Source organism: Pezoporus wallicus, unplaced genomic scaffold (assembly GCF_028554395.1).
Source record: "Pezoporus wallicus isolate ANWC-B61680 ecotype Strahan unplaced genomic scaffold, APGP_CSIRO_Pwel_v1 scaffold_13428, whole genome shotgun sequence".
Classification (NCBI taxonomy): domain Eukaryota; kingdom Metazoa; phylum Chordata; class Aves; order Psittaciformes; family Psittacidae; genus Pezoporus; species Pezoporus wallicus.
Window position 1 is genome coordinate 781,302 of NW_026637482.1, and position 144,179 is coordinate 925,480.

The 144,179-nt window shown below is 44.8% G+C and overlaps 1 long non-coding RNA gene across 1 annotated transcript; it reads right to left on the minus strand.

The window, feature by feature from the left end:
* Positions 1 to 12,310: 12,310 nt before the first annotated feature.
* On the minus strand, positions 12,311 to 109,883 carry LOC130597280 (uncharacterized). Its single transcript, XR_008971708.1, has 4 exons — positions 109,667 to 109,883; positions 105,356 to 105,434; positions 82,090 to 82,182; positions 12,311 to 12,432 (listed from the first exon to the last, which is right to left on the minus strand). It is a non-coding gene; the product is annotated as an uncharacterized LOC130597280 (long non-coding RNA).
* Positions 109,884 to 144,179: the final 34,296 nt, after the last annotated feature.

The window sequence follows — 144,179 nt, forward strand, 5'->3', positions numbered from 1 at the left end:
CAATGAGTTGTGGGGAGTCCCTCTGTTCTTCATGTCAGGCATTACACGTTCCTGGTGGACCAGTTTCCCTGGTCTTGCAGCCAGCTCTTCAGCTGCAGGTGTCTGCAGCAATTCTTGGGACAACAGGCAGCAATTCCTCACACCAGTCCTCAAGGTAATGGACTGAAGAGTCTTATCTCAGCTCTTTCCTACTCATACCTCAGGCAATGGACGGTGGAGTCCAGTTCAGCTCCTCACAGTTTTCTGCCAGACAGGTGGATTTCCATCTCAGCATCTCATACCAATCTTTGAGACAATGGATTGGTGGAATTCCATCTCAGCTTCTCATAGTAATCTTTGAGACAATGGACAGTGGAGTTTGATTTCAGATCAGTGTCTCACAACTTAATGATCTTAAAGATCTCCAAACTAGTTGATTCTGTGTTTCTATGCATGTTGAGTTGCATCTGGTCCATTATCATGAAGGTTAAAAGACAGTGGACCATATTGAAAGGGAAAGGACTATATCTGTCACAGGCATCTGTAGCTGGGGATGGGTTTATTCCCTTCCACTTTCCTGGCACGCTCCAACATGTGATTCCATAATTCTACAGCGCTAACAATATGGTTCACAGCATGAGCTAACAACGTGGTTCTCAGTGTGAGCTCCAAGCAGCTCTTCACAACCAGCTTCTAAAAACTGTCCTTCCAAAATCAGCCTTTCCTTAAGTGTCTGCAGAAACACATTGCACCCTGCAAAGCCTAATTTTACAAATACAAAAAAGCCTAAACTCCAAATACAGACGTGGCTCCACGGAAATAGCAAGCTGAGCAAAGGCAGGCTTCTGTTTTAAACAGAACCAAGACTTCTGCCAGTATGCAACCAAGACCCTTTCTATTTGAACACACAAAGCAACATATGGTGCTGATCTTACAACTTGTAGCTGCACCGAGATGGGAGTTTCTCTCTGAGATTCTGCCAGTCCTCTGGGGAGCAGACCTTTCCTTATGAAATAGCATCACTGACTTCAAAGCAGAGTGAACATCCTCAGGAGGAAGTCTGCGTGATGAAGAACACCACAAGCTGAACTGGAATCACCCAGAACATGGCTTTATGTACTGTATGAAGCTTGCAAAGCAAAATGTGATCAAGGAACAAAGAAATTTTCTGATTTATGAAAGAAGACATATAAAATTTGGTCAGCCTAAGGCTGAGGAGCTAACAGGACTGTTGGTACAACCATGCCACAGCAGCTCAGCTGCTTCAGGGTGTCACTGAGAGTATTTGCATTGCAGTTTGCAAGTTCCATATCTCAGTTTTCTATTTAACTTCTGCATGTATTCTAGTAGTGAAAACATAATAAGTCTTGGTGAACTGCATCTGAAAGTAAACAACAAGCAAAGACAGAGTATTAGAAGCAGCCATTCTCTCTCAACTGTTTGGAAGGGTTATATGGCCATTGTGTGCTTTTCCCCAACTTAGTGGAGGACAAACAGAACTGATGTGAACCAAGCAGTAAACAGGCAAGCGCTGTGCTTTCTTCTGACATGTGATCTCTCTTATTTTTGCCTTGAGCTTCTTCAGGAACAGACTGCCAGTTGTGCTGTGCTGTGCATGGGGATTTATGAGCTTCACAAATGGGTGAGGCAGGTTTTCACCACTCAACTCATTTTTTTGCTTTCATTCTGCATCTCCTCAGGGATCAAGGGCTGATGTGCACCTTTAAACAACTGGACTCCACATCAGTGGAAGCAGGCATTGCTGGTATTTTGGGAAGTAAGGGAATACAGAGACCTTTAAAGCTAGACCTGGGTCCTGAGACAAACAACTGCCTCCTGTTGTAGCAAGATGGGCAACAGCTGCCTGAGTTGCTCAGGTGCACTCTTCCATTATGGGAGGGTCTTGCTGTTTTATCAAACCCTGGGAAGGGTCTTCAAGTGAGATCCAGATCCTAAAAACTGGAGGAGATCAAGCAATAGAGATTAAAAACCAGTCCTGGGTTTACCTTCAGGCTTATTGTCAACAGGTTTTTTCTGCATGTATATTTTCTCCAGTAAAACCTGCTGCCTTCCTCAGCCAAAACCCATCCCTTCTATTATGCCAGAAAACCACTGGAGATTCATGGACTGAGAACTTCCAAGAGCGAGTGTGACCCTGAAGGTGGAGGTTTAAAAGCTCTCACTAGGCTGAGGAGATTTCCATTCCAGTCCAGGAAACTAAAATCGCCAATCCACCAGTCACCGGGTGCAGCCCAGACTCTCATCAGCCCTGTAGAGCCTGAGCCAGGGCCTCAGGATCTCCCCTCTGTGGTGATGCTCTCCATGGTGTGCGATTTCCCCTGTACATCTCACCCAGTAGGAGCAAGTAGGCTTTTCCTTCTCTCACTCCCCAGGATGTGCAGTGCTCAATGGAGTATTCAAGGCAGAATTCTGAAGAGTTTACTCTGTAACACATTACGACTTTTTTCTAAGATCTGGTTTCTTCTACCTCAAGAGACCTGTTCAAAAACTTTAACATTTCTTTTACTGACTTTTACATCCCAATAACCATGTTTAAGGTACTATTATCCACCGTAAGATTATCTGCAATTACCTCCTTCTCATGTAATTTTGTTCTCCAGAATTACCACTCCCCTTTCATTTGTTACACGGAATATTTTATACACCTTTATGAATTCACCCAACTATGCAGCCGATCAGAACACATAATTTCATCACACTTACTTAAGTGCCTTTTAAACATAATTAGAAAATTGGTGCAAGTCAGACTGCAAGCTGCAGTGAAGTTTTCTCCTTTCTTACTTGTTTTTCTTCCCACCAGCCCTCATCAGCATGCTGCTTTCCCTGATGCAGGCTGTTGTCAATCCCATGGCTTCATTACAGTGTTAGCATGGTGACCCTCATCGTGCCAGTGCCCATGTACTCTGACATGTCCACCTTCTGCCAAGCAGACCTTCTCCTACCACCTACAACAGGGATCAGAAAACATCCTTTGTATGTTTTTCCATGTCTGTGGCATCTTTCCAATATGAAGTGCCCTCTAATGCATCATACAGAGTTTATATTTTTGTTATAATTAACTTGTTTAGGCTCTTTTGTTTAGCTTGGGGTTTTCTTAACGTAAGCATAAAGAAGCCACAATAACAGCCATGCTGATGTTGCTCCAGAAATACAGCAACATAGAGCAGAATTCAGTCCCTCTTAGAAAGAACCTTAAAATAACCAGGTGGCTTACAATTAATGAGATTAGGCAGGTCAGATAGAGTTAAGAGCCTTTAGTTTTCATACAGACACAAAAAAAACACTTTTTGCTTTGGCAAGGCAAGCAACTACTTCAATTGCCTTGGCACATATTTGGAAGGAAGCAGTGCATCTGTGGCTTCACCCTTCTCTGGAGTATTGGATTTGCTGCCTTGAGAAATCTAGCTGTAATGCCGTATGATAAGTTCTCATTTTCCTGTGATTAGGGTTTAATCACCCTTCCTGTTTTGCCACTTGTGAGTCAAGCTGGTAAATCTAAATGTTGTCTCTCTTCTGCACGACCCTTGCATTCTCCTGTGCTGCACTGAGGAGCTTCTAAGTAAGCGTCCTTACAATACTTAGGCTGAAATAATTCATTCTTTAACGATAAGGCATCACACCATGCAATGCTAGAGCCTGAGGGAAGAGTGGCTGGAAAGCTGCCTGGCAGAAAAGGACCTGGGGGTGCTGGTTGATGGAGCTGAACATGAGCAGCTTGTGCCAAGGCAGCCAAGAAGCCAACAGCATCCTGGACTGTATCAGCACCAGTGTGGAGGCAGGGACAGGGCAGAGATTGTGCTCCTGCTGAGGCAGCACCTCAAATCCTGTGTTCAGCTCTGGGCCCCTCACTACCAGAGAGACATTGAGGTGCTGCAACGGGGCCAGAGAAGGGCAACGGAGCTGATGCAGGGCCTGGAGCACAGGGGTGATGAGGAACAGCTGAGGGACCTGGGGGGTTCAGATGGAGAAGAGAAGGCTCAGGGGGGACCTGATCACTGCCTCCAACTGCCTGACAGGAGGATGGAGCCAGGAGGGGCTGGGCTCTGCTCCCAAGGAACAAGGGATGGGACAAGAGGAAACGGCCTCAAGCTGCCCCAGGGCAGGTTTAGATGGAGCTGAGGAACAATTCCTTCCCCAGAGGGTGCTCAGGCATTGGAACAGGCTGCCCAGGACAGGGCTGCAGTCACCGTCCCTGAAAGTGTTCACACACCGTGGAGACGAGGCCTCAGTGCCATGGGTTAGGGGTGGCCTTGGCAGTGCTGGGGTAAAGGTTGGACTTGCTGCTTTTGAAGGTCATTCCAACCTGATTGGTTCGGTGATTCTATGATCATCACAGGTAAAGGTGCCCACCTCCTTTTAAATTCCCTGCAGCACAGCACGGTACCATCTCCAGTTCTCACCACTGGAGAAGGCAACAGCCTGCCTGTGTTATACTTCCATGCTGGTCCAGAGATCCCATCACAGATCACATGCACCCTCAGCCCAATGACTCTACAGGCAATCTCACTTAGTAAGGGGTGATGGCTGATCTGTCACACAGGCTTTGCAACCACTGCACTACCAGGAACAGCAGAGAGGATACCAGAATATGTGGATACCAGCCACACTTATGGAGTTCACTTGCCAGGTTATAGGGATGCATCTGTATTTTGGACCTTTCTGTTATAGCCCTTATTTCATCAAAATGAATGAGTTCTTCCCCTGTCCTCCCACAACAACTTTATAACTTGAACAAAGGACCGTAAATCTGCTGTAACAAATAGGATTAAAAGGTTTGTCTGCCGCAATATCCAAACTTTAAAAGATGTCGGTCCTTTCTACTCTGATGATCCCGGACTTCAGCAGCCAAGATACTCTCAAAGTTATCATGCATAAGCTGTGAGAAATGCCTCAACAAAGTTCACCCACGTTCTGCTCTTTTCAAGGTCAGAACTCTTTCGTTTTCCCTGATCCTTATTGTAATTCCAGATGGGGATTTTCTTAGGAAAAGTTTTCTTTCTGGAAGTTATATGAAGGTTTAACAGGCATTTTGCTTGATGATCATAAACAAAAATTGTCAACTTTTCTGTTCTTACACAAGCGGGTATTAGTCCTGTCCAAGCTGGATCAGCTGTGGACTTTTCTGGACATCAAGCCATGTGGGAGTCAGCTCAGCCTTATAAATTTATGAACGTGACCTTCTTTCAGAGTAAAATGTGGCTGTGAAATTCTCAGTGACTTACCATCAGATGCTCAGGTGCCTCTGGTGCATTATGTTCTCTGATGGATTGCCAAGATGTTTCTTCTCCTAAAGCAGTTTTGAAGTCTCCTGGAAAGATTTGTTTTCCCTAAAGAGAGTGAGGGCAAAGTCCAGAGTACCTCATGCCAGCACATCCTACAAAAATTCAGCAATTCATGCCTCTGCAAAAAAATATTTCTCTCTGCATTTTCCTGAAGGTTCTCTTGAAGTCTGCTTGTGCCTAACACTGTGTCATAGCCCCATGTTTTACTGAAATCAGAGCACACCCTTTGAGAAATCCTTATGCTTACATGGGGAAGCTGCCTGTAAGAGTTAGGCTGAAAAGTGAATTTGCTTCATTTTTAATGATTTTGGAAACCACGCTCATTTTACAGCAGCTTTCAGTAACCACTTCAGTGCATTTTCTGGGTTCGAGGTGCCCTTTCTGTACTCAGCTCTCCAGGGAGCAAAGCCTTCTGAGACAGAACAACTCTCTCCAACAGAGAGGCTCCTGTGGCCCTAGCTAGTCCTACCTATCACAGGCACCTCTTTCTGCAAGCACTGATTTCCTTTCAAGAACCCATGCATCCCCTCCACAGGAGTTTTTTAGAGTTCAAAGCAAATCCTGATCACTGTATCTTTAGCCTCAGCAAATGCTGCTGCTCCCCAGAGAAGGTGCTGGGGGAACTCCAGCATCACTAACCCATCGTCCTAAACAGCCCTGGGAGATAAGTGGCAGTGCTGACAGCAAAAGCTGGATTTCTCACGTACTGGCACAATCCCAGCTATGCTCTTTTGCATCACATTTTTGTCATGTAAAATGCAGATGTACTCCACCTGACCTACTCATCTGAGATTCTTCATTACAGTAAGTAGAGTGGAACAACACAGTTTCAAGGTATCACTCTTAGACACCTCCTTCTGAATCAGGTGATGCAAACTCTGGAAGACCCTAACCCTTTTGGTCGACCCTCACACTCCATCAAATAACCCCTCTGTTTGCAAAAGACAATGAAAGCCATTTTTATACAATTAGCAGGGCACAGAAGTTACTCACAGATTGCCAAAAGGCTTTCAGGGACATGTCTGATTTTAAGTGCATGAACAATCAGGCAAACACCACTGATGTCAACAGATTAGTCACAAAAGTGAAAGGAAGCAAGAGCTGAAAAGCTTTGCTAGACTCTCAATCAACAGCAGGTCTCGGAGGATTACAGCTAATGCTACACTAATACATTAAAATACGGATATTTTATAGCTAATATTAAATGGCAAGAAGATAATTTATGACCTTGAAATCTAAATGCCAGAAATGTTGTATGGAAGTGCCTGCAATTCATATAAATCAGGGATGGAAGAGATTTCCAGTAGATGCAGCATTAGCAACACCTTACTGCTAAATTGTGACAGACCAAATACTCTTGTATACGTGGCCCTCCAGTCCCTTTGCTTGGAGAAGACGCAGATTTTGACACCTCAGGGCACACTTGTCTGACTGAAAGCTGAGGGAGGCTGCTGTCCTCTTGCACCTGATCTGTAGAAGAGACTGAAATTTTGCCATAGCTGTAACTTGGAAACCTGTGTTAGTGTTATCAGTGATCCTACGATGTGGAAGTGACGCAACATACTAAACAAGAGCCACATACCCAGTTTCACCCATGGCTGGGTTTCTTTGCCCTGAGGAGAAGGACTTGGGGTATTGGGTGAGGAGAAGCTCCCCATGACCCAGCTTCAGTGAGTGCTTGAGCCCAGAACCCCCCCGTGTGCTGAGCTGCACCCCCAGAGCGTGAGCAGCAGCTCAGGGAGGGGATCCTGCCCCTCTGCTGCGCTATGGGGAGACCCCCCTGCAGTCCTGATCCAGCTCTGGGGCAGCAGCACAAGAGGGACGTGGAGCTGTTGGAGCTGGGTCAGCCTGGAGATGAGAAGGCTCCTGAAGGGGAGACCTGAGAGCAGCTCCAGTCCCTGAAGGGGCTGCAGGAAAGCTGGAGAGGTGCTTGGGACAAGGGCCTGTAGGGACAGGCCAAGGGGAATGGCTTTAACCTGCCCGAGGGGAGACTGAGATGAGCTCTTAGGCAGAAGCTCTTCCCTGTGAGGGTGCTGAGGCGCTGGCACAGGGTGCCCAGAGAAGCTGTGACTGTTCCATCCGTGGCAGTGTTCAAGGCCAGGTTGGACACAGGGGCTTGGAGCAAGCTGCTCTAGTGGAAGAGGTCCCTGCCCGTGACAGGGGTTGGAAGTGGGTGAGCTTTAAGGTCCCTTCCAAGCCAAATCAGTCTGGGATTCTTTGGCCTTGAACCCTTCCCTGTGGAAATCTGCAGGAAAATGACAGCAGTCATAATATTTAATTATCAAAAAAAGGATACTATATAATTATGAAAAAGGATATTAGCTATGCACAGGCAGAGGTGGCACCTGTAACAAGTTCCCGGAGCTATACCTCTACCTTGGGCAGGGGACTGCAGGGTCACAGACTGTCAAAGCTACTGAGATCATCTCTCATATCTCATGCATATTGCCTGAACAAACTGGGGCAGGGGCGATGTTCAGTACAGGTTAAAGTGACCAGGCTGTGTGACCACGGGGCAGATAGCCTTCCAGCAGCATCACGAGCTAAGCCTCTTTTCTGCCTTCCTGTGGATTTTCTTGTGTCATGGTTCAGAAGGCACCTGTCCCAACACCCTGTGGACACAGAGCAGTCATGTTGACAAATTACAGCACTGAACAAATTCTGTTTTCATCTCCTGTCACCTCCCTTTGGAAACTGTTTTGCCTGTGCCTAATTCTTTACACCATCCAGTCCCCAGCCAAAATATCAAGTCTGCATTACGTACCTCTGAATGACTGCCAGGGCTTGAACTGCTGATTAGAGATGTCAAACCTGACGGTTAGACCACTGCACTCGTCCCTCTGGGAAAGAGACAAGCATCTGGTCATTTTTTCTTTGCTGTGTTGGACTACTCAGGCTGAGAAGCAATTTGTTCAAATGTGTAGTCCTTTACCAGGAGGACTGTGCCCAAGATGAGACAAAAATTACAATGAATGGAAAAAGAGCCCGCAGCGGCTCAGCTCACCAACCGAGCCACGGCTTCCAATGAAAAACAGAACACACTGCATAGTGCTAGTCCAAAGTTAGCCAGTAGTTATTTGCCACTTCCAAATCTCTTTTTTTTTCTATAGACCCCTTGTTGTTCTGAAATCCGTGTTTCAACTTGAAAGCTAACATATTTATAAATGGAAAGTAAACTGATATTTGCAGACAAATTATCATTACGTCTGTTTAATCTCATTGTACTATTATCGCTTGGGCTGCCAAAGTGGCAGTCATTAACAATCCACTTTCTCAAAGTTACACGTTCCCATTGTTGGAATAAATTCGGCACCTGCAGCTATCTCAGTTAGGAGGGGCTGCCATGCGTTCAATGTTTCTCCATGTAACTACCCAGCATTGGTTGCTCCCTGCTGGCAAAAGTTTTTTGAGAAATGAAACAGATCTTGGAACCCCAAAATACCCTAATGGAGACCTGAGTTTCACAGAAAACAGACCTTTTCTATGGGATATATCTTCTAGGAGCATTTTGACATTCTGGATCAGGCACATCCCCAAAGGTACCTAATTTTTCTCCACTGGCTCCGTAAGGAAATTAGGCTTCTGACTTTGTTCAAATACAACCCAATTAGTTGCCTAATGTTGCCTAAAATAGAGGTGTGAATCTTCACTCTCACTCTCCATCCCCTGGGAAATACTGAGCGCTCTAACCATAATTTAATGGCAGGCATTGCTCAATATCTCTCAAAAGCAGCATTCCTGGCATTACGTTGCTGCTGAATGAAGTATGTGGTATGTCTTTCCCTAGGATGGACACTTTCTTGCTCAGGATTTCCAGAACCAAAACGAATTCTCAGTGTTACTACTGTTTTACCATAGGAGCATTGTAACAGAACTTGCAGTCTCAGTGCTATGAAATGGATGTCGAAATACTCCAAAATCAGATATGCATATAAAACTCATCAACTAATGAGCAGGCACATCTTCCATCAAACCCCACTATTTTCTACTTTGCCTAATTAATTTCAGTTTTTTGTATAAATCAATCCTATTGCTTTGTCCAAAACCAGAAGCAAGAAGGACTCCACTATCAAAGGCAGCAAGGGAAAATCAGAAGTGCAAAAAAACCTTTCAAATTTCAGAAGTGATATGGAAAGTACAAGGCAAAGCTAATATTATAACCTATTTGAAGTTATACATGTTGTTAACTCCTTTCTTTTTATATTTATATTATATTTCTCAATGAATATAAATCAACATAGCTCTTACCTGTCAATTCATATCAAGTTCTATTCCAGGATTTCTCATCCCTCTCCACTTCTTTTAATGTTAATTCAAACTATCTCATGAATAGAATGGAAGTACCATAATAGCCTGAGAAATGTAACCAGCAAGAGGACAAGAGGAGTACAGCACAGGGGAGTTTTCTGCTTTAGAAGAGAAAATCATCCTCCCTCACTTATAGTTACAGGTCTGGCTGTGAAACCTGGCTAGGGAAATGTCTCACTGTACTGTCATTGATTCTAAATAGCCCCAGTTTCTGTAATCCCTGCTTGAAAACAGTAGTTTTTAATTACCTTTCACTTATTTCCAGTGTGAAAGCTGATTTCAGGCAGTCGCTCTAGAAGTCTTAACATTTGATGATGTCAGGATTAACTTCTTTCTCTCAATGCTCCACAGATGTTGGGAAGCTCTTACTAGGTTTATCAAATGCCAATAATCAAGTCAATACAATAAGCAGTCCTGCATGCCAGGGGCAACAAGAAATGTCCCAGTGTGATATATGTCAAATACCAGCCGTTTGTAAGTCTTCCGAATCACAAAACAGTAGCACTTTTAAGGAATTCATAGCGAACAGTAAAAAGCTCACCAGTGAATATCTGAATGTAACAACTGAGTAAGCAACTGAAATCTAAGGAACATAAAATCCATCTCTTATTTTGATATTAAAGATATTTGGGGCTTTATGTATCTCAGAAAGGGAGCATGCAACAAAAGCTGACATTCAGGAGCAGAGTGAAATAGTAGATTAAGAGAGACTTGAGCTTTCAGAGATCTGGGCAAGTATCAGTAGCTCTGTGTGCACAGGATTTTCATTTATGCTACACCTGCATACTGAAACAGAATACACAACCCCCAAGAGTGGAAGTGGAGACTATAGCATAACATACATTGCTTCCTTCAGGCATGCTCTGTGTTAAAAAAACCAAATGACCAACCAAACCATGCATGATTTTTATGACAGTTTGCACTGAAAGTGAATTCAGCGACAAGCTTCCACATGTTGGCTGCTGACTGGGTTTTTTTTTTTTGCCAACACTACTTTTTGGTCATACCTAGTTTCAGGGTTTGGGCAAAAAAAACAAGTAACAGGAAAATTCGAAGTGTAGGCAGGAAGAGAGAAGCTTTCAATTAAGATACTTAAGGTTATACAGATGTACAGCAGAAGTATTCCAGATAATACACAAGAAAGCCCTTTTCAGTCTGAGATCATGACTAGATACAGAGAATAAAGAAACCTCACCCAGATGCCTACAGGCATAGCACAAACTTTTTGCTTAAGCCAGGATGTTAGAGGATTGAAGCAGGGCTCTGGAAAGACCAAATTACCACAAAACTCTCATAACAGCTGTGCTAAATAGTTCTTTGAAGCACTTGGCACTGGCTGCTGCTAGAGGTGGATGATAAATCCTATCCCCGAGGGTCTCCTGCTCCTCAGCAGTGGATGAAGAGGTAATCCCAATCCCACTTGAGCAGCGAGGTGGAAGAGAGTAGGAGGACCATAAACCACTGTGACTCTGTCCTGTTGAGAAGAGGTTCACCTTGCAATCCACCTGTCTCTGAAGACTCAGATATAACCACAACAGCCTCATGCAATGCTAGAGCCTGAGGGAAGAGTGGCTGGAAAGCTGCCCGGCAGAAAAGGACCTGTATCAGCACCAGTGTGGAGGCAGGGACAGGGCAGAGATTATGCCCCTGCACTGGGCACTGGTGAGGCAGCACCTCAAATCCTGTGTTCAGCTCTGGGCCCCTCACTACAAGAGAGACGTTGAGGTGCTGCAACAGAGCCAGAGCAGGGCAATGGAGCTGGTGCAGGGCCTGGAGCACAAGTGTGATGGGGAAGGGCTGAGGGACCTGGGGGGTTCAGATGGAGAAGAGAGGGCTCAGGGGGGACCTGATGGCTCCCTACAAGTGCCTGACAGGAGGATGGAGCCAGGAGGGGCTGGGCTCTGCTCCCAAGGAACAGGGGATGGGACAAGAGGAAACGGCCTGGAGCTGCACCAGGGCAGGTTTAGATGGAGCTGAGGAACAATTCCTTCCCCAAAGGGTGCTCAGGCATTGGAACAGGCTGCCCAGGACAGGGCTACAGTCACCGTCCCTGCAAGTGTTCACACAGCGTGGAGACGAGGCCTCAGTGCCATGGGTTAGGGGTGGCCTTGGCGGTGCTGGGGAACAGTTGGACTGGATGATCTTGAAGGTCTTTTCCAACTTGGTTGGTTCTATGATTCTATGACTTTCAAAGTCTCCTCATACCTTTGAAAACACAACCAGGTTCCCTGGGCAGGCAAATGACTGTACTAGCTCTGAAAGCACCCGTCCTGAGATGCTGGTGGGCAGCAGTGAGGAGATGCTCTTGGAAAGACGCGGCAGAGTTGCTGTCTTGATACACAAGGGAAAATTAGGGAAATGGGAAGAAGCAGGTGTGAGAAGGAGAGTTAATATGAGGGTGGACAATGCAGGCTGAGATGAAGTCTGAAACCCAGCAGAGAAGGTTGGTGGTGGGGATCTGAGGCACACCACAGGTTGTTCCTGTCCCTACTAGCAGAACCCATGGGGGACACTGCTTGCTTACAGGAGCAAGGAGCAAAGCCTGTCCGGCCAGAAATAGGTCCTTGGTCCTACCAGGAGCAAGAGCAGTGCAGTGTGGTCATTTCTTATAAAGAGGCATCTTTCTTCAGCTGTATACATGAGTTTACACCAACCTCCCACTCATATGAACTCTGTCACTGTATTTCATCATACTTTTGAAGACCTTGTCAGAGAATGTGTGAGTAAGTACATATTTATTAATACAGTGTTGAGCTGTATTTCTGCTATATACTGTGGAAGTTTGTCGTCAAATATCCCATACACTGGCTATGGCTGACGATAGCTCTCCTGTTTCCTCTATCTGAAAAAGAAAATAAAATAGAAATAAATATCCACCTCTGGGGAAAATAATCTAGACACAGTTAAAATGAGATATTTTCCTTATTAAAATGTCAGGCTTAGAGCTCACTTGACACACTTTTTTCTCTGAAATGGTTTGGACCCATACACAACAGTGTACAATACTTTTCATAACAGAGCAGTCCTTGTGGTCTGCATTTATCATGCAGCTTTTTTAAGCAGTGTGTTATCAAGGGTGGGTTTTTATTTCCCTTTCTCCTGTGGAAATCTTTTTACGTCATTGTCAATGCTTGGAATATCATGAAATGTTCCCCCTTAGTTAGACCAGAGGTTGTTTTTCGAATGCAGACATGAAGAGAGTTTACAAACCACAGCAATGGTGTATGTGTATCTGTATATATATACATATATATATATATAGTGCAAGATGTAGGACAGCTGTGAAATAAGGGCTTCTGAAACACACACAGGCAGAGGCATTTTGCTTTGTTAATGTTTCTCATACTTAAAATTTCATGCATCTGCGTTAAGTGCCAGATGTCAGCAAAAGTTGTGACAATAATAAAGTCTCATAAGCGTTTAACCCCATCATTGAGATACAGCAAGTACAGGGTTCGTGCTTCCACAGGCAAATCCCATCCCTGTGTAGGAAGCTCCTGGAGCTGCACCCAGGGATCCTCCAGCTTCAACCTTCTCTGCCAACCAAATCAATGGCCTCTTGAAGTCAAGTTTGTCAACGATGACCTAGAAACCACAGCTTGTAGATCAATAGAATACCACTAGTGTATGTGCAGCAGTAAAAGCTCTCAGGGTTCAGCTGTAACTCAGGCTGGACAATACACTCCTGCTAATAATACCAGGAGTTGCTCAGGGTCACAGAGCTACCACAGTGCTCATGTACAGGAATGTATGTGGTGTTCAGAGTGTACAAACAGGTAGAGCAAAAAGCCATCTACCCCTTTCCAGCTCTAAACCTTTGCCACCTACATCCTGGGGGATAGCTCCGTTTGCTGTGGCAGGTAGCGAAGTGATGCCCCAGTCAGGGCACAGCATGACTAGAAACTGGAGGAGCATGGAGGAATTAGATGGGTGATGTGGGAATTACAAAAGTCTTTTTCAGAAGCTTTCTGCATTGGTCTCTACTGGAATCCTAGCACTGGAGAAAAGTCAGACCAAAAGTGAGTCTGACTCATTTGGCACTACAGCAACTGCAGGGGTCAGCACGTGCTTCCTTGGATTCCCGAGGCTTCACAGCTCCTGCCTCACTCTGCTACACACCGGCATTGGAAAGGTACAATCCCACGTCGTGCAACATGCAAATTGCTGTAATTGCATGCTGTCCAAGAACAGCACTTTAAAAAACTAAAAGCAGGAAAGAGACACTTCATCTTATGGCACAGTGATGAAAAGGCAAAGGCTTTGCTCAGCACAAGCCACAGATTTCAATTCCCAGGAGCCTGCAATTCTCATGACAACAAACAGGTTTTATTTTATTTATTTGTCAGGACTGTTATTACTGTGCTGCTCGCTATTTATCTCTCCTACTGCGCTGCTAATCACAGCGCATGGTGTGGTATGTGCCTGGCTTGGGGGTTTATGGATATGCTAAAACAGAAGGCAAGGGGCTGAGCCAGGCACCTGCTCACTTACGAGAGGTCACCATACAGTCCATAATTCCTGGGGCACCAATATCCCTGCATTCCACCACCCTCAAGGGTGACCACCCTGTCCATAGGCCTGAATTCATGTCTCCAAATAACTCACACCCTCTTCCCTGCATCCCAAACTGCTCCTTGGAGCACGCTCCACATTGTGCTTCCAAAGGTGTAAAAATGGCTTATGGTAATTTTTCAATAACTTCTCTTCCCACAAGATTTCCCTTTGCCAGACACATGCAGTAATACACAATTTCATTGCACCAGCTGCTTGGGAAAGATGGAGTTTTATTTGTGTCTTCTAGCGCTTTTGGAAATTAGCATGTTACTTATGTTGCTGCTTCTTTGTAGACATTTTTCTATGGTAGTAATTTGTTAAAATATGATTCTTTAGTCTACACCTATTTTATTGTGCATTTTCTCCCATTTTCTGCTTCCCTTGCCCTCTTTTTGGTGTATAGAACAGGTTTTTCTTTGGTACCTCCACTCCACAACACAATTACACAACCTGGTCTTGTGGAAGGTGTCCCTGCCTGTAGCAGGGGGTTAGAACTGGATGAGCTTTAGGGTCCTCTCCAACACAAACCAGTCTGTGATTCTATGAATTAGAACTTTTGTCTATTTGCTTACTGTTGAGGGAAACCTGCTGTCTCCAAACTAAGACCCCCTGCCACCATACAAGCATGTTCTCAATAAAATGGGCTTTCTGAAGATGAAAGCTTAAGAGTAAATATTGTCCATATAAATTTATTTAAAAGAGATATTTAAGAGTTTGATATAGGTATATCAGCGTTTTCTGTAAACATACATTTTATACAGTAATGTTGCAGTTAGAATACGTAACTTCAGGCACATCAGAGGCTACTGTTTTCCACCTCTCAATCTCACAGTACTTACCAAATAACACCTCTCCAATTTTCTGAGATTCAGGAAAGGGGAAAGTGAGGGGCAGGGAAACTGTGACCTGCCCGAGTCACACAACAAATAAGCATCCTGAATCCCACTTTCATATTCAGGCCGCTGGGACCTGGATCCTTTATAATGATTTGAGCATCAGTTGTGGTTAGATTTTGTTTTCAGAAGAGAGAAGTTAGTTTCCAGGATCCTATATAACCACAGCAGCTCAAATAACTCTGCTTCTCCCCATTGCAGACATGTAAATCACACTTTTTCATGACTGCATTGCTGCCCAGGGCTCCAGTTATGGCTCAAGTAGACCCAGCAAAAAAATCCACATTACTTCAGAGATCTGCACAGAAACTTGGGGATTTACATAGTGCTGTGTCGTGGTTTAAACCCAGCCAGCCAGCTTGTTCACCCACTCCCCCCCCCCCCCCCCCCCTTCTTGTCCTCCCCCTACTCCCAGAGGGACGGAGAGGAGAATCGAAAAGAATGCAACTCCCACAGGTTGAGATAAGAACAGTTTAGTAACTAAGGTATAACACAAATCACTATTGCTACCACCAATAATAATAATGATAAAGGAAATAACAAGGGAAGAGAATACAACACCTCACCACCAGCCGACCGATAACTCGCCCCCCCAGCCCAACCAAGCTCTGCCGGATACCTCCTCCAACCCTGCAGACTCCCAGCCCTTCCGCCTAACTCCCGGTTACATCCTGGGCATGACATGCTGTTTTATGGAATACCTCTTTGGTCAGTTTGGGTCAGGTGTCCTGTCTCTGCTTCCTCGTGGCTTCCCCTCCACCCTGGCAGAGCATGAGGCTCACAAAGTACTTGCCCAAACCAAAACATCGGTGTTATCAGCTCTGTTCCCAAGCTAAAAGTCAAAACACTGCACTGCACCAGCTACCAAGAAGGAGAAAACTGACTGCTACTGCTGAACCCAGGACATGCTGACAGCCAGAAATCAAAGTCTTGTGGACTGTAACAGATTACTGAATTATAAAGACAGGGGAGTGCAAACTCATAGCTTGGAAATGATGAATTTGCAGCTGCCTCTGAAGAAAGAGCAGGCTTTCATTGTCTGGCATGAGCACTGACAATTAAAGGCTAGGTCTACTGATGTACTGTACCCTCAAAAGTTTTAAGTAGGAGAAACTCAGCCCTCAGTTCTTCAATTATCTGAATGCACTTACGTATCAGTAATATGTGACAGATGCAATTATAATGGGTATACATAAATATTATGTCAAGCAACAGGTCTGCTTCCAAAAAGCTTGAAATTAAAGATTCTGGTTTAGTATGAAGGAGGCAAGAGCCTGGTAGCCTCTTGTTATACAAGTCTTCTCATGAGAACGGAACACTCATTTTGGGCAACTTTAAAGGCAAACTACAGGTCATTTTGCACTACAGCCATTGGGCTAGGGCTCAGCAACAGGGATGTAGCATCACCTCTGCCTTGCAGCACTACCTCATGTCACCTCTGCCTTGCTTTTCCCAAATGTAAATTGTAAAATTGCAATTGCAAATAGTTAAATGAAGTTATGATGGTCATGATGAGGTCAATTTTTTTTAAGGTGAGGCCCTGGGAATTTTAAACCAAAAGAACTACAAATAGGTGCAGTTTGTGATTAATTTCAATGGTTGTAATTTTTGAATTGGTAGTGCCTGGAGCATTAAACTTTGACTTTACCTACTGCATGTTTCCACTCAGGACAGCAGCAATTGAAGCTTTCCTGTACTCTCTCCCTGATGTTGTTCACTCCCTGAGTGGCCTGGGCTTGAGCTTGTAGGATAAAGCTGGAAGCTCATTTTCTGTTTTCATGTCTTTTCAGGCTCTTGGACTGCAGGCTGTTTGCAACAAAGGTGAAAATTGGGAACGAGAGCAATAATGTGCATTGTGAGGGGCATCAGTCCACTAGGATACAGGTGAGACTGATCCTCCTAATTCATTTCATGTCAGGGATTTGAATCCGACACGGAGATGAAAAGCTCTGCCTGCTATCACAGCCACAGGAGCCATCCCTCCCCAACACATTATCACATGCTGCACCAGCAATCATGTCATGCTCAATGTACTCTACTCAGTATCAATTACGTCAGCATAATGAAATCCGAATGAAGGAAAACATTCAAAGACATACAAATAAATACATACTAAAGATAGAAAAAGAAATTAGAGGCTGTATTTTGACCACAAGGTCTGCACTAGTTGCAGCTTAAGGAAGATAAGCGAGCCTGGACCCATTCCCCCGCAGCCCACAGCAGCTCTGTGGCGAGATAGGACAGCTAATCTGGTTTTCCATTTCAGCAGTGTCGTTTACTGAACCTCTTAGGGCTCATATTAGGTGACAAAAAGTGACCATGAGCCCTGCTGATGCTGTCTCAGCAGAATGGTATTTGAAAAAGTTATTCAAGCCATTAATCCTTCAGTGCCAGCAATGTGTATCTGCAAGGGAGCAGCATTCACTGGCTGGCAGTTATTTATTCACCAATTCCCAACGTATGAAACTGCAGCGTGGCAATAAGGAGCAGTTGCTGTGCTTCAGAAACAGAGAAAACCCTGACACCTCGTCATCACAACACCACATCTAACACACACAAGATAAACTCCTTCATTTCATGTCTCCATGTGCATGAAAGAGAAGGCTGGATTTCCCACATGGCTGAACGAGATGGAAATACACTTTCTGGTTTTACTGGACGTGGCTCCAGCTCCAGCCTTAGCTGAAAATAGTCTCAGAAGATGAGAAGTTTTGAGTTTTGATTTCCATTCCATTCTCGTGCTACACTGAATCAGCATGATAGAGCAAGGCCTGCTGCAGGAATTTAAATGAGATTAATCTGTCCTAAATTGGCACATGAAAATTAGTTATTTTAGCCCAAGCTGAGCACCTTCATCCCTTGTAATGCTAACTCTCAGATACAGGTCCTTCTAAAGGTAATTCACCTGACCTAGCATAAAACTTGCCAAAGTGCAAGATGAATCGCCCTTCGCAGAGCTACATAAAGTCTTACTGGGACCTTCACAGCATTCCTATAAATAATCTGGTTCTAAGACATTGTTTTAGCTAGAATTCTTCACTGAAACTCGCTGTTTTTTAATCCTTGCAGTAAAAATGAAATTTTTTAACACAGAAATAAAGACAAACCCTCATGACACAGACCTAAAAAACTTGTACTGGAAAAGATAGCCACCTATATTCCGAAGTTATACAAGTGTAAATGATGTGTTTAAGAACTGCTTTACATCTTCTGATGTCACAGTATAACATTAAAATTAAATACTTAAAATATTATGTCCTGAATAATTTAGAGCAGCTGCAATTTAGTGCTCACTGAAGTGTGCTGCTTTATTTTCTGGATTAAAATAGCTCTGATAAAATGAAATAACACTTTTGGGCTGTTGTCAGAGCAAGAAGTAGAGGTATAGTAGAGATATGTGTGAAGCAATTCCAAGGCAGAAATACCAGTTATTAGTTTGTCACTCAGTGCACATTGCAAAATAAGAGAGATATGAGCATAAGCCTTATAATACCTTTTCAAATAAAACTGCATTAAAAAATCAACATGAGAGTTTTTGTAATACCAATGGACTCAAATTGCCTCAGCCAAAGTTTTAATGCTGTGGGCTCTCCGAGATGCTTTCTAATTACTCAGCTACAAGAAGTAGCTACGCAAGAGCAGGAAAAGAAAAAAAAAAACAAATATTGGGGTCTTTACAAAACTGCAAGCAGTAAAAACTGAATGATACCATTTGCAGAAATGAACATCTGAAATCCATCCACCCACCCCAGCTTAGCTTCACTGCTCTCTTGTTGCACAGCAGCTCTGCTCCTTGCAAAGTTTGCTTGCTTTTCCTTGCCCACAGCAAGACTCCACAAGGGAAGCTGGAGCAATCCTGACAGCCTGGCTCAGCAATTTGCCAGCTCCAGACAAAAACATGTATTGACCTTTTATTTCAGTCAACACCAGTCTCTCCAGAACATTCAGGTTCTCCCGATGCTGTCTTTAAAAATGACCTTCCCTTATCTTGTTTCTCCTTTCATCGTATGAATCCATTCTTGCTGCAAAATGCCATATCAGCATGAATCCCTTGTATGGATTTCATATAATTACTATTAAGCTTTCATTACACTTCTCATGTACTTTAGGAAGAGGTATTTTATAAATCATGTAGATTTTCCAATCACTTTCCTTTGAATGTTATCACCCAACCCTTTTTTTCTCCATGGGAACGTATTGTAATACCTGCTGTAATGAGCAGAACGATACAGTCAAAGATTTTCCTTGAGGTCTAAAATGTCTTCAGATAACAAATTGCTCTTATTTATACATAAGAACGGCTTCCATTTTCACCAGTAAAACTAGCAAGAGACCTATGGGCTTTCAAGTGCTAATTATATTCTGTGCAAGGGACTAAATCCTGCCAGAATGCAGTGGGACTGCAAGTGACTGCACACCATGGTACATTAAATAATAAAGCTGGGCTAATCCACACCTCAGCTAGTAATCCTGCCTGACAAGTAGTTCTGTGTTTAATGGGTAATTTAATCGCTCACCAGCGACACTGTCAGAAAGGATCCTAGAGCAGGAGGAAACCTGCCACCTCAGGCACATGCTGGCATCCCGCAACCGCCCTTTCTAGAGCTATGCAGCACCCAAAAGTGTTGGGAAACAGGAAGTAGAGAGGCTCAAATACGTAACCAGATCTAGGAAAACAGGAGAAGGTACCATTTGGAGAAAGTGGAAAACAAGAAAGGATTGAAAGAAACCCTCAGGAGAAGGGTGTTGGGTGAGGAGAAGCTCCCCATGACACAGCTTCAGTGAGCACTTGAGCCCAGAACCCCCCACCGTGTGCTGGGCTGCACCCCCAGAGCGTGAGCAGCAGCTCAGGGAGGGGATCCTGCCCCTCTGCTGTGCTCTGGGGAGAACCCCCTGCAGTCCTGATCCAGCTCTGGGGCAGCAGCACAAGAGGGACGTGGAGCTGTTGGAGTGAGGCCAGAGGAGGCCATGGAGATGCTGCGAGGGCTGGAGCAGCTCTGCTCTGGAGCCAGGCTGAGAGAGCTGGGCTGGGGCAGCCTGGAGAAGAGAAGGCTCCTGAAGGGGAGACCTGAGAGCAGCTCCAGTGCCTGAAGGGGCTGCAGGAACAGACCCTGGAGAGGGGCTTGGGACAAGGGCCTGTAGGGCCAGGCCAAGGGGAATGGCTTTAACCTGCCCGAGGGGAGACTGAGATGAGCTCTTAGGCAGAAGCTCTTTGCTGGGAGGGTGCTGAGGCGCTGGCACAGGGTGCCCAGAGAAGCTGTGGCTGCCCCATCCCTGGCAGTGTTCAAGGCCAGGTTGGACACAGGGGCTTGGAGCAAGCTGCTCTAGTGGAAGGTGTCCCTGCCCGTGGCAGGGGTTGGAGCTGGATGAGCTTAAAGGTCCCTTCCAACTCAAGCCATTCTTGGGTTCTAAGGAATCTCCCAGATGCAGCAGGTTAATGTTTGAAACAGCAGTGCCATGGTCCACATAGTGCATCCATAAGGATGCATATATAAAAGCAGGGGGAGTCCATTCCCTCTGCTCCAGGGACCACCATCCCAGCTCTCTAGAGTTACCTGAATGCCTTTACTCCCAGCTGCACACAAATGAGCAATACTGAAGCAACATTTCTCCAATAACCCAGATGAATATTTCAGGTGCTGCCTGGCCTCGCTGGCAGCAAGGGCTGCTGCTCTTGCCCTCCAGATTGTTGCAGAGATCCTAACCCTCTACAGAATCCCCCCTGCCAGCTTGTTGAAGAAGTGGATAGGGTCTGCGTGGGCAACAGCGGTATTTGAAACCCTTAAATTAAACCTAACCAGTTTCTTGTTACAGGCTCACACATCTCTCACTGTTCCCTAGGAACATGATAGGAGCTTCCCATTAGCCTTCAAGGATCACTTCACCTTTATGTACAATATTCCAATTAACACCTAAAGAGATGCAATTACATCTCTTTTCAGAAAAACATAATAGCAACAAAGAGTTTAAAGGATGTGCATGAGATGAGGTTTCATGGAAGACACCATGGCCAGTCCAAGGTCTGAGGAGAAAACTGAAACTTCAACTGTCAGAGATTTGGTTTTGTCCGACAAACAAATCACTGGTGTTGGTTTTGCCTTAGCAAAGAGTTAAAATACTGTTGTCACAGTACCTCTCTCATTCCCTGTATCTACTGTATAGGATGCTGCCCAACCCATAGTCTCCAAAACTTCATTCATGGGGTCTGACAGGTCTCATGACTGTCTCAAGAGGGACCTCAAGATTTCCTCCCATGCAGAGAAAGTAACTGCTTGCACTGACTGTTTACTGAATTTGGAGCCGATGTTTTTCATGTGGGAATCCTTTGCCATGTCTGACAAATTTGCCTGCAACAACTTTATTCCTTCTCTTATCAACCAGCTTCTCTGTCTCTCCTGGTAGATGACACAGCCACAGCTACTGCTGACCTACTCCAAGCTCTGTGTCAAATCCAACACTTATAAACCCATTACATAGACAAAATCTGACTTCCAGAGTAGGGATTTTCTTGAGATTCATGGAGGCAGGGGGCACAATCTATGTGCAGGTCTCGAGCAAGTGCGAAGAAAACTTACAATACACAAAAAGCCAGACTGCTCTTGAGGCACATTCATCACAGAGCAGAGCTGCAAGGGAGGCAAAGTGCCACATGCATCTGAAGTTGCTCAGCAGATTCACAGTGTCTTTGGTGTCCAGTGGTGAACCCCTGCAAAAAAAGGGGCCTGAGGCAGAGCAGCACCACCAAGAATCCCCAACCAGACACAGGAGAGATGTGTGGGCATCACCCAGGCAGATACAGACATCTGGTCCAGCTGAGGATCAGATCACCAGCTTCTGGAACAGTGTCTGCTGAAATACATCCAGTTACCTTCTGGTTTGATTTCAGCTCTGGTTTTGGGGTCCATTCTGCATTTTGTGCAATCTCTTGCTAGGTGGTTGCTTGTAAATGGTCTAAACTCCAGTTCCACCTGCAATTCTGGTAGCCTGGACCTGGAGAAATAAGTGGTCACAAAACCCTGGAGAATGCAGTTTCCTTGTTATTGAAAGAGCAACCACCCTGTCCTCTGGGACTGTGGAAATCAGCAGGAGATAAATATCCATGCCCTTTGAGCTGACCTTCTGCTTCAAAGTACCCAGAGAAACCTGGTCTGTCCCACACAGGCAAGGATGTTTTTCGGCAGCGAGGTATCGTGACTCCTGTAATTACTCCCAAGGAGACAACCATTCCTACCGACAGCCCTGAATAAAATGCTGGTGTGATCACCGCAGAGGTGTTACAGATGTCCCAGCTGAGCCTTACAATGGCATAGGAGGGTTCAGAATAAATTAAACACGGAGCTGTCCAAAGGCCAGCAAAGGGTTGGTTGAACACATCCCCAAATGCACAGACAGTGGCAAATCGGTTATTTACCACCCCAAACGTGAGTCAATCTAAAGCTTTTTGAAACTGCTTTGTGGATCCAATCCAAACCTTGACGTACCAGCATCAACACCACAGTGACCAGCACATTTGTGATACGGCTTGGGAAGGTTTTCCGAGGAAAAGAGAAGTCCTTGTCCTAACAAATTTTCTCCAAGAGTTGCTCATTCTACCAAAGAACCAAAGAACTTTCAGTATTTTCACAAATCCATGTGAGATAATTAGGATTAACGCTCAGTTAATCAATTTGCATGTGCTCAGATGAAGCTGTGGCAAACGTCAGGAAGGTGCAGCAGGCACACACCAAAAAGCTGTGCAAAAACCCGGACAGCTGGTGATGGCCTTCACTTTCAAGTGTTTTCCAAAAACTTGGTGGAAAATGTTCAGCTGAAGATTATTTCATCCTTTTGTAGGTTTTTAATATGGATTCTTAAAGAAGAAAGGACTAATGGCACACAATCCATCCACTGGTCATTCTGTCTTTTTTCTCTCTATTTTCTTCTTCTTTTTTTTTTTTTTTTAAGATGTCAGTTCCCTGGAACTACATTTGACAGAATAGAGAAATATTATAAATAGCCCACATTAAAGCAAGAAAAGCCTCAGTCAGAGGTTAATAGTCAGTAGAAAATCCTATCCAGGAGACACAGAGCTATTGAAAAAAAACAGAAACCTCTCCCATGCACACATCTGCTCAGAAAATAAGTTATTATATTACTGATGTCCTCAGCAGAAAAGCAAACCCCTATTACACAGACAATCCCTGACACATACTGATCAAAAGCTAAATAGACATGACCAAGGGTAAGGAAAAAAAATCAGCAGGAGCAGGCAGGTCACACAATGCCAGCTACAAACCTTCCTTAAGACCAGGATTTCTGCTGAGGAGCACAGAGCCCTCAGTAACCTGCTTTCTCTTTCCTGGCCCTTTGAGAAAGAAGAAGAAATCGCACCAGTATGTGGTTCAACTCTAATTCCTACCAGCTGCTACCTGACAACTTGGATTTAGTTCAGGCTGGGGCCAGACTGTTCTAAATCAGGTCTTTCCTACAGCCACATTGTCTTCATTCTCTTCTTCCAAACCTGCTGTACCTTCCACCAACCACAGCTCTGCTGAAGTAGAAGACCTGTCCAGAAAATGCACATACAAAACTATCATGTCCTGCTTATCTAAAACCTTGACTGAGTGTGTTGAATTTGGCAGGACACTTGTTGCATATTGTGCTTTTAAAATAGAAAAATGTAAGCTTTTGCTCTGACCTGAAATTTTCCCTTCCTCCTCAGCTGAAAAGGACAAATCCAGGGAAATCCAAATCCTTTTCCTTGGCCTGAGTCCTTCACAGCTACTTTTAGTTGTATTGGTGAGAGATTCCTTTTCTACCTTTCAAAAAAGATCAAGCTTTTCCTGGGAGCCCAATCGAAACCATACAATCAGGGAGAAACAAGCAGTTGCTCAGTATTTTATATTAAAGTATATATAACTTCCATGCTGGGGTTTCGCAGTCATGTTTTCAGAACTTTTGCAGTCATGTTTTCAGTCATGTCAGCAGAAGTGAAAAATGTTCATGCACTTCCACCCCTCTGAATTTCTTGACACTGAAGATGGTGACTTAATAGATGAGGCTATGACGCAGGAAACATCCAAAACTCAGCATCCAAAGCACTTTCCCAATCACTTGTGAAGGGTACCTCATCAGCTAGAGTTTCCAAAGAGCCTAGCTTCCTAAAATCTCACCACTAGCAGAGTTTTATCTGCAGAGCCCATGTGTTCTCATGTTTCTCACTGAGAGCATCAAGGATGCGCCAAACCAACACCTACTCCTTGGTTTCATTCGCACTCTCAGCTTGATTATTACTTATCATAAATTCAATCATTCAGTGGAGAAGAGTTGACATCTTCTCCAAAAGTAGGGGAAGCTCTCCCTGAGGTCCCTCATGTGGCTGTGCAGCACTTGAGGCCCTGAACACACAGCACCTTCAGACTGGGTTAAGCTTTGCCAAGCAGCCTCAACACTGGATCTCGCGGTGCTGGCTGGTGCAATGGCACAGCCTGGGTACTCTTAGGTGAAGCTGCCTGAAATAGCTGGGAAAAACACCATGAAGGGTTAAACCTCGTTATGCTCAAGACAGATTTGGGGATTACTTATTCCTCTGAGGACATCTCACTGTCCCCTACCATTTGTGAATCCAAACTCCTGCTCCTTCTTGCAGTACTGCTGTTGGTTTTGCTTCAAGGTCTTCAGCCAACATTTTCTCTCCTCATGCTGCAGGGCAGCCTGCTGTGCACTGTTAACCCATCTGCCTTCTGTCCTGCATCCTGAAGGTGCCTGGCAGCTTTTCAGTGGTACCATATGTAGAGCTTGTAGGGCCAGCTTCTGTCCTCAGATGTGTGTGTCCAGCTTCTGTCCTCAGATGTGTGTGTCCAGCTTCCATTGACTGTGTTTCGGATGTTACACTTTAATCCAAGAGCAAATTCTGGCTGTCAAAAAGAGGCGCTTTGGGTGATAGATGGTAAAAAATGTGAACTGTTTTAGTCATTATATTTTCATACATCATTTTATCATCTCCTGCGTTTAACATAGGAAGAAAGGACACACAAACAAACATTCCCTACCTGCATATGTTGACTGTTATTCAGCAGTAGGAACACAGAGCTTTTGGATCCAAGCCTTGGAGGTTTGGATGTTTCAATCTATACTTCCAAGCCTGTGGATAGGTCATCTGTAGAGCAGATTGATATTTAAAGGCTTAGAGTACCCCAAACTTCACTGCATTCAATTACAAGGCAACCATTGAGCTCATCCAAATGTTCATATTGTGCTTCAGTGCCTTGTGCATCGGGTGGCATTGCGCTTCAGTCTGCTCTTTTCCAAAGTGCACTGATATAAAAGCCTGAAAAAATGTCATTTATACAAGGCCCCTGAGAGTTTTAAGCATTACTGAATGTGACTATTATATCTAAGGTATCTGTCTTATTTCTTAACTTTAAGTATAAAGTCAAGATTTTACTTTGCCTATTAACATAAACAGTCCATTGAAGTATCGACTGAGAGACCTGAAGGTAAGCTGCTGAGTTTAGAAATGTTGTCCGTAGACCTTTATGACATGACACTGATTATCACAAATATTAAAATGAGAAGAATTTATGAAGCCATTAGCAGAAGCCTTGTATGCAGCAACAGTACAATGGAACTGGCAGGCTGCAGTGATGGTACCTCGCTTACAAACACCGATTATTCCTGGAATTTAGCCCAGGTAAACCCAATTTAAGGGTTTAAAGTACAGCCACACTTTTCTTCATTTCAATTTATGCCACTTGTAAAACACACAAAGGCTTCTTATTTACTGTATTTCACTTCTTCATCCTATAATTAGGCAAAAAAAAAAAAAAGCAGAGTGGGGAAAAAAAAGTCAGTGCTTGCAACTGTAATTTTCTGCCTGAAGAAGGAAAGTACAAAGAAGTGTACATATACACACAGATAAATAGATCCTTTTTAGAGAAAACTCATTAGAGAGCTTACAGCAGTTAAAATAACACATGTAAAAATTGCCAATGAACCAAGATTCATTGAAGGGACTCACATTACTCCCAGTACATGAACTTATTTCTGCTTGCTGAAATGAGACAACCAAGAGTCAAGACACACACCAGCCTCCAAACCTGCGTCTGTTTTGGCTTCCAGGGACAGCACTGAGCAAGAGATAACCTCTGGAGCTACAGCGCAAGGCTGGCACAAAAACAGCTATGGCCCAGCCAAGCACATGAGCTTCTTGGAACAGCCAAAGGTAATGGAGAGGAGGGTGAGCAAGTCAAGGGGAAGGCAAGGATTTAGAGGACGTGACTGCCCGAGATAGTAGAGAGTTGGCCTTTAAGAAGTTCTTCCCTCACCAAGCTGCAGAGTTACAGGAAAGCGATGTATGCAAAGCACATCTGACTGCTCTCTAGTGGCAACGAGAAAGGGGCCATAATGCAGGGGAACCTGCAAGGATTTTCTCCATCAGGTATTTTCACAAGAGGGAATACTGATTTTGCTGATTAACATGAATATATAATAGGCTCACATTTACAAAACAAAACATTACCTCCCCGAGAGGAGGAAGCTATTAGGATGCACTTATAAACCATAGCAAGTGATAAAGCAGTTTTCAGTCCACTGTGCTAATGAGATGCTCAGCTGGCAAAGTGCACCATCATGCTTACAAATCATTTGTTTCACTGACACTTCAGATAGCAATTTACAAAGAAGCAAGCATTAAAACCATAACCATCACCACTTCATCATTTTTAACTCCGGAGTTCCAGGAGCTATGCAAAGTCGCAGCAACAATAAATGTTAGCAGCATAGTAATGGTGGATTATTCTTTCCACCATGCAAAGTCATTTGGGTGTCAGGAGCATGTAGGTTTTTGACACTAGAGTGTCAAGAGTTCAGTAACCTTCTTTCCATAAAATGAACATACCGCTTAAACTAAATGGCATCATAGCAGATGTGTAATTTGTAATTTTAGGATCTGTTCAGAGGAAAGACAGTGTAGGTCAATGAACAATTGAAGGTCCGTGGCTCAGTCACCTCTAGTTCATTTGTCACCTCCATAACGAGCAGTACAGAGCAGGAGGAGGGAAGGAAGGAGAAGAAAAGACATTTGGAAGGTGCACCTTTTAAAATTACTAATGAGGAAGGAGCAGTACAGACCAGCTTGCAAAGGAAGACCTTGGAGAGACACAGCCCCTGGCTAGAGGAAGAAAAAGACATGTGGCCAGAACACAAGTGTAACAAAAAGTTCTACTGGTGTGCATTACTTCAGGCTTCCCCCTGCACCCTGTGCTCTTACCCCAGTTAATTAAGGCTAAAATTATTTTTAAGATCCATCTATTAATCCTCACCTCTGTGTTTCTGTAATTTCCATTATAACCATGCTCTGCCCTCCCCTCACACTGCTAACAGACCTAGCTATAATAACCAAGTCAAAACTTGTGTGACTTCAGGTCACAGCCCCGAAAGTGAAACTATTTGAGATTCATTTGAATATTACTTTAATAACCTCATTTCTGCTGCCCTTAAGATTACTCATGCTCCGAGCCACCAGCCTCTTCACCTTCTCTTCCTGAGAGATGAAGAGAGGGTTTATTTTCCTCCAGGCTTCAGAAGGCTCAGCAACTCATCTCGTTTTTAGTTGCTCAGGCCTTGCCTGGAGCAGCACTTCTGCATTTCACCCACCAGCAGAACATTTAACCAGAGCAGCTACCTCACTGCACTACCGATAAAGCTCCAGTAGTCACTATCGTGTGGAATACTTTGTGACATTCAGACGCAAGGCACTGGAAGGAGCACAAAGAAGGTACCTCAGCCAAGCAACGCCTGCAGCCACGCAGGTGCTGAGCCTGGCTCACAGGGACATCTGGCAGAGGAAGCTCCCCCCTGCTCGCAAGATGCCCGCAAACACATGAGAATAGTGCCAACAGCAATGTTTTCTAGAAAAAGCAGCCTCACTTCAACATTTGCTGCGAGATCGCTTCAGCATGTGACACAATTCTAACAGCAAACGTGGGTGAGGATGATCCAGGAGGGAAGTGAGTCCGGATTTCTGGATCATGCCTCCAAACAACTTCGTATTCTGCCTCCAAAGCTGCAAGGGGGGCACAGCACTGATAATGAACAGCAGGGACTAATCACTGCTGGTTATGTACATGTCCAGCTCTACTCTCCCCTTCTCAAAGCAAGGTGTGATCTCTGCTGCTTTAAATACACAATGCAGCATGGTTCAGGGTCCAAAATTACCTACAGAAGAGATGAGGCATAATCACAAGCCTTCATTAATCAAACTGCAATTTGTCATTCTGCTCTTGCAAGTATTGGACCAAGTTTATTTCCTCAGTCCATAATGGAAGAAAATTTAATGCTAACAACATTCACCCACTTGCTATCTATAGACACACCCTGCAGCTTTATTCAAGGCTGTAGAGAGGGATCTATGGCACTGGGCACCACTTCACAAGCTGAATTGTCACTAGTTATTTTATGTCTGGGAGAATTACCTGTTGTCTGGGTGCAGACTACAGACATCACTCCCCATCTTGTCTGACAAGTCAACAGAGAAGGGTTGGAATCCCTTGCTGCTGCGACTGAAAAGACCTCTTTTTGCATCAAAGTGAAAATGCTGTCTGAAAAAAACTGAGCAACTCAAGCAATGGGTGACAGAGAAGTCCCTGCATGGTCTCAGAGTGAGGTCCAGCCATACCAGATCTATGTTCAGCATCAACAGTATTCAGGAGTCATCAGCAGTGGCTAAAGACAACAAAGCACAAGACTAATCCTTGGAAAACCTTTTCTTCTTGGTGGCCTTATGAGAAGGTTTAGGCTCCCTGAGGAGGTAGTGCATGGGAGCAGATGGGTGCTTCAGGCTGGAGGTTTTCTAAGCATCCTGCCATGCTGGAATAAGCAGAGACACCACTCCAGGACCAGTCTGCCACAGTGGTACCTGCAGGAGATTACAACAGAAGTTTAGTTCAGGCAAGAAGGTGTTCTCTGGCTGTAAACACAACCAAGCTTTGGTTGTCATTGCCAAGTGCTCACTGGGCACAAAAATTAGATTCCTTTTGGTTAAAATAGAGCAGAGAATTAGCTCTGATTGTTAATGAAATCATAGAACCAGAGCACAAGGAATCAGTTGGACTTCATGATCTTGGTGGTCTTTTCCAACCTGGTTGATTCCATGATTCTATGAACGTGCAGTACAGAGATCGAGTCCTCAGCTCCAGCCATCTCCCTCTGCAGACTGGCCCCACTGCCCATGAAATTCCTCTGCCACAGAATTGAGCTTATTGTCCAAGGATTAGACCAGGAACCCCAAGTCATGTCAATCACAAAGCGGTGGTTTTCACCCAGAAGCAGTATCAGGGTACAAACCAATGTTATGAGTTCCTAGGGCAAATATGCACATGAGAAATACAAACTTGACTACCACTGAGTCAAGCTGAAGTGCAAACTGAGCACACAAATACCTCTATCTGCTCCACCTTTGCCTTGTATGCTGCTGTTTGTTCCTATTGGAATTACTCTTCAATTGCTCTGGGTCTCGTGCTCTTTATGTTTACCCAATAAGCCATTACTTTTGGATTTAATCTAGTTGAGTCAGTAACAATTTTGAAACTCTACATTGCAAGAAAAGCCATGCACAGCCTACTTGCACATGTGGGGCCTTAGGTCCTTGCTCACACATAATACTTAGGTTCAAAAGACCTGCCATGTAAAACGCAGACTGAGAAAATTATGCAACTGCATAATTCAAGAGCAAGAAAACACAGTAAAATTGATGAGCAGGTTGCATTTTCATATCAGTTCCCAGCTCTGTGGTGTTCCTTTACGTAGATGGTCAGAGAGGAGAGCAAAAAGGTCCTTGTCCTCAGAGCTTCCCCAAATGCTTTTTGCTAACACCTCTGGTGCTTAAAGGTGGAGGAGAGAAAACATTTGGGCTCTCCGAGGGATGCCCACTCTCCCACTCACACAATAAATTTGTCAACTCAGCCAGAAATAACATGCTGAAACTCAGAAGAGAGAGAAGTCATGTTAAAACAGCTCTTTGTTCAATCAAGTTCTGTCACATTAAATATCTCTATTTGGGGAAATGGCACAAAACCCAACCATATCCAAACCAATCACTCAGCACTGGTTAGGCGGTACCTCAAATTCTGGGTTCAGCTCTGGGCCCCTCACTACAAAAGAGACACTGAGGTGCTGGAGCAGGGCCAGAGAAGGGCAAAGGAGCTGGTGCAGGGCCTGGAGCACAAGTGTGATGGGGAACGGCTGAGGGACCTGGGGGGTTCAGGCTGGAGAAGAGAAGGCTCAGGGGGGACCTGATGGCTGCCTACAACTGCCTGACAGGAGGACGGAGCCAGGAGGGGCTGGGCTCTGCTCCCGAGGAACAAGGGATGGGACAAGAGGAAACGGCCTCAAGCTGCACCAGGGCAGGTTTAGATGGAGCTGAGGAACAATTCCTTGCCCAGAGGGTGCTCAGGCATTGGAACAGGCTGCCCAGGGCAGGGCTGCAGTCACTGTCCCTGCAAGTGTTCACACACTGTGTAAACAAGGCCCTTAGTGCCATGGGTTAGTGATGGCCTTGGCAGTGCTGGGGAACAGTTGGACTTGCTGCTGTGGAAGGACTTTTCCAACCTTGATTCTATGACTCTCTGAAAATATTCTGTTATCACACCTATTAGAGATCTGCAACACGCAGTCAAACAGGCAGCGGCACAGCATCTGTGCAAGATACAGCTTTCCTCGGGATGCACTGATATGCAAAATGCCTCAGGAGCCCATTGCACCAGGCAGAACAGCAGAGCAGAGAGAGATGCCTGTGCACATCCATCCCTGGTACCAAAAAGCCCTTCCTCCTGGAAGGACAAATGGTAACTTCTGCACACTGCTGCCCAGATGTATAATTCTTCCTATTCCAGCAAAATGGTTCCCTCCAATTCTAATTCAGTTAAGTAGGAAAAGTGTCTTTGCATTGCACAACCCATAACACAGCAGGGATTTTTAAAACACAGCACTGAGTTCTGCTGATCTCTTTGTCCACACACCACCGGACTGTGATTTGCCATTGTTGTATGCAGAGGAGCAAACCAGCTATAAAAATAACTTATGCTTCTATTCAAATGACCCCAGAATACTGCCAGCCATAGCAAAAGAAGACAAAAATGTTTATTCATAGACCTTTCACTGCTGCAAACATATCAGACACATTAATCCACAAGTTAGCATAAGGTCAGGGAAGATTTCCCAGTCCGCCTAAAAGGAAAAGGAAAAGCAGGCATGGGGAATGCAATTATCCAAAGCTGGATATCACAGTAACACTGCAATCCTGACTCAAACACACTGCCATCCAAAGCAATTCAGATCTCATTTTTTCAACTGCATTTAAAATACTGTATTATTAACAGACTACTTTGGGCAACAAATATTTTTATTACAATAAATATCAATTAGAAATAAAATCGCCCCAGTGATTAATGATGTGTACATGTAAAGAATGGGAGATGTTTTGTTGGAGGAAGAGCGTTTAAAAAAACGCTCACAGGAGGACAGGACACTTGAGAAGCTCAGACAAGCGAGCTGGTTGGATTTTCAGAGTATAACCTGTTCATTAAGGAAAATAACATAAATGTTGGAGGGGGTTTTATATCTCTGCAACATCTGGCACAGCATTGTGGAAGAAGGGTCCCGACTGGGTGGGCAGCAGATCTAAGTCACTGTATCCTTGGCTTTGATGGATCAAGATGCTCCTGCTACTGCCTGCACAATCCAATGTCTGGCTGTCGAGATCCCTGCACAAACCCCAAGGCAATCCCTATTTACACTGCTTCACAAAGCAGCCATGGAAGAAAGTGATGTATGTGCAGGCTGCAGTATGAAATGGCAACAGTGGGAATTTAAAGAACATTTTTCATCCTCTTTTGAGCATAACTACTTATTTTTCCCTAGTGACTACCTACTAGGTACAGTTAGAAAGTGCTGAAGCAGCATGTTTTTAGCATGAAACTGTTCATCTGAAAGTTAGGTGCTTTACATAAACACAGTGAGGACATTTGGCCTACAGATATGAAAAACCACATCTAAACTCTTACTAAGAGTAAGCAGTGTGCAATGAGGACCAGCTGCACAGCCAGGGGCACAGAATTGCTTTCTAAGTTTCTGACCTAAATAGATCATTTAATCTTAAAACAAAAGATCTGTTTCAAATGTAATTGATCTGACTTGTACTGACAACACCGACAGCCTCCACCCCAACACACGACTCATTCACCATGATTGGCAGGCACCTCATTCTACTCAAGTTATCCAGCTCAAAGCATGAAGGATTGGGCTGTCAAAACCTTCAGTATCCAACCCTCAGTGTGTGCCAGTGGCAGTAAATGTATACTTAGGTGGTGACATTATTAAGGGAGGGCAGGTGAAGAAGAGCAAGGAAAACTCTGGAGTGAAGCATTTTGCAGCCTCCCTAAACCAGAGACAGTTGCATCAAACAAATCCTAAAAGTCAGTGGAAACCTTAGGCTGAAATAACGATCCTATCTTGCCTGTGTTTGAATAAGTAGAGCCTTAATCTTGGTGAGGACTGCAATATTTTTACTACTCTCTAACGTTTAAGCCCATCAAACAAGGATATAAAAAAAAAAAAATAAATCCTTAGGATGATTTTTTTTTTTAATCATTTTTAGGATGATGCTGAAATTGCAGCATCAGCAGTACCTTGTGTTTCTTGAACACAGGCCTAAGCACTGGAGTGAAGCTGCCACCCTGGCTCCAGTAGAGGTGACCAAACACCTCCACCCTCACGTGGCAGCAGAGGATCCTGGTCTGTACTTCCCCCTCGCACCTCTCCAAGTACATCTGGGTGATGCCCACAAAAATAAGCAACTATCAGATGAGAGCAGCCCCTGTGAAGTCAATCAATCGATGAATCAATAGAAAGACGTGGGGAAGGCTGTTGCAGGAGAGGAATCGTGGTGAAGCTCTTGCAGAGGAGCTCCTTAGCTGCAGCGAGGCTCCACGTGAACACTATCCATGATTCCCCTGTGGCACCGAATACATGGGAAGCTAGACAGGTTGTGAATCTAATCGAACCTCACCTATGCTTGTCATTAAAATACAAGCAAAGTTTTCAGGAAAAAATAAGGTTTTCTCTTTCAGCAAGAAATAGTTTGTCCCATTCCATCACACAGCAGCGCAGCTTAGTTTGTTCTTCCAGCTGAAACTGTGTTTTAGCAATATTTATTAAATGTTTATACTGAAGAAGCAGACTTTTTTTTACAGTAAGAACTATGAAAATTTAAAACCTCTTTTGACACCAGAGATTCTTTACTGCAGGCAAATCTGTTGGACTGCAGAACATGGTTTAAGTTTTTCTCTAACAGCTTTATATGGGGGAAACACTAATCTGCAATAAAAGAATATACATGTGGGAGTGGGTATCTAATGCTAATATTACCTGGAACTACAGCAGAAAAGGCTTATGTGTTCCAAACATGTAAATGTGCTCAATGCATTTTACCTTGCAGAGATATTATGCTTATAGTTTTATATATATGTATGTATGTGTGCGTGTGTGTGTGTGTCTCTCTCTAAATATACATATACATACATAGAGGACATTAAAGGACAAATAATCCCTTCCTACCATATAAAAACTCAACTGTTCCATCAACATAATTTAATTCTAAGCTACACAACACCATTTAGACAACCGCTCAAGTCATGATTTAAAGACTTCAAGTGATGGAGAAGCCATCATAGCCCGAGGTAAATTATCCCAACAGTTAATTGCATTCATTGTTAAAATGATGCACATTATTTTTTTTCAATTCATCTTGCTTTGGCTTCCAATCTGTGACTCTCAACCCTTTAACCCTGAAGAACATGTCTGAGACGACAGACTGATGTCTGCCTTCCAGCACTGATGAGCACCCAAATCAAGCAAGAAGACAAAATTGTCAGAATATGGCAAAAGCTTTTGTTGGCAAGATTGTCTTCAGTGGGCTTTGTAAAGCACATGAATAAATATCATCAAAACATTTGTTTGTGTTTGGTTTGGGTTTTTTTTTTTCCTTTTTTATCTGGAGTTCAGGAATAATTTTGTCTCTCTGCCTGAGTTAACGTCATCTCTTTACAGTTTCCTCCAGTGTATTCAGTAAGGGCCCTGTTTTAAAACCCAATCACCAAATTGGAAGGAAGGTTGGGCCTCCTTCCCTGCCTCTGGTAATGCTAATCCCTGTCTGGATATGTTGCTAATTCATCAGTGCCAGCAACGATTTAGCCTGGAGGGTCACAGAACTACTTCTGAGGAGCTTATTTTGTCTTTTGCCCTGGGTGGAGAACAGATTGTGTCAAATGGCAGCACTCCCAAAGATTTCCCAGGATGGGAATTCACTGGCTCCCTTAGAGGTACATGTAACTTCCTCTCGTACCCTCAGCATATACGATGTTTTTTTGGAACAAAGTGGGAAGGTTTCCAACAAGTCTGTAAAACATATGTTTGTTAGCCCAGTAGTATTACCCTGCCCACTTGGATCCCAGATCTGAGAAAGAGCTTTTGTCTGAAGCAAACTCCCTTCTGTCAGTAAGAGGAGGTTTGTCGTGGGTGGCCGATTAACAGTGTTGTTTGAAGCCCATAGTTAAAAATATCAGCAGTGCCACCTTTGTGCTGCGTGTTCCCTGGTAATGAGATAATTTGGAAAGCAGGAGAAAGGAAAGATTTGCTATGAAAAACTATGGGGATCAAACCCACAAGGACTTTTATCAGCTGCTGTAAAGCAAAATAGGCGTAGGTTCTGTTCTGGAGCACCTCCAAATGTACTGTTTGGCTCTTCAAGCTTTCTGTTTCTTTTTTAGGGCGCTCTATTGTACTGTCTATAAGGCAAATAGGAAGAACCATGTGACAGTGTATGGTGCTCAGAGAGAATAAACAGCTGCTTGATGCTTCCTGGTGAGATTTCAGTGCTAATTACCACTTCTCTTTTCCTCTTTTTTTTTTCTTTTCCTTTTCTTTCTTTGTTTTCTCCAACTACATTGTTCCAGGATAATGAAATCTTCTCTTGAAAAGGTTTCCATGTCAGTTTCTTTTTAAACAATGCAGGAAAGTATGTATTTTAAAGCTATAATTATCCAGAATTGATGCATGCAACAAAAAAAGTTCAGTTTCACGTCTCTACAACTCAACTTTCAGCTCTAATGGAAAATATTATTACATCATTTACTTAAAAAAATAATTTGAAAAAGAATGTCAAGTCCCCAGTAACAAAGCTACCTTCCATAGTTATAACCAAAAAAAGGTTTCTGACACTGTATGCCAAATGTCACTCTGATTGGACCCAAAGGGCTCTGGCCTTGTATCTGAATGGTGGGAAACCATCAGGAGAGCTAGGAACAAAGCTGTGATCACCTTGTTCAAGGCTACCACTACCCCAAACTATGACATTTTGACACTATTAAGTGCGCTCAGCCAGTTGTTTTTACTTGAGCTGCTGGGGCTTTTTTCTTCTTCTCCCAAAGAAACTATTTTAAATCAGCAAATAGAGTAAAATTTGGTTGGTATTTGGGTATTTCCAGGTTAATGTGACTCCAAATTCCAACAGCTTTGGAGCAGTGCTTTTTTAGCATGGCTACATGTTTCCACTGACAGCAGGTCTCCACACTTTCATGTGCAGCACTGTCTGTGGCTTTCATACTCTAGCACATTTTTCTTTTAATTCTTTTAATAGCAAATGATAACTGATACCTCAGTTCCCTGAAAGTAATGAGGGATTCCAAGGCGAATGCAGCATGAAACCAACTGCTTTAGCAAGAACTTAAATGCAACTATTTGAGCGACATGAAAGATGAATATTCTAGTTTATTAGCTAACTTCACCCACTCAAAGTTTGTTCCAAGACATTTGCAAATAGATTTATATGCTCAGCAAATGCCACATAATTTCAGGCAGATCTCTATTTGCTGTCAGTTCTGTTCCTCCAGCACATGCTAAAGAAAGAAAGGTTAATACCGGAGGTTACTGCAAACTAAATAGAAAATAGATTGAGTAACACTTTGATGTATTGAATCCAATAGAAGACAGTGCACTAACACAAATGCATTAACTACCCTCGGGATAACATCCTCAAATACAGAGCTAGACGGTGATTTCTCTGTGCTGCAGTTGTATTCCAGTCCCTGATGCTGCAGGCCAGGCAGTCGCTGTCCTTGGACTGGCAGACAGGGTTTTGTTTTGTTCGTCCTACCAATCTTGTCAAAGAAGTGAAGAGATGTGTATAGACAAGTCATAAATTTACTTTCCTCCCCACCAACATCAGTGGGACACATAAATTACCGTGTTCCTCCTATTGACTGGAGTGCTCCAATAGCACATCCCTCTTGCCAGGGCTGAGAAGACAGGAAACCAGTGAGAGACAGATAATAATTGAAGCTGGTGAGGAGGGAAAAGCCAAAAGGTCAACACTAGCTGGTGTTTAAAGCCAACACTTTGTGCTTCACCCTACAGTTACACAGATAATTCCCTTAAAATTGGTGAATTCTTCAGAACTTGGAGTAGCAGGGACTGCATAAGCAGCTTTGGAGGAATAGAGCAGGGGATTATTTGATATTGCACAGCACACAGTTCTACGACAGACAGAACAAAGAGCTTGCAGCTTTTCACTCTGAAGTCCAACACCTGAAACAGTCACCCTGCTCACAGGGATGTGGAGCACCACCAGTTCATAACAGCCTCTCCCTCTGCCTGTTCCTGCATCTCCCTCCTCCCTGCACTCAGTTTTGGGAAGCCCAGTGTAGAACCACTCCACTACCATCATCAGAACAGCAGCTGATGGGTAGTAAGAGAGAGTCCTCCCCTGACAAACCAAATAGAGATGTCATGTAACACAGCCTGAAGGCAGCAAATGATATATTCTGGCTGAGTCCAGCAAAGATGCGTCTCAGAGGCAAGGGATCACCACTACACAGGTAAGCCAACAGTGCAGTGCTCTGCTCTGGGGAGAATCCTGTGCAGCCCTGATCCAGCTCTGGGGCAGCTGCACAAAAGGGATGTGGAGCTGTCGGAGCAAGGCCAGAGGAGGCCATGGAGATGCTGCGAGGGCTGGAGCAGCTCTGCTCTGAAGCCAGGCTGAGAGAGCTGGGCTGGGGCAGCCTGGAGAAGAGAAGGCTCCTGAAGGGGAAACCTGAGAGCAGCTCCAGTGCCTGAAGGGGCTGCAGGAACAGACCCTGGAGAGGGGCTTTGGGCAAGGGCCTGTAGGGACAGGCCAAGGGGAATGGCTTTAACCTGCCAGAGGGGAGACTGAGATGAGCTCTTAGGCAGAAGCTCTTTGCTGTGAGGGTGCTGAGGCGCTGGCACAGGGTGCCCAGAGAAGCTGTGGCTGCCCCATCCGTGGCAGTGTTCAAGGCCAGGTTGGACACAGGGGCTTGGAGCAAGCTGCTCTAGTGGAAGGGGTCCCTGCCCGTGGCAGGGGTTGGAGCTGGATGAGTTTTAAGGTCCATTCCCACACAAACCACCCGTGATTCTGTGAAGTAGTTACACTTTATTCTATAACCTAATTATTACACTTTATGTTACAAAGGAGCAGTCAGTATGGTGCACTGTTTCAAGCAATTCAAGAGAAAAAGCAGGAGCCATTTCTCCAATTGTGGCTACAGGAATGGCCAGGCCCTTTGAATGGACCTGCCAGCTCAGCCTCTGCTTTGTCACTTGGTGCATCACCTGCCTAAAACCTCATGGATTAAGAGCTCTAATGCATGGTCTGGAAATGACTGTCAGCCCTAGCTGATTATTTTCTATAATGCATTCACGACATAGAATCATAGAATGGTTTGGGTTAGAAAGGACCTTAAGATCATCCAGTTCCAACCCCCCTACTTGCTTTCACTGGACATCCTGCCCCTCTACTCTGCTCTCGTGAGACCTCACCTGGAGCACTGTGTGCAGTTCTGGTGTCCTCAACATAAAAAGGACATGGAACTGTTGGAACAAGTCCAGAGGAGGCCACGAGGATGATCAGGGGACTGGAGCACCTCCTGTATGAAGACAGGCTGAGAAAGTTGGGGCTGTTCAGCCTGGAGAAGAGAAGGCTGCGTGGAGACCTCATAGCAGCCTTCCAGTATCTGAAGGGGGCCTATAGGGATGCTGGGGAGGGACTCTTCATTAGGCACTGTAGTGATACGATAAGGGGTAACGGGTTCAAACTTAAACACGGGAAGCTTAGACTGGATCTAAGGAAGAAATTCTTTACTGTGAGGGTGGTGAGGCACTGGAATGGGTTGCCCAGGGAGGTTGTGAATGCTCCATCCCTGACAGTGTTCAAGGCCAGGCTGGACAGAGCCTTGGGTGGCATGGTTTAGTGTGAGGTGTCCCTGCCCACCGTAGGGGGGTTGGAACTGGATTATCTTAAGGTCCTTTCCAACCCTAAGTGTTCTATGATTCTATGAGCACTGTCAGGGATGGGGCAGCCACAGCTCCTCTGGGCACGCTGTGCCAGCGTCTCAGCACCCTCACAGGGAAGAACTTGCAGACCATTCAACATTTCTTTCATTAAACTGAGTGTTCGCATCTGTGTGCATTTTTTTTACAGTTGCCATAAAAAACAGAGTAACTTTAAAAAATGTTTAATACTGGTCACTGGCATGTTCTGATTTTTCTAATAAGTCAGGCTTTCCTTTGCCTTTGTCCCATATGGGATTCAAACATGAAGCTTGGTTTATTTTTTTTTAAGAAGAATGAAAATTTCGTGGTTGAATGCCTGTGGAGAACTGGAGCATTGTTTTTCTATGCATGCACATGCATATATCTATAATACTGCAAGCTGGCAGGCTAATGCAAATTATTAATTGCCCATTCTCTGTTTTACATGCCCATGTCTGGCAGACTATAGGTCACAGTAGAAGCATAAAGCAAATGATATGAAAGGTGTGTGTTGATTACCAGTCAGAACTGAACAGGCTTCTGATCGGTGGGACCGTAATACCTCATAAAGGTGATAATAATTCTTTCCCCTTCTTTTCCATCTTCATAAACAAGCTCAGTTCCATCAGGTTGCATGAAGGACTTTAAGAACAATGAACAAACATAATCAAAATTCCAATATGTTTGTGGTAAGACTGAAATGAGCAGTGACATACCTGGACTGTTACGTGTCTGTCTTCAGACCTGGAGTAAAGAAAAATACCTTTCTTTCTCACAAAAAATAGAGAGGAAAGGAAATTAATTATTCAAGGCTTCTTCTTAGTAGTGACCAGATTTGATGCTCAGTCCAGCGAATGGGAGCTGCGTATCTGCAATGTGCTGCTGTCACCAGGTCTCCCTGGACCAACTCCCTGGCTAATGAATTTCTATGGAAAAAACAGTGCACTGTTTTTCAAACTAGATTTTACTTGGAGTTTCTGCCTTACGTCCTGCTCTAACCACAAGATGAATTAATCACTGACCTGCCTCTCACAACGTTTCTTCTGTTAAATCACATTTTTCATCTCTTCGTCCACTCCTCAGCACAGACACAAGTGTGGAATCCTCCTGTTTATAACTGCAAGATGAACCTTTCCTTCTCCTTTCTAACTTCCACCTACAAAGGACTTTGTGGGGTGGTGCCTCCACGCACCTCTGAAGCACTGGAGAAGGCAATGATGGTGCGTTTGGTCCTGGCACTGCTCCTCTCTCTTCATGAATAGTGTGTGCCTGCCCTGTGTTCAGGACCAGTGCTTCTATAGGCATATGAGCTTTCACTCTCTTGCTCAACCCTGTGCTTTAATTGTCATTCAACTTCCAGGACTGTCTCATGGAAGCCTGTGACTATTTTTAAAGCGATTGGCCTCAATACATGAATATGAGAAGCCTATCAGCGAGACAAGGCTTGTGCTCTCACCCTCTGCCTGCTTTATCCAAAACACCCTTGGTAAGGCTGAGATTGTGACCATCAACAGGACAGCACATAGCACTTTGACCCACTGGCTCTTTCTGCCACTGCATTATGGTCAGAAAAGATCCCTGGCCCTAAACACTCATCACCCACCGACCTCTCTCTTTCCTCAGCCTCGCAAGAACCTTTTTGAATGCTGACAAAATGCAACCAAGTCCTCTCTTCCCTCTTCTGTCAAGGCAGCTCCTGGAGACTCTTTCCAGGCTCACCCTCCATATGCCTCAATAAGCCTTGTAACGCTGCCTTTACACTCTGGTGATATTGTGAATATCCTTCTTTAAACCCACTGCCCAGTGCTGGACTTAATATTTCAAATGAGGTTTTACAAGGCTTTGAATAATGAAACCATTCTTGCTCCTGATTCTAACTAATCCTCTTGCTTATTCGCCATAAGACCTGATTAGCTTCTCTTGCATCTGGCACACACTTGGATCTTTACCTTCTAATTATCACATGCTTTTATCCCCAGGTCTCCTCCTTTTGCTGGTTTTGCACGTCTGTTATTCAAAGCACATTTTCCTTCAAGCTGCCTCACTTTACCTGCACATGCACTGCAATTTCTAAGACTATGTCCCAGATATAAGGGTCCTCTTAAAAACGTGTTCTCTTGACAGAATAACAGTGTTTCAAACACAAACTCATCAACACTGCATTGTCTTCCTGAGTCTGCAGACAGCCTACAGCAATAATTCATTCTCTTCAGCACCACCTCACTTATCCCGATCATTTGTTGACTTCAAAGCTTAAATATGGTGATTCAAAGGTCACCACTCTTAGCAAGTCACTTAAACACCATTTTAGCAGAATTTATTCTGTTAGTATACTTCTTTTCCATCTCAAATTGCCTCCCCAGAGGTCAGAAACCCCATCTGTCTCTACCCTTACCAAACCTCCAGATGAGATTTCACACTGATAAATTGTCAATACAAACATTTTTGGCATGTTGAAAAAGCCAAGGTGTTTGGCACAGTAAGACAAATACAATTGAAGGGTCTACAGCACTGATTATGCTATCTAATTGTCTATTTGGTTCATTAAAAACCATCATGTTACATCTAAATAAAACCACCCCGTTGTTTCCATTTGCTGCACTAGGAAGCAGCAGAGCTCAGACTTCTTGAACACAACCCTCCTTGGTTTCCATTATCATTGCCTTAAGGGACCATTGTCATCACCCAGGGTGACCTCTGCCAGGCCACAGAGCTTCACAGAGCTTCACTCGCTGAATTATAACCTGTGTTTCAGAAAAGTATGTGATACTCAAGTAAAGACTTTGGGAAATGGATACTCTGAAAGGAGATAAGTTATTCCAGTGCTTAATTACCCTCACAGTTATAAGCATGTTCCTTATTTCCAGTTTCCATGGAAATCTGTCTTTGCACCCCCTGTACAAGACAGAAGTCTTTTCTGGTTGAATATAGACTCATAGAATGGGTTGGATTGTAAGGAACCTTAGAGGCCACCTAGTCCAATCCCCAGTATGCACATAAACACACGTATATGCATGTACAATCCTTAAAGAGAAGACAGACTCACAGACACTGTGAACATGAAAAACAGTGTAGCCAACAAGTCTCAATGGACATTGCCCATCTCTATGGAAAATGCTCGCAGCTGAGGGAGCTCTGAAGGCAGGATTCTGCCAAGTCCCATTTCCAAGGTGTCTGTAAAGCCATCAGGCCAACAACCACTTGCAGAGTGTGGATCCATTGAAAGTGCAGCATAATTTAACTCAGCCTCTATTTCTCCTAGAGCAAAGTGCAGATAAAATGATGAGGTGAGAGTCTGAGACAGCACGGGAGAGTGCTCAGCAGAGCAGGAGTTTCACATTCCTAAAAGATGCAAAAAAAAAAAAAAAAAAAAAAAAAAGGAAAGAAAAGAAAAGAAAATCCTCACTGGGAGGATTTATAACAATTTCAGCAGTGCAGCTGAGAAATTATTAGCTGTTCATCCTTCATTTGTTAAATGATTCATGCCCTCAAACAACTGCATCAGAATGATCAGACAAGACTTATTTTTAAGGAGCATCAAAATAGGTGGCCCTTGGCCACATGCAGGTGCTGGTGTCCTGAGCTGACGACTTCCTCCTCATGTGAAGTTCAGTGAAATTGCACAAATGAAAAGTAAAATAGAAAATACACATCACTGATTGGAGACAAAGGGCTCCGGGTGTCTCATTATGACAATTTCAGCAACCATCAGGAATGACCAACATGAGAACTCACATGCCCATGAAACTCCAGGTCACCTTTGGAAACCAATTCAAGACAAACCCATTGGCAATTCACCAGCATAGCTGCAGATGAGGCATTGCTTTCCCCACTGAGCTCTGTCTTTAGGAAGATTTCATAATAACTACTTTGTCAGCTAAACTGCACTTTGACATTTATTATCTACAACCAAACATATCCACTGGTCTCGGACCAAGTCTGCCTTTGACAGAACACTTTATGATTGATCAACAGCAACAGAAGCAAGTCACCAGCATAGAAAGACCTGGTGACCTGGGCACAGATCTAGTTGAAGATCTAGTTGAAGATGTCCCTGCTCATTGCAGGGGGACTGGACTAGATGAGCTTTGAAGGTCCTTTCCAACTCAATCTGTTCTATGATTCAGATGCTTTAACATGACCCATCACTCAGAACAAAGCCATTTTCCTCAAATCCAACCCAATACAGTTCCATGGAGGGATTGATTCCCTTGCAAACCAGCTCTTCTGGAAGGACCTAGGGAGGGATCAAGATAATCTGTTAAATGACAGCTCTCTGCATGACCCTGGCTTGAAGACAGAACAAAATAATTAAGAATGACAAAATTGAATAGTCTTGGAGTAGGAGAAGTGACATTACCTTTGGGAATGGCTCTGGGGGTAACATCGCTGTGTCCTACCCTCTGCTACCAGTCAGCAGGGTATGGGGAAACTCTTGAAGACTCAAACAAAAGCCTCAAGACTAATGAGAGAATAAGAAAAGCTGTAATGTTCTAACTCATCAGGAAGAAAATTAAGGGGTAAGTGAGGATAACTACAGAGGACTCAAAATTAATAGAGGATTTCTCCATTCAGCGTGCAACATGTTGTGACAAGAATCAGCAACTGGAAGTTCTGACCACAAAAGAAAACTCAACCTGAAGTGTGGTACAAGTTTTCAGGAGTAATGTAACCATGGGACCAGGCTAGCAAGGACTGTGGTGGGTTAACCAACTCACAGCAAGTATGATAACAGATGGAGACAGACAAACAGCTATGCCATCTGGTCCTGCTCCTCCAGTGCTGCTGAGTCTAGCGTGGATCAGTCCAGCTAAAGGTCAGTTTGATCCCTCTGCTTTAGTCTACACAAACAGTTGGATAACACTGCTACAAAGGTGATGTTGAGCAAGCTGTCCTCCATGCTGGACCAGACACACTGGCAGCCCTGACAACCTCACCTGCAACACCCCAGTGCCAACATCTGCCTTTGTACCTTGCAGACTTTACATAGGGACACAGCTGCCCAATAAACAGCACCTCGCTCCCATCCTCACTCCCTTGCATTCCTCCCCAGCTACCAAAATACGCTGCACACTGGTTTTGCATTGAGTCCTCCAACAAAGCAGACTTCCTTTCACCTGTGTCTCTGTCTACACTGCATCCAAGGGGAATCTTCACCTAGCAGTACCATGTTAGCTTTTCATTCACTAGCCTTAGTGTGCTGGGTGATAGTTCCAGCTGCTTAAAAATCTCTACAAGTGAGGAAATGTTTTCAGACACAGGGTTGGGTTTTTTGCATTTTTATCCCTTTTTTTGCATGAAATTCCTGAACCCTGGCAGTCGTCAGAGAGCCAAGAGAGGCTTTTTTACCCTTAAGGTGATTTTTTAAACAGCACATCTCTAAAAACCCCAAGGCTTCTAATAGCACATTGTGATGGAAAAGAGTTCACTGTTCCCTCGACTAGCCTCAGACTGCAATTTTTGCTGGAGAGGGGTTTGCCTTCTCTCCCTTTCAAAGACACTTCTTCCTGTTCTAATTTAATGGAATTTTCCAACACCCCCCTCTCCGTTCCCCCCACATTATCTAAAAGACTTTATCACAAAGACCCTCCAGTGTGGTAGAAGGGCTGCTCTGCATCATGAGAAGCGCCTGCTGCAGCAGGTTAGCACACACAAAGCTGGGGACAAGCAATTTCTTTCTATAAGAAATGAAATAAAAATAGACAAAAGTTTGAGAGGAGCCATTAGGGACATCAGTGTCTGCCACCAGATACCCAGTTTCATCCTAGATATGCTGAGAAAGGCACTTCTAGTGCTGCTCTGAAAAGGGCATCTCACCACTCATCACCGTCACTAAGGTGTTGATTTGGTAACACACATGAGCATGTGCTGAACTTTAACATGAGAGCCGTGAGCAGAGCTACCCATATGCCATGAGTACGCTGCTGTGTCTGTGCCAAATCTCTTCAATGGAGCTCTCACCCACCTTTTCCCTGCCCCTCCATAGCTCCCTTACATTTCAAAGATCATCAACATTAATTTTGGATAAGGATGCTAGACCCAAGCACTTAGACCTGTGATTAGATATGATTAGATACTATGGACAGTATCACCCTTTTTGAAACACTTTCCAACTTCGTCCAGATGGGAAAGCCAGGCAAAGGAAGTAAGGAAAGCCATCCCTGTTTTGCCACAGGACACCAAATACAAACAGCATGGATGAGCATCCCAGCCACTCTTCCCCATCTGCAGATACCCACCCATAGCATGCAACCACCATGGCAGTGACTACAAAGACCACTTACACTGAACTGGAAACTCAGCTGCTGCTGGAAGACTGACATTGCAACATTCCTCTGATCAGATGTAATTTAAGGATGAACTTTATTTTTTCTAAGGACATCCAATATTTTTTCAGTGTTTTCATTTCCCCCCTACTTGGTTTAATCACCACGTTATTATCATGGAATCACACAATCCCAGACTGGTTTGTGTTGGAAGGAACCTTAAAACTCATCCAGCTCCAACCCCTGTCACAGGCAGGGACCCCTTCCACTAGAGCAGCTTGCTCCAAGCCCCTGTGTCCAACCTGGCCTTGAACACTGCCAGGGATGGGGCAGCCACAGCTTCTCTGGGCACCCTGTGCCAGCGCCTCAGCACCCTCACAGCAAAGAGCTTCTGCCTAAGAGCTCATCTCAGTCTCCCCTCGGGCAGGTTAAAGCCATTCCCCTTGGCCTGTCCCTACATCCCTTGTCCCAAGCCCCTCTCCAGCTTTCCTGCAGCCCCTTCAGGCACTGGAGCTGCTCTCAGGTCTCCCCTTCAGGAGCCTTCTCTTCTCCAGGCTGCCCCAGCCCAGCTCTCTCAGCCTGGCTCCAGAGCAGAGCTGCTCCAGCCCTCGCAGCATCTCCATGGCCGCCTCTGGCCTCGCTCCAACAGCTCCACGTCCCTCTTGTGCTGCTGCCCCAGAGCTGGATCAGGACTGCAGGGGGGTCTCCCCATAGCGCAGCAGAGGGGCAGGATCCCCTCCCTGAGCTGCTGCTCACGCTCTGGGGGTGCAGCCCAGCACACGGGGGGTTCTGGGCTCAAGCGCTCACTGAAGCTGGGTCATGGGGAGCTTCTCCTCACCCAACACCCCAAGTTCTTCTCCTCACGGCTGCCCCCTCCAGCTCATGTTTGTGCTGGGGATTGCCCTCACCCAGGGGCAGGACCTTGGCCTTGTTGAACTCCATGAGGTTCACACAGTCCCACATCTCCAGCCTGTCCACGTCCCTCTGGTTCCCATCCATTCCCTCCAGAGTGTCAACTGCACCACACAGCTCTGTGCTATTGGTGAACTTTCTGAGGGTGCTCAATCCCACTGTCCATGTTACTGACAAAGATGTTGAACATTATTGGTACCAATCCTGATCCCTGAGGGTGCACCACCTTAAAGCATAACCGGTTGGTTTTCTCAGAATACAGCACTCTGAGAACATAAGGCTTCTGTATCTTATGTGATGGATTTATAAGGATATTTCTGTCTCAAAAAGCTCATTTGAATTAAGCAAGGCAGACTGAGGCAGGCATGGATCTACCTCCCTGCCATCACCAAAGGCACTGAATCCAGCCAGGGCAGAGCCTGTACCTGCAGAGTCCCACAGATGACTGTTACAGCTGGGTTGGGCAGCAGGAGGAGAAAGGAGACAACAGGGAGTTGGAACTTTCTGCTCTGGCCAAAGTATCCAGATGTGGTGGGCTGACCAGAGAGTGAGAAGTTAAAGCCACCACTGGGCTATCCCAAACCGAAGCCTAACTCACCTACATCTCAACATGAATTAGAGCAGTCAGAAAGTTAATCAGATTTATGGCTGGATCCTGTAACCCCAAGGAAGCGTTCTGGCATGAGGATCGCTGCCAAGTCCTGTTTTCCCCCTTTATTAGAAAGCTGCTTTGGCAACATGCTCTCAAGATCCTCTTTGCACAAAGGTAATTTTCAAGAGCCATTTAAACATATTTTTGGCTGCTCTGTGCTGTCAGATCAGTGTACTCTGGCTGCTTAGCACTGAATCAGCATGTGTCAAAAGAAGTTGGCTGGTGCTCAACGCTGGGATGGTGCAGGGCAGGACACTATCCAGCAGATGCAAGAGCAGGTTAACACACAGGGCTACCCCAACCAGGGTCACAGAAGTGACTGGGACACTGACCCACAGTCATCCAGACAGTCAAGCTGGTGGCCTGATCCCTGGAAGTGTTTGAGTGTGCATCCCTGGCAGTGCTCAAGACCAGGTTGGATGGGGCTTGGAGCAACCTGCTCTAGTGGAAGGTGTCATTGCCCATGCCAGGAGATTGGAATTGGAGGAGCTTTAAGGTCCTTTCCAACCCAAACCACTCTGAGATTCTGTGATACTGATACAAATCTATTGTGGAGGGCTGGAAAAAAACTTCTTTCCCCGCCCTAGCACAATTCTGGATGGAAATGTAATGGTTTTGCAGATAAAGGACAATAAATAACCATTACCAAACTGCATTAGCTCAGATTTAGATTTGACCAATGGGTGACTACTGCTTACATGCACACACACAAACACTATTGATTTCCTTAGAGCTACTTTACAGGAATCTTCTCTGAAGATTATGTTAAAGAATGAGGTTCATCTCCCCTTTGTATTTGTGCTGTTTCCTGAGCCATGGATACATGTACATGGAGCTGGTGTTTTTAAAGCAGTTTGGAGACTTCTTGACACAGCAAACTCCTGACTGGCTCCTGAAGGAGCTGCAGCGTAAGATGGCAGGGTTATATAAGTTGATGAGGAATTCAGGGGAAACCAAAGACAACAGTGCCCAAGAAACATGAGCTGGAAGAACAGAGCATATAAATGCAATGGCTCCTCACAGTAACTTACATGACTTATTCAAGGCCAGCAGAAACTGAGGTCAAGGCCCCAGACTCCCCTGGAACTACTGAGCCATCTTCTCTTTCTATTTCTTTTCCATGTTTTATTTGCAGGCTGTTATCTTTCCAGCTGGAAAATATCAACCCTGTGGGACATGGATTGCCTGTGAGGCAATTTGGATAGATGCTAAATTAACTGGAGGAGAAAAGTCTGCAATGTATCTTCCCTCCAGTGGTAGATCAGCTTATGCCTAGAGGAGGTTTTGCTCCTAAAAGAGATACAGCACACATGCATGATTCAGATAAATCACAGCTGTCTCAAAGTGGTCCACTGCTCAAACGTGAGAAACACTGTAACTGCAGGCACTGCCCAGATAAAGGGAACCAGCTGTCCCCCACATTTCCAGGGTAAAACAAGAAGACAAGACAAATAACCTCTGAACAGTGAAAACTGCATAAGCATACAGCAACCTGCCTGAACATCACTTGACAAAATGCTGCCAGCCAGTCTTGGCAGGCGCATCATTCCTCCGTACACAGAGTGCTTTCCAAACAGCTCTTATCCCTTTTACTTCATCATGGGACTGCAACCACAAAAACTCAAGAAAGAAATCCCTCTTCCATCTCATCTAAGAGAATTAAGAAAGCCCCTGCTTGTAAGAAGTAATTCCATAAACCCACTACAAGATGAATCAAAGGAGTCTTGGATCTCTGGGTCATCTCCACATGATTCAAATGTGAACATATGCTCAATCTGGCACTAAGGAAGACTTTTTGGAGGCAACAACAGGTGACTTTCCACCCTTCTATGAAAAGCATATGGAGTCACATTAGCTGGATCACACGACTTGCCATAATAATCCTTTGCACATCTTGCATCCAACAATGTCAGATCCTAGATCCTTTGCAAATAGAAGCAAATCCCCTAAAGTTTGCCAAAACTGTGGCTCAGAGTCCCCCTAAGGGAGAACTTCTGCATCTCTGAGTCTGGCAATGAGCCTTAAAGCAATAAGGCAACCAATCTTTAACCCTCAGAGCATACGGAAAGAGCCTCACAAATTTTATCCTCCGCTAGCTGCTAGTATTACCCGCGCGAAAAATTCCTGTTGCTATCCAGTCTGTTTTCAATTTAAGTGTTGTTTGTTATACAATTATTAAAAAAAATATTAAAAAAAAAAAGGGAAAAGAGAACAGAATGTGTTGAGGGCAGGATTTAGTGGGATTTAGAGATGGTGCAACTGTGGGACTGGGAGATGCCAAACCAACGAGTTCTCCATGCTCTGCAAGCAGAGATGGTGCAGGAGGTATCCGTGTGTAATAAGGCATAAGGCCAGCTGCCATCATTTGAGTTATGCTGGGGATAAATTAGTAGCATTGATTTCAGATGTTATCATGACCATAGGGAGTGTCTAAGAAAGGGAGCAGGGACATTTGTGTGCTTTCAGGATAATACAGTTACTATCCTTCAAAATCAAAGTCACCAGCTTTTCTCCCTCTCCTCTCTCTCTATTCAGGGAACAGATAATACCATCAAAGCCTAAAATACTGTCAAAAGTATTGCTCTGGGGCTAGTTCATAAGCAATGCACCACAATAACAAATGAAATATGTGTATAAACATAAAAAGGAACATTTCCAGAAGATCAAGACTATGGGAATGAAAAGAATATATACTCTCAGCAGAGGGTAGCTCCAATGACAGCTAAAGGACAGCAAGAGCTTGAATTAACAGGAGCGAAGTTTAGGAGGAATTTTATTACTCTGCTAACTTCTGATCACCATCAGGAGAGAACCTGCTTCTGCACAGGCAGTGTTGAGACAGGAGGAGGGCAAATACTGCAGGGAAGAAAAGATAGTTGCAGATCAAGATGTTGGCATGGGAAACTCTTTTTCTCCTGAGTCTCTGTGCATGACAGAGGCAACCAACCCATACAAGTGAAACGCCAGGTCACATTGAGTAATACCCTGACTTGACTCACTGGCTCCTCAAAGTTACTTTGTGCCCCAGCAACCACACTGGGAGGGTTAAAAACAAGCCACCAACACAGACTCCTGTTCACCGGTGTGTTAATTTTTTTCACACATTTTTAACAATAGGTGCAATCCCTTGCTGTGGCTGTATTCCACATGCAGCATGCTGAGGCTTTGACTTCCTTCAGAGATTGCTTAGTTTCTCCAGGCAGAAATTGATAAAACAGCTGCCTGGTGAATATTATTCTGCTTTAATCAGCATCGGATCTCAAGACCTAAGCACATATCATAATTGGTTTGGAAGAAAAATAATCCATTTAGCAACATACAGACACATTTTGGCAGAATACTTACACCCATTTCTTGCATTTTCTCCCATCCTTTTGCTTTCTGTGAGTGAGAACCTTGCCACCCTGTTTGTGTAAAGTCCATCTGCTCCTGTACCTGAAAGTGCCATAATCCTCTTTCTGTGACATCTCTTTAATTTCTTCCCTGCTACTGTCATATCAAAAGCAGGATTATGACTTCAGGTGGAGGAAAATAAGCAGCAAGAGCAGATGGGCCCTTAAGGAACAAAGATCACAAAGATCCTCTTCTCATGCAAATGTACCAACATACTAAAGAACAACTGGGGAGAAATGAAGGGAACTATATGATTCCAGCCAGGCATAATCTGGATGACAGCATAACATTTCTCAGCCTATCTGTAGGGGTAAACCAGAATCTCATGGGAACAAAGTTAGGGGAAAAAAAAAAAACAGGAATAAAGTAGAGAGTAAGGGGAAATAGTCAGAAGCACCAGCGAATTTAAAGTGGGTGTCAGAACAACCTCTGTGGCAGGTGTAGACCAGTATAGGTCAAATGTTTTTAAAGGGGTTACCCTAATTTATAGCAGGGGAGAATATGCTGGGCTATGATAAATAGTAACAATCACCAATTGAAGTATTACTTGGAAGTTATTTATCCCAGGGAGCTGAAGATGACAAAGGATGAAGACCCTTTCCAGCAGCCATAGGCATTACAGTTCATTTGGGGATAGTCTGGATTCTACTACTTGCTTTACAGTATGAATCTAATCAGCTGGAAGTCCTTGGTCATTATATTAGTTTGTCGCCTTTACTTGGTAATCTGCCTACTTAGTTTTCCCCAAGCCAGTTAAACCAAGTCTACTCCAGTGTCTTCATTGCAACCGAAAGAACAGATCTTCATTCACTCATGTTCTCATTCAAGAGAGAGAAAAAATAAAATCCTTTACGCAGCTTTGTGTTTGTTTTTCCTAAAAAGTGCCTCATTCAACCTCATTCAAGTTTCAACCTTCTTCTGGTTTTGTTTCTCATGCTGCTAAAGAAACTGTTCTGCAATCCTGCCTGCCTGCCTGCTGCTCCACTTTGAGCTGGTTTCGTGTTTGAAACAAGGGTCTAATCAGACTTTCAGGCACAATCACTCACAATTACCCTGGCTCTGGCTTGGTTTTGGCTAGTTTAGAAAGCTAATGGAAGATCAACTGCTTCCAGCACCAACTGGAAGGTAGCTCTTCCCCTGTGTTCCTCAGCAGCTCATGCAGCTTATTTCGCTGGAGAAGAATCACAGAATCATAGAACCAACCAGGCTGGAAGATGTTTAAGCTCATCAAGTCCAATCTTTACCCCAGCACTGCCAAGGCCACCACTAACCCATGGCACTGAGGCCTTGTCTCCACAGTGTGTGAACACTTGCAGGGACAGTGACTGCAGCCCTGCCCTGGGCAGCCTGTTCCAATGCCTGAGCACCCTCTGGGCAAGGAATTGTTCCTCAGCTCCATCTAAACCTGCCCTGGTGCAGCTTGAGGCCGTTTCCTCTTGTCCCATCCCTTGTTCCTTGGGAGCAGAGCCCAGCCCCTCCTGGCTCCATCCTCCTGTCAGGCAGTTGTAGGCAGCCATCAGGTCCCCCCTGAGCCTTCTCTTCTCCATCCTGAACCCCCCAGGTCCCTCAGCCGTTCCCCATCACACTTGTGCTCCAGGCCCTGCATCAGCTCCGTTGCCCTTCTCTGGACACCTTCTGCATCTCAGTGTCAAATGATGCTGATATTCAATGCAGTTCTGATGTCTGGAAAAGCCAGAATTGCAAGGTATGGGGCATTTCTAATTCTTTTTACTTTATCATGCTCCAGGCCCTTCACCAGTCAGCCCTAACCAAGGTGTCAGTCTGCAGAACCTGGAAGACTCGGGGTGCAGCACCCTCTGCCCCAGAGGAATCTGTATGTGGCAGTTTGAGATGCTCCAGACTCCTTGGCTCATCTCCGCCAAACTGTCATGTACTGTCAGGGTTCTGATGTGCTGCAGCACTGACAAGGTGTTCACATTGCTTTCTACTCATAAATAAGTGTTCATTCGTTTATTTTTCCGTCTGCGAAGAATTGCGGCCCATGTGCTGTCAATCTAAATTAGATCATTTAGGACATTTTGTCATGTAAAATAAAGCTATGAAGTGGAGTTGCATGGGGAGAGGGTAATTGTGGATTCTGTAGAGCAACTGTTTTGTATTAACGGGTGACGCTTACAGTAAGCCCATAACACCTCTATGTGCTACAGTTGACTAACATGACAGAAGCAAGAAGGTTAACTCTGAAGGAACAAGAGGGCATTTAGGGCAACAGTAACCTGAAGTGGCACTGATCACTGCTGTTATAATCCCTGGTGAGCTCTAGAGAGACAGGGGAACTGGGAGAAATGAGCTATTGATGCAAAGCTCACATAGCTGTTTCAATACCAGACTTTGAAGGTCATAGTCTCAAGATGCTGCGCACCTTGCAGAGTTGGTTTTAGGAATACACCTTACGGTCATTCTTGATGATGTAGGTGTTACAAACACAGTTAATTCCAACCCTTAAGGATTAGATGGTCTGCATAATTAGTTCCTAAAGCCTGGAGTGAAGCTTGTCACTGGCTTCTGGACATTTGGAACCCTTTCCACCATGGCTTACTGCTGAAATCCACTGGGTAGAAGAGATGGAAGGAGTAGAAAAACCAGCAGGCACATAAGCCCCTGCAGGGCCCTGTCCCTGAAGTCAATTTCACAACATGTCCACAGCAACTTCTTTTATGGAATTCTGAGACAAGCCAAACAAACCTGAAGCTTAAAATCTATCACAAAACAGAAGTATAATGCCCCAAACAAGTTTCACAGTGAGAAGGAGAGGAGAGAGGCAAAAAAATCATATACTTCACAAAAATATTCAGATTTTTTCTCAGAAAAATTGAAGAATGTGTTTCCCCTTTAGAGCTCACAAAAACTAAGAGGTTTTAGACTTCTCCCAGGCAACAAACCCCAAAAGCTTAAGATATATTTTATCTCAATGAATTTTTGTTCAGGAGGAGTAAAATCAAACTTATTTCTCTGAGAGCAAATATATTAACTTAGAAATTTCGTTTCCATTTCCTTGGGCCCACTGTAGGAGAGGAACTGGTTCGAGACCATCGTAAAAATCTGAACGTGCTCAAGTCCATGGGTCCTGATGAAATCCATCTGTGGGTCCTGAAGGAGCTGGCAAATGAAGACGCTAAGCCACTGGCCATCATATGTGAGAAATCATGGCAGTCAGGTGAATTTCCCGACAACTGGAAAAAGGGAAATATAACCCCCACTTTCAAGAAGGGGAAAATGGATGACCCAGGGAACTACACACCAGTCAGTCTCACCTCTGTGCCTGGCAAAATCTTGGAGCAGATTCTCCTGGAAGGCATGCTAAGGCACACAAAAATCAACAAGGTGCTTGGTGACAGCCAGCATGGCTTCACTAAGGGGAAATCCTGCCTGACCAATTTGGTGGCCTTCTATGGTGGGGCTACAGAACTGATGGACAGGGGTAGAGCAGTTGATGGCATCTACCTGGACTTGTGCAAAGCGTTTGACACTGTCCCACACGACATCCTTGTCTCTAAATTGGAGAGACATCAATTTGATGGATGGACCACTGGGTGGATAAAGAACTGGCTGGATGGCGGCATGCAAAGAGTTGTGGTCAATGGCTCAATGTCCAGCTGGAGACCAGTGACGAGTGGTGTCCCTCAGGGAATCAGCGTTGGGACCGGTCTTGTTTAACATCTTTGTCGCTGCCATGGACAGTGGGATTGAGTGCGCCCTCAGCAAGTTTGCTGATAACACCAAGCTGTGTGGTTCGGTTGATACCCTGGAGGGAAGGAATGGCATCCAGAGGGACCTTGACACGCTTGTGAGGTGGGCTGATGCCAACCTCATGAAGTTTAACCATGCCAAGTGCAAGGTCCTGCACCTGGGTCGGAGCGATTCCAGGCACAGCTACAGGTTGGGCAGAGAAGAGATTCAGAGCAGCCCTGAGGAAAAGGACTTGGGGGTGTTGGTTGATGAGAAAATGAACATGAGCCGGCTTCAGTGTGCGCTCACAGCCCAGAAAGCAACCGTATCCTGGGCTGCATCAAAAGGAGCGTGACCCGCAGGTCGAAGGAGGTGATCCTGCCCCTCTGCTCTGCTCTCATGAGACCTCACTTGGAGCATTGTGTGCAGTTCTGGTGTCCTCAACAGAAAAAGGACATGGAACTGTTGGAACAAGTCCAGAGGAGGCCAGAGGATGATCAGGACTGGAGCACCTCCTGTATGAAGACAGGCTGAGAAAGTTGGGGATGTTCAGCTTGGAGAAGAGAAGGCTGCGTGGAGACCTCATAGCAGCCTTCCAGTATCTGAAGGGGGGCTATACAGATGCTGGGGAAGGACTCTTTGTTAGGAACTGTAGTGATAGGACAAGGGGAATTGGGTTAAAATTTAAACATGGGAAGTTTAGATTGCATATAAGGAAGAAATCCTTTCCTGTTAGGGTGGTGAGGCACTGGAATGGGTTGCTCAGGGAGTTTGTGAATGCTCCATCCCTGGCAGTGTTCAAGGCCAGGTTGGACGGAGCCTTGGGTGACATGGTTTAGTGTGAGGTGTCTCTGCCCATGGCAGGGGGGTTGGAACTTGATGATCTTAAGGTCCTTTCCAACCCTAACTGTTCTATGAGTCTATGATTCTGATCATACTATATCTCAATTACTTGCCATACATTTTCTCATAGTGTGGGTGGTTATGTAGGGAGCTGTTTACAGAGTAAGTTGTTTCTCTGTAAGTTGTTTCTCTGCAGTTGGACTGCCTTTGTTATGCTGCAGATCACTTGCACAAAATATCACCGATTCTTCCATCAGTAGGAAAAGGGATTAGTACTTACCCAAACAGTCTTCAAAGGGGATATATACACTTTGGTTAGACTCACAGATTTTCCTGAAAGGACTGCTAAACCATCTAGCCCGACCTCTGTGTAACACATGCCATTGGATTTCAGGCTACCACTATAATAAGCTCCATAATTCCTCTTTGAAGCACATGTTTTAAGAAGGCATCATGACCTTACAGTCCAAAACAGCACAATCTGAGGGAATCAGCATTATTATGAAGCTTTTGCCTCTTTTTCCTTGATCAGTACAATGAGATGGAGTTCTCAATACTGTTTTTTCATATACTCTGAGAGTTCGTGAGAGACTTTCACTTTATGAGCTCTTCAATATTTATGAGATGAAATGCATAAACACAGTTAAGCAATGGCAAAAACAAAACCAAAAACACCCCTCAAACCACCAAATGTTGCCAAAGCTTTTCTTTGGTATAAAGCACTGCCATTTGACAATGAAAGAGGGAAGACAGAGAAAGGAGCTGGACATGAAGTCAACCTTACTGCAGTAGTTAACCTGTGGTGTCAGACTGTAAACATAGGCTTCTTTGGAGACTTCATTGCATTCCTCCTCTTCATTTGTGCAGCTGACCTTAGAAACAGCCATATCCTTTTGATGGCTTGTTTCCAATGTGTAACTTTCTCCATGCTTATGTGCCACAAATACACATTTATTCAAGGTGCACAGTGATCCAGGAAAAGAACTGGTTTTGGTAAAAGTGCATGTGGGAGTATTTTTATAGTGTGTATTTTTCTTTTTAACTTCTCTGCTTCTGACAATAAGTGATTTTGACACAGAATATCTGCAATATGTATGTGAAAGAAATTGCAAAAAATGACTTCTTCTGGGTGAATCAAGAGATTCTTTTTCCAGCTATTAAGCTCTCCCATGCTGCGCTTCTGAGTCACTTTCTAAACAGCTGGTGTGGGTTCAGCCCTGGAATGGTAATCAAAAGATCCCACCACAGATCAGGAGCATGGCTCACATGCCATGGCACCAGTGTCCATGCCATTGTTACCACTTAGGTCGTCACCAGCTGAACATGGTGGTGGTCCAGTGGTTAACAGAGTCATTGGTTCTTTTCCTTGTCAGCTGTAAAGGTAACGGTAACGGTGAGGTGGGAAAGGGTGGAAACACCCTGTAGATGATACACTGGAGCTCAGCTGAGTGCCCAAAATCTGCTCCTGGTGTTCGGCATGTCACCCTTTTTGCAGGAAGCAAAAAGTTGCAGCTGAAAGACTGATGACTGAGGTCGTTGTGGCCACAGAAACAGCCTTTGTGTTTGAGGAAGGACAACTTGTGTTTCTGCTCTCTTGAGAGAGAAGCTGTTGGAAGCTTACAAGAGGGAAATCCCAGCCAGGTCAGAAACATCCCCAAAGTGCCTTGAATATATCTTAATGACCTCTATTCCGCATTAGGGGAACAAGAAAAAAAATGCAAATATTAGGAAGAATGTGGTCCAGCACATTGGTATTTGTCCATAGACCACCAGCCTGTGTTTCAGCACAACATAAGAGGTCTGTCTAGAAGAAAACTACCATGTGGGAGAGGGGAGAACCTCACTGCAAAGGGTTAAGCCCTGGGCTCTTCAGTCCATGGACCTGCAGCCTTTTGCTTCCACCTCTGCTCATACCAGCATCTCCCTTCCCTGTGCAGCTTACAAAGGATCTTGCTGCTCCAGCTCCTTGTCAGCTACCAGAGGAGAGCTGACAGCCTGAAGGACTGCTGACAGGCCTACTTTTCATGGAGATTGAGCCTGACTAAGAATCCATGAAACAGATTCTTTACATTTATTCTAAAATAATGATTTGCTTAAGTCTCTGGCTTCTTCAGGTCATCAGCGGAGATTAAAAAAAAAAGACCAGTTCTGAATGGGCAAAAGGCTTCAAAATTCAATTTTGTGTCCATGTTTTGTTTTCTTTCATGGTAAATTAAGTTACAGAACCAGAGACACAAAGAGAAAGCCTGTTCCTGAGGAGCACACACATTCTGATACAGCCACTGACTATTCAAAGAAGTACTGTAATATATGACCAATCACAAAGTTCAGAAATATGAAAGGCAAAATAACTTCTTAATACCCCTTGTAGGGAAACAGGTAATATTCTGAAGGCACAGAGGAGCAAAAACCACAGAAATTATCTAGCAGGAGAAATAACTATCAGTTATTCATCAACATAAATGGAATTCGCTGATGTTTCTCATACGCTGTCTTTGCTCCAGCAAGCAGAAAGGTCAGTGAGGCTGGGGCCACCACTTGATACACACGAAATATTTATTACATTGTGGTTTTCCTCTTCTAAGCAAACTACCATGAGTATGAATCACCTCTGAATGATTATTTAATTCTTCTAAAGATTTACGAGTTAGCAGACACTAATGCATGCTGGTTTTATAGGTGATCCAACAAAAGCAATGAGGAGACACAAAAGAGGAGGAATGATGATTTACCTCTTCTCTGACAACAGGCTGAGAGAGCTGAGCTGGTTCAGCCTGGAGAACAGAAAACTCCTTAAGGGGAGACCTTAGAGCAGCTCCAGTGCCTAAAGGGGCTGCAGGAAACCTGGAGAGGGGCTTCGGACAAGGGCCTGTAGGGACAGGCCAAGGGGAATGGCTTTAACCTGCCCGAGGGGAGACTGAGCTGAGCTCTTAGGCAGAAGCTCTTTGCTGTGAGGGTGCTGAGGTGCTGGCACAGGGTGCCCAGAGAAGCTGTGGCTGCCCCATCCCTGGCAGTGTTCAACCTGCTCTAGTAGAAGGTGTCCCTAGGACAAAGACTGTTAGTACAGTCAGTGAACTCCACACAGATCCATAAGTTCACTCAATTGTAACCACCTCACCTACACCCAAATTTTCAGCCTTCCTAGCATCAGAAACTGTTGCCCAAGAGCTGGGAAAATCTGTTGGCAGGAAAGTTCATCATTTCAAATTACTGACCATGTACACTCTTGCTGTTGCCTGTTACTGTCCTGGCCGATGGCTCTGCTTAGCTCATATTAAAATGCTTTCAAAATAACTAAATTCTGGGACAGACCAAAAGCACCAAGAGGCCTTTATGCCATTTGGGATAATGCAGAAGGGTATTTCTGAGGCAGAGAACATTACAAGTCTGTATCTGAATTGAGGAAAAAATAAGTTGTAAAAATAAGTCAACTGATAGCAACAGCCTGTAGTCCCAGTAACTGTCGCTGTGGAGGCAGCACCATTTCTACGGCACATTCCTCTGAAGGAGAGATGAAACTGCCACAGGAACAGGAGTTATTGAACCGGTATGCAAACTGCTAGGCTAACTCTGTGTTTCTACAGTGTAGGTAAATAGACAGATCCTGGTCTCAATTACTGAATTTGGCTCCATTGACAACACTGAAAAGATTTTTTTTGCCCTGAAAAGTCTATTTAAAAAGCCCTGAATAGCACCAAATCATAATTTACTTTCTGCCCAATACATCATGTTTGTGTGTTTAAGCTTTGGAACCCAAAACACACTGTGCTGCCTGAAAATCTCAGGAAAAGGAATCCCAACATTGAAGAAGAAATTAACTTCATCAAAACAGAGAGCAACCTAGAGGAATCCATGGCAATGTGAGAGATGACTAAAAGGAGGAACTGATATAGCTGAATCCCACACGTACTCTATTTACAAATCAGAGCTGCTCTGTTAAAATCTGGGCTGTTTACTCTCCTCCTATTTTAGTCCGCACAGCTCAATTGTATATATCCAAATTTAAAGTGATAACTTCCTCCCTATTCACTTTCAGACTTTTCCTTCCTTCTTTTTTCTCAATGCTTGTCCTCACATGTATCACTCAGGCTCTGATTCTGTCTCCTGCCTTCACCAGCGGTCTACTCCCTCCCTGCTCACCCACATCTTGTCACTTCTTTCACAGCCTAGTGGTTCCCTACTGGGTGAGGGACGCTCGTCCACTGTCAAGCTTTCATCCCAAGTCTGGAGTGGGATCTACACTCAAAGGCCCATGTGCTGAGCCATCCCTTAATCACCTTACTTCATTCTTTGTTACAGCTCCTCTCCCATACATGGTTTATTTGACAAAAGGGAGCATCTTAAATGCAAATGGATTTTGCACACTCCATCTTGCTGGTAGCATCATTGTTCGCTCTGCTCAGAGTGGCTGCCTGGCTCCTGAGCTGACCAGAGGCTGTTCTGGCCTTTTTGTGTCTTCTGCTCCATACTTCTCTTGCTTTTTAAATATCAGCATGTTGCTCTTCCCTTGGTAGATTTAGACAGCACAGCAGGAGAAGCTACAGCCAGTGAGCAGCATTTGACTGAGACCATCCTCCCTAAATTCACAGCTAAACACGGCCAGAAGTCTCTTTAGATTAAAAACTTCTTTTCTCCTGCAACACAGTACAAATATCTTGTATCACTCTTATTCCTCCCCTGGTCACGCACCTAAGTGTCATAGAACTGTAGAATGGGTCGGGTTAGAAAGGACCTTAAGTGTCCTTCTACCTCACGCATGCTGTCACTCACATTTCTCTTGCATGTCTCAAACACCAGAAGGTTCCCTTAGAGGATCAACCCTCAAAATTAGATCCTGACTGGGTTTAAACCATGACAATGTTCAATAAAGAAAAGTGGGTGCATACTACCCAAGAAAGAAAAAAAGAAACCTCTTCACATGAGATACCTCAAAACACAGGACAAAGCACTGATAAATGGAATATAGGAATAAATGATAGCGTCAATGCATCAAAAAGGAATTTCAATGTTATCTGTATGATCTGCGAGCATTACAGAAGTATAGGAAACCTATATTGTTACAGTTTGAAAAGTCTATTCCCTTTCAGGAAGCAAAACTAACACACAAATAGAGCAGATGTTACTTCACAAATAAGGAATACAAAGTAAAGGTATTTTAGTGTACCCACACACTGTTCAGAGTCTGTATTTTGACACTGAATTTTGATGAAGAAAGAAAGTACCACCCAATAAATTTCCACAGTGCGAGACCCAGATTAATGGTTAGTGAGGCAGGTGTCTCCACTATCACCTTTTCCAAAGCTTCTCTAATGATCAGTGCTAATTTACCTGACCCGGGTGATCACATTTGAAGAGTATCAACCGATATAGATGGTCTTGAGCAGCACAGTTGCCACAGATCAGGCTCAGCACTTACCTAATAAAAGAAGGTTACAGTTCTCCCATTGCCACCGTAAAGCACACAGACAAAAGCAAAACCAAACAATTCTGAAACAAAGAAAATGATCAGATGAATTCTTTGGGAAAATATGAGCTTTTCAGTGGACTGTTTTAAATTAGATGTATAATCCCATTTTTAGTGGTCTTATGTGATAAATTTTCACTTGAACTACTCTTTGCTGATCAAGGAGTTGGAAAGGGCACCTGAAAGCAAAGCCGCTGCATACCTGCGTGCCCCACTCCTCTCCTTCATGGGAGGTAAAATGCCAGAAGTTGCAGTCATGCCCCATCACTCACCCCACAGGCTGGTGTAGAGCTTGCTGGCAGTACCACGTTACAGCTAGGTCTGTTCAACCTGGAGGACAAGAAGGCTCAGGGGAGACCTTGTCACCATATTCCTGTATTTAAAGAATGGCTACAAAAAAGAGAAAGACTCTCTTATTACAGGGAGTCCCATGGAAAAGATGAGGGGTGATGGGCACAAATTACTCCTAAAGAGATTCTGACTGGACATCAAGGAAAATCTTTCACCATGAGAAGAACCAGCCGTTGGAATAATCTCCCCAAGGAAGTGGTGGACAACACTGGATTTCCCAGCGTTGAACACTTTTAAGATTTGGCTGACAGGGTGCAGGGACCTCTAGTCTAGGTCATACTGTGTCTAGAAAGACTGGACCAGATGATCCTTGAGGTCCCTTCCAACCTGGGACTCTATGATTCTGTGATTCTATCCATAGTCTCAGGAGTACTGGTTTCATAGAATCACAGCCTGGTTTGGAAGGGACCTTAAAATTAGTTCTAACCCCCTGGCACGGGCAGGGACACCTTCCACTAGAGCAGCTTGCTCCAAGACCCCATCCAATCTGGACTTGAACACTGCCAGGGATGGGGCAGCCACAGCTTCTCTGGGCACCAGTGCCTCAGCACCCTCACAGGAAAGAGCTTCTGCCTAAGAGCTCATCTAGTTGATGAACAGAGAGCAATCTTCAATACCCTCCTTAAAATAGCCCCTGAACCAGAATGTTGCCCCAGGATTCCCAAAGATACAAGCAGGAGCGGGATACCTCTGTACTTGCACATGGCTCTGAAAATAGTTGTAATACTTGCATGTCTTCCCACATACTCACTGTACACACGTCCCAGCAGTCATAGAATCACAGAATCAGCTCGATTGGAAAAGACCTTTAAGATGATCTTGACTCACTCTTAGGAAAGAGGGCAGCTAAATACCCTTGATACCACTGCGGTCAACTCAAATGGACATGTTTTATCAGTGATGATCAGTTTAACAGCAAATATTTTGTAACCAGACGCTCTATTTAGACACCTTTCTCCAAACAGTGTCAGCTCATCACTGCAGTAGGTTGGAACTGGCTTGCCATATGCTCAGTTTGGCTTTAGTTCAATCTCTTAATCTCTTCAGTGATTAGCACCAAACAATAAGTCTTCATGGTAATCTGCTTCATCATGGTTACTGAAGGGAAGAGTAAATATATTTTGATCCTGTTGATGAGTCAAGTAGAGTCCAAATTTGTACCTCCAGCACAGTGCTCAGTTAAACTCACTGCTTCCAGCAGAGCGTCCAGCCATACAGTTGTGTAAGTGGTGTAAACCAGAACAGAGCCATACACAGGTTTTGGCAAACACAGCAAACCCTGCAGGCCAGAGCCTGCCTGCTGGTTACACGTGTGCTGAATGTGAGGGGACAGAACAGACTGCTCATAAAACTTGTATAAGGTCTGGCAGGAGCCCAGAGCTGCAGGGACCAGAAGCCCCATGGCAGTGACAAAGGACTGCTCTCACCTTCCAGCCCTACACGACAGAACCACTACATCATATTTTCCCTATGCAAAGCAGCATGGTTTGCACCTCTGCAGGATGTTCCACAGGCTCCCTTCTCCCTGAGAAGCTCCCTAGGGATACTTGTGTTCCTTTTGCTCAGTGCTAGATTTTTCAAGTGCTTCACAAGTGCAGATGAGGCCAGATGTTGCGAAGATTTCCACTCCTGGTTAGACACCTAAATAAAATGTGCATATTCAGAGGTACTGCTGGCTCCCTCTGTGACATTTTAATGCCAGCCAGTGTTGACACTGCAGTAAGGCTAACTTTGAGCAATTAACACAGTGTAGCCCTGTAGTTTTAAATCCCTGCAGTTAATATTCTCTCCCTATTTTAAACCATTTCAACATTCCTTTCAAGCTGTTCCAAGTGCACTTAGCTCTTTTGTTCATGTGTCTGTATTATCAGCTGTGAGAAGTGTTATTAAGTTGAAAATAACTTTTATAACAGTTAGGTATCCCTTCAGCAAAACCTGTTTTGCTTTTATCCTCTCTTATTTCTCTTCCTCACCACCATCACCACCTGTTGTTTCTCCCATGTTTTGCCAATGAACTGGCAAGATTTCACTTTGCTGTGGGAAAAGGACTGATGGGTTGTCAGAGGTGTTAACTTCAGCATGTTTGTCAAGGATGCTCTTTTATCTGACTAGTTAGAATCCACACTTATATACCAGAAAAGTATATTCTGGGAGCTTGGGATGAAAAGTAAATGTTTTATTTAACTGGATAGTTCACAGTTCAAAGTGTTTGTTTCCCAGAAGCCACTCCAGAGAAGACACCAGTTCACTGGCCTGGTCTTAGATTTTTCAACTGCAGGCGTGAACTAATGATGCAGTAACTCCTAAAGCCATAGCACAGCATTAATTTATACAATTATATGCAAATCCAAGAAATCAGGCAGGACATAACAAGAAAAATTAGTTGAGTCAATCTGCCTTGTTATGCTGCACCCACCACCACAACACTTAGAATTGTGCCTTGCCTTCAAAGTGAAAAAAAGCAGAAGAGTCCCTCCTACAAGTCAGCTACCATTATATATCCCCACACTCGAAATAACAGCTCTTTTTGTTGTTAATTAACATTACTACATAAATAACAACAATGGATAAGAGAAACAGGCTTCCTTCACCAACAGAAGTAAAAAGAAAATGTAGTCACTAACATGTTGTGTGTGTTACTTGCTCTCAGAAGTGCCCTGCCAGGTTTAGCCCCTTTGTTAATTTATTTATAAAATCACTTTGTAAAATTAGTTGTTTATCACAGAACCCATCGGAGTGCATTCTCATCTGAGCATGTTAGACGTATATGCAACTCCCACAGCAAGGAGATGAAAGCTGTATATGCTGGTACTTCTGTTAAAAGGAAAAGTAAATCTCCAAAGTTCCTAGGTATACAGAAAAATGAACCTTTCAGAAAAGGACAGGAATATAAGTGGCAAGGAAATGCATTCCTATTTTTCTTTACAGACAACTGCAGCAAATAACACCTTGTAGCAGCTGACATGCAGGAGCAACCCAAACTCCAAGTGCTCCTCCCGAATAATTTTGGTAGTCTATGTGAAAGAAGATTTGCAACTGAGTTTTCTCTTCTTAATCAAAGATGAAGAGAATGAAGCCTTTGATAAAATCATCATATTTTGCAAAATCATCATATTTAGAGTAACCACCTGTACTCTTCCAGCAAGATATAACCCTAGTTAAATCACATTTGAGGACAGTATAGGACAGGTTGAGCAAACATAGTAGACACATGCTGATGCACATGTAGATTTACATGCTGCAGTGAGCTTCTTCACCATCGCACAAATACAGCCCAGATCCCAGCAGAAACACAGCCAACCTTTATCAGGTGGAAACTCCATCCCCATGTGGACAGCAGAGAACAGAAGAGCAAGGGGGACAGGAGGATGACCTCCACCTGAAGACCTTCACATTGCCAACTCCATCCACATGCAACTCTGCTGAGCAGCTTCCTCCTGCCTTGAGGTGCCCTGGAGAAGCTGGGCAGGATGCAAAGCACCTCCAACATAGTCCAGCACTGCAGCTAAAAGGAGAATAAAAAGATTCCTAAATGCAAAGGCAAAAGGAAAACAGCCTGACTTAAGACAAATCCAGATTTACTAAATCCAAATAACACGGTCTCAGATGCTGTTTCTTCTCATTGATCCTAGCATGAGCAGCTTCTTCCATTCTCACCAAGATCACACGTTTTAGATGCCCACCTAGCTGTGTGTTTAAAATCATGTTTTCTGAAGGCTTTACATCTTTCACAGGCTGTACTACAGCAGCCTACCCTAGACTGGGTATGCACTTGCTCTTGTTTCTAATCCCTTCTTTCAGGATTCCTTGGAGGTCCATTTAAATTCAGAATCTGTCCCCTCAGGCTATTTTGTTCCTTGACTTAATTAGAAGGCAGTTTCACTCCTCCCCCTACTATACTAATAATTGCAGCATTGCAAGGAGCCCTTCTCAAGGCGTTTACCTTTCCCAAGGTCAAACACCCTCCTGCCCAGCAAGGCCATTTGCAAGTCTTGTGCAATGCTCTTTTGAACAAGGCATTTTAGAATTCATACCAACCATCAGCAGCTATACCACATACAATCATGTAACAGGGATTCGTGCACGGGGCTTGTTACCACATCCTTTGGTCAGGAATCAGGCAGTCTGAGAGTAGTTATGGGCAAGGGAGTGATTGACGCCTCACTCCATTTTTGAGAGAGGCTATGGCAGGTACTAGAGCTGAAATCAGGAAGAAAAGTTTCCCTATTATGCATTACACATCTGGTCTTCCATTCACATAACTATCCCCATCCCCATCTGCTTAAATCACACCAGCCATAGATTTCCACTGCATTAGCCACTAGGGACCAGATTTAAGCATTGCTAAAGTTTGCTAGAGGTGGCAAGTATATGCAGGACTTCCCCACCAAGCACAGCCTAGACTAAACACACCAATCATTTGACAGAAAAAAAACCTGATCTCTATTTTGAAAGAAATAAGTCATCTGTAAACTGTCTTTTGTAAAGGTTGACACATAGCTGGAGGCATTCTTTGCCTCCTTCCACCACCCTGTATTAGCATTGTGGAGTCTAATTGAGCCACCTTCTAATTGCCATGTCCTTATTTGCATGTCACAGCTAAAGACACATTATTAACCCATGACCTGGTATAGGCAGTTTGACTTGGAAGTTTTCAAAGCTTCCTCACAGCCTGGAGCACAGTCTGGGAGACAAGAATCAGGAAAGGAGAAGAATTCAGAGTTTTTTTCCAGTTGTTTGATGAGCTAATAAACTAATGGGAAGAGAGGAGATTAACCTTTCTGTCACTGTGCAGAACTGTAAAAACAGATCCCCTGTAGCCACAGCTGTATGGCTCAACATCTGTTATTTCTATATCCTAGGTACCAAATTCCATATGCTATTTCCACCGCACAGCACCTGCCTCATTGAAAAGATAAAACAGGAGAACATAATCAAAAACGTGCATTCATTTTAAAGGCAACTCAACCGAAACAAAAGTCATTTATAAAAAACAAATAACAAGCAAATAATAGCCTCTCCTGGAAGCAAAGTCACAGAAGAATTAAGCAGAAGTTGACAGAGTACCATGATAATCTTTAAAGCTCTAATCAGACACTGACTTGAAATAGATGCACCTCCATAAAGGCTTTTTCCAGGAAGCATCTATTGCAAAATTCTATGAGTTGAAAGCAAAATGCTCCCAAAGCATCCAAGGAAGCAGACAGGGCTGCTGACAACAGCTGGTAACAAACACATTTTTCTAATTCTCATCCATTCTTTCCTCTTTTGAGCTGCATAGAAATTTCTCCCACTCCAAAGCCATCATCCCAGCTTCAGGTGCTGGTTTGTAGCAAATATAGCAATATAACAACATGGAAATGGAAAAAAGCACTACAAACAAGAACGCTATTTGCAAAGCCAGCCCAAACACCAAGTAGAACACAGAAAATAAGTATTACAGAACGATTTGAGTGGGAAGGGGCCTTAAAGCTCATCCAGTTCCAACCCCCTGCCATGGGCAGGGACACCTTCCACTCAGAGCAGGTTGCTCCAAGCCCTGTCCAGCCTGGCCTTGAACACTGCCAGGGATGGGGCAGCCACAGCTTCTCTGGGCACCCTGTGCCAGCGCCTCAGCACCCTCACAGTAGGGAAAGCCAGCACTACTCATCAAACTTAAATGCTGATAGTGGGGTCACCACCATCCCCAAGAAATGTAATTTAACACTTAAACTGTCACATCATCTTCCCTTAATTTGTTACAGGGCTGTATTGCTGTCTGGCAGCTAAAACAAACCTCGTTTCACTTTGTAGTCAATACTATTGTTGTCTGAATTCAAGCACTCACTGCTTGTTTCCGACAAAGATTTTCACAAGCTTGGGCAGCACTAAAGTCTCATTTCATAAAACCAGAGGAACCTGCAGCTCTGTGGGTAAAACCTCTGTGGGAGTCGCTTCTGCCCAGGGCTGGACATACAGCAGGGCAGCAGCAAGGAAACCAAGCACTGCTGTCACTAAACGCCACACAACTATACAAGTGGTTTTACCTGTGTTATTAGCTTCAGCAGCAGGTGACAAACACATGGGGAATATAAAGAAACTCCAGCAATGCTGGCCAGCACGGGTTGCTGGCAGACATGGTGCTCTTGCTGCCAAAGCCTGAACTTCACTTGATGTTCCTTTTGCCCCAGGCTATTATTTGCACTTCAGAGTAAGCGTAAAATACTCTGGAATACAAGTTACTTTGCAATCGATGCAACCGGTTTTAGACAACAGGTAGGGAAGAAACCACCTCACCACAGGAACCCTACTTGTTCTCAAGAGTGTGGGAAGCAGATGAAGAACACTGGTTGCCCTTTCCCAGCTAATACAGGCTTTCAGGATGGGGACGCCATAATCTCTCTTCTGTAACATCACAAGGCCAGTTGCTTTCTTACACTAGTTGCAGCAGAGGAGTGTTCTCCTCCTTCTATTCAGCGATGCACGCCAGCCCCATTGCTCATCAGGGCCCAATAGACATTCCAGTCACTGAACCTGGCCAGGGCTGAGCACCAACATGCAGCTTGTCCTCTCTCCCTTCAGCCCGCAGATCCAACACAACTGATCATCAGGGTTAAAGCAAGCTGCAAACAGCCGCATTTGCTGTTCACCGCAGCAGAGACACTCCTGAGTGCACCAAGGCAAGGAGGAACCTGCTGAGTAAAAAGGCCATTTCCATACAGTCATTTTACAGATGCGAGTCCAACTTGAACTCTAATCACAGTAATCACCTCGTTGAGCCTGGACCAGCTTGAGCCTCTACATCAGCCCTCCCTTTCCTCCTTCCTCTAATAACATTATAGTCCCTTTTGCCACAATAATGTTAAGGAAATGTATTTTTCCCCAAACCAATTTCCTATTGGTATAGTAGAATTTGGTAAATTTTTTGCTAGGGTATCAAACTGACTGCTGTTTCAGGCACCATGGATATCTTCAAACTACTTTTAAAGGGTATTTTCTTCTATATACATACAAGAAAAAAACCTACCCATATCTTCAGAGAGAGATATCGAATTGCTTTCAGTGAATTTCTGCCTTGCCTCTCAAGTCTGAGAGAATCTGAGTTTGAACGTTTATGTTTAAATACATTTTAATACAGTCTTTATGACTTACCAGCTAGTGCAAAGTCAGCATCCCACTCCAGCAGCAGAGCTCCTACTTCTCCTGCTTACTACTGACAGCATTCAGCAGGGCTTTGCTCAGAGGTGAACTCCATTCATTTTATCCAACATACTGACTTTTCCTCCTGGTTTAGCCCCTACCTTCAGTGCCATTAATCCATGAAGCTCCCCTGATCCCCAGCAGCTTCACATGAGCACTGTCGCTGTAGCAAGCCCCCAGCAGGCTTCTGTTTTGAGACATTCAGTGTTCTCTACAAGCCTGAAAAAGCAAAAGTTGTGGGCTCTAAATGATCACCTTTATAACATAATGAACTCCCAGTCCCCTCCAGTCCACACTGAGCAAACAGAGATGCTCACCTGCAGAGATGGAAGGAGCCTGGTTCAACTGTGCCACACCAGAATACACCAGCACACACCAGGGAGGCCTCAACACAGCTCACGTAATAACACTTTCCCCTAAGAATAGAGTGGCAAAATCATTTATCAACTAAATAAAGCGATAATGAAAAATAGAACAATTTGTTTGCAGATTCTACAGGTTTCCAGTAATAAAGATTACTACTGCTTCATTTTGGGCCACTGGTTAGCTAATTTAAACTTTTTTCTCATTAAGCAGACAATTCATTTAATTTGAAGAGACCAGGTTCTTTCTAATTTTATTAGCATTTGGCCCTTTTCCAGCTTGTCTTAATCAAAATGCTCATTATTTTTGCCTGGCTGTTGATGCTAATCTAGCTATTTTATGGATACTAAATTGGAAGCAGAAGGGAGAGTTTTGTTCCTACCAAACAGCTGTGTTGCTCCATGTATATGAGCCATGTCCCACTCAGCCTTTCCCTGGCAGAGGCATCCCTGATGACCCTGCTATGGACCAAGAGCAACCTTTTGTGTTAACACAGGGCAAACTGCAGATCTCTGCTTTCCACAGGAGGAATAATTGCCTTTGCTTCCCTCGTGTTTTAGGAAGCAGAAAGGGCTAACACATAAGGACAAGTTGAAACATTAAATGTTCAGGAGCAGAGACTTGCAAGATCTGATAGCCATAAATTTCCCCTCTATCCCAGAGCAAGCCACATTATCCCTTCTCACCTGCTAGTCTCCACTACCCTCTGCTCCAAGCAGTGTCTCTTCTCTCTCCCACAGTCCGTATGATTATCAAATCTGGTTAAGCTCAGAGCAATAGTCTTCAAATTGAATCTAACTTTGAACATTGATGCTTATGAGCCTCAGGCTTTCCTGTTATTCTGAACTGTATCAATTGGTCTAATAAGAGATATTACCTCCTTCACAAACATACCAGCCTCCCACTGTTAGGGAGCTTTTTTCTACTTAGACTGCTTTCTAATCATTTATTAGGAGGCAAGCAACTTATTCATGGCCAAGGCCTGCATATTTCTGCTGCCCTGCTTCTTTAAGCAGCCTCATGAATGCTGCTCTGTGCCACTTTCCTGTAAGTCAGTATATGTGTGTGTGCACAGGCAATCCACTGAGAACAGCAAAAGGCAGCACCATCCTGAGCAGGTGTAGAGGAAAAAAAAACAACAACAAACACACACATCAACAGCCTATTTCCTCCTCTCTGCAATAAAACAGCTCCCTGGTATGACAAGGGAGGGCTGAAAGACAGAAAGGTGATTTGAGCCAAAGAGATGGTGAGTTTGCTCTGAAGAAAGAATGGTCCAAAAGCAGGTGAGGAAGAAAAAAGGGAGCACAGAGAAATTGGTCATGGTCATTCAGCAATCTGGCAGTGAAATCCCTTCAAAAGGATGATCTTAAAAATCTTTTGCAGCCTAGTTGATTCCATGATTAAGGTGGAAGCAGAGCAGGCAGGGAGAGGCCACAGACACACATGCTGGCAAGTGAGCCCCAATGCCCCAGAACACAGGAGGTGACAAGTGGAGCTGCTTCAGGGACCTCTTCACAGCTGGAACAGAAAGAAAGGGAAAGGGGGTGGGAAGGAAAGTCCTGCAAGGATAGGAATCAAAGACCCAAACTGCCTCAGGACAGAGGAATGGCAGGTGCACAGTAGGCAAAACGAGAAAAGATAATGGATGTTTCAGTGAGTAAATGACAGAAAAGGGCAAAAAGAAGAGAAACTTGAAGGATAGGAGAGAAGGTTGGGATACATCAGGTATTATAGAATCCCAGACTGGTTTGTGTTGCAAGGGGCCTTAAAGCTCATCCAGCTCCAATCCCTGCCACGGGCAGGGACACCTTCCACAGGAGCAGCTTACTCCAAGCCCCTGTGTCCAACCTGGCCTTGAACACTGCCAGGGATGGGGCAGCCACAGCTTCTCTGGGCACCCTGTGCCAGCGCCTCAGCACCCTCACAGCAAAGAGCTTCTGCCTAAGAGCTCATCTCAGTCTCCCCTCGGGCAGGTTAAAGCCATTCCCCTTGGCCTGTCCCTACAGGCCCTTGCCCAAAGCCCCTCTATTTATCAGGTGTTTTTGTAACAAGGAAGTAGATCTTGCCAACAAATCTGTGGAAGAGAACAGATAATATCTATTCCTCTGTGTATGATGAAATTCAATTTGTACCTTTGGTACCTGAACCTGAGTGATTTATTCATGTGACAAGAAACCCTGCAGTCAGGGAAAAGCTCCAGACACTATGACCCTTAAAGTTTCGCCTCTCACACTTTCTTGCAAAGCAACCTAGAAAACCACCTAGTTGCAGTGTCTACAAGTGGGTGCAGATCTGATTCCTCATGACAGAGTAGCTGTGTATGGTTCACTGCAAAGTCAGAACTGTATATCGAGCAAAGATTCCCCTTCTGACAAGGTCACTCATATCTTCATGCTTGCAGCAACTAAATCGTGAGTATTCTTATTAAACTGTGAACAATCAACAAAGCTGTCCAGAACTACAATTCTGCAGGGTGTGATCCAAATTTGCAACCCCTTTTTCAAATTTCATTAACAATGCAGAAGAAGAGATGGGAGATGATTCAAAATGGCAGTGGAAGTACAGCACAGAGGTAGAAACGATCACTTGTCCGAATACAGGATGAGGAATGAGAGGCTGAACACCAGCTCTGCAGAAAAGGATCCAAGGTGTAGTGCAGGTCATCAGCCAAACAGGACCTGGTCTCATTATGAAAAAGGTGGACAACATGATAAGAATAAACTGGTCCACACTAAGACAACTGGAAAAAATCAGCAATGAAGAGAAATCTAGGAAACAGCCCATGAACAAAACACATGAGATGGAGTTTGGTCCAGAAAAGGGAATCTATTAAGACACATAATAACTTTCCACATAAGGAAAATGCTGATGCAAAGGAAACAGCACTAACACAGGGTTTTTTTTGCCTGTCTTTTGCAGAAAGCGTATGAAGTAACAGGCTTAAGTTACAGACCTAGAGATGCAAGATTGAGATTACACATCAGGAAAACTTTCTAATGGTAAGGATAGTTTAAAACTGGCCTACACTGCTTTTCTGCAGTCCTCTGGGATTTTCCTCTTCCCTTACAATTTTGAAGATAGCTGCTTATCAGGGATTCTAGCAAACAGAGCCAACGCTTAAATACTTTTCCATCTCCTAAACTAAAGCAAAATCATATTCAGTATGTGCTTGTCTAGCCCACCCTTAAAAACCTCCATCAGCAGATTCTACAACCTCATGAAGCAAATCCCATTTTCAGTTAGAAAAGTAAGCTATTATTTCAGCCACTTTTCCGTTCCAACTGTTTAAAGGTTTTGGAAACGGCTGTCAGAGTGCTCAGTTTGTAATACCAAAAAGAAAATGAGGTTCATAGTAGAAAGTATAAGCAAACCAAGAAGGATACAGCAGACTGAACACAGCCATATGCTTCTGAATCCACTCTAGCATCCTTCATGACAACAGTGCTGTAAAAATGCAAGTAAAACAGAATGTGGGACCAAAAATGCAATGTACATGTCCTAGCCTCCTCCTCCATTTCCTACAAGTTAGATTTGGGATTCTCCAAGGAATATTTTTGCATGACAAGTACCAAGCTGTGGTACAAACTCTGCAGAAACCCTTTTCAGCAGGCTGCCAGCGCTGCCTTCACTTGTACAGACGCCACTTCTACAAATAGATGTGTATGACTTTCCATGTATAGCTGCATGTGTGCTGGCTCCACAATACAGTTGGCAGTCACCCCTGCACAGCTGGTTTTCCATGGGAAAATCCTTCTTCTGCTACAGATCAGTAGGCAGGGAGGCACAACAGAAGGCAGATCAAGCTATGGGTACTTGTGTACTTTTGGAGAGGCTTCTGTGCCAGAGAGATAGCCTTCAGCCAGGTCCACTTAGGCAGATCAGGGTAAGTGTCATGTGCTTTGTCTTGCAGAGCACAGATAATTCTCACATTCATTCTACATTTATGGTTTGAATTTACAGCGCCTTTAGGCAATATGGCAGTATTTATTTTTGCTGCATCCCTGAACGTTAGCAGAATTCAGAGCATGGGACTGGACTGTCACACCACATTCCCCCATTTGACTCCCATCTGCACTCCAGTATAAGCTTTAGGGCACATTATGATGTTTTGGGGCAAGAATAGACAGCAGTGACCAGAGGAACAGGGGCACACCGAGTTCATATTTTACTGTGTCTCCAGCAACAACACAGGTACACCCACACTCTGCTGGTCAGTGAGAGCCCATGAACAGAGCTCCAATTGCCCTAAACCAAAACAGTGATGAAGATCAGATGTGAGCTATGAATGGAAGGGGGAAAAAGAGTCAGCACAAATGCCCATGGAGCTGGCAGTACTGCCCAAGGGTCAGTAAAGTTCCCAATACCCAGAGAGAGTTATGATGTCAAGAAGCACATCCCACACTTCTTCCATCACTGAGCAGCCCTGCACTGCTCAGCAGAGGGCTCACCGTACCCCTCAGCATCCCAGCTACATGGGTCCCTTTCCTGTGAGAGCGTCTGAGCCCTGCTCACTCTCCCATAGCAGCCCACACTGGCAAACTGAGATCCTTAAACCTCTGTAAATTGCAGGCAATAACACCTACAGGGTGCTGCCTAGAGCTGGGAAATACTTTTCCACTTTTCTAGGGGTTCCCACTGCAAGATGGTTGATGCTGGCTGGTACTGAAGTCAGTTCCCTGGAGTACAGCAGCATTCTGGGAACCACTCTCAGGAAGGAGGTTGGTTTGCTCCCAGATCTCTGCCTTAATCTGTGTTTAGCATCCAAACCCTCCAGAGAGTTTCTGCTACCACTTCCTGGGACAGCGATTTGATGGAGAGGACACAACTTTTGCCTGACTTCCAGAAGCACATCATATTTAAATAGGCAGTTGCTTGCTAATGTGTACAAAAAAGGAGATGCATGAATTCAAATTAGTCATAATTTACTGAAAAACATTCCAAATAAACTGTACAACAAGCCCAAGGGAACATTGATTGTAAGTTTCTATTTTTTCTTTTTTAATGAATCGGGTTTTGAAGTCATTAGCTTCTTGCCATAAAGCTCTGTTCTGGTAATTCACTGCCACCATTTTTTAAGTAGTTCTATAAAAGTAAATGAATTGCTAGAATAAAATGAGCTGTATTTTTCTCCCACTTCTCTGAAAGGCTCACATCTCAGCTGGTTTTTCAAGCAGCTGAGCAGTACCTGAGTGCTTCAGCTCTGACTACAGCGCTTTTCTTCCCTTGCACTGTTCCTTATTATGGTCTCAATTAAACGAAAGCTTCTTGCTTCATAGCTTGGCTTGGCAGTTGTTCTTTCCACATATAAGGCAGCTCCATGAAGTATTTCCCCATGCTTCCTATCTCATCAATTCATGTGAGCAGTCAAAACTTACCATTGCTGCCTACCCCACTTTGGAGAAGAATTTAGAATCATGGCATGACAGACTGCTTTATGTCGGAAGGTTTCTTAAAGCTCCTCCAGCTCCAACCCCTGCCACGGGCAGGGACACCTTCCACTAGAGCATCTTGCTCCAAGCCCCTGTGTCCAACCTGGCCTTGAGCACTGCCAGGGATGGGGCAGCCACAGCTTCTCTGGGCACCCTGTGCCAGCGCCTCAGCACCCTCACAGGGAAGAGCTTCTGCCTAAGAGCACATCTCAGTCTCCCCTCGGGCAGGTTAAAGCCATTCCCCTTGGCCTATCCCTACAGGCCCTTGTCCAAAGCCCATTTCCAGGTTTCTTGAAGTCTCTTTAGGTATTGGAAGACTGTTCCAAGGCCTCCCCTAAGCCTTCTCCTACTCTTTAGGGCAGGACTTCTGACAAGGACACCTTTAGATGCATTTGCATCAAATTTTGTTCTTTTTGAGAAAAGCAAGGTACCCCGCCGTGTTTTGAGTGGGTGCCAGAACAGCTAAAGAAGAAAATAAAAACAAATGTAAGAACCTAAGAACAGCATGCCTGAAGCCCTGGCTGTCACCCAGCTCAGTTGCACACCTCTGTCAGACAGATTGAGTACCTGACTGCCCCGCTGGACCTTGTGTCTCTGGTGCAGGTGAGCAGGTCATTTTCCTTCCCTGTCCTCCATAAACTTTCGTGGATGCAGATGCCTTTGTACAACCCCAAGAGCTAGGTCTGGCCCTCCTAGGCTTGGGCTTTCACATCCCAAGAAACAAAACGCCCTTGGCCCCACCAGGTAGGAACACCTCTTTGCAAAGCCAAGTCCCTGCATGGAAACAAGCAGCACCAGCACAACAGGCATCACAAAGAGACATGTAGAAAGAGAGCACAGAAACCAGCCTCCTTTCTGCTGTCACATCCCACCTACAGAAAGAGGAGTGACTAAGATTCACAAAGCCCCTGGGATCAAGGTGAGAAAACACTCAACGTCTGTACATAAACACCAACTGTAATGGAACAAATATCCTGTAAACGCTGACCCTCTCACAATTCTATTCCACCTAAGCTATGGATCTTCATAAGTCAAGGTAGGCCCTGTGTTACAAGGGGACGAGAAGTGGGGGAGAGACTGGGAGATCACCAATCCTGGATCCAGCATCAGACCTGCCAGTGGGGGTGGAGGGAGTACCACAGAGGCTTGTATGCACCCCTATTTATTATACCCAGTTCCTGGACTTCTGGAACCTTCCCTCACCTCAGTTCCAGGAGTAGTTGAGACACCAGTCAGTCAAGAGAGGAGGCACCAGGAATGTATCACGACTTCCCTTTCCTACTTCTGGAACCTTCTGTTGGAGCACTGTTTGGGCTTTCACTATAGTCACTTGGGTCTCATCCCTCTCACCTGCCTCATGCTGCCCTTGTGGCTCTTTCCCCACCAACCTGTGAGGGCTGTTTGTGACACATGGTTATACACACACAATCATTTTTGAGCACGTTCTGCGAGGTTCAAAGCCTTCCTCCTACCCCATTCCTTTCATCTGCTCCACATTGGTGAGGCCACACCTGGAACATTGTGTCCAGTTCTGGACTCCTCAGTGCAAGAAAGGCAAGGAGCTGCTGAAGAGGGTCCAGCGGAGGCCACAAGGATGCTCAAGGGTCTGGAGTACCTCGCTTTTGAGGAGAGATTGTGGGATCTGGGTCTGTTTAGTCTGGAGAAGAGCAGCCTGAGAGGGGATCTCACCAATGCAGATCAATATCATAAAAGTGGCACCAGGAGGATGGTGCCAGGCTCTTTCCAGTGGTGGCCAGTGACAAGACAAGGAGTGGTGACCATAAACTGAACAACAAGTTTCACCTCCGCATGAGGAAGAACTCCTTTGCATTGAGGATGTCAGAGCACTGAGACAGGGGGTTTGTGGAGTCTCCTTCTCTGGAGATATTCAAACCTGCCTGGACATGTTCCTTTTGTGACCTGCTCTGGGTGGCCCTGCCTTGGCAGGGGACTGGAAAGGATGATCTCCAGAGGTCCCTTCCAACCCTAGTGATACTGTGATTCTGTGATCTACTCTGCATTGAAACAAGTCCTCATACCGCCTGTTTTTTAACTCGCCTCTTTTTGGGTAGCTGTTAACCATTCCCCCCCCCCCCCCCCAAGGGTTTGTTAACCCTTCAAAAATAAGCAACTGTTGTTGTTTTAAACAACTGTACTGTTAAACTCCCCCATCCTCCCCAGTAATTTAACCTGCCGAGAAGCTTCTTAACACTAAGTGTCTCACCACTGATCGCATCCTCCCTGTTGTCTGGCATCACTGCTGTATTTTTTTGTTATGAAGTTTTATGAATTCTGGATGGTGCATTGTACTGAATAAATGTTTGATAATGCTACACCAGGAGGTGCAATGGGTCTTGCATGCCTGCCTTTGTGGCACACTAGTTTTCAGCCCTGCAGAAGGAGCAATCAAGGCTTTTGTGGTGCTGCAGACAATGGGAACAGACCACAAGCTGTGCTAAAGCTCAACCTGAACCAGAGAGTGATAGAGGGAAGACCTTGCTTGCAGGCTCTGCACGCCCAAGGCCAGGCACTGCCACCTCACTTTCAGTTTTCCTTAACAAAATTCTCCTCTCCAATATTAAAAGAGCGAAGCTGTTCCCTCACAGCACTGAGAAAGATGTTACTCATTGCCTAAAGAAAGCTGGAGAGGGGCTTTGGACAAGGGCCTGTAGGGACAGGCCAAGGTGAATGGCTTTAACCTGCCAGAGGGGAGACTGAGGTCAGCTCTTAGGCAGAAGATCTTCCCTGTGAGGGTTGCTCAGAGAAGCTGTGGCTGCCCCATTCCTGGCAGTGTTCAAGGCCAGGTTGAAAACAGGGGCTTGGATCAACCTGCCCTAGTGGAAGGTGTCCCTGCCTGTGGCAGTGGGTTGGAAGTGGATGAGCTTAAGATCTTTTCCTACCTAAACCATTCTAGGATTGACTCTCATGAACAGCAACAACCAAAAAGTTGTAGAAATAAGAAGCAGAAAAGGGAATAAATTTCTCTGGTTTAGTGCTAGCTCTACATGACTCCCTGAAGAATTTTATCCAGCACAGCTTCAAGCTACAGGATTCAAAGCAAACAAACAAACAAAAAAAAAAGCATCCTAACAGGAGGCTATTCAGCTATTTCAAGGCTACAAGGTTAGCAAACATCAAAAATACTTAAATGCTCTTAGTATGCTCCAGGAGTAGCTCTCTGCAGCAGTGTATTTGCTCTATTTTCCAAGTGGACTAAGCAGAGCCACACAGAAACACTCAGGAGAAGCTACTGCTGACATAGGATACAGACATGCAATGACCTGTGCCATGAGCACTCGCACACCTAATGCACATAATAGCCCATGCAGAAATGCAGGCAATAGAATCACAGAATTGTTTAGGTTGGAAAAGACCCTTAAGGTCATTGAACCTCACCATTAACCCAGCACTGCCAAGGCCACCCCTAAATCATGTCCCCAAACACCACATCTACTCATCTTTCTAACACCTCCAGGGGCAGCAATTCCACCACTGCACTGGGCTTTGCACTCCCTCATCACAGAAAATATTAATGAGAAAGGGTTTACTTTCTCACCCAAAGAGCAGAAAAGAAAGAAGACGCCAAGAAAAGGAAGGATAATGGTGTCTTGTCTGATATGTGACCTAATTCCCATCAGTGTTAATCTTAAAGAGCAAGGCCAGCGGAGGCTACTTGAATCACATTTGTCTAAAGAACTTGTCCTTATAGTTTAAGCTATTTTTTCTTCAACTCCTGATTCTCCCATGGGTGGTATGGCAATGGTTGGGGGAGGTGGTTTTTGGTTGTTTGTGGGTCTGTTGTTTGGTTGGTTTTTTAAACTAGCCTATTTCAGCCTTTCGCAACATGGTTGTCACCCAGGCATCTGTCTTCTGCTCTCCCTGCTCCTTGTTCTAAGGTACAGCACCCTGGCAGGGCTCTTTCTTTCCTGTAGTTACAAATCATTATTGCTGCACCTACAGAGAGTTGCTGAGGTGCACCACCCTGACCTCAGTGAGCTGCTTTCAATTCATTAATGCTACCAACACCCAGGCTAATCTTTTAAGGAGAAAAAACCAAACTCCTTCCTTTTCTTAATCCCTACTTATGCCTGTCATACTTTTGAGACCTCTAACCCAAGCCACGCACAGGTTGATTTTGCATTTGCAATGTGTTTGCAGGCCTTTATGCTCTCAAATCCAACTACCCATGGTTTTTTTTTTTTGCTCAGGTTTACATTTAGCTAGTATTTCCCAAGCCATGAGCCAGCCCTTTCGTGCTGCAAGTTATGCAGTTTTGTTCCAAGTCCCCATACACAGTATACTTGTTTATGTGTAGCGCATAAATAAGATTGCAGCTATCATGAATAACCAACCTCCACCTCCAGCACTGAAGCCCAGCTGTCCTGAGTCACCATCCTGCCCCTTGGAGGAACAGCATGCCTTTGGCTCTATCATTAGTGAACCTTTTCCATATTAACTACATGATTTGAACTATGAGTGCCTGTCATTGTAGTTGGACTAATAATACCCATTAGTCGTATTTTGATAAGATTAAGGCTTTTATTAGACTAACATATTCAAAACACTGCATTTAGGGTGTGTTCTTTTCTGTCCATTAATAATTTCAGCATAACAAAGCTCCTTTTTTCTATTTCCAAAGCTTATGTCAATCCAGCGCCAACGCAATGCAATCGGTAACTTAGACTTCATCCTGATTAACTCTCACAATAAAAACAGCAGTATCAGGCACCATATTTTCCTAGAATCTATGCAACACAAAACCAGCAATACAGTTAAAACGATTCAGTGATGAGCACCATAACAAGACCCTAAGCAAAAAGTATAAACAGTTTAACTTTACAATTAAACACTGTGTTTGCTGCTTGTTTCTATTTTCCCATCCCCACCTCAGTCAGAGAAAACAAATACTGCAACCACTGTTAATTAAAGATTTCTGTAACAACAAATGTGCCAAATAAGCCACTTTGCACATAGCGGGGCATGAACTCTATTCTTCACATGCAGCAAATTGTGCCACCCAATAAGTAGCATTAAAATGGTAATGTCAGCTCCCTGAGCCCTTAATTGGCTGAATCAGAGAGCCAGGAGCATGCTTGTGCAATCAAGAGACCCCTGTCTGCCTTAAATGCTGAGTTTTAAACAGATGTCTTAAAAAGAAAAAGGGAGGGAGAAGCCAAGGGAAGGGAACATAAAAGGATTTCGCAAATAGGCTCTGCATGCATAGATGCAGAAAGAAGATATTCTCTGCCAGCGCTACTTTGAAGTCTTTTGACCTGGACAGCATGGATCACAGGTGGCAGCTTACGCAGGCACCCTTATGCTAGGGAAAAAGAAATCCATGGACAAGCCTTCTGTGTTCACATTTTCTAGTTATAGGGTTGGTAACACCCGCTAAGTCTTATGCCAGAACTCTCGAATGCTGCTTTTGTAAATGAAAGGAAATTTTTCCCATATGACTTCCATGAGGAAAAAAAAAAAAAAAGAAGCCTCTTATCTACATACACTCTAAGTTATAAGGACCTGGCAATTTAGTTTGTGAAGGGTCCCACATTTCTTCCCTGTATCCCCAAAATAAATATTTTTTACACATTTTCAGACTTTGTGGAAGAAAACCAGATTGTGGTGTCGGATGTGGGAGATGGATTTCTGCTCATCTTTGTGGCTTCTGTCTACTGCCTTCCTCGGTTAGCACAAAAAAACTTTCACTGAATGCAACCTTCAAAGAAGAATTGCCAAGCTTGATACTATTCATAAGTGCAGAGCAAGCTCCACGCTTCCTGACCTCTGCTATCCAGCAGTTCCCAACACAGGAAATGCCTCACTGCTTTTCTTCCCCTTCAGAGAAGCCAGAGGACCCAATCCAGATATCCCCAGCTCCCAGAACAGGTGAAGTACAAGCAAACCCAACTCCCTCCCAGCAAACAGGGAAGCCTCAGCCCTTTAACCTTGAGTTTTGCTTCCTTCCTTTTATGAGAGATTCCTATCTTTTAAATAGGGCTAGAAAGGCTAGCAGAGAAGAAACAGCTTCCAAGGGGTGTATCCAGGGACAGGGCTAGGAAGAAGCCCCTGCAGCAGGCAGGAATTAACCCCAGCCCAACTTTGCAGGAGCCGTGAAAGAGTTTTAGGGGACACTAAGAGCTCTGCAGAGGGATCCTGGATCTCACACCAGAAGCGGGAATCACAGCAGGAATATCCCAGCTTGATTTCCCAAAATATATTTCCCATGAAATGGAAGAGCAGAGATGCACAAGAGGAAATGCTGAGTCCCTGCTAAGCAAAGAAGGCAGGTACAGTTTGTACACTATGCAAACAGCAAAGGTGCTTTGCAGAGGCTGGTGAACCCACGCAGAAGTGGTTTGCACAGGGTTACAGGATGAGACAAACACTAATCAAAGCACACAACACACAGAAACCCCACACCTCAGTTGTCTAAGCATAGCGTGAGGGCAGACTAGCTGCATGGGATCAGAGTCATCACCAGGTTTGTAGCAAGGACTCCATGTAGTGGGATCTCCATGGGTGCAGGCTGAGTCTCTGCTTCCAGCTGTATCAGAAAGCAATGGTCTTTTTCAACATCTTTGTTGCTGACATGGACAGTGGGATTGAGTGCACCCTCAGCAAGTTTGCTGATGACACCACTGGAGGGAAGGAATGCCATCCAGAGGGACCTTGACACTCTTGTGAGGTGGGCTGATGCCAACCTTATGAAGTTTAACCATGCCAAGTGCAAGGTCCTACACCTGGGTCGGAGCAATCCCAGGCACAGCTACAGGTTGGGCAGAGAAGAGATTCAGAGCAGCCCAAGGAGAAGGACTTGGGGGTATTGGCTGATGAGAAAATGAACATGAGCCGGCTTCAGTGTGGGCTTGCAGCCCAGAAAGCCACCGTATCCTGGGCTGCATCAAAAGGAGCGTGACCAGCAGGTCAAAGGAGGTGATCCTGCCCCTCTACTCTGCTCTCATGAGACCTCATCTGGAGCATTGTGTGCAGTTCTGGTGTCATCAACATAAAAAGGACATGGAACTGTTGGAACAAGTCCAGAGGAGGCCACAAGGATGATCAGGGACTGGAGCACCTCCTGTATGAAGACAGGCTGAGAAAGTTGGGGCTGTTCATCCTGGAGAAGAGAAGGCTGCGTGGAGACCTCAGAGCAGCCTTCCAGTATCTGAAGGGGGCTTATAATGATGCTGGGGATGGACTCTTCATTAGGGACTGTAGTGATAAGACAAGGGGTAATGGATTAAAACTTAAACAGGGGAAATTTAGATTGGATATATGGAAGAAGTTCTCTACTGTAAGGGTGATAAGACACTGGAATGGGTTGCCCAAAGCGGTTGTGAATTCTCCATCCCTGGTGGTGCTCAAGACCAGGTTGGACAGAGTCTTGGGTGACAACATGGTTTAGTGTGAGGTGTCCCTGCCCATGGCAGGGGGCTTGGTACTAGATGATCTTAAGGTCCTTTCCAACCCTAACTATTCTATGATTCTACTATACTACTGTAAAGCACCTGGCAGCACAGATAAGTGACACTCCTAAATGATACCACTGGTTCAGGTCCCTAGGAAGATAGCAGAAATTATTCTGAGTTACGAAACAGTGTCCTAACACAAAAAAAAACACAGCCTGTTCAACTGTCCCTGGAGTCTTCAGTTAGCGAAGAACTTCAAGTACAGGCAGCAGTCCTAAAATAGCTTTCAAAGAGAGCAGTCTACCAGCTATCATCCTCATATTGCTTGCCTTACTATCTCTTGAAATTCTATATATCATAGATGAGATTGATGAGCCTGACCTAACCGTAAAAGCCATTGGACATCAGTGATGCTGAACCTATGAATATACAGACTTAAAGACCTTATATCTGACTCATACATATTCCCAACAATAGAATTCCCACTACGTGACTTCCTACCTCCAAAGTTGATCACTGTGTTGTTACACCAATTGAATTCCCCATCTGTATTATTGTTACTGCTGATGACATACTCCACCCGTGACAAATTCCCAGACTAGGAGTAAAAACTCTTGCAATCAGTCCCAGGACAACTGGGTCAAACATCATTCATCACTACTCAACCAGTACAAAGAACTCAACTGGTTAAGAAATACGCATTTCTTAACCCAATGTCACGGCCATGGGGAAGGTACGGGAAGGAGGACAAAGTCACTGACATGATGGTCATAATCTTAGTAAATAAGGAATTGGCTAGAAAATTGGAAATCAGCTATTTCTTGAGTGCAAGAGATCATGACTTGATTACATTTGTTACACGAAAGGAAAGGATAGTCTACACCCTAATCACACACACAGAGCTTTGAAAGGGCCAATTTCATTAAACTCAAAATGATTATAAGTCAGTGAGGACAAAAAATATAAATAGAAATTATTCTGTTTTCATGTGCCTTTTTTCATTTCTAAAAAACCCAACACCAGATGCCAAAAGAAACACCATTTCACAAAAGGAAAAAACATCTTTATTTTTGCTTTATAACAGGCTTGCTAGTCTTCCTTAAAGGGAAAGCAACTAAAACAAATATTTTTAATTGTCATTTGAAAACTCAAGAGGAAGCTAATGGTAATCAATACGTGACAGAATTTGAGAACTGTAGAGTACAGATAAGGGAAGTAAAAGGACCATAAAAGGAAGTCTGTGACCAATGTAATTGAAACAATCTGGGGTGTTATTCTTTTCAAAGACACCACCTACATCTTACTAGCAAATGAATCCATTTAGTGGATTTATCCATATTAGTATAACCCATTACTAGACACAAGTGGTAGAAATGATAATAGAAAAAGGCAATAGTGTTCAACAAACGCTCACATCCCACATCTGGGAGAGAGCCAGCCGACATACAGCTATCAGGATGAAATTCACAACATCATGACTATTTTGGAATGTAAGAATATCAGCTATGAAAGATTACACCATATTACCCTAACTTCATCTTTTATTAATGCCTATCAACAGGAGCTCAGAGAAACTAGTGTTTAGTTTCCAGGAGACCTTGCCAGCATTATGGCCTGCTTATCAGCAAAGACATCCTTCTTAAACACTTCACTCTGCAGTGCATGATGTCTCATTAAGTAGGACAACACAAAAAAGGAAAATCAGTTTAGGCCATGCTAAATGGATTAAAGACATACCTGAAAAAGGGAATCCTCTATGACAGCAGAGCATTCCCACTGCAGCTCCACACTGGCTGTTCCTGGGAATACGCTGTGCAGCATTTTGGGGATCTGAGGAAAAGAAAATAAACAAAAATTTGTCAGGAACTCTGGTTTCTAGGTGCCACCAGAAATAAGAGAGCAATAAATAGGAGAGGTCAGCAAAAATAAGCCCCATCTAGATGATCTGGCAGGCTGTGCAGCTTGCATTTCGCATTGTTGCACAGCCAATGCAGCCCCAGGGAGCTGCGGGGAGAGTGCGGTCTGTCCTGCAGCACAGGAAACATCAGCTTCAGTAAAGAACTGATGCTTCAACCTGGTGCCCCACCAGAATAAAGCCATCTTTCAGTGCTGTACCTTGGAAGTTTGGGAAGAGAAGAGAGATGAACAAAAATAATTATTTAGAAATTTGTAACCATATCTGATGATAAGAAAGAGGTTGGACAGGGGCCGGAGCCACCTGCTCTAGTGGAAGGTGTCCCTGCTTGTGGCAGGGGGCTGAAACTGGATGAGCTTTAAGGACCCTTCCAACCATTCCACGATTCTACAAAAAGAAGTTTCTTTCCCTATATTTCGTAGAGGAAGTTTCAAGGAAAAGTAACAACCTGAAGTCACAAAACAAGTAATAGAAGTTGGACATTCAGGAATGACTCAGTCTCATGGAGTATATTCTCCAGTGGTGGAGTCAACTCACAGGTAGACACAGAGATATAGGTATAATGCAACCACTTACACGACTGAAAAAACTGCCACAGAACAGCCATTACAGCTAACAAACAGCTCAGGGAACGCGGAAGGCATATAGCACACCAAAGATCCAGATTCACATCCTTTCACCATCTCATTTAGAGCAGATCGATATGCATCTCCAATGCCAAGATGAGTATCCAACGCAAATGCTGTGCAAAAAGTAACGTTTCTTTTTTGACCAACAGCTCCCATCATGGGGATGGAAAGCTTTCCTTTCAGTGCTGACGCATGCATCCCTCTGGAAAGAGTAAAGATTTTAGCTAAAATATTCCATTTGTTCCAATCTCAAAAGAAAGCCCTGATTGCCTTTGCTGTAATTAGCCCCACAGTCTCATCCTGCCTCTCTGTAACAAGGCTGCAGATGGCGCATGGCTTTGCAGCAGTGAAACACTCCTTCACAATTAAATCACAGAGTCATAGGCTGGTTTGGGCTGGAAGGGACCTTACAGCTCACCCAGTTCCAACCCCCTGCCACAGGGAGAGACACCTTCCACTAGAGCAGGTTGCTCCAAGCCCCGTCCAACCAGGACTTGAACACTGCCAGGGATGTGGCAATACTATGACACAATCTAGCAGAGCTTAATAGGCAGCACTACAGTCATGGTACAGCTATTGTCCTTGCATTTGCTCTGCACCCTAGGATCAAGAACAGAAAGTAACTTCAGTGCCTATGATTTTAGGGCCTCACAGCTATACTCCTGTAACGATGCTCAGATGAGCAGGTCTGTCTGGCCATTTCAGTGCAATAGAGGCAGCCTACATCTAAACTTCTATAACCTTCGAAATTTCCCTCTGGATTGCAGGGAGAGATCTACAGCTTACTGCATAGCACGAATGACAGGAGGTCCTAGCCTAAAACTTGCCTGTAACACCGGAATGATTACTGTCGGATTACTCAAACTGGCAAGGCTAGCCCAGTCCAGCCCAGATCACTGCACCACAATTAATTAATCTGAATAGGAATGGTAGAACATGTCTGAACACAGAAACAGTGATTTCACCACAAGAACAAGCCTCGATACCAGCACAAACTGCAGATGAACTGCAACTGCAGGCATGAAGCCAGAGCAAGCGGCAGCAGCCGGAGCCTGGGCACTGCAGCTGGTTACCGATGGCTGCCTCCTCCAGCACAGACAGAGCCCCCGATACCCCTTCACCCGACATGTCATTATCAGCTGCATGTTCAAGTGAAGAAGAACGAGGTGCCAGGGACGGCAAACAAATGGGCTGTGACAGAGTTACAGACATGACACAGAATGCAGAGTGCAAAATCAGATTTCCCCCAACCGCTGCAGAGCCACGCTGAGATTCTTGCTCTGGTGATTTATACCTTAATTTTGGCCGATAATGCCTGCATTTGTCTCTATACCAGTTATTAGCTTCCTCAAGGAAAGCAAAAATCAGAATGCTTTTGAAAGCTCTGAGAGAAACACTGCTCTTCCTTCCCCACCTAGCAGGCATATTTATGGCATAATCCAAAGGAATAATTACTCCAAATGGTAGACCATCTCGCCAAGCGATCAGCATGGCTGTGTGAAGTTACAATCGATGCTGAAAATGTATGTCCCTGTATTTACCACAGGACAGTCCATCTAACTTTGAGAACCCACCCCCTTCCCACCTCATTTCAAAGTTAGAGCTGGTTTTGCATTGGAAATCAGAAGGCATAACCACACACCAGGGCCCTCTCCCACGAAAGAAATACCTTTTACATTTATTAACAGCAGAAGCACTGCACTAAAATCAAAGGAAGACTATAGAAATACAAACAAAGGTAAGAAAATATTCACCATAACAGGAAAATCTTTTGAAATCAGTAATTGGTGTATTTGTTTCTCTGCACATACACAGAAAATACTGTGCATTGGAACCTCAGTTACAAGTTCCTTCCTTTATTTGCACACCATTAGCATTTCTTAACATTGGAGGTTCCCAGTGAACTAGGTTTGTCTGCCCCAATTACAGGAATCCCCACAGAATTCTCACTTTCAAAGCAGTTGCATAAAATATTAATTACTCATATTTGGAGTAAATGAACATAAGCTAATAAATTTACAAATCAAATTACCACAAGCTATCAGATGACTTTTTATTTAATTGTTATGGATTGCCCTTTAGACATCATAATGAAATTAATAGAACATGCTGGTAATCAATAGTTACCGATTAATCAATTCAGAGCAGCTCTTACGAAGACTCTTTAACCCCCAGACGTCACTATTTATTACCTCATAATGCAAGTGCAGGCACACACTGGGCAAATAGATACAGGACATATTTAGGAATGAAGCAAAGGTATCTGGCTGTTACACAAAGTTCAAGGTGTGCCAGCATGAGATTCTGCATATATATAGGTCATCTCACCCTTGAAGGTTAATTATTATGATCCTCATTAATACATGATCAAGGTCTTCTCATGAGTGGGATAAACAGTCATCCTTCATGGGTCATCTGTTTCTATTTATTCAGCAAGGAATATTTAAAACATTTAACTTCATCGCAGTGTATCTGTTCAGTACTTCATGGCACTTATGGAAAACATGCGCTATTTAAGTATTTTCACATGTGCACAGATTTCCAGGAATCTGCATGCTACAAAATTTTGAAAGCAGTGGGAGTAACTCACTTGATGCCAACAGAATATAGCTTTTTTGTGCTAACAGTAGCTTCCCTGTCTAAAACACTTGTGACCCTCATTACAACACAAACTTGCCTCTATTCCATTGTAAAGGAGGTCTCCCTCCTTCTGCATGCAGCAGTTCAGGAGATACATTCTAAGAGAAAAGTTAGAAAAGTCCATGTGACCCAAAAGCCCAGACCTTTAGAATCATTTAACATTGGAAAAGACCTCTGAGATAAAGTCCAACCATTAATCCAGCCCTGCCAAGGCCACTACTAAACCATATCCACAAGTGCTACATCTACATGTCTTTTAAATGCCTCCAGGGACAGTGACTCCAGCATTGCCCTGGGCAGCCTGTTCCAATGCCTGAGCACCCTCTGGGCAAGGAATTGTTCCTCAGCTCCATCTAAACCTGCCCTGGGGCAGCTCAAGGCTGTTTCCTCTTGTCCCATCCCTTGTTCCTTGGGAGCAGAGCCCAGCCCCTCCTGGCTCCGTCCTCCTGTCAGGCAGTTGTAGGGAGCCATCAGCTCCCCCCTGAGCCTTCTGAACCCCCCAGGTCCCTCAGCCATTCCCCATCACACTTGTGCTCCAGGACCTGCTCCAGCTCCATTGGCCTGCTCTGGCCCCGCTCCAGCACCTCAATGTCTCTCCTGTAGTGAGGGGCCCAGCACTGGGCACAGGATTTGAGGTACAGCCTCACCAGTGCCCAGTGCAGGGGCACAACCACTGTCCTGGCCCTGTGGCCACACTGCTGCTGATACAGGCCAGGATGCCATTGGCCTTTCTGGCTGCCTGGGCACAAGCTGGCTCATTTTCAATGACCTACAGATCAATAACCCCACATCCTTTTCTGCCGGGCAGCTTTCCAGCCACTCTTCCCCAAGCCTGGAGCGTTGCATGGGGTTGTTGTGACCCAAGTGCAAGACCCAGCACTTTGCCTTGTTGAACCTCACACAATTGGCCTCAGCCCATCGATCCAGCCTTTACTTACAGACAACTTTGGCAGTAAAGACCTCTTATGTCATCTGCGGCTTCCGCCCAATTTCCTATCCAGCCATGCTCCCAGAATCCCCATAGTTACTCCACTTGGCAGGCAGACAGCCCCATTTTTCAGCACCTGCATCTCAGGGCAGACCTCCAGGCAGACAGCTCTCATATCAGCAACTCTAGGGCTGCTCTCCAAGTAACTCCTTATTATGAATTAGTTTGAAGCTAAATGCAAAAGTAGGCTTTTTTGTTTTAATGTATGAGTGCCATCCAAGAATAGGAATAGGTCTCTCTTCCCGCTCCCTACCTCTCTAGCAAGACTGTGCTCACATCAGGGTGGTGGGAGAAGCAGCAAGTACCCACAGGGGCAGCAGTCCCCATGCCCACAAATCCATGTCTGAGTCAAGGCCAGCTACCAAAATCACAGGAGGGAGGTCACCCCTGTGCAAGAGATGGGGATGACATTAAGCGTTTTGATTCAGCCTGCAGTTTCCTGCCCACACATGACCTTCTAGAGACCTCAGCCATAATGCTCTCCAGCAGAGAGACTTCACTGCTCTGCGTATACAATAAAAAGCCAGAAGCACTAAAGCTTACCCAAAACCAGCAGGCTGGTAGCTAGGTCTTGTGAACGGCTGTGGTATACAGACTCATTCTGGTTTAGAGCTTTCCTTTTAACTATCACAGGATCTCTTCACTGACCCAGTCTGTTGGCCCAGAAACCTGCACACTTCAGAACACTTCCTCAGAGCTGCCCCAAGCCGGACAGCACCATGGCCAGGGTGAGCCAGGCTGGTGGGAAGGTCCCACTAACCTACAGAGAGTGTTTGCTGCGGAAGGGAAGTACAAAACTGGGTCTGGGAAACGATGCAAATTGAGTTTGATGCAACAACAATAGCTCTTGATTAGAAGCTTCTAGTGAGCCTGAGGAGCTTGCAAATTCCTTCTACACCCCCCCCCCCCCCCCCCCCCCCCGCCCCCAAGTCAAAGACTACAGCAGTCTCGGGATGAGAAAGAAAACCCAAATTCCACTTCCACTGCAGCTGCACAAGCACAGAATGGAGAAGTGAACCTTCCAGCATCTCCCAAACTGTAGGAAAAGTCCATTAGATGAATTCAAAGACCTCATCAATCTTTAGTGTTGACCGGTTTATGAGGAGAAGACAAAAGAGCAGAGAAAAAAAAAAAAAAAGGCATTTCAGTATTTTAAATGCTGTCAAATTTGCAAGAAAATGCTTTGAAATACAAAGGTTTCTTTTATGGAATGCATTTTCTGGTGTTTAAACAAAGCAAGTACCTGGCAAACAAAACCCTGAGTCAAATTATTGTTAACAGTGAAACAATAATTGCAGCAATAAATAGGAGAAGTTGAAAATTATAGCAGCCTGAAAACATTTACCCTATCTGACAATATATGGGACAATTTAGCTCCTGGTGAGCAACATAATTTCTGGTTTTACTATTATAGAGAGATTCCTGCAAAGTAAAATTGTCATACACATCCATAAAAATATATATGGAGCAAAGTTACACCAGGGAGATGCACTTTTATCTTCACTAAATAAACTTTTTGCTGGTTCCTTTTGTCCTCATTACCTACTCCTGTGTTGTAGAACTTCTTAAGCGCTCTCAGGAGAGCTGCTCCTAAGTGTCTCTGGTGTTGCTCAATATCTTTCTCAGTGACATGGACAGTGGGATCGAGCACCCTCAGAAAGTTTGTGATGACACTGAGCCGCGTGGTGCGGTTGATACAATGGAGGAAAGGGATGAGATCCAAAGGGACCTGGACATGCTACAGAGGTGAAACCATGTGAATCTCATGGAGTTCAACAAGGCCAAGTGCAAGGTCCTGCCCCTGGGTGAAGGCAATCCCAGCACAAACACAGGCTGGGGGAGACTGGATGATGCAGCCTGAGGAGAAGGACTTGGGGTGTTGGGTGAGGAGAAGCTCCCCATGACCCAGCTTCAGTGAGCGCTTGAGCCCAGAACCCCCCCGTGTGCTGGGCTGCACCCCCAGAGCGTGAGCAGCAGCTCAGGGAGGGGATCCTGCCCCTCTGCTGTGCTCTGGGGAGACCCCCCCTGCAGTCCTGATCCAGCTCTAGGGCAGCAGCACAAGAGGGACGTGGAGCTGTTGGAGCGAGGACAGGGGAGGCCACGGAGATGCTGCGAGGGCTGGAGCAGCTCTGCTCTGGAGCCAGGCTGAGAGAGCTGGGCTGGGGCAGCCTGGGGAAGAGAAGGCTCCTGAAGGGGAGACCTGAGAGCAGCTCCAGTGCCTGAAGGGGCTGCAGGAAAGCTGGAGAGGAGCTCTTCATCAGGGACTGTAGTGGTAGAACAAGGGGTGATGGGTTCAAACTGGAACAGGGGAAGTTCAGGTTGGAGATAAGGCAGAAGCTCTTTGCTGTGAGGGTGCTGAGGCGCTGGCACAGGGTGCCCAGAGAAGCTGTGGCTGCCCCATCCCTGGCAGTGTTCAAGGCCAGGTTGGACATAGGAGCTTGGAGCAAGCTGCTCTAGTGGAAGAGGTCTGTGCCTGTGGCAGGGGTTGGAACTAGGTAAGGCACTTTCCAACTCAAAGCAGTCTCTGATTCTATGATTTGTTCCTGGAATAGGTTTTGGTTCACTCCAGGTGATGCCAACATGTTTTCAATTAAGTACATCAACTAAAATTACAGACTGTTCACAGTTGCCTATATTTCCATTATTATCACGGGGTATTACAGCATACTGCCATGTGGCACTTTGCAATATGTCACATTGCTTCAAATGATGGTCGCAATGTTGCTGAATGCTATTTATAGTGCTGCGTATGCACAGAACTTGCAGCACTGAGCTATTAAAGGTAACTTCCCATGGGTGCAACGTCGCAGTCTGGCCTTCAACTTGCATCTGATCACTGCCTCAAACCAGGGGCTTGTCTTGTCCACAGCTCACTCTGCACTCAGAAGCCTTCAGGTCCTTAATGCCTTTGAAAAATAACCTTCCCGTTTCATGGCAAAGTGTGGCAGTGCTTTTAAATGTGCAGCCACTGTGTATATGACTGCCTGTTTCCCACCCTCCATGCAGTTTCTTTTGGGTACCCCCCTGCGAAACACAGTGGAAAGTCCAAGTGTAAAGAAATAAAACAAGATACTTTGGATTTTCTCTTAGAGATAAACCCCTGTCCTCTCGAAGTGCATACCTTCTCCTGCTATGGCTGTCACCATTCTTCTGGGCACAGTGATCACTCCATGTGCTTCACGGGAGCAGAGGAGTCCTGAGCTTCCTCCAAGCACATAATGACTGCTAAATACCAACATTCCAATTTTGCACAGCCTCAATAATGGCCCCCAGTGCTGTCTATTCCCACACATATTTTTACATCCCTGTCTCTGGGGTCAGGTGGATGAGCCATGGGCATTGCAGCACCCACGTTTTACATCCATAAATCCTCTCTGGATCTAATGCCGAGTACTTGACAAAAGCACTTCGTATTTTCCTTCACGATGAAAGAAATTCTGGAGCACATTGGGACTCAGAGTGCACTTTACCTTTATCTCAGCCCCTATTGCCAGACAACTACAGTCTCCTATCTTCCTCCAAATAGTATCACGAATCAGTAAATATTTGTACAGCATTTTAAAAGACGTAAAAACACCAGTTTAATGCTAACTATCATCATATCCAAAGATAAGCATTTTAACTGCCACATTATCCCTGAAAATCGTTCTTTTTTTTTTTACTGTTTTGATTATTGCATATATTGGAAACTCTTCTTCCTTCAGCAGTTTAAAGTATCATTTTTCACATTTGTATCATAATGTAGTGCTCAACTATTTTTCCAACTTGATATCATTCTTCATCTCAGGTAGCCTTATCATAGCAATATAGAATGAGAGAGAATTGCAATACAAAGTAATTCACAAAAAAATGACTATACTAACAATGAGAAACAAGTACTGTCTTCACTTCCCAAGCAAAATCATGTACACATGCAAAGGGCCAAAGAGATAAGTGACATTTTAAACACATGACCTTGCAGCAAATGTCTTCTGCCGAGGGCATTTTACAAGGGAAGCTTTATCCACCCTTTGAAGCATTTACAACAAGCATAGTTCATAGCACTAGACATAAATGTCTAAAAATAACATTACAGGTATGACTTCCATCACAAGGTGAACATAAGACTAAAATGAATCCAGACATGAAATGTAAGACGTAAATATTCTGAGATAAAGATTCTAATATCTCCTCTTCTGCAGTAACGCTGGCAGTCCCAGGCACAGAGTCTCTGTATTACCATGCACACATTCTCAGGCACCTATATGGAAAGTAATCCAAGTCCTTTGTACATTAGCTGCTCCAAGGTGGCTCTTGTTTAAATCAATCCCAAACCTACACAACAAAGCTTCAGTATTTTGAACAGGTGTGTTAGAAAATATGGTATCTAAAAGAAATGCATTATTAAAAAAAAAACACAACTCTGTTTACAGCATACTGAGGAATGCAGTGCAGATTTCCCAGAGTGCTGTCTCTTCAGATTGTGCAGGCCAACGCATCCGTGGTGGCACACATACACCAGCCTATCAAGCCTGCTCATGTCAGCATCACTTACAGCTATATTCCTAAGGCAGTGTTACATAGGAGCTTCAGGCCTGCCACACAGGATCAAATCACTGCTCCAGACCATCCAACATCCTTTCTGCCATAGCCAGCAGCTGATGTTGACAAGGAAAATAATCCTATTCAAGCCCTTTTCACACAGAGTTGCTATGGTCTGTTGTGCCTGGAAGGAAGTAGGAATGTGGGGGGGTTTCCCCAGGGGCAGAATTACACCTCTAAATTGTAAGACTTTGATGTGCCAATTGCACTCTTAACTAGAATAGCTACTACCCTAAGTAACGATCATTAGACTGCTTAATCAGCTCAAACTCTGCGGTAATTGTAATGCCTGTTAATGAGCAAGTATCTCGAGAATAGTCCTAATGTCTAAAGCACACTGAGCCGCTTCAAACTCACTGAGACAGATGAGACAGAGATATGTGGATAAGGACATAATTAATGATTCCCCATGCCACAAGGACAGCTCTTCAGCCTTCATGTGACACACCCCCCCCCCCCCCCCCAAATCCTGCAATGCCTGAATGCTGTAGCAACAGCAAGCTTTGTGCCCTCATGCAGTCCTTTTGCAAACCTTCCTGCTTCTCCAGCAGCTTCAGTTAACATAGCACCCACTGGGGAGGTCTCCCTCCCTACCTGTTACTTGACAAAGCACCATCTCCTTACCTTTCATCCTGTTTGCAAGATGAGGTAACAGCCAACGCTACCTGAGGTTGGACGTGTTGTGAGCGTGGGAGATGGAAGACATGGCTGACACCATGCTGTGATGACTCTGGATGCTAAATAACCTGAATGTTATCCCCATAGAAGATAAGAGGCTGCTGAAACCAAGCTAAGGGATCCTCCAGGGCACCTCTCCCCTAACCTTTACTTTCTCACTCACATAAGCAAGACGGCTCTTATAACCACTTTTGTTGCTTTCTTCTTCAGTTTTGAGTTGTTTGGTTTGTTGGGGGTTTGGGGGTTTTGGTTTGTTCATTTTTTTTTCTAGAAAGAACCCTTTAAACTCACACATTCGAAAATGATTTCTTCACTACTTACAGATTTAAAAGGGATAGGAAGAAATTAACTGTCCAGTCACTCTTTATCTGAAACAATGATACATTTAACAGAGCCGTATCATATAAAAAACACTATGGTTGTAACTGATTGTGGCTAAAATAGGAGGCTATTGCTCCAGGTCACTTAGAAATGGGATACAGCTCCATTATGTCAGCTTTGCACAAGGGTAACACCATTGGTGCTGACAAGCCTTCCCCTGATTCATGGTGTGGTAATTAAGTCTGAAAGTAAAGCTGTAAACTGGTCCAACATGGGTGAAGTAAAACATAATATAGTAATAGCATTAGCTTTCACTGCCAAACTTTTGCTGTGACCCATAAAAGTACTCGCATTTAATTAGAGTTTTACAGCACCTATGAAAAAAACATGCTGTAAACACATCTAACATTGACTTCTGTATTTCCCTCCCTTTTGTTCCTCCTCCCTACTCTATTGCTTTATGGTTCCCTTTTTTCTTCCACCTCCTCATCTTTAAAAGACTGGAGCAATCATTCTTCTTCGACAAGTAAAAAATGCTGTGATGCATAAGAAAGGGAACTCAAAAACATCTCCATCAAGAGAGACCAAAAGCTCTATTCTCTATTTTCTAGATGTCATGAGAAAATATTACAGTCAGTGTAATAGACTGGACAACTGCCACAAAGCCTTTCTTGTCTTTGCTGCATTTTTAAAGCTTCATATGGTCATTTTACAAAGGAAGAGCATGGAAACGACCTGGGGAATCAGATCTGACAACAGATGACTGGTATATGTTCATAAAGGTTCAATGTCCTTGTTGACTTAGAAACATACCAGCAGGGTGAGGACTGGCTGGGATTCGGATGACCTTAGCAAGAGGGAACACCAGTTGCCATGGGGAGAACAAAAAAACAGGACCCTGGCGTGTACACATGGAAGAAGCTTTAAGCTGAATAGAAAACAGGGAGACAAAAGATCTAGGCTGTAATACCTCAACAGCAGTCTCACTGAATTGCTACAGGAATTACATACACAGCTGCCACGCAGCCAGTCTAGGACACAGTGAGGATGAGGAACCAAGAGCCATCTTCATCAAAACAGAGCAAAAGGTTCAGCTCAAGCCCCTCATCAGGGACAACCCAAGGCCAGACCAGCACAGGGACCATCAGCAGCTCCTTGCCAAAAGGAGACAGGGCACCCCAAAGTCCTACACACCTACATCTAACCTCTATGCTGGCTCATCTCGCCCTCTAAATACTACCTCTTCAAAGACCCATGTTCTAAAATAAATATTATTTGGCTTACTTTTTTATTTCCTTTTTGACCACAGGAAAGCAATTTGGTTACAGAACAAGAGTTTCAGAGTAAAAAAAGGTTGTGAGACCCCACTGGGAGGACTGCATACAGTTCTGGTGTCCCCAACATCAGGAGGACATGGAGCTGTTGGAACAAGTCCAGAGGAGGCCACGAGGATGATCAGGACTGGAGCACCTCCTGTATGAAGACAGGCTGAGAAAGTTGGGGCTGTTCAGCCTGGAGAAGAGAAGGCTGCGTGGAGACCTCAGAGCAGCCTTCCACTGTCTGAAAGGGACTAAAAGGATACTGGAGAGGGACTCTTCATCACAGACTGTAGCAAAAAGACAAGGGGTGATGGGTTCAAACTGAAGCAGGGGAAGTTCAGGTTAGATCTAAGGCAGAAGCTCTTCCCTTTGAGGGTGCTGAGGTGCTGGCACATGGTGGCTGCCTCATCTGTGGCAGTGTTCGAGGCCAGGTTGGACACAAGGGCTTGGATCAACCTGATCTAGTGGAAGGTGTCCCTGCCCATGGTACAGGCTTGGAACTGGATGAGCTTCCTATGAATCTATGATTTGCAAATCTCTGATGATTATGTGTGTGTATACATATATACGCATGCATACATATAGCCTTACACAGCACCATAGAGCCTGCTATGAAGAAAGTGAATTCCACCCCAGCTAGACTCAGTTCACCACTATATTCTTTTACATATGCATATATGTGTATGCATGCATATTTATGCATATTTTGCAGTATCTGAAGGGAGGCTATAGGGGTGCTGGAGATGGACTATTTATTAGGGACTGTAATGATAGGACAAGGGGTAACGGGTTAAAACTTAAACAGGGGAAGTTTAGATTGGATCTAATGAAGAAATTCTTTACTGCAAGGGTGGTGAGGCACTGGAATGGGTTGCCCAGGGAGGTTGTGAATGCTCCATCCCTGGCAGTGTTCAAGGCCAGGTTGGACAGAGCCTTGGGTGACACGGTTTAGTGTGAGGTGTCCCTGCCCATGGCAGGGGGTTGGAACTGGATGATCTTAAGGTCCTTTCCAACCTTAACTATTCTATGATTTAATGCATATATGCATTTACACAGAACCAGAGCCCATAAACAGACTATGGAGGCTCCCTGAAAGGTGACTTACAAGACTATCTTTTCTGACAACAAAACTGCAAGCTGAAGCTGTTGGTTCATATGAGTCATATGTCTACAGTATATGAATATTTAATCTATGTTCTCTTAGACATCACTGCCCTCTTGGGATGCAGCACACAGAGGATCTGTACGATCTTGGACAACATGATTTTTCATCCCACAGCCTCATAGGTAAGCCCTCAGGAAGGTTCTTCATCCCACTGCTGACCTGGATTCAGGAGGGGAGATACCCAAGCTCAGTGCCATGGGGTGGTCACTACATGCTGCTAAGCAGCTCTCATTGCACCATGGGGCATGCAGGGAGAGGACATCCTCAGCAGGGAAATGAAGGAGATGCAGAGAGGCCTCCCCAGACTGTAGGTGTGGGGTTGAAGGGAGCCATCTCTACAGCCTTCATGGAAACAGAGCCTGGTGTGCATCATCTTGTAATTAACAGCAGCTCAAAGAAGTAGATTATATTATAATGCATCAAATCCATAGATTCACACATGGTCTGGTTGGAAAGGACCTTAAGATCACCCAGTGCCAACCTACTGCCATGGGCAGGGACGTCTCACACTAGACCATGCTGCCCAAGGCTCTGTCCAACCTGGCCTTGAAAACTGCCAGGGATGGAGCATTCATCACTTCTCTGAATACCCTGTTCCAGTGTTTCACAACCCTTCCAGTAAAGAGCTTCTTCCTTATATCTAACCTGAACTTCCCCTGTGTAAGTTTAAACCCATCACCCCTTGTCCTCCCCAGCACCCTTGTAGTCCCCTTCAGACTATGGAAGCTGCTCTGAGGTCTCCATGCGGCTTTTCTTCTCCAGGCTGAACAGCCCCAGTCTAAGTAACAGTGGCAATCCACTCAAACCAGTAGGGGAAACAGCACAACCCAAAATAAACCTTGTGCAATCTTTCAAACTTCACTTTTTTTTCCAGCTTCTTTTGCACACCCCCCATCCCTCTGCCATGCTGCTGCCCAGCCCAGTTCCAAGTTATTCCCTCTGCAGAAAAGCACTGCATATTCCTTCCTTTGCCTTCAGCCTTTTTACTTTACCCACACTCCAATGCCTTACTTTTTAGGAGCTCCCTCTTTCACCATGTGCTGGGAGCAGACTCTAGCACTAAGTTACTTGCTTCAGAAAAGCTTACAATGTACATCGGAAGTGTCATTTTCCAGTGGAGTGATGAGAGCCAGTGTCACGTAACACATCTCTTCTTGTGAGGCACTGTGCCTGACTTACAGTTGCTCACATCTGCCTGCAAAGATGATATGAAGTGACTGCAAAGACACCTTGACTGCTTCCTCTCTGCCTTTCCTTTGCCAAGTCAGTCAACACCTGGAGTGTCACTAAACACAGGCACAGTGATCCAAGCTGCAGCTTAACACCTCTCCTGCCAGTTTTACCTTTAGCCAGTTATGTTATCAACTTCCATCTGTAAATACCTGCTTTTACTTGTATATAAATATTATTTAGCTCAAAGGATCCACAGACAGGTACAAGCTGTATGCCTGGCCTCATTGCAATGGCTGTGGAATACAGCCATTTGAGAGATTTGTATGAGCTGCTTTGTGGCACACAGCTGTTTTGGGAGGAGAAATGAAGAACAAGAGTGAACGTTACCAGCTCCTCACTAAAGAGCAGCATCAGACACAAATGGTGGGAAACCTTACCATTCTCTACAAGTGCCTAACAGGAGGATGGAGCCTGGAGGGGGCTGGGCTCTTTCTCCCAAGGAACAAGGGATGGGACAAGAGGAAACGGCCTCAAGCTGCACCAGGGCAGGTTTAGATGGAGCTGAGGAACAATTCCTTCCCCAAAGGGTGCTCAGGCATTGGAACAGGGTGCCCAGGGCAGGGCTGCAGTCACCGTCCCTGAAAGTGTTCACACACGATGCAGAAAGTCCTCAGTGACATGGGTTAGTGGTGACCTTGGCAATGCTGGGCAATGGTTGGACTTGGTGATCTCAGAGGTCTTTCCCAACCTGTTTGATTCCATGGTTCTATGAATTATTTTCAGCTGACAGTAAGGGTAAACAAGGTAACAAAATATCTGAGAACATCAACATAGTTTTTAACAGGACAGAAAGCAGCTTATTTCCAGTAAACACGCATAGAACGTTTTCAACAAGTGAACAGCACAGTGTTGCCAAGCCAGGTGGAGTTATCATGGGGCAAGACCCACCTCTGGCTCCACTGCCTGCAAGGAGACATCAGCAAACACCTTGTTCCCATAGCAGCAAGCCACAGCAAAATCCAGACAGTCAGGAGCACTTCCCACCAGACCTGCAGCAGCTCAGTAATGCTGCCAGATGCGCCAATACAGCTCACCAACATGGTGCCAGGGCCTCTCTACATGAGCAGAGTGCTCATTTAGTAGTTACACGTTTCCGAACCTACATGAGTGACTGAGAGCTGTCTTCACTTCTGCAATAAGCCCCTGAAGGATGCCAGTCTTCCTCCAGGTAACAAAGCAATCTGCATGGCAGGTCACCTTTTTAATGACTATGATACTCAGACACATTTTAACAGGCAGGGAATGATGAGGGAGCATCTCCCCTTTTGGAAAGGCAGTGCCCCTCACTCTATTCTGCTCTTCATGCAGCCCAGTCTCAGCAGGTCCTCTCTCACAGGATACTCCCAAAACCCAGTACATGCATACCTTTGTGGGTTGGTTTGTTTCCTTTTTCCAAAACAGAAATCAGTAACGTACATAGCAGTAAACACAACTGAAGTTGTCCACATTTTGCACAGTTATTAAGAAATACAAAAAGAGATAAACATTTCTAGGATGAAGCACTGTTTATCACAGTTTGTTACATGTGTTTGAGCTGCAGTGCTCCCATTTATATCATTTTCTCCATTTTTTTATTAAATACCCTGAGGACAGGATTATTAGCTTCCTCACAGCTTTTATACCATGCTGATGACTACACTAAGTTCTTCACAAATATTATTTAGCTTTACAACAACCAAAGGAGGCTAGAGGCTGTTAGCATCTCTGCTTCACCGAGGCAGAGAAATCAAGCTGAAAAATTGACTTTATTTTGGGTTGTAGCCTGAGCTGCCTAAGACATAATTTTTCAAAATGCCCCAGTATCACAGACTGCCTTGGGTGTCTCGAAGTTTAGTTAAAGCTCCTGGAACGTGGCACTTCAATTAGATCCTGCAGCCTGAAATCAGGACACGCACCTCAAAAAGGAGAAAATTCTCATAAAAGGCAAGTTTTAAACAATTTTGTCATCATCTCACTGAACACAGCAGCAGCAGCAGGGATGATCTCAGTCTCTTCAAGGCTCTCTCTCCCCAGTCTCACACACAAAGCTATCCATTTGCTCCAGGCAGTCACCTTGCACTTAACACAACTCTGAGGGGGCCAAGAAAGGATGCTGGAGTGCTGCTGGTAGACACCAGCCACGCGTTCTCCAGGTCCTTCATCCCAGGCACAGGGAAAGAATAAGGTGTCCCTGCAGAGCCTGAGGGGGGCCAGCCAGCCCCATCGAGACCCAGCTTTCTGCTTCTGACACATTCCTCCATTAACTTTGTCAGCTGAGAGAGCCAGGCACTTCAAGGGAGTGATTCATTTGACCCTTTCTGATGGTCTGCTGTTATATTAACAAGCTCTCTGCTGACTATAAAGGGACCCAAGGGAACCCTACAGATTGCTGCTGCTAGTCGTATGAACTACACCATAGGTATCCTGCCTAACTAGCTGCCTAGACGATTTATAATCCATTAAATAAAAATAATGTTCTAGGGATACCTACCTTTCTCCATTATAGTGGGAAATTAAATAGCTAAATTTTAGGGGAGTGGTCACAGGACACAAACTCCACCTTGTATCCCAGTGCATGTGGCAAGGAGCCAGCCTTGTCCTCCAGAAAATACTCACTCTGGCACTTTGTAGTTTTTGAGCACCTCTTTGTAACTTCATAGTTCAAAAGAATATATATTGGATGCAGTCTCCCAGGATTTGTGGTCTCATTTGATTCCATGCACTGGAACACCAATAGAACAGACTAAGACCGCAAGTTATCAGCCTAGATGAATGAGCGGGGAAGACAAAACTTAGCCAAAGAGTTTCAGAGGTAGCTGTTGAGGAGCTTATGAGTCCATATTTGGCAAGAGTGGGCCGATAGCCTGGCCCTGTTCATCCCCAAAGCTGATGGCTTCTGCTCTGGCAGAACTTATCTATAGCAATCTGCAGCTCCTCATTTTGGAGGTCTCTGCTTTCCCCAACCTCACCCCTCACCCCTGCTCTCCATATCCAATTTCCTACTCTATCTCATACCACACCAGAGCCTCCTTACCAGCACCAGTGCAGTCCCCCATGTTGTAGAATCCCAGACTGGTTTGGGTTAGAAAGGAGCTTAAAGCTCATCCAGTTCCAACCTACTGCCATGGACAGAGACACCTTCCACTAGGGCAGCTTGCTCCAAGGCCCTGTGTCCAACCTGGCCTTGAACACTGCCAGGGATGGGGCAGCCACAGCTTCTCTGGGCACCCAATGCCAGCGCCTCAGCACCCTCACAAGGAAGAGCTTCTGTCTAAGAGCTCATCTCAGTCTCCCCTCTGGCAGGTTAAAGCCATCACCCTTTGGCCTACCACTACTGCCCCTGATGAAGAGACTCTCTCCAGCATTCCTGTTCTTGGTGAACTTGGGAAACTGGTTCCAAGCAGCCCAGCTAATCCCATTCCAAACTTTCTGGGTGGGACTATGGCAGACTGAGGCCTCTGGTTCTCAAATGCAAAACCTTCAGAGGCTCCAGCTGCCAAATACATTAACATGCAGACATATTCCATGAGAGACCTTCATACTTATATCCAGGATAGATATTGCGAGGAAAACAACAAAAACTACAAACAACAACACCCTATCTGCTGGCCAGCTGCAGATTAATAATAAATGGAAAACAATACTTCCTCTCTCCCCTCCCAAATATTCTCAAATGTCTAAGTCATTGTGGTCGAAGTACTCATTAAAGATCCAGCCGGCAGCACAAGTTAGGCTGAAAACTTTCAGCAATCAATTGAAGACTGATGAAATTACACACAATTACTATGAGACTTTGTAAAATGAATGAGTTCAGCTCATGGATAATCTGAAATATACGCTGCACAAATAATTCTTTCTTCCAGAACTTGCTACCCTAGCATTAAGAAAAGACAGATGAAACATCCAAACTTTGCTGTGCTGATGGTGGTTAAACATTTTCCCATCTTTTAGATTCTTCAAGCAAGATATCATCTGTCACAGGGAAACCTTCCTTTTGCTGCATGAAAGGTTCATCTCCTCTTTCTGTCAGCTTCCCCATTCTGTGATGGAAACCTGTGCTGACAAGCTGGACTGACAGGGATCTGCTGCTGACTGCAGATTTACTTTGAGCTGCTGAACTAAAACAAGAGATGTGATAAAAAACTGAGGGCCTTGCATAACATTTGCCATTGTTAGCACAATATACAGACTGAATACTGTAACACACTTGTTCCCTGTCCGTTGTTGTTTCTACAAGACAAGGTCTTCCAAGCCTGCATGGCAGTGACTATTACTCCAGCTGAGTGCAATGATCAGGACAAGAAGGACTGTCAAAGATGGCCTAAAGGCACTGCTAAGAGACACGGGAGGCAACAGGGTGACTTTGTGATACAAGAAGACGGAAAAATGTCAACCACTTCAGTGCATTGCAACACAAAATGCAGTTCCCTTAACAGGAAAATTCTCAGAGCAAGGCCGATCTCCAAAATGATTAATAATTTGCTATAGGAAGTGTAGTCAGTGAGCAAGATCAAGGAGTTCAGCATCAGAAAAACATGTTTTGACTGCAGAATGACTAGTGTGAACCTGCAGGTCAGCCACAACTAGAGCTGAGGGAATATTGCTATGAAATCCCACGAGTGCTTGTTTACATTTGTAAAAAAAGAAAAAAATCACCTTGGTTATGCTTATACTGTTCCCTATGAATGTTTCTAGGTAATATTTTCCCATGTTTTTGAGGTTTTTAAACAAAAACATGCCGTTTTCCTTTTGTCTTTTTTTTTCCCCTCCTTCCACCAAAAATGTGATTGTATTTTTCTTCATGAATATTCCAGGTTGACACTTTCAACTGCTCTATTCTAGAAGCACTAGAAGACCACTATGCATATGGTATAAGTGCAACAGCCCAGCACAAACTGATCATGTCCCTCGAGGACAAACTCCTGCCTTTAGTGACTCCAAGCACTACAGACACACAGAAGATTCAGGCCAGCTCCCACATTAACCTGCCTCCAGCACCTGCCTGTACCCATCTTATATCAATTGCCAGTGACAAACCACGGTAACTATGGAGGAACATAAAAGGTGTCTGGCAGACCAATGCCTTAACCCAAAACCAACTTGGTACTTTACACCCTGCAGGCAGGATGAGATCTCTTTGGAAATACTTAACATCAGTTGCCTTTCCCTCAAATTAAGCATGAGAAACAAAGAGGGTGTTCTAGGAAAAATGTGAACTAAAACAAAAGCCTGCCAACACTGTGAGTTCAGGGGGGATTTGCTGAGATCTGTTTTGGCAAATACAAGGGGGAAAGGGAAAGGAAAATAAAGAGATGCCACTCAAACAGCAGCAAAGGAGCAAGTTTAGCTTTTCAGCTGTAGCTGGCATCAGAAGGACAAATACTAAAGGACCTTTGAAGTATTTTTGTGCTTTCCTCAGGCTTGAGCTGGTGGGTTACTGGATAATGGTGAGAATATACACAGCTGACACAAGCCACCCACTGCTCAAAAAATCACTGATGCAAAGGGACATCCCAATGAAACCATCCCCCATTTTGTTCCAGGCTATCTACAGATTCAGAGAAAGCATGCCATCTTACTGTCGTCACTTCCATATTAACATAGGCATTCTCATGTCCAGAAAGGATAAAGAATTTCTTTAGGCACAGGAAGAAGCAGTAAGCAGGAAGTTACACTTTTATACTGAAGCACATGCCTCAAGTGAAACTCCCATCCCAAAGCTTCCAGTAACTGCTTGCATAGAAAAAACTTGTTATTCACTCAATTCCTCAAGAACCCCCTCTCTGCTTCTTTACCCACACCTCTTTCCCCTTCACTGCACCTTTTCTCCACATCCAGCACTCTCATATTTCCATTACATGACTCTGGACTACTTTGAGCAACAATTAAAACCTGGTACTGATGATGAAGGCCATACAACTAAGCTAAAAACATATCCTGCAGATTCTAGATGTGGCTATGGAAAGTTATGAGCCATCTGTACTCTTCAGAGCCACACAAAATGCGCTTATGCTGTATGTGCTCATAATTGTAGTGGCTTTAGCCTAAATTGTGCCATCACTTAGTTTTTGGACACTTGTATTTCTCAGAATTTAAGTGTCATTGTCCCTTGCACATTACAGATAGGATGCCCTGCCGTGAACATTCTAGTTGCTGCAATTATTTCAACCCAGCTAAGAGCTTATTTTAAACAATTTTACTGCTCAAGTTGTCTCCACCTCATTTATTGTTAAGAGTCTTTTCTCTTTCTAATGGAAGCCAGAACTTCATTCTGAGGTCTCGTGTCAAAGAGGCTGCAGGTGAACATCAATCAGGGACAAATTAGGTACTGTTTTATTACCAGCATAGGAAGACACAAAAAGCAGCATGGTCCTGAGCCAGATGGATGTGCCACTTGGGCTCCAGCAGCAATAGCTTTCTGTACACTCCACACCCTGTTTTTGGCAAAGCACTTCACCACAGCTTTGCATCCACCAAATGAGAACGCTGTGGCTTTAAATAGTTATCCCCATTAAAAACTATAAATGAGATTAAATGGTCCAAGATAAAGTATTGCTGTTATTAAGGAGTGGTTTGAATGAACCAAGCTGCAACGGTGGGACCAAGATTGTAGTTTAGCCGTCATTATTTTCTGTTCTCTGGGGACGTGCACACACACGCACCCGGCCGCACAGACACATCGGCCTCCATTAACATCAGCAGCAGCTGGTCCTGGGGTATATATGTTTGCTTACAGTAAGTTATATAAAGCTGCTTTTTAAAACAAGTAAGGCTGAGAGAAGTCAACCTTGTGTCAAATATGACAGCAAGAAGCATCTGCCACGGGGGCAATCAATTGCATATCCTTACTCCACATTAAAATAAAACCCACAGAGGCTCACCCTTCAGCTGGGAAGGAAATCTTTACAAGCTAAAACTAGGTATTCACTTTGATGCAATACCCACAGCCGGTCAGACAGCTTGTTTAAAAATTGCTTTGCTATGTTCCTGCATGGCAGGTCTAACCTCTTGCTCGCAGGCATGCAATACTGTGTAAGGAAGCATTAAAGACTGAACATCTAATATCACCACAGGTTTTGTAAACCCTTTTCCCTGAAGACTACGGATCAGATGTGCTACCCGAGTTTCACTGAGGTTTTTACTCTCTTTCCCTAATTTTCCAGCTGGGTTAACCAGGCAGGAGGAGGTCAAGTACCCCACAGAAAAATCACACAAAGTGTCAGGGCCACAATCAAAAGCTAGGATCCTCAAACACCTGCTCTTTTGCTGTCACCATGTCATGTGTTTCCCAGGTTTTAGGTTTTATTTGCTTTCATGACTCTTGAGGCTGGCCATATTTCTGTTTATTAGTACTCAGTAAAGGTTTTCTCACTTCTCCACTGGCACTCAAGTGGCATTTAGCATGTGAATCTGTACTGCTGTTCTGCATTGTCTTTACCCAACTAGGAAAAAATAAAGTGTCCGAAGTTTCCCACATCAACCTTGCAGAGTAGCAAGCAGCTACATGCCCTGCACAGTTGCAGAAAATCACATCTGACATGATTTCTGCTCCCAGACCAAAATATGAGAGCAGAGGGAATAACATCCCTCAGATATGCTCTCATAGTGAAGAAAATTTTAAAACCCACCAGTAACACTACTCAATTGATTTATTCTTTGAACAATAACAGCACTGTGCTGAGCCAAGAAGTAATGAACTGAAAGCATATGTAGAGGCAAAACATTCTCCTGATTAGTATCAACTGTTCCTAAGACAAATAAAATGCTAACCATTGCCCAGTACAGCAGCTTTCCTATCTACTGCAAGAACTGTTCATCCCTTGCATGCTGTCTCATGGCTCATTTTACCAAAAATTTCTTATCAGGCTAAATACAATCAGCAGAAGGCCCCATAATAAGGGGCAACAACAATTATAGTACAATGAACTGAGTTTAAATAGGACCTTTAGCTCCAAAGGAGCCCCCTCATTTCTCCTCAGGCACTTCAGGGTAATGCCAGCTTGTGCTGCACTAATGAGCCTACAGAATAGTCCCCATCGCTGGCTTTGCCCTCTGCAGAGATATTTGTCATCAGGACCCCCCTGATTTGCAACTGCAGCCCTGCCTTCCCCAGGCTTCCTATGCGGGGCTGCAGCTGAAGGCCAGCTGGGCACCCAGCAGAATGGGGTGTCACGGTGCTAGTGCAGATGAGGCACAGGCCTGGCCTGAGGCCTGGAAGGACAACGCCCTGGGGATTTACAAGCGCCAAACAGTTTATCATCCACATGAAGCATTTCTTTATTTCCTTCTATTCTTTTCTTTTTCTTCTTCCCCATGGAATTAATCTTATGCCAATCTACTGCTGCTGAAGCCAGCGAGAGGCTGGCACACAGAGAGGGGGAGCCCCTGACATCACCACCCAGACCATGAGTAACAGAAAAGTTTGGGTTTGAAAGGAGCTTAAAGCTCATCCAGTTCCAACCCCCTGCCATGGGCAGGGACCCCTTCCACTAGAGCAGCTTGCTCCAAGCCCCTGTGTCCAACCTGGCCTTGAGCACTGCCAGGGATGGGGCAGCCACCGCTTCTCTGGGCACCCTGTGCCAGCGCCTCAGCACCCTCACAGGGAAGAGCTTCTGCCTAAGAGGTCATCTCAATCTCCCCTCTGGCAGGTTAAAGCCATTCCCCTTGGCCTGGCCCTCCAGGCCCTTGTCCCAAGCCCCTCTCCAGGTTTCCTGCAGCCCCTTCAGGCACTGGAGCTGCTCTAAGGTCTCCCCTTCAGGAGCCTTCTCTTCTCCAGGCTGCCCCAGCCCAGCTCTCTCAGCCTGGCTCCAGAGCAGAGCTGCTTCTATGGGAAGGTGATAAGGGAGCGGGATTTATTTTGCTACCTTTTTGGAGAGAGCAGTTTAAGAGCCTTAGAAGCTTTCTCTGAGCAGGCCATAGGCAGAAGGAGAGTGCACCATCCTGCCTCACACCATCATGAAGCAACAAAGCATGAACTAAAGACCACCAAAGCACAATCTAATGGGTCCCAGTAGCTATAGAGAGGCTCAGCTCCCGTGCTTCCCAACTTGCCCCAAAGCAGCATCCCCTACCCAGCACCATCTGTGCTCTCAAGGGCTTCCACAAACAACGCCCCTGGGTCCTGCCGTAGTTCATCCTGCCCGGGCAACCAGGCACGCCTGGAAGGGCTGACTCCCTGTTTCTGTGCATGGGCTGCTGTTACGCAGTAACCCTTTTACAGGATCACAGCTGCCCTCTCCCCCCCATGCCAGCTCATCCCTCTTCACTGCATTTTTCTTTCTTTTTCTAATGAAGCATCTTTGCTTTTTACCATGATTTTATCTGGCAGCTACTACAACACCTCAAGGTCTAAAAAGGACATTGTAAGAACAGCACATGCTATGCTGAACTCAAAAAGAGTGCAGGAAAAGAGCATCTGCCACCCTAACAGCTTTAAATCCTCTTTTCCTTATTTCTCTAGGTGTCCATATGTGGCACAGCAGTAAAGCAATACCACACTGAAGAACTTGGCTTTAAAGCCCAGCCTCTGTCCTGATGAACTCCACAAGGACCCACCTGACATAGCTTTCCGCTAGCTTCTCATCTCCCATCATACTTTCTTCAGATGTTAATAAAGTGCACATAACCAATAATTCTAAGGAAAACAAGAGAGGGAGAAAAAAAGTAAATCAAGATTTCTTTTGACAGATCGCCAAACCATGAGATACACATATATGTTAATTGCTTCTGCCTGCAGAGCTCAACACAGGGCATACCTGCACCCAGAAATCCCACTTTCCTTCACAACCTTCCCAACAAGGAATATTTGCAAGAGCTTAGCACAGGTAAGCTTGGCTGAGGGCCATTTGGGAATGTCAGCATTCCTTTTAGAACCAAGGGTTGTGAAGGTCCCAGTTATAACTGAGACATGGAAAACTCCACACTGAAAACTATATTCAGCATTGAGATACAGCCTCTGTTCATAGATTCATGTATCTCCTTCACTTCAGAGGCAGCAGACTTTTCTGGAAGCTGGGAACAATGCTGCCTGCAAAGTTACAGAGGAAATTACTGTAAATGCTTAAAGGCTACACACAAAGCGCCGGGGCATGCAAGTATAGAATATATGCTTACATTTACCAGCCCTAATCTTATTGCACTGTGAATATATTTGTGTTACACAGTGCATAAAACCGACATCAGTTCTTACTACTTCATTATATCACAGCAGCAAGGTGATAAATCCATTATGGTATTATTATTTGGAAGACAAGCAATTGGCCATGTCAGCCCACACTCTGCTATTTAAAGCTATCAAGTGTGAACTTTTTATGGTACTCTGACATTTAACAATATGCAACGTTTTCATTTATTTTTTAAGAGGTTATAAAAAATAGAATGTGTAAGAAATTGTGGCCACAACTGTTGATCTGAATAATCTATACTGAACCCGATATTGAAATCCTCCCCAGAAGGATACGTTAGAGATGACCACAGTGTGTATTTGTAAATTCAGTTCTTAACCTTGAGGGAAGATGCACAACCTCACATCAATTCTGCAGTGTTATTCCAAAAGACAGTAAAAAGATTAAATATAAAATACCATGTGGTTTTAACTTACAATACAATCTGAGTGTACACTTGCATGATCATGGGCTTTTCCCAGCAGCAAAACAGACAGTATTCTGATAAAGTTATCTTATGGAAAAAAATAACGTAATACACTGCATAACTTCTTTTAGGCTTTAAAGTATGTACCAATCCCTTTATTTTGTCATGCATCTGAAAGCTTCAGCACAGACTGGCAGTACATTTACACAGTAAATACATTGTCTGAGACAAATTCCTCTTGCTGTGCTGCTCTCCAGTGGATGCTGTCTTAGGTTTACATCAACCCCTAAGCTTTCAGCCCACAAACACTCATGTTTACTCCTAACACACACTCCACCTAGTACAGACATGCTGAAGCCACGCCTGAAAAAACAAACCTCTGTTAACTGCAGCCCAACCACCAGCTTGAGGAAATTCAGATTAAAAACCTATATCATTCCATGATCCTACAAAATCCTTGTGCCACCAAAAATTTCTGGTCAGATATCAAGCAAGACACAGCTTTGTTGGCCAAGATGTCCCAAGAGGTAACATATTTTTCTTGGAATTATTTTTAAGAGACTGCATTTTTTCCAGGAAGCACTCATTAAGGCTGCAACAAACACAAAGCTTATCTGGCAATTAGACAAAAAGAATCTTTTTAATTAACATAGTTATTAAAAAAAAAGTTTAGTATGAATAAAAGGAAATGGAAACTACAAAAGGTACTTTTTTAAAAGCTTGTTTAAAGAATTTTCCTTTAGACAGATGGCCGGTTTTGACAAAACTAACATTTCCCTTCTTTAATGAAATGGAAGCAAGTTCCTAAACCATTTTGGTTTGGTTATATCTGAAATCATATAAAACATTTTGTCTATGACCTATCACAAGAATACCCCCTTTGGAAGCACCAGGTACCCCCGACATCAGGACAGCCCAAGCCACGTGCTCACAGGGGTCACTTCACCAAGTTTTAGCCTCCATCACCACCTTCCTCACCTACAAAATGAAGTTACAGTTTCACGTTTTTGTAATATCCACACCTGAAAACATTTAAGTTTTAAGTATCCAAAATAAGATTACAGATGTGGCTTTGTTGGAAGAGACCTTGAAGCTCCTCCAGCTCCAAGCCCGTGCCACAGGCAGGGACACCTTCCACTAGAGCAGCTTGCTCCAAGCCCCTGTGTCCAACCTGGCCTTGAACACTGCCAGGGATGGGGCAGCCACAGCTTTTCTGGGCACCCTGTGCCAGCGCCTCAGCACCCACCCTCACAGGGAATAACTTCTTCCTTATATCTAACCTGAACTTCCCCTGTTTCAGTTTGCACCCATCACCCCTTGACTTATTGCTACAGACCCTGATGAAGAGGCCCTCTCCAATATCCTTTTAGGCCCCCTTCAGACATCGGAAGCTGCTCTCAGGTCTCCACACAGCTTCTCCAGGCTGAACAGCCCCAGCTTTCTCAGCCTGTCTTCATCTAGGAGGTGCTTCAGCCCCTGATCATCCTCGTGGCTTCCTCTGGACTTGCTCCAACAGCTCCATGTCCTTCTTATGTTGGGGACACCAGAGCTGTATGCAGTGCTCCAAGTGGGGTCTCCCCAGAGCACAGCAGAGGGTCAGGATCCCCTTCCTGAGCTGCTGCTCATGCTCTGGGGGTGCAGCCCAGCACACAGAAGGTTCTGTGCTCAAGCGCACACTGAAGATGGGTCATTGAGAGCTTCTCCTCACCCAACACCCCAAGCCCTCCTCCTCAGGGCTGCTCCAAATCTCTTCTCCATGCAACCTGCAGCTGGGCCTGGAATTGCCCTGACCCAGGGGCAGGACCTTGCAGTTGGTTTTGTTGAATTCTATGAGGTTCGCACAGTCCCACCTCTCCAGCCTGTCCAGGTCCCTTTGGATATCATCTGATCCCTCCAGTGTGTTGATTGTACCACACAGCTTGGTGTCACTGGTGAACTTGCTGTGGGTGCTTGATCCCACTGCCCATGTCAGCAGCAAAGATGCTGAACAGGATCAAACTCTTCCCTGAGGGACACCACTCATCACTGGTCTCTACGGGAACATTATGCTGTTGACCACAAAATAGATTCTTTAAATCTTGTTCCAGGGTTCAGAAGCAGCCTTTAAAACCTGAAGCACAGAACAGCTCAGAAAAAGCAATAATGAGCCTTAGCTAATGTATTTTCATACGCACACATAAACATAATACATAGACACAAGGATTTTCATCACCAAGAAACCACACCATTTCCATGTCAGATTCCTTGTTTTGCTTGTAATAAGCTTGTTTTGAGAATAGAAAACAAGAATTTTAGTTGTATATGCCTACTTGCTCTCATCAGTACATCCACAAAAGGCAAAAAAAAACCACAAACACCAAAGCTTTCTCCAGGCAAAGTTACACCACTTTAGATGAAAGGGCACAATGTGTTTTAGCAGAGTTTTACACACGTTATTCACCAAGCCCCCAAAGCAGAAAAGTTTTTAAAGCATCTGTATGCCTCAAAGATTCTTTTCTTTTTATCACTGATCAAATTGAGTTACTGAAATGTACTTCTTCCATCCTCTATGTACTCCCTAGGCCACAAGAGTCTGTTTATGACTACACCAAAAAATAGCTCAGCCTCATTAGGTCCTTCTACATACTAGTGCAAGAACGCAGTGTAAACTTTAACACAGCAGTTCTTTCTTTCTGAGCATCCTTCCTTTACACACTGCTTTCAAAGGATGAGAAACTAAATCAGTGTTTACTTCCTGGCCAGTGGAAGCAAGGAATTGCTTTACTGATAAACCCATTTTTAACTCTTAGAAATAACTCACTAGAACACCAAATAACAAAGACTAAAACAACAATTTACAAGTATTTTTGGCCATCGCAGCACCTTCCCCCCCCCCCCCCCCCCCCATCCCCTCCTTCCCCATCTCACCCCCAGCACACCCCAAGACCCCCGGGATCCTTCACCATTTCCCAGAAAAACGTTAGGAAAAGAGTTAAAGCGTGAAGACCGCTCTCCAGAGAGCCGGCAGCGCCTCGGCCGGCCGGTTACCTGCAGCGAAGCCCCATGGCAGCAGCCAGCCCGCGGCCGCCCTTTGTGATTGAAATGAGGGCCGGGGCCTCCCGCCGGGCTTTCCCCCCCCTCCACGCCGGCCTTGATGAGGAGCGCACGGCCTCGCTTTTATGAACACCTGTGTCTAAAGCCCACGAATAATTAGCTTAGCCTCCCTGTTTCCCTCCAATAATGGTGTAATTTGCCATGCCTTTCAGCCCCGGGACAGCTGGTGCTATTGAAAATCACCTCGGGATTAGGCCGCGGATCCCGGCCTCCCTCTTCGGGGGCTTCTCGCGTCTCCATGGCAACGCACTTAAAGGCTGCAAATTATCACCTCTAATAATAACGGGGAAAGTCTATCTTATTTTATTCCGGTTATATCCATAATAAAAGACAAAGCGTGAAAATTGAATGGAGGTCTCCAAGCTGCGAAGGAGCCTGTCCTGGCCCGGGCAGGAGCAGCGCGAGCAGATGGAGGGCTGCCAGGGTGCCACTGCGGGCTGGGCGCTGGGGTCTTTACCTGAGTCCCACTGTGTTTGATGGTGGAAACAGACCCGCAGAGCCTGGGGTCTGCCATGGCACAGCGGCTCTGCTGCGGACAGCCGTGCAGGCACAGCCCTGGGGCTCCCCGGCACATCTATGGTTGTCTGGGACCGCGCTGAAGAAGGCTGCTGCATGAGGAAGCCTCGGACTTAACGCACGGGGAGCATCCTCCTCAAATGAGGCTCCTCTGCCCGTGTCCATCCTATCCACTGGGAATAAAGAACATGGAGGCGGCCCAGACCCCACAGCAGCGAGGGAAGGTTAAGTTTTGAGGGGTGTTAGGCAGAAGCTCTTTGCTGTGAGGGTGCTGAGGCGCTGGCACAGGGTGCCCAGAGAAGCTGCGGCTGCCCCATCCCTGGCAGTGTTCAAGGCCAGGTTGGACACAGGGGCTTGGAGCAAGCTGCTCCAGTGAAATGTGCCCTTGCCCATGGCAGCAGGTTGGAGTTGGATGAGCTTTAAGCTCCCTTCAACCCAAACTAGTCTGAAATTCTATGATCATGGCACCCCACACTTCCTTTTGTCCTTCTAACACCTTCATGCTGTGGAGTTTGCCCATCCTCCGGCTTTCCTGATGCTCTTTATTTTCGGGGTTGGAACTAGCTGATACGAAGGTCCTTTCCAACCCTAACTACTCTATGATTCCATGATGCTGCTGACAAAGAAGGATGATCTATACTAAGGCCTCCCCCATGGAGGGTCCCCTCTCCCCGCTGCCCTGCACACACCATCACTGCTGGCACTCACATCTTCTTTCATTTAGGAGTTTTTTAACAGACTCTGGACAAATATTGATGTAAACACTGACTCCACGGCCACTTGAAACAAGATATCTACAGACAGGAAAGAAAACAGATTTTCTTTCACCTTCTCTTTTCAGAGGAAACTTTTCCTTCCCTAAACACCAATTACACACCTGGCCCCTAACGTGGTCTGAGCACAGTGCTGCCTTTTCCAGGTGAAGGGGATTTGCTCACAGGTATAAACCTGGAGAAAATTCAACACTATCTGCTTCTTAAATTAGTGCAATTGGCAGCACTCGACAGTGTACTACTTCCTCTGAAAAGCACAGTGCAATTATAAAAACGATAGATGATAGATAGATAGATAGATAGATAGATAGATAGATAGATAGATAGATAGATAGATAGATAGATAGATAGATAGTGTTACCTTATTTTCTGAACAGAACTCATCAGCACTTGAGGTTTATTGATAAAGCCAAGAATAGAGAGGGGATAGAAATATAGCTTTTACCTTCCTTTGATCTAGTAAACTGAGCAGGACTCTGAGGCAAGACTAATGTAAGTTGAGGTTGCTCTGAGTTACATCAGGTTCTCGCAATTTTGGAAATGAAGGGTAGTTAAAGCTCAGAGCCTTCTATGCACTGGAATATCCTCCATGCAGTGGGGAAGATGGTGTTGGGGTGGAGGAGCACTTGGATCTGGGAAGATGGGGTTTCAGCTTGTCTGTGTACAGGAACAGCTCTGTATTACGCTGGAAGGAGAATCATTTCATTTTTAACTCCCTGTTCCTGCTTCCTACATTTAATTTTCAGACAGATTCCTGCTCTGTGGCTTCTTGTTCAGAGCCCTGTTTGCTAACTGCAAGAACCCCTTCAGAGTTCACACCATGTTTTTGTTAGGAACCTCAAAAATACTTGGGTTTGCAGGGGAGGAGGTAAGGGTGAGCACCCTTGCATTTGGACGAGGGGCATGTAAAGATGAGTGACCAAAACAACTCCCCTGTCAGATGCTGCTCACAGAGAACAATGCCCACAGTGAGCACACAGCAGTGTAGAGAGAGATGGTGGAGACTGCAGTGCCCCTATTCTGTCTGGGACAACTACTGGGCCTCATGTGTACCCTTTACATGACACCTCAGATGTGCTCAGCTGTAAGCTGGTTCCTGAAAGGGGAAACCCTGCTCTGTGCTGGGAGATCTCCCTTCTTCTTTCAAATCATTAAATCAGCAGAAAACATCTTTTTCCCTCTCCCTTACTGCTGGGTTAGTGAGCGGAACTAGCTCACTAAGGATGGCAAATGGACAATAAGGCTGGCAGAAGGCAAGACTCAAAACGCCTAGGGAAGAGTTGGATAGGTCCAGATACAGTGTGAAGCCTCTGCCTGCCAGAATGTGAGCATCACTGGGTCCAGGCAGGAGTGTTACTGTCACATCCTTACAAAATGACAGCAAAGGCACAGTGAGAGCCAAAACATCACAGAGACAGCTCCTACATCCTACAAAGCAAAATCTGAGCCGGGTTTTTCTAAATTCCTGCCTGCCTTCATAGCCAGATGATGTATTTTTACCATCAAAGAGTCCCAGATCTCATTCCTATGTTCCATGGCCTCTACCCCTGGGTTTGGCCCATACAGTCTGTATCACCTGCATGTGAGTGAGGACAACGTGCAGGTCTGAGCAGCAATGGAGAAGTAGAGAAGAGGCAGCAGAAAAAGACAAGACACACTCAGACGTAAAGGCAAAATGTAGACTTGGGAAGTCAGGTTCTTAAGTTCACATCACCCCCCTGACCAAAGCTGACATGACAGTTAATTCATGCAAGCCAGTGACCTTGGCTGCACTACAAGGGTAATGTTTTCTCAAGGATGAAATGTCCCTGTGGGACTCCAGTAGCACATTCAGGGGGAAGCAGCAAACGTCTGACAATAGAGCTTCTTGTTTCTTTCCTTTCTTTGTAAACATCATTACTGTGAATAGCAAAAACTGTTTTCAGTCAAAGGCTTCATCAAATTTAGGAATCTCTCTCCATCCCCTACGATCTGTCTCACCTCAGGAAGAAGAGGCTCCTTTTGTAAAGCTGTCCTTGTGCCAGCACAGGGAAGGACCCTCCAAAGAGCTTCCCCCAGGGCAGCCAGGCAGCAGTTATGCCACAGGGGGCATTTATCACAGCCTCCCAAAATGCCCCTCAGACTCCAAAGTCCCAAAATGACCTTATGTGAGTTGACTTAGAGCAAGGCATAGCATGGTGTGAGTTGTTCTTTGGGAAGACAACACTGCAGCAACTCCTCAGTCTGGTGTCCTGAAGATCCTGAAGACCTTCCTCCTCCTCACTTGGCTGAGCCAAGTCAAGGATCTTCCCACTTTGAAGCTAGAGTCTGGCCCCACTTTCTTTAGGTTACTAGTAGGCCAACCCACATCCTATAATGACCACAGGAATTGTATTTCTGAAGAGCTGAAAGCAATTCTTCATTAGTTTTTAGCAATTCAGCAGCTAGGATACACAGCTAAGCAGCTGTAGATCTGCTCAGAAAGAGCAAAACTGTGAACTGACCAGCTTAAATAGGGATTTTAGAGTGTCTTTTCCTCTACTGCAAGACGTATAACCATCAATATTTGAAGAATTGGTTCCAAATACAATTTGTTTAAAAGCAGATTCATAGGAAAACCTAATATCAGCTATGAAACAGAGCTACAGGACTGTTACTTGTTCCCGTTACTTCAACACTGCAGTACTTGGCGCTTAGAGTCAGCTAGGGGACTTTTGTCTGCTTTTACAAAACTTGATAAAACATCCTTAAAACATTTAATTCTGTTTTCCTTCTGATTAGATTGGCCTGGGATTGTGTGAGCTTTCTCCCTTCAGGACCTCTCAGCAGGTCATCCAAGGCCAGGTTGGATGGGGCTTGGAGCAACCTGCTCTACTCGAAAGTGTCCCTGCCCATGGCAAGAGTTGGAACTGGGTGAGTTTTAAGCTCTCTCCAACCAAAACCAGTCTCTAATTCTACTACCTTTTGGCTGTGTTTTTGTGCCTCTTCCTCCCACTTAACTCTTTGGGGCAGATTTGGTCTTTGGGAAAGCCAAGCACAGCATGAACAGGACTAACTCATCAGCACACCAGAAACGTTTGTACCTGAAAAGCAGTATTAGTGTTGGTTCTAGCAGCAAACCTGAGAGTGAAATCATCTCTGCATGCCACAAAGGTGGCCTTATGGGTGCCACACAGACCAAAGAAAAGCCTTGCCAAGACTTGGCTTCCACATGGCATTTCCTGAGCTACAAAGGTTTGCTGCAGTCTCCTGGAGTCAGACAGATTTACTGGTACTGCTAAAGCCAAAAAGAAATATGACAGAAGCAAGAGGAGATCATGTCAGCAGCTGAAGTTGGGGACAAATAATCAGTCCTAATTTGACCAGGGTGAATAAGAATGGAAAAGAGGAGTGCCCATGCTGGGCTGCACCCCCAGAGCGTGAGCAGCAGCTCAGGGAGGGGATCCTGCCCCTCTGCTGCACTCTGAAGAGACACCCCTCCCCTGCAGTCCTGATCCAGCTCTGGGGCAGCAGCACAAAAGGGACGTGGAGCTGTTGGAGCGAGGCCAGAGGAGGCCATGGAGATGCTGCGAGGGCTGGAGCAGCTCTGCTCTGGAGCCAGGCTGAGAGAGCTGGGCTGGGGCAGCCTGGAGAAGAGAAGGCTCCTGAAGGGGAGACCTGAGAGCAGCTCCAGTGCCTGAAGGGGCTGCAGGAAAGCTGGGGAGGGGCTTGGGACAAGGGATGTAGGGACAGGCCAAGGGGAATGGCTTTAACTTGCCAGAGGGGAGACTGAGATGAGCTCTTAGGCAGAAGCTCTTTGCTGTGAGGGTGCTGAGGCGCTGGCACAGGGTGCCCAGAGAAGCTGTGGCTGCCCCATCCCTGGCAGTGTTCAAGGCCAGGTTGGACACAGGGGCTTGGAGCAAGCTGCTCTAGTGGAAGATGTCCCTGTCCATGGCAGGGGCTGGAACTGGGTGAAGTTGAAGGTCCCTTCCAACACAAACCTGTCTGGGATTCTATGATTCAGTGAGGTTTGGGGTTTTGCTATTTTTAATAAGTGACCCTTAGCTCCAAAAAAAATGTGAAAAGCCTTACCTGTAAAAGTCTAAATGAGCTTTCAGTTTAAAAGACAAAACCAGAAAAATACACGTACTGTTGCTGTCTGCTGGGGAAATGTTTCAGAGGAATTGTGCAATGACCAAGCTCCAATTAGCTGTTAGCAAGCTATATCCAGAAAACATACAATTAACAGACTTGAGCATCTGGGAGTACCAAATGGCTTTAAAATATACCATATTGTTGCTGCACTTGTGACAAACACACCTTGAAATAAAATAGACCTTTAACAAGTCAACCTTTGAGCCAAAGCATCATCCCTAGTGTGGGAATCATAATGCCAACGTTTTGGTGCAATCCATGAGAGAAAGGCAGCTCACTAAGGTAGTTTGAAGTGTTGAAAATAAAATGCAAGGAGACAATAAACCAGCTTTGCAGACATGAAAGCAAATTTATCAGTGGTTAACATGAATTGACAGATAAAAGAGAAAAAGAGCAAAGCAAAACTGAATGAGTTGCTTTTACAGCTTTGCCATATTTAAAGAACCAGTTCTCTTTAATCCTCCCCCAAAATGCATGTAGGGAAAATGCACCTGTAAGATCACAGCGCAATAGTGAAAAGAGTTGAGGTGGAGAAAATGACACCCAGCAGTAAAAACAATGCAGTTTGTTTTCCTGTTTCCACAGCCACCTTCATTCTGGCCTCAGGGCAGTCACACACTCCCGCTCCAGGTGATGAGTGAGGCGCTCAGAGCTCCTCCCCACCTCACATCAGAGCACAGTATCTCCAGTCCAACTCTGGACACCCCAATTCCCTTCTGGCAGAATGCTTTGTCATTTGCCAGTGACCCTTTCCAGCTGAACACCTCCACCAGTGAGCTGAGCTCCAGGCCAATGCAGTGTTTTGAATGGTGAGTTTCAATGAATGGTGAGTTTGAATGGTGAGTTTAAATTCATGTAAAACTTTGTAGATGAAAGTATCTGAAAATAAACCCCTGCTCTGAGGGTGGAGCCAGCTGCTTTCTTGAGCTCTTTATGTGAATGGAACTGACCCACTCATACAAACATGCCAGAAGTTCACACCTCTTTTGGATGAATGCTGTTCTGCCCAGTTTTTCTACTGAGAGACCACTCTAACTGAGGAAAGGCAAAGAAGTGTGTCTAGCTAAAGCCCCATTACCAACTTTCGGCAAGGCTTGGCTCCAGACCTAGGAGCATTATTAGGTTTATGTGGATTTGTTTGGGTAGCGGGGGGGGCTACTGGGGTGGCTCTGTAAGAGGCTGCTAAAAGCTGCCCCTTTGTATGACAAGAGTAAATACCAGCTGGTTCCAAGAAGGAAACACCACTGGCCAAGGCTGAGCAGATACCCGCTGCAGCCCATGGACATCCATGGTGGAGCAGATATCCCCTGCAGGCCGTGGAGGTCCGTGATGGAGCAGATATCCCCTGCAGCCCATGGAGGTCCGTGATGGAGCAGATATCCCCTGCAGCCCATATAGGTCCATGATGGAGCAGATATCCCCTGCAGGCCATGGAGGTCCATGATGGAGCAGATATCCCCCTGTAGTACATGGAGATCCATTGAGCAGCAGATATCCCCCTGCAGTGCATGGAGGTCCACAGTGGAGGAGATATCCCTGTGCAGCCTAGGAAGGACCCCATGCTGGAGCAGGGGGATGCCAAAGTAGGCTGTGACCCCATGGGAAGCCCAAGATGGAGGAGGCTCCTGACAGGACCTGTGGCTCCCTGGAGAGCTGGAGCTCCCCAGGTTTGCTGGGGAGGGGTGGGGGAAGGCAGGTTTAAAATTTGGTTTTAATACTTTTTATCCCACTCTGAATTGATTGGCAATAAATGAAATTGATTTCTCCAAATTGAGTCTGCAGTAACTGGTGAGTGACCTCTGCCTGTCCATACCTTGACCCACGAGCTTTTTGTTGTATTCTCTCCCCTGTCCCATTGAGGACAGGGAGTGATGGATTGACTTTGGTGGGCACGTGGCACCCAGCCAGGGTCAACCACCACAGCAGCAAACAGAAATGAACAAAAATTTACACATGTCAAGAAAGGTGGAGGAGGTGATGAGCTGAATTTGTGGCTCCCTCCCACGACCAGACTGAGCAGCCTGTCACACAGGAGAGGAGGAGCAGATGGAGAGAAACACAAACTTGAACAGGAAACATGTAGGTAACAACAAAAATATACAGTGAAAAGGGCTGGTCCCTCCCTTCTCCTTCAGTCCCAATCAGCTGCAGAGGAAGGATGGGTCTGGGCCTTCTGTACTTATGTTCCCTGTGGCTTATGTTCCAGCTGGGCTTGGGCTGGAAGGAGAAATCCTCAGGTCCTCTACTCTGTTGCATTTGAGAGCTCCCCTAATGTGCACAGAGTAGTATCATGCAGAATTCCTCCTCTTGTCTAAGTCAAGCAAGTTTCTGTGAATACGTATTTGTCAGGAAAACAACATCCCAACTGTTCCAAACCAGGAGATTCTGTCTGCACCACTGGCCGACAGGGTGTCCAAACACCCTGACCTTGAAAAACAAACAGAGAAAGAAAACATTTTAAATACTGCTCCCATAAACGTTTTACTGCTTGTGTCCAATAGCTTGGCTTCCTAACTGCTTCACATTACCAAGGATTCACCCAGAGGGTGGTAGGTCTTGGGTCAGTCCCTGCCTGTGAGAATTGTACTGTCTCATATTGCTCTGCCCTTCCTTTTGCTCCAGCCTGCATGGATCACCTTAAGGACGCACTGACCAAAAATAAAGCACTTCTGTGTTAATGCATGCTGGCAGGAAATCAGACTCAAATGCAAGTCCCTGGCCAGTCTGACAGATCGTTGAACCAAGGTGTCTTGCAGTTCTGCTAGGGATGTAGACCCCTATGTAACCCCTGCAGTACAGTCGTCATGCAGTCCCTCTGGCTGCAATGCCCTCCTCTGCAATGGATAACTAACCTGCAAATGATAGTCCCTGGGCAGCAGGACCTTGAGGCTACACCTTTAACGCATCTAAAAGGTCTGAAGGGTCCAGAGGGCAATGCTGCTTCACAGGAAGACTTCAGGCTCTTTACAAACCCCATGTCACCTTAAGGCAGACCAGATCAGGAACAGCTTCACATCATGGTGATTGCACTGCAGGGCACACAGAGCATGTTAGCACCTCTCTGTCTCTTAGGAAGGTGTATACTTTCATGCTTGCAAAGCCACAGGGCATGTATTAGAGGTTCCCTCCTTCAAGTCCATGCTATTCCCTGGTGCACCAGTGGTTTGTCCTAAATGCAGCTCCCATTGCCCTCCTGAGGCTAAACACTATGATCAGCTGGAAAATACGGTCTTGAGATTGCTCAACACAGATATAACCGCATGTCTGGACCAAGGAGTGCTTCATTGCTCCTAAGATCTGAAAGAGAATCACTAGCAAGAAGGAGGTAGGCTTCATAAAAAATGCCTTGGCAGTAAGGCACCCTCCTGAGAAGTGAAAGGATGTTAAAATTCATTTTCCAAACCAGACAGAAGTCAGCACTTACCTTAGTGCCAGGAAACACTCAGGTCTTGGGACTATTGAAGATAGTTGCTCTCAGTCCTTGACGGTTTAAAAAGGCAGTGCCAGTCCTCACAGAAGAGAAACCTGGCTGAACGTTGAGTCCTGTCACTCATTTAGACCTGGCAGGACAAGGCAAGCCAAAAAGAAGCTTAAAAAATAGTCCCTCTTCTTTCCCAAGTGTGGAGGCACAATAAACAGAACAATGTGGAGGCTGCCTCGTGTTTTTCTCTAACAGCTCTCCCAGGACAGCAGACCAATGTGAAATGCAGAGCACCAGCACTACTCTGTGCCTTTCTCTCACCCCATTCAAGTGAGAAAAAGGGCTTTAACAGAGCAGAGGAAGTGGATCTATTTGGACCCATGTACTTCTGCCAGGATAAGGAGGTGTTTGTATAGTATGACAGTCTAAAGATACGTATATATCTTTCATTCCTTTCAAAACCTTTTTCCAAAGCATTAAATGAGTTTTAATTGGTTTTTCACACCACCTCTGCATTATATCACAGTCATTTTGCATTGCAGTGCAGCCACCCCCACCAACCCTCAGCAACCTTGAGGGCTGAAGGAGTTGCCTGTACTGCTCTCTAGTGTGTAACCTTCTGGAGTCTGTGCTTTGAAGCCATTTCCACTTTTCTTTATGACTAGGAACATTTTTTCTCTGGTTAATAACAGGAGTCTTGTGTAATCACTCAACTCGAAAGCTCCAAATTCAAAAGAAAATACCACGTAAGTGATAGTTAATGGTTTTTGCAATTCTTGACACATTCTACTGAAAGCTCTTGCATTCCCCACATCTCGAAAGCACTGAAAGGCAGGCAGATACGTGTTCAGCCACGAATTCCGTGAGTCTGATGTTCCATGGCCAGGTTGTCTTCTCAGCCCTGCATCTCTGTCCAGAAAGGTTCCTCCAGCCCAGCACCCAATGTGTTGACCTGTGTGCAAACCACATACCCACAGAAAGGTAAGCAGAACCACCCAGTCGATTTGTTGCTAGTTAGATACTGGTCACATAAGAAGCTAATCAGAGATCAATGTTCATTCCTGGGGATTTAATTTGCTCTTGGATGTGCACCTGAGCCCTTTTCCATCATCTCTGTCCTCTCGCAGTGCTGCTGGTTTCTGCATCAAGTCCTTGGTAGTACCTCATCTCCTTTGCCACAGCCCCCTTTGCCTCCTCTCCTCCTCACTGCAGTTTCTGCCTCTGTGTAGAGCATGCAGCACACAGAGAGAGGACTTCCGGACCATTACACTACTGCTAAGCTGACTCTAATGCTATACTTACTTGCAGGTCCTTTTTTAATGTCAGATTTGGTTTTGGGAAGCCAGTTCCAATGTAGCTTGGAGATTGTAGGTCAAGGAACTAATGAGCCTACTTATTTATCCCCCATCCTGCTCTCCTTTTACCCACATTTGCTTGATTTTGTGCACCCAAGTTTCTGCAGGGAAAGTAGTCTCAAATGCCGTAAGCAGCTGATGGGGGAGCTGGGCTCCAGGGTTCCTTCCCTGGTTCTCTGAAACCAACCTGCTCTTTTGATTTGAATAACTAATTTATCCTTCCTGCCTTCTTTCTTCTTTCAGCTATATTTCTGTAAACAGAAGGACAGATGGTTTACATGGACTTTCAGAAAACCTTAGACAACTCCCTTATGAGATGCTATTAAGGATGCTAAGGGGTGAAAGGTAAAGTATTGTCATAGAAACTAGACAGAAGACAGAAACCAAGGCTTGTGAATACATGCTCAATTTTTTAATCTAACCAAAAGCTGCCAGCCAAACTGGCCTGATATTTTCTAAAGGGAGGCCAGGGGAAATATGTGAGAGAAGCCATATTTTGCAAAGGTGGTCTTGTGCCTATATGTGTATATACATAGAATAGGATTATAGAATGGTTTAGGTTGGAAGGGACCTTAAAAATCGCGAGTGTCTGCATTTTGTGTGTGTTGATTATATTTGCATCATGAAAAGAAAGTTACTTCCTTTCAGTGACACATATGAAGCTGAATAAGAACAGGATAAATAGTTACCTGGAAATAGTGCCCAGGAAACTCAGGAGAAAATGATCATTAATTTCCTGAAAAATTAAGGCATGTGAAGTCACTGTAATAAGGTAATGATTGATCCTGAGAAAACAAATTAGAAAGCTTAAAAAACATCAAGGGGAAACAAAGGAGAAGCTGTGGCAGTGTTCAAGGCCAGTTTGGATGGTGCTGGGAGCAACCTGGTCTAGTGGAAGCTGTCCCTCCTCATGGCAGGGGTTGGAACTGAATGAGCTTTAAGGTCCCTTCCAACCCAAACTAGTCTGGGATGCTGTGATTTATCTGGAGCTTTCTTCTGTGCCAAGGCAGCAGCAGCTCTGCTGGTGATGCTCCTGGAAGGCTGCTGCTATAGGTATTTATCCTCAAGAACTGCCAGCGTCCAAGGAGAACCTCAGGTCCCTGGGAACATTTGTCTAAGTCTGCTGAGACACCTCCATTGCCCCGAAACTCCAGCCTCATCCAGGTGATATCATATCCCACCCAGACTCCAACCTCTTTCATTTCATACCCCAGCCACCTTTTTTACCATTCCACCAACTCAGGCAGAACCTCCAGACTTCCTGTGCAACAACATTTGTATTTCTCTGCAGATGATCAATGACAATTATTTAGGAGAATATTACCAAGAATGAATTTCTGTGCAACTACAGGAGAATAATTTTCTTTAGGTGAAAATTTCCCTATCACAGCTATTTGCATCTACTCAATAAATAAATTGCAATCTAATACTATCTAAACCAATGCTGTATATCACTGGGTTTGATTGAAATAGCCTGTGAAACTGCACTGCTATGAAAATCTAAGCAAATTCTGTCAGTGTGGTTGCTTGTGCATTCTTGTAAGGTTTCTTTTTACTTCTTTTTTTTTTTTTTTAAATTCTTTATTATTTGGAATGAAAAACAAACAATAAGATGGCAAGAACTACAGCTGACCCAAAGTATTTCAGTTACCTGGAGGAAAGCAAAGGATTTAAAAAGGGACCTGGGTGAAAGAACCACATAAATGCAGATGAAATTTTAGGATTTTTTTGGCCAAATGTAATATACATTGGAAGACCTGACCCATACTAGCCATACATCTTGCTGAGTGCTGAGCATGCTATAGCCATTATTCCACATTAAAAAAAAAAATGCAACAAATAACAAAACACAGTTCAGTGGAAGCCTCTGTAATGTACAGACAGGTAAAGTGCTATGGCAAAAAAAAATGGGTCAGAAAATAGCACTGAAAGTGCTAAAGTACCATTCAGAATATATTGTCTTGCCCTCAACTGGAAAGCTTTTGTGGGTTTTTACTGTTGGGTTTTTTTAACAGAATCAATTCAGAAGAGGAAAGATGGCTTCTTAAGAGCCTGGTAGTGAAAAGATTAGAACCAGGGATACAAATGAATAGATATATTATAGAAACAAGGATCTAATTACTAGCAAGTATAAGACAGCAGCAATCTTCAGGTAGAATAAAACTTTTCTCACCTTAGACATCAACCCTTCGCACATTCGAGTGCATAATTCACACTCCTGTGCAGTCAGCAGAGAGAGGTTCACAGCTCCAGGCAGGGGAATCCCAAGAGCCAAGGTTCAGTGGTATAAATACACTACTAAGTGTATGCTGGTGCTTGCACTGACCTTCTCCTGATGCCAGGGATCCTGACACCACAGTGACAGTCGTATCTGCTTTGCTTTCTGTGCTGCACATTGCTGCAATGAGGACAGTTTGGGGCTTCATCTGAAAAAAAATTACTTTTTCTTTTTTAATAATAATACTGTGACAACCACTTCCCATTCAGACACTGGTTAGGAGCTGGACATTGATTCTCTAAATTTATTCTTTAGCTATAGGGACCAAAATATATCTCCCATATAACCCTACTGAACACAGACTTACAGAAGGAACATGTCTGTCTTATATCAAAGCCCTTGGGCCTGAGTGGAAAATTATCATCAGATTAAAATTTGGCAAAAACAAAAGGTCAGTTTCTTATTTGCATCCAAAGAGGACCAACTTTTCGAAGTTTTGCAAACATCCCTATTACACCTTCATCAAAAACACCTTGCCACAAATGACACAGAAAAACCACTTGTAAAAAAAAATAAATCAATAAATGATGAAAAAGGAAAAAGAAGCAGGTCTTCTAAAAATTCCTTATAGCCTAACAAGCATGAAAAAAAGCTTGTTAAACATTTTGTTTAAAGTTAAGGAGCACTTCACAGTAAACAAAACTTTTTTCACCATATTGATTACAGTAAGAGGAGGTGGGATTTTTGCCCTCCAGAAAATAGACCCTTTTTCCAACAGAAAGAAAAGATGGCTATGAAGTGCTTGCAGGGCTTGTGCTGGAGTCAATAAGAGCCTACTGGTACATTTGCAAAGAGCCTTACTTTTACATCGCTTCTTTTCTCTGCTTTTTTGTCAAGTATTCATTAAAGCTGGGTGAAAAAAACATGAATTCTGTCCATGCAGAAGAAAAAGAAGTTTGAAGACGTGCAATTCCGCGAGCTGTGAAATACATGAAGCCTGCTTTCCTGGAGCTTTCCATTCTGAGCAGCTTTCTTCTTCATGCTCTCTCTGGTTTCAGATAAGGGCTGAAGACTGATGGCAGTTGTTTTCCTTCTGCAGACACACTTTGGCTCTTCTTGATCTAAGCATTCCCATCAAACAGGAGCAAAAGCTATTAGGGAAAGACATGAACAGACACACAGAGTTTGATTTTCTAAATTATTGTAGAATCATAGCCATATTTCTGACAATTATCACCAAATTATGATGTTTTCCACAGAAATCAATGTATCCAATTCAGCAAGAAAGCTAAGGTTTTGAGATTTGGGATAGGTTTTGTTTGGTTGGTTTTTTTAGAGACAGATCCACCCCAGAGGAATGGACTGCTGGGGCGTAGCTGTGAAGGTGAATGTTAGCCAGGTCAAGATCTTATCATGGATCTTTCAGGTGTAAGAGAATTGCCCCAGCAGTCTAGTTAATGACTGTAATGAGGCAGGTCCACTGTAGTGACGCAAAGAAAATTCTCTGCTGGAAAGCTCTGAATATTTTTAAATATATATATAAAAATATATAAAGCAACATATTAAGGGAACACCTTTTAAAATTATGTCACCCAGCATTAACATTAACTCCCTCTTTTCTTTTTACAGCCTCCACATAACCCAATATACCCAGTACCATTACTTGACTGAATCCTCAAATTTGTATAACTCAGATCCCCATTCTGTATAACACGTATCAGGATCACACACGTCCTTTTCCTCCCGACCTGATAAGCCTGCCTGCTGTGATATATGCAGCCACATAACTGAAAGATGTCCTTTTGCCTGATGGATATCACAATTTTAAATATAACCCACTGTCCCTGCCCAGTTAATCTTGCAGCTACAGTTCATTTCAGATTCACAAGCTGAAAGCGTTCATTTCTGTGATCTTTCTCCTATTTTTCCACAGTTCTGATGGCTGTTTTCCTTTAATCTAAAATTAGGTGCCTGAATTGAGAAATACATGTTTTGCACTTTGTTTAAGAAAAACATACCATTCATGTTTATATCCTCTTTATGTTTCCAAAATCAAAAAGTGTTTCAAAAACTAGTCAAAGTTGCTAAGTAACAGTGACATTTACAAAACCTGTGCAGCACTTAGCGGTAAGGACATAATGAGAATATTTAAGACTATCATGAATTTTATTATAAGCAAACAAACCCATTATTCCCATCAAATGAAATTATGTGACTTCGAGTCTGTTCCAGGGATTTAAAAGTTTTTTTTTCTGGTATTTGGTTCCTGTCTGTGAATATTTCTTGTGGAGTGATGCAATTAGATGGGAAATCATTGCTCTGATAAAAGCGTAGCTGTTATAATAGAAAGGTTGCGGTTGTCGTTTTGAGTTGTTCTTTTTTTGTAATTGATGGGCTTACAATGAAATGGAATCGTCACAGAATCCCAGACAGGTCTGTGTTGGAAGAGACCTTCAACTTCACCCAGTTCCAACCCCTGCCACAGGCAGGGACATCTTCGACTAGAGCAGCTTGCTCCAAGCCCCTGTGTCCAACCTGGCCTTGAACACTGCCACGGATGGGGCAGCCACCGCTTCTCTGGGCACCCTGTGCCAGCGCCTCAGCACCCTCACAGCAAAGAGCTTCTGCCTAAGAGCTCATCTCAGTCTCCCCTCGGGCAGGTTAAAACCATTCCCCTTGGCCTGTCCCTACATCCCTTGTCCCAAGCCCCTCCCCAGCTTTCCTGCAGCCCCTTTAGGCACTGGAGCTGCTCTCAGGTCTCCCCTTCAGGAGCCTTCTCTTCTCCAGGCTGCCCCAGCCCAGCTCTCTCAGCCTGGCTCCAGAGCAGAGCTGCTCCAGCCCTCGCAGCATCTCCATGGCCTCCTCTGGCCTCGCTCCAACAGCTCCATGTCCCTCTTGTGCTGCTGCTCCAGAGCCTGATCAGGACTGCAGGGGGGGTTCCCCAGAGAACAGGCTTTTGGTGTTACTGTAGGAGAGCAGTTTCACTCAGTGAGACTTTGAAGGGGTAGGAAACAGATGCTTCAGAGGTCGCGGTGGCTGGTACCTGCGCGGGATGCTGTGGGAACTGAGTGGCTGCATCCAGGTAGCTGTCACTGCGGCCAAGGAAGCCAGGTGACAGGGAATTAGTGTGTGCATGGCCCCATGCAGAAAACCAGGAAGAAAGCCCTGAAAATCCTGTGCTTCAGCCTCTTGCAACAAAACCCACTGCATACACAAATGCACACATGAAAAATACCCTTTCCCCCACGCTATGCTTCTTCCCTCTGCAAGGAGACAAGGTGGGAAGCAGAGCAGCAGGTGACGTGGCAAGAGACATGGAACTTCACTTTGCTTTTTCCTCTCAAAACTCAGACAAGTGCCATCAACACATACACAGCTTCCCTAGCTGCACTTGAGACCAGCTAGAGAGGGTGAGTGAGTCCAAGATCCCAAGTAATCCCAGAGCAGAATTACAGTGAGAAGCTGCAAGCAAACAGCAACGTTTTGATGCCATCTGCTACAGGGAGGTTTCAACACAGAGGTTGCATGACCCGTGCCATTGGAGGCATTGCACAGCTCCAGCACTCGCTGTGTGTTTTATTCATCTCCAGGTATGAGCATCCCTGGCAGGGCTGCATCGGCAGCACCTGCAATGCCATAGGACTGAAATCCCACAGTAAACTGCATGCTCCAGAATACTGACCACAGGATCATCATCACCACTTCCAAAACAGAAAGAATAGGAGATAGTTGTACTTGAATTTGCCTATGAATTTGAGATGTGCTAGAATTCCACATCTTGTTCTGAACACCTTTTTTATTTCTACTACAGTGTTCTGACATCCCTAAATCATTGCCTTTTTTCTTCCTTTCTTCTTTTTTTTCTTATCTGAGCTGTATGCTGCCAGATCCCAGCACATCACAGCAACATGCAAATCCAAGGATTACAGAGGCATCAGTGGGAAGGGAACTCTGGAAGTCTGAAGTCCTAGCTCCTGCTCCATGTAGGGCTCTTGGCAGCAGTGAGGCCATCAGTTTGTAGCCAAGCCCTGGAAACCTTCAAGGACAGAGATGCCACTTCTTCAGGTCTATTCCATCCTCCCCATCAAGAAGCATTTTTTAATACCTGAGATGAAATTTCCAAGTCACAGTTTGGGGACCCTGCCCTTTGTTTTGTACCTGACACTACCAAGAAGAGTTTGTCTCCATCAGTTTCATAACACCCTTTCTAGTGCTGCTGGGCTGCCATGGGATCATCCCTAGCTCTGTCTTTACACCACTCAAACAGCCTTCAGCCCCTCCTCACAGTCACTAGCTCCTTACCATCCTTGCCACCTCCTCTGGCTCCCTCATGCTTCCCCCATCCCTGGAAATCAGAAGTAATGGAAATACAAAAAAGGTGACTCCTTGCCCCTAATCATCTCCATACAGGTTCCCCACTGGAAGGAAAAATGGGCTTTGTTTTGTCCAAATACCTCTTTCCCCAGTTATAAAAACAAAAGAGGAAAAAAAAAACCTCAAAGATTCAAACTAAACCTTGGAATTTTCAGCAGCAGATACTCCAGAGAAGAACTACTCCCATTTTTCCTGCATCACCCTTTCATCTATGTATTTATTTGAAATAATGGTCATGCATCAATACCTAGACACTTTTCATTACTGAGTAAAACTCAGCACATTCACACTAATTTTCCTGAGCTCAATCATATTATATAGCCAGAACAGGCCTTTATAGAAAACGTTAGTACCTTTATTTTGGAAATACCAAGCAAAAATATAAACTTAATTTCCCTATGGCTCTTAATGTTATTTTGAAGTAAAATTCAAATCTGTGTTCAAACAAAAGAAGGTTGTAAATTATTGCTGAAAGCCTAATATTTTCTCCCAGGGGAAAGCTATTTTTGCTTGTCGACTCTATTATTTCCACACAATTCATAATTCAGGTATCGCTGTTGCTCATTATGCATAACCTTGATTGATCATTTATACTAATTTTAGAAACAATAATGAATGCAGCATGGCTGATACTAATTGATGTTTTCTTTCAGTAATGAATGGTTTGACATCAGTTCTGCATGCTGCCTGTTCCTGGGTCAAGCAAGAGGTAAAAACCCAAGTGGTACAATTGTCTGATGCCAGGCAGCACTGGGGTCCAGCAAAACCACGCAGTTATGTTTAAGAACCCCCTGGAGATCTCGATTAGAAGGTTTTTATTCATACAGTGTGCTCCTCGTGAGGACAAGAGCAAATCTGTTGCCTGAGCACGGTCGTGAGGTGTTTCCTCCCATCTCAAGCTGCACACGAGGGCTCAGCTGTGATGTGTCAGCATCATGAGCCCGGTGGTCCAGCGAGCAGCAGCCACCCATCCCTCTGGGCATGCCATGATTAGTGTCCTGGGCTGGCTGCAGGTGTTCCTGTGACCTTTAGAGCACTCAGAGGCTTGTTTCACATTTACCCTAGAAGCTGGACCCATCAGGCAGCAGGAGTTGGTACTGGGAGAGGCATGCAAGGGTGCACAGCTTTCAAAGGGATGGAGCTGCAGAAGGGCGCTTGCAATGCAGGGCTTCCAGCCCAGGAGGTTGCTGTGCCCACATCCAGAGCTTATATCACAGTTGCAGCGTTTCCGTCCTTAACACAGGTCCAATTATACAGCTGTATGGCTTCCAAGGACTGTGGGATACCTGTGGTTTCAGGCCCCTGTATGACCTCAAGTTATAATTAAGTGCAAAAGACAAAATGAGTGACTGCAAGCCAAGATGGAGCAAGCTGAAGTCAGTGCTCCAATGAGCCAGTTATATTTACTTCTGCCATCAAAAGCTAACCTCAAAAACTGCAGTACATTAGTACTTCTATTCAAAAAATGATGCACAGGATGCAGGGAGAAACTGAGATAGTGGGAACCTTCATAAACTGTGGATGCCTTTGGATGTGAGATTCCCATTAATACTAATTGGAGAGTAGAGTATGCAGTAAAGTGCTCAACACTGTATTTATCTAACAGATTTGAGGCATGTCTGCAGATTACATAGCCAACAGGTTAATAAACGAGCACAGTGGAGGTTCATGTGTGGAATTTCTGACCTCCCCACACCTGGGGGGCAGCAGCTACACAGCATGAGAATAGATGAGGACCTTGGGAATAGATGAGGACCTTAGGCTCCTCCAAATAACAAGCTTGTCTGACCCTAGGTCTGAGCAAACAGCAGCCAGGGCAAGGGATTTATGCCAGCTGCACAAAAGATCTCTTGTTTTGCACAGTCTCAGCCATTTCAGACAGAATATTTCTGATGTTAAAACTACAGCTCGGTCACAGCAGGTTATATCTGAAATTAAAACTGATGGAAAGAGGTGGATGTGGAGAGGACTTTCTTTGTGCTTGAAAGGCTGCTTGTTTCTTCATGGTTTACGTTTCAGAGATTTTCTGTGTCAAAGGGCAAAAAAATGTCAAGTTTTATATATCCCCCCTTACTGATGGGGAATATTCACTATATTTATAGAAGCATTTCCCAGTGACACAGGTTTCATGAGCAGGAGCCAGGGAATAGTTGCAGTAATACTAAGATTGCATTATTGTGAAGAAAACTAATTTTGGGACCACCCACGTATCACACTCTGCACCCATCACCTTTAATGGCAAGGTCCACAATTCAAAATATGAAAACTCCTGATCTCTGGAGAAATGCAAGGCTTCAAACCAGCCCTTCACTTCCAAAGTTCCTCAGTTGAACAGAGCTTGATTTAAAAGCTGTGCTTGTTGTATCAGCATGATCTATATGGACCTCAGAACAACAGTATTTGATCATCTCTCAGCCATTGACGGGTATGTGCTGGCAGATACCCCATAATGCAGAACCACTGCTCTGTGCTGCCTGCTGGGGACCTGCCCTTGGCAGTCTGGGGCATCACAAGCCACCCCTCCCATCTGCAATAGCATCTTTGTTGTGTCAAGTCAATGTGTTTGCACTGTTTGCAATGAAATGAGACATTCTCAGGAGCAGAGTCATTTCTGCCAGCACTTTGCTGATAGCTGTGCAACAATATACCTGCTGTGAGCAAGGAGAGATATGAGCATTATCCCCTCCAGAAAGGGCAGTGTGAGAAATGGAATCCTTCTTTCCCCTCAGCTACATCCCTTGCTGTCACTTTCTAATAATTTGCCCTCCAATTATTGGGTTAGAGGAATTGATTATGAACTGAAGTTGCACCGCTTTGGGGAATTCAGTTACTTAAAGGTTTTGATAGAATTGATTATAACCTGTCAACAAGCACAGCTGCCTGGCGCGGAAACATCACGGATGCTGTGTACATTCACCTCCATGGCAGGGAGGACGGATCGCTTTCATTGCTGTTGTAATCGTAAGTGCACTGTGAAAACCCTCTGTTTCCATGCATGGGAGGCTGCCAGCAGTGCCCATCACAGTCCCTGTGGTACAGCCTGGTTTCTCACAATGCAGGCATGACTGAGCCAGGGGCTCCTGGCTTCTCTGCACCCAGAGAGCAGCAATACATTAATTTCTCAGCTCTTCCAGATCTCTGGAGCAGATCTGTGTTCCCAGCTCGGAACGCTTCCCTCCTCGCCCTCCATAGCATTCACAACTGGGCACGGTCCTGCAGTGTGCAGCTATTCACTGGCATCGATGCTAGCACCACGCACCCATGCTCTCAGAGTGCAGTTACACCTCTCCAAAGCTGCAACAGCTTCTGAGATAGCAGTTGCCACTCAATTGCCACTCTTCAACCACTAAGCTTGAAGTAGGGATCAGAAAATGAACCCAGTAATGCAGAACAAGTGTGGTTTGTAAGTAAGGCCCAATTTGTTGCACCAGCTCGATTAATTTCACCACTGCTTTGTTTTCCTTTGCAACATTACAGTCCAAATTAATTCACTGAGGCCTTCAAAAAGGCTAATGCAATTCTGGGATTCATCAGCTACTTCCCCCAGAGACAGGAAAACATTAATGCTTCTCACTGAACAAGGCGTGAGGGAGACCTTCTCCGGAACAGCACACACAATTCAGGTCCCCTGTGACCATGAGAGATTAATTCAGACCTGTGCAGGTGCAGAGGAAGCTTCCCAGGCTTACAAAAGGAGGCAAACACTTACTTTATCATGCAAAGGGAAACTCTAGAGGTCTAACTTGTTGAACCTAGCTGTGGCAAAAGCTGAAAGGCTTTGTCATCCTGTCTAAGCTATGGGGATGAAAGAGCTCAGCCAGGTAAAAAACTACTGGTGCAGAAGCCTGTGGATGTAAATCGGATAGGGACCCATGCAGTGTTAAAATAAGGGATAGCTTTCTTTCCATCAGAGCTGAGAAGGCTCATGAAGAGCCTCCTAAAAGCAGCCATGAAGCCAAGTAAGTAACCTCAGGATGGGGTCTGCAGCAAAAGTAATGTAACTTACCTAAACAGCCATACAGACCTACCCAGTTCTAGCTCACGTGCCCCAGCTCACGTGTCCCGGTGTCTTCTGCTGCAGCAGGTTCAAAAGTGCATTTTATTTGCAATGTTGGATTCCAGAAGGCAGAACTCATCCTCTTATTGCATAAAGCTCTGATGAGGATATTCACATCATTTTAGGTGTCTGATTTATGAGCATGAAATAGGCACCTTGCTGCCCTATCAATGTGGTCCTGTAAAATGACTCAAACCACTCAGTTCCATTAATCATACAGGGAGCATAGCAGTTCTCTGAACTGCTCGCCGTGTAACCACTTAATTAACTGAAATGACAGGTATGTGTTAGAAGCTGAATCCAGGTCTAAATCCAAGTTTTGGATTAAAGTCCTTCTTCCAAAGGCAGACTTTTCTCTAATGCAAATGTGCAGGAGCTGATAAACACTGCAGGAGAGAAGGCATACACAACCCAGCCTTGTTCAGGCTGTGCAAAGCCACTACCAGGTTATTTGCAGAGAGCTGCCAATTTGTTATCTACCCAGAAAATCTGGGTTTCAGGATACCAGGATAACCTCTAATATGTAGGTACCAGTTTGAAGGAAGGTGCCACCACTGAGCACTGACAAGGGGCTTCTCTGTGACAGTGTTTTTTCTTAACCTAACTATATATAAAACAAAGCTACAGGCTTGATGAGAGAAGTTAGATCAACTTCTAACCACAAAAAGGAAGCCCCACTGTGTTTTTGTGGGGCAAAGTAGCAGAAGATGGACAAAGTCTTTGAAGGAGTTCAGGAGATTGTGCTTTAAACCTGGATACGTCATACAAAGAAATTGAACTGGGGGAAAAAAAGAGAGCTCAGGGAAAGCCAGACCAAGAGCTGTCCCTTGGTTAGAAGGGACAAGCATTGCTCAGGGCTTATCTGAAGTGTCACCCTAGGTCCAAAGCAGTGTGAAAAACAAAAGGTGGTTTATAGTGAAATCTTCATTTCTTTGGCCAGGTATTTGGATTTAAGGTGCTAAGGCATCCAAACCTGCTCAAATGAACAGCAGCCTCCCTACTACAAATCCTTTGGGCATCATTTATCTCCACATTTAATTTAAACTACCACCTTCAGCCCATCATAAAAAGACCCCAGGGACACTGGCCCACAAGCTGAATACAGTCCTAATCCCTCCAAACCAGATGGCACACATTTACACACCATATAATCCTTCTAGTTTACCTGGGAGTCTGTGCCAAAGAAGAGATAGAAACCTTCGTCTCTGCCTGTTTTCCCAAGGCTTTGAACAGTGCCAGCTGAAGATAAATTTATTCCCTCATGTTCCAGATAAAGGGTTTTCAGGTCTATGGCAAACAGCACAGGCAAGTCTGCTCTTCCCCCCCATCATGAGATGTGACAAAACAGTTGGGTCACATCCATCATGCAACGGAGACAGCAATAAGAGCTACAGCTTCAAGCAAGTCACCTTGAAGCTTATAAGAGCACTCACAAGACTCCTTTGAGTATCGCTTCAGTGCTAATGAGTTGGAGCTAACAGACACACATGGAGGCACCATGGATGGACAATCTTGGGATGCATCTGAACTGGGAGGGCTGTTCTCCGCTTAGCCTTGGGGTGGGTAACATGGGATGAAGCAGAAGGATTGGGCAGTGCATCGCTCCAGTCTACCCTAGACTGGCTATTTCTGCAGGAGCCACACAGTCCACAGCAGGGAGAGCAGCCCTGGTTGCTTTGTCCGTCACTGCCATGATGTGGCAGAAATATTCCTGACCTGACCAAGAGGAAAGGAATAAGGAAAAAAAGCCATGTTTCAGGTTCCAACATATATATCAACACAACAGCCCCAGGAAGAGCTATCAAGACAACAAAGAAAACCTTCTTGGTACATTTCATGCCCAGCTCCTTGGCCATCCCGCTGTGTGTGTGAATCACGGGGAAAGAACAAAAATGCGTTGCCTGCGAGATCCCCTGGGGATAGTGGATATTGTCAGAGGCTGCAGTGCTCTGGTACTTCATTCCACTTATCAGACCAAGCCAACCTGAAGCATGGTGAATCATTTCCTCCAGCCATGCCCATCGAGGTGAGCCACCTACACATGACTCACAGGGTCCACTCCAGATCTGGTAAATAGAAAATATCTCCTAAAATAAGGCTCTTTTGCCATTATCAGAGATGCGAGGGCCACCTTTCCACACCATGCTGAGAGCTGCCAGCCATGGGAGCTGGCCATCCTAATTCACGTCCTTTGTCTGAGACAACAATTGCAAGGAGAGGTACTGCTACTAATGAGTCAGAGGCTGGGTAGAATTAAAGCTTTCTGAAAGTCTCCTTTAGTAAGGAACCTCAATTAAGCCACATAAAGCATAGGCAGACCTCTGGCAGCACAATGAACTTATTCAATAAAATAATTGCTTCTGGCAAAACTACAGTAATAACATCACTCTGGCAAAAATGTGTTTATAGAGTCATCTTCATAGATTACTCCCTTTCTGTCACCAGATAATCAGGTGGGAGAGAAGAGATCAAGATGTTCACAGCTCACAGCTTCTGCTCCCGTGGCAGCACAGCCCACACAGTCAGCAGAGACCAGGCAGAGGACAAGGAACAAATCACTTGGGACCACCCCACATGTGTGTGTCAGGGGAAGACAACAGTCCCTATCCATTGACCCAGGACTGAACTTCTTCAGAGAAGATTAACTCATGGGCTGATGTGAGAAAAGCTATGAAGGTTCAAGGCATCTTGAAAGGAGCTGAGCATCAGCCACGAGCATACAAGAATCAACTCATCTGAGGCACATGTCCTTTCTTCATGGACAGACTTCTGTTCAGCTCTTGAGCAATGCCACGAAAAGGAACCTTCTAACATTCCTTTACACCTCTCCTCAACAGGGCTCATGCTCTCTCCCCTGCCTGCCCTGCTGCCTTCAGTGCCCATGCACTTGCTGCTGCTCCAACTCCATCCTGCCCTCCTCAAATCCCCCTGCAGGTGTCTTCCAGCCACCCTCACCAACATCCCACTTGCTCTGTCCCTGCTCGTACCAATTCCTTTACATTCTGGTGCTTTCCTCCTCATTCCTATGAAGACAGGCTGAGAGCGTTGGGCTGGGTCAGCCTGGAGAAGAGAAGGCTCCTGAAGGGGAGACCTGAGAGCAGCTCCAGTGCCTGAAGGGGCTGCAGGAAAGCTGGAGAGGGGCTTGGGACAAGGGCCTGTAGGGACAGGCCAAGGGGAATGGCTTTAACCTGCCCGAGGGGAGACTGAGATGAGCTCTTAGGCAGAAGCTCTTCCCTGTGAGGGTGCTGAGACGCTGGCACAGGGTGCCCAGAGAAGCTGTGGCTGCCCCATCCCTGGCAGCGTTCAAGGCCAGGTTGGACTCAGGGGCCTGGAGCAAGATGCTCTAGTGGAAGGGGTCCCTGCCCATGGCAGGGTATTGGAACTGGGTGAGGTTTAAGGTTCCTTCCAACCCAAACCAGTCTGGGATTACTTTTATTCTTAGTGCATGAAAAGCATTGCAGCTTATCTTATCCCATCTCCTACTTCTGAACACTTCCTTCCAACCCACAACATTTTGTAGGCTTCCCAAACTTTCCTAGCATGCACATATCCATTCTCTCTTTTCTTCATTTCCCAGGTGAAATAATTTTTCTGAAACCATTAAACCAATGAATGAAAGTTAAAGATTTTTGGAATCCATGTTGCAAATAAAGCTGTCTGAATACTCATTATTTATGCTCTGCCACAGTAAAAAGGTATTTCAGAGCAGATATAATTTGGTATTAATCTGAGATGTGAACACTGCTGCTTTCTCCAAAATAACAATAGATAATGCTTTAAAACCTTCTAAATGCTTTAAAACCTTTTCTTTTTTATAGGTGAAGAGAATGTTCCTCCAAAAGAAAACAAGAAGTCTAGGTCTTTTTGTAAGGGGATATTTTTTTTTTTTAACTTTATTTTATATAAATGGATGACAAGTGGAAGAATTTTTGAAAACAGACTGAACTAAAAATGAATTTCTTCAGGTTCAAAATGCTGTAATTAAATAATCAAGTTATTAGGTTGGTTTGCAGTTTCTTGTTAAGTCTCGGCTCATCTTGTTCAACACACATGGTTTCATTTGTTCAAGAGAACAAGAGCTCTTTGCTTTGTCGTCAGCCTAGCACATCTCTGACAGCTCTGATATCCAGCCATTTCTACCAGAGACCCCTTCAGCATTAGGAAGAGTTTAAACATGGAACAAACAGGGAAAGATAACAACAAGATCTCTCCAATGGGTCTTGTTTTGTTGCTAAATGACAGCATGCAACATCTGAAACCAGTGGGTTGTGAGACTCTTTGAGCAGTCCCTCCAACACCTATTCCTTAGATACTAGAATCATAAGACTGTAGAATGGTTTGGGCTGGAAAGGACCTTAAAGCTCCTCCAGTTCCAAGCCCCTACCATGGGCAGGGACACCTTCTTCTAAAGCAGCTTGCTCCAAGCCCTTGTGTCCAACCTGGCCTTGAACACTGCCAAGGATGGGGCAGCCACAGGTCCTCCTGGCACCCTGTGCCAGCACCTCAGCACCCTCATTATAAAGAATATTTTCCTCACATCCAGCCTGAATTTCCCCTCTTTTCTTCTAAAAACATCACCCCTTGTTCTATCACAACAGGCGCCTCTAAAAAGTGTCTCCCCATCTTTCTTATAAGTCCCTTTCAAGAAGTGAAAGGTGTCAATAAGACCTCCCCAGAATCTCACCAGAGCAGAGTAGAGGAGCAGAATAAGGCAGACTCGTCTCTTCCCCATTAGCACAAAGGAGGCTGGCATGTACTGGGAAAAGCTTTCTGTTGCACAGTCAGAAAAAAACAAGACTTTCAGAAAAAACAAGACTTACAGAAAAAAGGTGCAATTTCACTCCAAAACCTGATCATTGAAAGAAAAAAGAAAAATTACAGAAAGATGCAAGAAACCTTATAGCTTCGTTCATCTCCATTATGTCATTTGCAGAGTGTAGAAGTTGCTACACCATTTACACCTTCCACATTGTTCAAGTCTGTTATTGGCTGCTCAAATATCCTTGGCGAATAACTATTTTGTAATAATACCTGAATATATTGCTATGGTTGAGTCATTCAAAATGAATATGTCAAACTGCTCAGTAAGCAACTCTTGCAGAAGTTTTATGGTATACAGGAATAGTAACAGTACTGTATTAAATATGTTTGTAAATCAACATTGCTGGAAGCTCGATGGTAACCCAAGTTGTTTTCTAGTGGTCTCAGTGACGAGAACTTCTGTGAGTCAATGTTACATAGACTATGCACTGACATAATGGGTGAGAGCCCAGTGGGTTGCTTGGCATCACTATAGTAGTAACCCCTCAAATTGTTTTAAGCCAGTACACTTCTTCATGCTCGTAGCAGCATATTTCTGCATATTTCCCTCACCCTGCTGATACCGAGCTCTTTTCACCAGAGGTTCCTCCACCTAAGAGAAGCAGAAGCAGCAGCCCAGGAGACACAGGCTGGTGGGGAACAGGAGCATGTCCAGTTCATTGATGGGCCATGGGGAACAGGAATGTGCCCCAACTTATTGATGTGCCATGGAGAACAGGAGCATGTCCCAGCTCAGTGACGGGCCATGGGAGCAGGAAACTGCCCCAACTCATTGGTATGGAGCAAGCCTGCAAGGCACAAGAACTGCAGACTAGATGGAGGCAGGTCTCTACACACAAATGTCTGCACTTCCTACAAGCTGAAGTACAAAATAGCCGAATCTTGTATTAGTAGTCAAAATTCCTACTGGGATTTATTGAAACTGAGGTTAAGCCTGAAAGTTACTGGCTTATAAGTATGTATCACATTCTCCTTCACCACAAAACTCACCCATAGTACCAAAATGAGCACAACACACGTTAATATGGTCCTGAACTATTTCAGAAGAAACGTTTCTTATGCATCTCCCAGAATAGCTGCTCACAGATTAAATGTGCATGTGAAAGAAGATCATTAGTCACTCAACAATTTAAATAAATACGGAAAATGAATGTTTTAATATTTCAGCTAACAGACACATAAAAACAGACTAATTACATTGAATAAGGCTTTTATCCTGCTATCTAAATATTTATTCTGCTTTAATGAAAGGAGTGGGGGATGTCCACAGACCAACAGGCCAAAGGCTGGTATGTGGCAAGCACTGTGGTTAACAAACAGATACCATCAGCCCAGTGGAAAAAGCATTGGTACCTTTTGTCAGGCAATGCCGAGGGGAAGATGAAGAGCCTTTTAGGAAGGGTATTGATCAGCTGAGCACTGTGTGATGTCTTCACTGTGTTTGCAGAGGGCTGGATGGATATTTCCCCAAGCAAACAGGAGGGTGTGAGGGAAGGGGATGCAGCACACGGTCACCGTCACAGGCATTGGATGTGGAGACCTGCTGAGGGCTGACCTATATGGCTCATCCATGGGAACTGGAAGATTCACCCCTGCTGGCACAGATGGCAGAGAGGGAGCCTTTGCTGCACACCCACATCTGGCCACACAAATCCTTCCCTTCCCGTCCCAAAAGTGTCCCACTATTAACTTTCCTGGACGTATCCGCTTAACTTTAGTAGATACATCAAGGAAACGTGTCTAAAAAATATAGAGTTTTCTAAAAAAAAAACATGTTTTTCCCAGGGCAGATGATGTCCACACTGCAGTGATGGGGTGACACATAGGAGTAATGGCAGGAGACTTTATCCTTACACCCAGATATGCATAATTCAGATCCTATGAAGGGCCATGCAAGGGGGGTTAAGCCCAAGGCAGTTCTGGGGTATGTATAGAGCTACTGTCCCCCTTCTCCTACTAAGGTGCAGGAGCAACCAGGGCTTTTGAAGCTCTACATGACCAGCAGTTCCATTTTTCCAAACTTGGGGTACAAGTTTGAGTGCATTTATCAGAAACTCAGCTCCTCCACTAAGAAAATGCTTTCCATGCTTGAACATGAATTTTCCCTTTACGCCCAGCAAAGAAAGTATATTTATTTATGAGTCTTTCGAGCAATTTTTACATTACAATTGCCATTGTTCAACAAAAATAAATCTTGTATTAGGCTACCAGTAGCCAAAGACTGCAATTGTCCTATTACAGAAAAGCATGTGAAGTTATTTACTACAATCTATGTAAGCCTGAATTTCCAGAGCCTTGAGATCAGATAGGAAGAGATTAATTACAACTATGTAAAAGCCATGTAGCTCTTAACGTGTTCTTTAACAGGGTAATACTGGGGTATAAATGTCTAGTATTTGCCTTCCACCATTCTTTGAGAGCACAACTGAGAAAGAGCCTTTTCTTCAATGGCATAGATATTGAAAATCTGTTTGGCTTCACCACTGACCCTTTCAAAGGTCTGTTAGCACTCTCATAAAATAAACAGATCCTGCATTAAATTGGTCCTTTTGAGATCAACTGTGGGTAGGAGTTGGTACAAATCATATCCTGTCTAAAAAGCCTCTTTCACTAAGACTGTAAACAGAAGACCATGTATTGGCACTCCATTCAATACTTGCATGGCCTGCCTCAAGGACATAATTTTTTTTAGCATTTCTTTGACAAAAGGGTCTTTCAGAGCAAGTGCTATTAATTTCCCAAATACAGCTATTTTTGAATTGCTCCCAAAACAAAGATTCAAGACTGCAGGAAGAGAAAGGATACTTGAATTAGTCATTGCCTCCCACTTGTTTCTCCTACGTATTTAGACCCTTCCAAGCTCTCTCCTTCTTCTCCACCTGAAGCACCAGTGAGAGCCAGCCCCACTCCAAATCCCCGAGTAACTCAGAAATGAGCCCTGATTAGCACATGGGAACCAAGGGTGATAAATAAAACAGCAGCTTGAGAGGCAGCCTCTTAGCCCAAGATGAGCAATAACTACAGCCAGCAAGTGTAAATCGGATGCAAGAGATATTTCTTACAGCACAGCATGGTGATATACACTTCAATAGAAAGCATGGTCTCACTTAACATTTGCATCAGAGATCCATGCTCATCCAACAGCTTCACTTTGTATTGGTTAAAAGCTTCCATTCTGTTCCGGCGGATGAACTGTGGTGGGAACTTAATCTGCTGACAGGGTTTTCAACATCTCCATTGAGACTGGACCTCTCAGTGCCCCCAGAGTATCTTTAACACTGGGGAGCCTCTGATGCTTAGGCCTTGACTGGGAAAAGGGGTGAGAAGTAACCAGAAGTTTGTCAGTGTTAAACTTAATACCTGAGTTGATTTATTTCCAGCTAAATCATGTACCAGACTGGGGGGGAAGAGAATGACAAGAGCAGAAGTAAAAAAACCAATCCCTGTTAAAATAACAACCAAAAGCATGAAAATAATAGTAAAAAAAGAAAAGCCAAAAAATCCAAAACCAAGAGCCAGAGCTGCAAAATCTGAGTCCTTCGTGCATAAAGTGAATTAGAGTCTGTGTTAGCAACAAATGCGTGAGAAAAATACTGAACAGCCAAGACTATGGCAGGAATGGAGCAGCAGACACCTTCCCAGTGGGGCCTCAGCTTCCAGTGCTGGCCATGGGGCTCCCTGCCAGCCCTTCTTCCCTTTCTCTTCCCCATCCATCACCTCAAATGCTGCATTAGATGGGCTTCTGCCAGCAAACAGCAGGGGCTGGGGGAGCCTCTCTGGGCATCAAAGCCCTGTGTATGCAAGAGGAGCCACGGGTACCCTTATGTCTGCTGAGGCACAAGGGCACAAACCACCCCAGATTCTCTAGGAGTGACCCTTTCTTCTGGCCAAAAAGATTAGGAAATTCAGAAATAAAACTGGAGTCTGCAGAGAACAGCTGTGGCCATATGTATGTGTGTGTGCATATATGTATATATATATATATATAATGTATATCTATATCTATATATATATACACAGATATACTTCCAAGGAACAAGTCATAGGGCAAGAGGAAACGACCTCAGGCTGCACTAGGGGAGGTTTAGATGGAGATGAGGAACAATTCCCTCCCCAAAGGGCGCTCAGGCATTGGAACAGGCTGCCCAGGGCAGGGCTGCAGTCACCATGAATCATAGAATAGCTAGGGTTGGAAAGGACCTTAAGATCATCCAGTTCCAAATCCCCCGCTATGGGCAGGGACATCTTACACTAAACCATGTTGACCAAAGTTCCGCCCAACCTGGCCTTGAATACCGCCAGGGATGGAGCATTCACAGCTTCCCTGGGCAGCCCATTCCAGTGCCTCACCACCCTTACAGTAAAGAACTTCCTCCTTCCATCCAATCTGAACTTCCCCTGTTTAAGTTTTAATCCGTTACCCCTTGTCCTACCACTACAGTCCCTAATGAAGAGTCCCTCCCCAGCACCCCTTTAGCCCCCTTCAGATACTGGAAGACTGCTATGAGGTCTCCACGCAGCCTTCTCTTCTCCAGGCTGAACAGCCCCAACTTTCTCAGCCTGTCTTCATACAGGAGGTGCTCCAGTCCCTGATCATCCTCGTGGCCTCCTCTGGACTTGTTCCAACAGTTCCATGTCCTTTTTATGTTGAGGACACCAGAACTGCACACAATGCTCCAGGTGAGGTCTCAGGAGAGCAGAGCAGAGGGGCAGGATCACCTCCTTCGACCTGCTGGTCACACTCATTTTGATGCAGCCCAGGATTCACAGTATCACAGTATCACAGTATGTTAGAGATTGGAAGGGACCTCGAAAGATCATCTAGTCCAATCCCCCTGCCGGAGCAGGAACACCTAGATAATGTTACACAGGAATGCGTCCAGGCGGGTTTTGAATGTCTCCAGGGAAGGAGACTCCACAACCTCCCTGGGCAGCCTGTTCCAGTGTTCCGTCACCCTCACTGAGAAGAAGTTTCTTCTCAAGTTTAAGTGGAACCTCTTGTGTTCCAGTTTGTACCCATTACCCCTTGTCCTATCATTGTTTGCCACTGAGTAGAGCCTGGCTCCGTCCTCGTGACACTCCCCCTTTATATATTTATAGACACTGATAAGGTCACCCCTCAGTCTCCTCTTCTCCAAACTATAGAGACCCAGCTCCCTCAGTCTTTCCTCATAAGGGAGATGCTCCACTCCCTTAATCATCTTAGTTGCCCTGCGCTGGACTCTCTCCAGCAGCTCCCTGTCCTTCTTGAACTGAGGGGCCCAGAACTGGACACAATACTCCAGATGCGGTCTCACCAGGGCAGAGTAGAGGGGAAGGAGGACCTCTCTCGACCTACTAACCACCCCCTTCTAATACACCCCAGGATGCCATTGGCCTTCTTAGCCACAAGGGCACAGTGTTGCCTCATGGTCATCCTGTCGTCCACTAGGACCCCCAGGTCCCTCTCCCCTACACTGCTCTTTCTGGGCTGCGAGCACACACTGAAGCCAGCTCATGTTCATTTTCTCATCGACCAACACCCCCAAGTCCTTCTCTGCAGGGCTGCTCTGAATCTCTTCTCTGCCCAACCTGTAGCTGTGCCTGGGATTGTTCCAACCCAGGTGTAGGACCTTGCACTTGGCATGGTTAAACTTCATGAGGTTGGCATCAGCCCACCTCACAAGCATGTCAAGGTCCCTCTGGATGGCTCAAAGAGCAATGCCAACTTTTAAGGCTTTTACTGGCTGTTTTGCTCTGTTACAAGCAGGCTTTTCACTTTTTCTTCCTAACACTTCTCTGCAAGCAAATCGAATCCCAAAGCCTGGGGGAGTGACCTTCCTCTTCTTCTTCCATAAACAGCAAAGACACAATTCACACAGCCTTTCAGCAATACTGGTTTCCTCTCTCATAACTGCCTGTGTCTTAAATGCCACACAGATGCTTCGCCTCTTGTGTACCCACAGAATGTGCTTGTTTCCCCTGGGCAGGCTAAAGCTGCATTACAAAAACACCCAAAACCCAACAGTTTGTGGAGCCCAGCAATTTGCCAAATAGAGCAGTTCCCCCATTGCCACGCTCTCAGGCACGCAGCAGTTTCACTGCCTTCCTTGTAGCATTTCATCATCTGTCACTGCTGTGTATGAAGTTAAATGGAACCCAAGTCCTGCTGAGCACCAGGTGAGCAAGGATTGTACCTCTGGCAACACATGGATTTTAAGTGGAAGATGGTTCAGAAGAGCTGATCCCTAGATCCCTAGAGCTGGATCCAGGGCTGCTCCATCATCATGGCTTTCAATACCATCCTGTATAATATCTGTGTCACCTCCCACAGCTCATCAATGCTGTAATTCCCACTTCTTGCCTTTTTATCCATCACCATTACCCATAAAACATCTGTTCATTGCACTTTGATTCACACTAGGAAATCATTTAACATTAAATTGACCTGCTGCAGCAGCAGTGCCTGGCTTGGGTGAGCACTGGTCTTCATGCAGTTACTGTGGCCCCCCTTTACTGCTGCATCCCGTAGTGCTTTTTGATTTGGGGTGGTTTAAGACGACAGTGTAAGTTTGGGTACTCAAAGGTGTAAATGAGCTCAACAGCATCAAGAGATCAGTGCCAGCTGCAGAGCAGCCCCACAAGATTTATTGTCTCTGGAGCTCAAGCTACACTCCATCAGGCTGGAACAGCAACGAGGTGTTTAAGCATCCTTAAGCACCCATGTCAGTGTGCTTTGATGCCCTTCAGCTTGCTAGTTGGGCAAAACAGTCTTACTGCTAATGAGAGTGAGAGCTCCTGCATTCCTCAGATGTCAAAACGAGTTCTTAACAACCTCTTCAACTCCTCAAGACATCCACCCTCAGCATGCAGACCATTCCCAGCTCTTCTTAGAATCGTAGCACTGTTTAGGTTGGAAAGGACCTTTGAGATCACCAAGTCCAACCATTAATCTAGCACTGACAAGTCCACCACTAAACCATGTCATTAAGGGCCTAATCTACATGTGTTTTAAATACCTGCAGGCATGACTCCACTACTACCCTGGACAGCCTGTTCCAGTGCTTGACAACTCTTTTGGTGAAGAAACTTTTCTTAATGTCCAGTCTAAACCTCTTGTTCCACTATGGGCTCCCAACATGGGGCTGAGCACCCATAAGCCCCACAATAAATGCCACAAGTTCTACATTTCCAAGTGGCCATCTATTTATTTGGAGACACTTTTTTGCTCCCAAGTTTATGAGTTTCATTCCCCTCCTTTATGCATTCATAAGAGAAATTGGCTGCTCTTTGACTTCACTTCAGTACTGCCAATTCCCCTCTCTCCTTCATCACTTTGCTGCATCTTTCCCCACTTCCTTGCTGCCTTGGCGTTGCCATTGCAACCTGCTTCTCCCCATCCATCCCTCAGGCGCAGCTTTCCCCAGGAGCATTGCCCACATGTTTTTCATATGAATCGCTACCTCCTTCACACAGACTGAATTTGCCTCATGATCCGTTTGCACTACAGCAGAGATGTGAAACCCTTTCTTTAATAACGCTTTGCTAGCGTGATCATTGAAAGGGGAGAGGGCTCAATGGAGCACTGTGCAGCGCAACAAAAGCAAGAATAAAGAAGTGCATCCACAGTATCAAACCCACTGGGAGCTTCAGCAACATCCCACGAGTTGTTTCACCTGTATTATCTTTATTTTTCAACTCCTACAAGCCTATACTTAGTCACTAAAATCTTCCCTTTATCCCAGCTCTGTAGGCATCTAATTGTTTCTCATTGGCAAGGTACACAAGTGGCACCCAGGTCCTATGCAATGAGATGTAACAGCTGGAAAGGAAGTGATTTTTCATAATAATCAGCCCTATATCACAAAAGTTGTGTCAAGATTGGGACTGGAAATTGACAGATTCAGCACTAGCAGTCATTTTTCTCCTTCTTGGTAGATGGTGCAGTGCTGTATTTTCAACTTTCAGCCTGGGAATAGCACTGATAACTCCAATGGTTTTAATTGTTGCTCAATGATGTTTACTCTGACCAAGGACTTTGTGAGTCTCATGCTCTGCCAGGGAGGAGGGGAAGCCGGGAGGAAGCAGAGACAGGACACCTGACCCAAACTAGCCAAAAAGGTATTTCATACCACAGCACGTCATGCCCAGTATATAAACTGGGGGCAGTTACCCAGAAGGGCTAGCTCACTGCTTGTGTTGGGCTGGGTATCGGTTGGCGGGTGGTGAGCGGTTGTATTCTCTTCCCTTGTTAAGTCCCCTTATCATTATTATTATTGGTGGTAGCAGCAGTGGTTTTGTGTTATACCTTAGTTACTGGACTATTCTTACCTGAAGTCATGGGAATTACATTCTTTTCATTCTTCTCACCATCCCTCCAGGAGCGGGGTGAAGAAGAAGTGGGGGGAGTGAGTGAGCAGCTGCTTGGTTCTGAGTTACTGGCTGCGCTTAAACCATGACAACTGCAAAGGGAAACAAGAACTGTTTTAAGATGCATTTCTTAAAGGAATGAAAACATGGCAAGTACAGATCTGAAAAGTGTCAATTTGAGGATGCGAAGGAGCGACAGGAACAGCTTTAGGTAATTTTAGATTCATGTAGCAGATCAATGAGAATAAGGAAACTTGGTTTTCAGTCAGAGGTGATTTGTGTGTAGGAAATAGAATTAGGGTAATGGAAATATTAGAGAGGTAGAAAAGGAAGGCTGTCATGTAAATCCCGCTCAAAAGTTATCCTTTGGGGATAAAAAAAGCAATTCTCCATCCCCACATCCAGCTGTCTGCTGACCCGCCTACTAAGCCCAAATCAGTTTAACAGAGATGTAGATATGCTCACTGGTAATAAGCTTTGTATCTTTCCCCACTCAATGCATTCCTAATGTATTTCAACCAGCTATTTTCCATTAAAACTCATCATTTAATAGGTGTACAAGTCTCTTTATGAAGTAACTTTGTGTCCTCCCAGTACCATTCAAGTTTGACCATTCTTGGCAACTCATAGAAAGAAATGTTAAAATGTGCATTGGCTTACTGGTAGTTAGTTATAATTAAATGATTAATCAATCCTTTT